Source organism: Pteronotus mesoamericanus, unplaced genomic scaffold (genome assembly GCF_021234165.1).
Source record: "Pteronotus mesoamericanus isolate MK-2021 breed Mesoamerican mustached bat unplaced genomic scaffold, CSHL_Meso_final scaffold_85, whole genome shotgun sequence".
NCBI lineage: Eukaryota > Metazoa > Chordata > Mammalia > Chiroptera > Mormoopidae > Pteronotus > Pteronotus mesoamericanus.
In genome coordinates, this window is record NW_026555329.1 from 22925775 (window position 1) to 23069953 (window position 144179).

Sequence of the window (144179 nt, forward strand, 5' to 3'; positions counted from 1 at the left end):
CAGGAGAAAAGCCAATAACTACATCAAATTTATATTACTTCCTTCTACGATATTAAAGTGCTGCAACAAGAAAGCAAAGGTGTCTTATAAAACATTACTAGATATAAAAGACTGTAGCAGAATTAGATAGTACATAAAATTGAGTAATTTTGACCCATTTTATTTGGAATTACCACGGAGTTAAAGCAATGATACAGCCAGCCCACCTTTTACTGATAATAGTAGCCCAAGTTTATAAAACAAAACAAAACAACTCTGCTTTGTTTGTGCTAGTCATAATATCTGGTAATTTTACTTGGAATTGTTGGATGGTTAGAACCAGAAAGTTGTGTTCATTGAGTTATTTTATCCCATCACATTCTGTGGGTCTTAAATATATCCAGTCTCACTTCATGTCTTTTTCAACAGGGCCATGATTGGGGTCCAGGTGAATTACTACCATCTTTTTCATGGTATGTTTGGTGACAAGCATGACTGGTAACTTAGTACTGTGTCAGTTCAGCTAGAACTATTGTCCTCAAAATTTCTTGTCTTTGGTAGTTTCAATTTAAAGTTGGCCATTAGAGAAATTTGCATGAGATTTGGAAAGGAGAATCAGCAGCCATTATAGCAGAATGTTGGTGCAGGGTCCCAAGGCCTTGCTCAGCACATGCTTGTGTATGTTACATGCAAGAATGCAGGTGTGAGTGTGTGTGTACTGACGTTCTGGCTCCCCTGTTCACTCCGTTCACATGGAGCAGCACCCAGGCCCATAGCTTCTCTAGCTCCACGAGACGCTATCTTCTCCTTCAGCTCTCCAGTTCCTGGGCCAGTTGCTATGTGCAGCAAGGTGGTCAAAAAACCCAGCTTTTTCTGAGGTGGTCTGCATCCTTGGGGTTTCACATGAGGAGCAACAAACAAAGGTTCCGTTTTGTCTTTGTGGAAGAAAAATGTGTCCAGCTTTTCTTCCTGACTCTCTGGCCTGCTGACGTACAATGACCTCAGGTTCACTACCACCTGCAGAGGCAACAGCTTTCCTGAGACTTCCTCAGAGACTTCTCTGTGATCCTTTATTATTGGCCTTTCTCTAATTCTCTATTCACATTTAGACCTTTTTTTCCTCAGCTTCTCTCACAATTGTGTAAGTTCTAATACCTCTAATAAATTCCTTATTCCATACAATTCATAATTGCTCTTTTCCTGATGGAACCCTATTTCGGGGTCCCCAACCTTAGGGCCACAGTACCGGCAGAGCCTGTTAGGAACCGGGCTGCACAGCAGGAGGTGAGCTTGAATGTAATGCACTTGATCATCCAGAAACCCCACTCCCTCCCCATCCGTGGAAAAATTGTCTTCCACCAAATTGGTCTCTGGTGCCAAAAAGGTTGGGGACCGCTGCTCTATCGGATATAATGACTATGTGTAGAAAGGATTACAAGCATTATCCTTGGTTATGCCTCAATGGGAGAGTTAAAAAAACTCAAGGTAAAAGATATTCCTTGGACATTGAAAAGAAGACGTGTGTTTAGCCTAACAGGGGGCTGGGAAGAGTATAGCCTACACCAGGGAAAGCCCTAGAATCTTAAATATAGCAAGGAAATTAAAAGGGACTGCAGGAGTCTACCTTGTATATACTTATATTCTCATGAATCAAAATTAAAAAGAGAACTAACTCTCAATATGTGTACTTTTCTTTATACAGGTGTGGGCAAAAGTACGCTTACAGTTGTGAGTACGCAAAACAGTTTATTTTCTTGTATTATTATTTATTAATTATTGTATTATTTTCAATACAGACAATTGTAAATCTACTTTTGTCCACTCATGTATATATTTTACATTCTTTAATAACAATTTAATCTGTACTCTTTTTTTTGCTTTCACATACTTGTAATCACAAAAGGAAAAAGAAAAAGATAAGACAGAAGGTAAGATGTTAGGAAGTGCTTACCTAGTTTGTGAATGAAATATTTTGAGGATTTATTTTATTTTTAGATCACTCTTTTTCCAATTGCAAAATAAAGCAGGCTCAAAATATTACAAACAAAAGAAAAAAGACACCCTAAATTCCATCATCCAAAGAAGTAATTTTGTTTGTTTTTGTGTATATTATCTTACCTTTTGAAATAAACACTCAGACTATCAGTTTGAATATGTATGTATATGCTAATTTCAAACACTTTTTAGATACTCAATAAACATACCTTTCAGGAACTTCTGTTTCCAGCACTTTGCTAGCAGCATCCTTAAAAAGTAGTGAAAAGTCCTGACATTTCTTTATAATATTTTATAATATAGAATTTTGGCTGATTGGGTGTCACCCCACTTAGTTCAGTAACCTCTGTACTACTACAAAAACTCAACTCTCATAGTGGCAAAACCCAATTCTAATAAATTCCTCATGAACAAAGAAACAACTTCTTAGGCCTCGGTTTTCTTAACTTACAAAATAGGGGCTATAAAGCAGTTCTGATTATGAGTTGCTGATCCTCCGACATGTGACAAGGATAAATTCTAAGGTGAAAGATATAGAACAAGTAGCTGAAGGCATTGGAGAATGACCAAAAGTAAGCAGAGTCTGGAGAGGAGTAGACATTTGTAAGAAGGGAAGCACTCAGATTCCTATTTTCAGATTCCAGCCTCAGCCGGCCGCTACAGGTTGCCTAAAATTCTGGTGCAAAACACCAGGTTTTTTGGCATGAAGAATGGGAGAACAGTTTGGAATAAGTACACTTGCTGGAAAACAAGCGGAAAATCCAAAGAAGGAGGGATCCAGAGTAGGGAATTGTCAAATTCTTTCTATAATCTCTTGCTGACTCTTGAACCATACCTAAACAGGGCAAACTTTAAGCAGCCAAGCCAAGACTAAAAGCACTGACCTAATATTTGATCTGCTGCCCATAAAACAGGCCAATCAAATCAATAGTATGCAAAACCATAACAATCAGACAAAGAAAGAAAAAGCTAACATTCTTTGGGAGACTATTCTAGGATTCAGGGTATTTGCAAAATAACATTTACAATGTCAAGGATACAACCTAAAATTACTTAGTACACCAAGAAACATAAAAATGTGACTCATTTTTTAAAGAAAAGACAGTAAACAGAAATCAGCCTGGATATGCTCTAGATGTTGGAATTAGCAAACAAAGATTTAAAACAATTACTGTCAACATATTTGTAACTGAGCAAAGTAGGGCCTGTGCGCGTGCCTCCTTGATGCAGGACCCAGTAATAGTGTTGGAAGAAACAGATTTTTTATTTACAGGGGTGAAACCTCAGAGGGGCTGAGAGCACTTCAGCTCAGAGCCCTGTTCCCCCATGAGACCCAGCACTTCCCTTGCTCCCCACCAGACTATAAGCCAAAACCCAGCCCGATAGTCGCGCATCTCCGTATCTCCTGTTCTTAAGCTGGCTGCGCAGGCCGATCTCTACCTTCTCGCAGCAGCCCTCCCCTTCAGGACCTAGGGTATGTTGTCGTCAGCCTCCATGTTAATAGTCTAGGAAACCATGTACCATGTTGCACTGGATCATGCTGAAGTCCGGAAAAGGCACATGTCCCAAGAGAGTGACCTTTCTATATGTCCTGAGTCCCAAGAGTCCAGAGAGAGTCTGGATCTGGGTAGCAGCCCATCAGCCTCTTGCATGGCAGTGTCTTTGGTGGCTTTGGAATTAGCTAGAGCAGGCACGATTAGAGCATCAGCCTGCCCCCTTCCTTACTATACTAGGCTGCCTGGCGGAATCCTGACTACCAACTGCGATGCCGCTGCATCATTACAGGCACCATGGCTGACTCCTCCACTACAGACTACAGAGCTGCTACTTCACTGCTGGCCACAAGGCTGAATTCCCTTCGGGCTCACATCTCCTTCCTCATGGCTACTCCTCTTCCTTCCCTTTCTTCACTCCGTCCACACGGCTCTCCCCCATGGTGGACCAGCTCTACCACGAATTGCTTAGCTGCTACATCATGACTCTGCCTCTTCAGGGCTGCCCACCATTATTTTAAATATTGACCCGGAGCGTCCTGTGTGACCTCATCTCAGCTCCTCTCACAATGTGCTACATTTTCCAGTTTCCTGGACCTTCTACATTCTTTCAGCTCCCATCTTTAGTCATGGCAAAAACAACTCAAGGAGGCAGGGGAGCCATCTTCCTGCCTATGTAAGGAGTTAGGATACACCCTTAAAGGCAATAGGCCTTTTTCCCTGAGGCACTAGCACAGCTATTAACTAGCTATCAGTTACCATAGATATGCACAATATCTTAAGCTTATCACCCTCTCTCCCTTCCCCAATACCCCCTTCCCCCAGCCTTGCAGCAGATGTATTCAGCTGCAGGATACATCTCTGTTCTGGGCACCCCTCACTCTACATCCTGTTTCATATTCAAGGATATGAAAGAAAGTATGTATACCATAAATGAAATAGAGAAAATCTAACAGAGAAAAAGAAGCTATAAAAATAAAAAAATGAAAATTCCAGACAAAACCACATCAACTCAGAATTGTACATCCAGTACAAATGATCTTCCAAGAGTGAAGGGAAAATAAAATACATTTGCAGATAAAGAAAAATAAAAGAATATGTTGACAGTGGACATGCACCAGAAGAAATGACTAAAGTTCTTCAGGCTAAAGAATGTTTTAGTGTGTACTGTGCATTTGTATCATGGATTTATAATGTATGTAGACATAATGCATTTGATAACTATAGCAAAAAGGATGGAATGGTTATTAAATTCAGTTATGCCTTGCAAGATTTCTTCATTTTACATCATTTGGTCTTATATTAACCCTAAGTAGCCTATGAAAAATTAAGGATATCTATTGTGATCCTTAAAGAAACCACTAAAAAAATGCAAACACGCATAATGGGGATCCTAGAATATATGATATGTATACACTTTCTATGTTTTAGCTAAACTAAAGATAAACTACACCTAAGATAAACTTTTATTTCTTATTTTTTTCTTTCAAAAGTGACAACAAAATATTTCATACTAATGGTCCTTTTCCACAATGATCTTTTTTCAGCTTCTCTCCTGAACCTATTCTTTTTCTCCTATCTCAGAGACGCTATTTTGTTCATCATTGCCTCCTGTGTTCCTGAAAAAATAAAATAAATAAATAAAAAAATAAATAATACCTTCTTTCTCTTTAATTAGTCAGCAGTCAAGAAGTGCTTGTTTTCTCTGCAGGGCACTTATTTGTTTCATCTCCATTTCCTGCTGTCTTTCTTCCTAAGGTTATTGAATCTCTCTTTGATAAATACATTGTTATTAAGGTTTACTGGAGGCAACTGCAATGGTAGATGTTTTAAATTAATGTCTTTCATTATAATGAGTCAGAAAGCCAATGAATTGAACTTTTTTTCTTTTTGTAGATATTCAGCATTAGTCAGTGAGCATGTTCCTGCTGTGTGTGGAGTGCTTTTCTAAGTTCTACGGGGTGTGACAATGGCAGCGTTTCCTGGAGAAGCACACTGTGTAAAGGAGAAGCGGGATAAACACAAGTATGACAGGCCTGTGACTATGTGATTGGAAGGCAGGAAGCAGGGGACAGATGAATAGGCCTGTGGTCTGACTAATCCAGAGGATCTTCACAGGGAACACTAGAGTCCTGAAAGACTTGGGTATGCCTTGTGGAAAGCTGATAAAATTTCCTGAATGGAGAGAATGTCACGAATGTGAACTAGAAATCAGCTAAAAATATTTGTGGAGTGCTCGTTGTGTTATATGCCAGTCACTAGAAAAACATGAAATAAATATAGTGTTTTTATAACTCTTAGGGAAGATCACATGTTCTCATGGAAAAAAAGACAACACATGTAGTAGTAGATGACAAACAGAAAGAGATGCCCAGTAATGTAGTGAAAATGAACACCTATTTGCAGAAGTGAGGCTAAATTACTAAGTGAAAGAGACTCTGAAACGGGATGAGGACCCAAAGTGACAGAGAGAAAGGGAGAATGCCCTATAGTACAACTGAGGGATGAAGTCTGTGGACAATGGGAACATGAGGGGAACAGGATGATCATGATAAGATAGTGAAGAATATATTGTTTCTGGTGAGATGATTTAAATAACATTCCATTGCGTATGTGTATCAATCATATTTTCTTTTTAAATTACATTTGTTGGGGTGACATTTGTTGATAACATTATATTGGGCTGGCCAAAAAAGTCCACATGGTTTTTTCCATACAATAAAAGACACATTTTTCATTTTCACCAATAACTTTATTGATTTGGATATTTTGAGTATGTCGGCTGTCTCCCGCATGGTATAACATTGATTATTCTCAATTAATGTCTTGATTTGATTGCTGTCAACTTCAACTGGTCTACCTGACCATGGAGCATTGGCCAGCGAGAAATCTCCAGCATGAAACTTTGCAAACCACTTGTGACATGTTTGCTCAGTCACAGAACCTTCTCCATACACTGCACAAATCTTTTTTTGTGTTTCAGATGCATTTTTCCCTTTCTTGAAATAATAAAACATCATATGCCAAAAATGTTCAATATTCAAATCTTCAATATTAAAATGGCTACACAAAAATTCACTAATTTTGGTAAATTTTTATTTAAGTGCACACTGATATGACACCTGTCACAAAACAACCTAACAAAATAGTTTCAAATAAAGTTGAAGACAACTAAGTGCGACTAGACCCATCTTATGGAAACAAATGAACAAACAAACTTTTTGGCCAATGCAATGTAAGTTTCAGGTATACAGCTCTATAACACATCTGTTGTATATCGCATTCTATGCTCACCATCCAGAGCCTAGGCTCCTGTCACTTCCCCTCTGATAACCACCATACTATTGTGTGTGTCTAGGTTTGTTTGTTTGTTCTGTTAGGTCATGTGTTGCTTTCTGTTTTATATGCCACATATGAGTGAAATGATACAGTTCTTATCATTTTTCATCAGACTTATGTCACTTAACTTGACATCCTCAAGCCATCCTGTTGTTGCAGATGGAGATTTTTCATTGTTTTTTAAGGCTGAGTACATTCTGTTGAGTATGTGTCCCACATTTTTATCCATTCATCCATCGAAGGACACTTAGCTTGTTTCCGTGTCTTGGCTATCGTGAACAATGCTACAGTGAACATAGGGGTACATGTATCTTTACAAATAAGTGTTTTCAATTTTTTTTAATCACCCAGGAGAGAGATTGCTGGGTCAGATGATATAACTCCATGGTTAATTTTCTGAGGAAACTCCATGCTGTTTTCTCGAGTGGCTGCACCAATTTACATTTTTGCCAGCAGTATACAAGGATTCCCTTCACTCCACATCCTAACCCACGCTTGTTATTTCCTTTCTTATTGATGATAGCCATTCTGACAGGTGTGAGGTGGCATCTCATTGTGGTAAAAAGAAAATATGGTGGTTCAACTCAAAAGCACACAATATATTTTAAAATAGAGATGGTAAATTCATGTAGAAGTTTAGATTTAACAGTTGGTCGAGTTAACTAATCCACCTAATTTATCATATCCAAAACAAACCCTATCCTAACTAAGCTAACATGTTTCCCAAGCCATTATTTTCATTGAAATCATATTAAAGAAATCAACAACAAAACAAAAACACAACCAACCAAATGGTGGGATATAAAACAGAAAGCAACAAATGACCTAACAGAACAAACAAACAAACATAGACACACAATAGTATGGTGGTTATCAGACGGGAAGTGTCAGGAGCCTAGGCCTTGGATGGTGAGCATGCAATGTGATATACAACTGATGTGTTATAGAACTGTATACCTGAAACTTACATTGCATTGGCCAAAAAGTTTGTATATATTTACAAGGATACCTTCCCAAAATAATACCCAAAATATGTAAAGAACTCATACAACTCAACAGCACATTTTCAAAGTTTTTCTCTGGTTAGAAAAGGGCGTGTTGGCTGGGTAGCTTGGGTATGTATAGACCTCTGCCAAAATGGATCATCTCAAGGAGAAAAAGGAACAAAAAGGTGAAAAAGAAGAGAGAAGAAGACACTGAGCCTCTGTAATTTGAACAAACCTGGTGACAGGCAAGAGAGGCGGGAACGGGGGCGATGCAGTGGCACGAGCGCCCCGCGGGTCTCTGGGCTGGTGGAGTAGACAAGGTGAGGGCGGGGCCTCGAGAGCGCGCCGGCCCGCTCTGCCCCCTCACTGCGTCCCTAGAAAAGGAGCGCGGTTCTGCCCGTGGGGCTCTGTCGGGATTCTCCGGAGGCCGCAGAAGAACCGCAGCGCGGCTTTTGGAGACCCAGAGCCTCCCAGCCAGGAGCGTGGCGCGGCCCAGACAGTTCAGCTGCCCAGAACTCAGGGCGCCGGGTGAGCGCTGCTTCCCGCTTTTCCCCTGCTCGAGCGGTGGGTTCGGCTGGACAAGGGATGAGAGCTTAGAGGATCGGGGGTCGTCCCAAGCCCGCGCTGAGACCTCTTGTCCCTCCCTGGCAGGAGCACCCCGCGTTCCCCACGTGAGTGCAGCCCACGCCGGACATCGCGCCTGGACGCGCGCTTTTGCGGCGGACGAGAGGTGCTTATTGCCGCGCGGGCTCCCTCTTCTGCGTCCAGGTGACCACACCCGGGAGGAGGGCACTGGTCGGGGAGCGTCACCTGAAAGTTACCGGGGGGAAAAAAAATACTTTCCCGTCCCAACCAGTACGTCCCTTTTAGATCTTCATAAAGTGGTTAATTTGGGTAATCTGCACAATTTTCGACGACGTGAAACGACCTTCATAACCTAAATTTAAATTCGCTTCCTTTGATTTGTCTCTTCATCCTAATTTTATGGGGAAGGGAGGAGGTGGCAGGTGGCAGACGGCAGTATATGGGGAAGGAGGTGAGTCTTGTCTTCTAGATCTGTTTTCACCTGGCTGTCAAACTTGTGTCAGGGACACAATGCCAGGTGCTCTGTGGCAGCCCTTTACTTCTACCTACATGCTTTTAGGCTGATTTACTGATCAACTGGCAAGGAAACTTTTGCAAGGAGCCATTAGAGAAAGCCAAGAGTTTGCTGAATATCATTGGCCTGCAACATGTCATATTAGTTTATATCACCTTTATTGTCTTCTTTCTTGTTAATCTCCATCCAGCTCCTGAACAACCTGAGAGAAGCAAGGGGTCCGCCGGACATCTATACATAACAAATATTTTCAATGAATAAAAATGAAAAATTTTTAGTATCAGTAACTTGGAAACTTAAAATGGTGCTTGAGTGTCCAGCACGACTTGGGTAAACTTTTTCGGATGGTTACAGGTATAATGGGGTGCATTTTGATTCACTTAGTTGAATGTGTGCTGGTAGGAGTCTTGGCTAGGAAGGGGGCAGAACTGAGAACTTCCTGAGCCATGTCACTGAGAATTTTCTAATCTGTAAAAGAAGAAGGTTGGAACACATGCTTTTTAAGGTTTCTTCCAGCTCCTAAGGTGCGTGATGAAATACAGGGTCTGACAGAAGCCTGCCTGAGTGTGGCTGGTAGGGTAATAATACAGGTGTAATAATTTATAGTTTTAATTTGAACATTTCACCTAACATGTCATATGGTGTGCTTGAGTGGGATATTGTTATGTTACTGAATTAAATGCTTATGATTTTGTAATAAAAGAGTTTGTGATAAAAAGGGGCATTATTTGTGCTGGACCCTGTTTATCTATAGCATCTTCATAAATTTGTGTTGGATTTCAGTGACTCCTGAAGACTGTTTATCAGAATGTTGTTAAAAAAATTTGTAATGTCCTTTCAAAGGATGGTCTGAGAGTTGGCAACTGAGAGGAAAATAAACAAATACCTAGCAGACAAATTTGGCTGGATCAAAAATGAATACATATTATTTATAATTTTTCAGATTTAAAGAGATCATTGAGTAATTGAATAGTCTTCTTTTTAAGTTAAAAATACATCCCTCTATTTTTTTTTCCTGCATAGAATATGGATTTTACCACAAGAAGACGGTTTTGCCTACCACTGTGGTGCATGGTGCTGATCAATCTGATTAACGCAGATTTTGAATTTCAAAAGGGAGTGCTTGCCAGCATCAGCCCAGGGATCACAGAAGACATTGATCACCAGTGCTGGAACGCTTGCTCTTTGATGTTGATAGATCTCAAGAAACTCAAGATAGAGCACAATGTGGATGCTTTCTGGAATTTCATGTTGTTCTTGCAAAAATCCCAGCGGCGTAGACATTATAATGTCTTCTTAAGCATAACTCGGGATTTCTGGAACATGTATGTAGACTGCTTGCTTTCAAGATCTCATGGAATGGGTAGAAGACAGGCGATGTCTCCCAAGTATGATTTTCCACAAAAGATAACAGGAGGTAATTTAAATGTATACTTAAGAGAACAGCAGTTTCGTTTTCTTAAAAATTAAATATTTAATCATTTTGATTTTTCAAGTTTATCCAACAAGCTAGCAAACTTGTGATATTTTTTCCTAATATAATTGGCTTTAACTTCCATTTTGACTGACTTTATATTATGTAGAAACCATGGGAGCTCTGATGTACAAACACTTGATTCCATATGATCTTGGACTGTAATACATTTTGATATATCCATAAAATTACCTTATTTTTCCCAATGAAGTTCATAATAAAGCCATTTAACACTGTATTCATATTACATTTGTTGAAGAAATTGTTAAACATTGGACATGTATTTGGCCTTTTGAAATTAATTTTTTCAATAGGGTTGTTTAAAAGGAGGGACTCTTAAGAGTCATATTAGAATAAATATTAATAATTTGTCCTCTGTAAACTTACAGGACTGGATTTTACAAAAACATGACTTTTACATCTAAGAGACAACACAGAAAGTATTTCAAGCAAGATGACACTAACCCGAAAGTTTGTCAGTATTTATAAGATCAACTATTTCCTGTAGTATTTATCAAAATTGTTATTTCCAGTTCTTCAAATTGATGAAGATTGTATTTTTGTTGATGTGTAATTGCTTTGTACCTATTGAATGATCATTTCCATCTTTTCAGATAGCTTGTTAATAATTTTTTAGAAGACATCTTTGAAAAGCAGCTTTAAAAAAAACTCCACTTAAAATGAAATGTAACGTAGTTTTTAAAGCAACAGTAATGGAGTAGAATTGTAACCAATTTTATAAGGTATCTTATACATCATATTGACTTTAAAATTGTGCCAAGACTAAAGCCAGTATTGTCCTAAAAAGTGATATTTAATTTGATAGAGTGTACTGTGTGGCTTCTGATATGTACATTTCATCACCAAGCCATCTTCTACATTAAAGTATTTTTCTATGTCTTAAGGACTAAATTTTTTTATTTTCTCATTTTTATTGTCTTCATTTTTAAAAAGAACCACAAACAGAAAGGCAGTAAGAAATTTTATTTTGGTAAAGTGCAGTTTGATAGAATTTTTGTCTTTAGGTTTTAGCTCAGTTGGTTTTTATATTTCCTACTTATGTCTCACATCTTATTCCACAAAGGATATGAAGCTTTAAAGAAATATACCAAACAATAGGGTAACATGAAGTAAAGGAGGAAATTGGGATGATGGGAAATGAAGACAGGAAACTAATACTATGTGGTTTTAGCTTAGATTAATGCTTTAAAATGTCATAAAAACCTTTACCTTTGATAAAGGGTAGCTGTAAATTTGGTCTGAGTTCTCTACTTCTCTAAGTGAAGAAGGATGCATGAGCAGTTTCAAGATTCACAGTGCTGCTAAGAAAAAACAATACTGAACAAGTACACAGCTGTCTGATGGTTTGACTTGACCCAAGAATAAACTTTGAATTAAGTGAGGGGGACTGACATTCTTTGAGTCATGGACCACTTTGAAGATCTCATAAAGCTATAGACCCATTACTAGGCATTGTGGATACACACACTCATCATTTTGTGTATAATTTTAGCAGGGGAGGGGTGTTTGCCCATGAACCCCAGGTTAAGAATGACTAATATTAAAGAATTAATGGACTGCAAAAAGCTTTTGGCTATCTTTTACAAATATTATTTCATACAACTAAGTTTTATATAATAAATGCAGAGAATATGAGGTTACAAGTTTAATGAATTCCTAAACCAAAAATATTTTATCTTGCTAATGAAAGGTGGATCCCTAAGCTTAGAAAATCAACTGGTTGGAGGGTAGGGCTTATGTTCTCTTATAAAATGCCCAGACAGATGCCACAGAAGATGCCTAATTCATTTTCTGGAGGCAGAGGCACAGGTCATGATTTTCCTTAGAAAACAGTTGTTTACAACCCATGGACACATGATTGAAGCTCAAAACCTCAGTGCCATAAAGTCTAAAAGCTAGCCCTGGCCGGGTAGCTTAGTTGGTTAGAGCATCATCCTGATGCACCAAGGTTGCAGGTTCGATCTCTAGTCAGGGCACATACAGAAAGCACCAACGAAGCCATGAATAAGTGGAAAAACAAATTGATGTCTCCCTCTCTCTCTGTACTTCTTTCGTTTCTCTCTCTAAAATCAATAAATAAAAAATTGAAAAATAAAAGAAACTTTAGCCTAAAAAATTGTCCAACCAGTTGTCATCAATCATAGTTGTCATAAAAATTTCGTTGCATTAAAGATGAACTTTTTAGTGTTAATCAATATAACTGTTAGCCTTCTAAAATAGGTTAATTACAAATAGTTTCCTTTCTATTAATTGAATTTACATGCTACATTGGATTATTAAAAATATTAAAAAGGACATTTGCCAAAAAGGGCATTCTGGTTTTAGAGCAGTTCAACTTAAGCTTTTTACATATCATGTTTTATTAAAATTCCCCCCAATTTTTGCCCCAAATCATGTCATTTGTATATAGAAAAATTTATTTTTTCAGCATTCATTTAACAAAAATTAATTGAGCTTGGAGATATACTGCTGAACAATTGACTCACAGAGCTATCATTGCGATAGGACAAAGGCACAGTAGGAAATATAACTCATTCAAAAGCAGTTTTACAATATCAAAATATAAGTTTAAAAAAAGAGAAATGATGGTCAAAATGGAGTTGAGTGGGGAAAAAGTGTGTTCTTTTGCCCTATTCAAAATCATTTGGTGAGATCAGTCAGATCATTCAGAACCAAACCAAACGAAAAACGCCACCAACTCAGGCCGTGATGTTATGGTAAGCACGCAATCACTTTCACAGTTCGGGGTGTGTACTGAGCTCCTATAGCCTAACTTACAGCCAGTCATCTCCCAGAGAGCTCAAGGCGGAGGAGAAGAGACAGGCAGCCCAACAGCTAATATTGCTCCCCAAATATTTCTCTATAGGGTGATAAAGTGGACAATAATTGAACGTCTATACCTAAAGCTCCTTTGTTCTTCCTGTAGAATTTTTGTTTTACTTTGAACTTGTTATTTGGGGATAGTTTCAGTTTTTCGGAAAAGTTACAAGGATAGCACCGTTCTTCTATACCCCTCACCCATTTTTTTCCCATTACCATCTTACATTAGTATGGTACATTTGTCATAACTAATGAACCGATACTATTACATTATGCACTAAATTTCATATTTTATTTGGATTTCACTAGCTCTTAGAAGAAGGATGTGAAATCCTTTTAGGGTCCCATCCAGGACACTACAACTGCATTCAGCTGCCATGTCTCCTTAGGCTCTGAGAAGATATACACAGGATTTCGCAGAAGTGATGTTACTTGAGTGTGGTTGGAGGATAACAATATGGGTGTAATAATTTATAGTTTTAATTTGAACGTTTCACCTGAAATGTCGTATGGTGTGCTTGACTGTGATATTATGTTACAGAATTACATGGTTGTGATTTTGTAATAAAAGCGTTTGTAATAAAAAAAGGGGCATTATTTGTGCCAGATCCTGTATTTGATGATTTTGACATTTGCCTGATGCTTTTCTCATGATTAGATTAGGGTTATAGGTTTTGGGGTGTTTTTTTTTCTGATGAAAACTATAGAGGTAAAGAACTTTTCTCAATGTTTTATATCAAAGGTACATGCTATCAACATCACTTACCAGTGATGATGTTATCTTGGCTAATGCAATGTTTGACAGGTTTCTTTGCTGTAAAGTTATTTTACTGTCTTTTTCATATTGTACTCTTTGGAAGTAAGTCACTAAGCATAACCCACACTTAAGGGGATGGAGTTCTGTTCTACCTCCTTGAGGTGGGAATATTTGTCTCCCCTCCCTCCCTCCCTTCCTTCTCTTTCATCATTTATATGTAGATATGGGCTTATGGATATTTATTTATATTTTGGGTTATAATCTGATGTTACTTATTTATTTTGTTGCTCAAATTATTCCAGCTTCAGCCATTGGGAGCTCTATTCGATGCTCTAGACACATCTTGTGTATTTCTGCCCCATCTCTAGAACCAGCCATTTCTCCAAGGTCCCTGGGTTTTTTATATCGGAGAACATTGTTAGAAAGGAGATCTGGCAGGGTGTTGGGTTTATCTATCAAATTTTGACCTGCTAGTACCACCAGGCCAGTTTCTGGATGTCAGTGGCTGCTTTTTATCTTTCACAGAAAACATCTTTGACATTTTCCTTGGCTGTAATTATGCTAAATACAAGCAATCATGAAACATGATTGCTAATGAAACTCAGGCTCTGTGGACAGAAAGTGTGTAAGAATGAGAGGAACTAGTTTCATTATACTACCTTCCATAAGTCTGGCTAGACCTGGAAATTACTGGTCACAGTGTAGAGGTTGACAAATTGTAGCACTTCAGAAGGGGCTGGTCAGATTCATAGTCTTGAAAACTGCATATTTTACCTAAAAAGACTTAGGGCGAACACCTTAGATTTTTCCTGATATGAACTGCACCTTGTGTTTGCAGAAGGCAGACTGAGAACCAGAAGAATGGAAATTACTCATCTAGTTATTCGCTGGTTTTCATCCAATATAGGCAAGCCCTGGCTATTAGAGTTCAACCATGGAATGCTAAAAATCTCATCACAGACGGGGGTTGAAGCCACTTGCATTGATGCTCACTTAACTCCATCGTTTTTATTCTTTTGACTTTCTTTCCATCTAGTTTGTTAGCAAGATTCCGCTTGATATCTTGCCCCGACTGACTCATGGAAGGAACTACACTGTCCAGCTCTCAGTCAGGCTGGATAGGCCAGGCAGTACCTCGCCTGGGGGTTGGGAGTGGGGTGGGAGCACAGGATGTGGGGGGAGATGGGGAGACTTACAGAGTTAGTGCCATTGTCAGACAGACTGATTCACTCACTCTCTGCAGGTAGCTGCAATTGTAATAGGCACGCCTGGGTACAGTCTGTCTACCAAGTGCAAGCGTCCAGATTACACATTGCTACCACCCACCCACCTACATTTATTCAGCTGTTAAAATGGCTGCTGGGTAATAACCTGCCCGGTTTTACCTTTCTTCTTTCTGATAGGTTAAGATCTACATGGCAGCGGAAAGGTTCACAGACATCACTGAGTATTTTTTTTTTATCCTCATCCGAGAACATTTTTTCTTTGTTTTTAGAAAGAGAAAAAGGGGGGGGGGGAGGAGAAAAGTAAGGAAGAGAGAGAGAGAGAGACACTGATTGGTTGCCTCTTGTAGGCAGCCCAGGTATGTGCCCTGACTGGTAAGTGAACCTGAGACCCTTCAGTGTATGGGGTGATGCTCCAACCAACTGAGCCACACTGGCCAAGGGCACCACAGAGTATTTTGATGTAGTCAATCCTAATTAATCTGGTGGTATCAAGTCATATTATAGTAATGTAATAGTATTTATGCCTCATCATTTTAGAGGAATCTACCACTGTTATGAAATAAACCCATTTGAACTACTTTAACATGTCTGAGTTTAGCATGACTTGTATAGTATTTTGCTAGCTGAATCTTCTCTTTGAGCTCAGGACTCTGCTGCATTTGCAGAGTTCAAGGGAAAGGCTGTCAGGGGCTGAGGCCAACATCACATTGATTCAGTAACTAATTTACTGAGGTACTGGTTACAATTAATGAAAGAGATAAGGTTTCTGCCTTGTTCTTAGGGAGCTTAGTCTGGGGAAGGAGTTTATAGTCTACGAAATGGGGCAAACGTTCATTGTTCTTAGCCATGGACACTACATATTGATTTCATGTATATCTGAAGTGTATTTGGTGTTTTTTTTGTATGGGTATCTCATCACTGCATGTGTCTACCCACATCCATTCCTGTGTCTCAGTAACTCCCCTTTACATGGAGCCTTTGTGCTTAGGGCTTCCCGTGAAGAGGAACAAATGATGTCTTCTGTCTTGTTGTGGGTGGTGGTAACAGAGAAAGGGACTTGGGAGGGGAGAAACCTCACAGATAAGCTGATGCATATATAGTCTATTCCCGTGGACCACAAGAATGGGTAGCTGAACCAGAGGTGAACTGGCAACTCATTCTGATTAAAACAATAACAGCTGCAATTTCTCCCCTCATTGCAGGTTACTATCCTCACAGATGAGGATAAAGGAAAATTCCTGGAGGAATAGGAGTTGCGTGGGGGAAGAGGAGATGAAGGAAGAAGGAAGTAGAAGACAGGTCTAGCCCTCGCTGGTTAGCTCAGTTGGTTAAATCATAGTCCCTGTTACTCCAAGGTTGTGGGTTTGATGCCAAGTCAGGGCACATACAGGAATCAACCAGAGAATGCATGAATGGGTGGAATAACAAATTGATGTTGATCTCTCTCTCCCACTTCCTCTCTCTCTAAAACCAATAAATAAAAAAATGTAAAAAAAATTAGCCCTGGCTGGTGTGGCTCAGTGGGTTGAACACAGGACTGTGAACCTAAAGATCTCTGGGTCAATTCTCAGTCAGAGCACATGCCTGGGTTGTGAGCCAGGTCCCCAGATAGCCCAGCTGAGTGCAAGAGGCAACTGATCAATGTTTTTCTCCCCTCTGTCTCCCTCCCCTCTCATCTCTCTAAAAAGAAGTATATAAAACTTGAAAATTAAGACAAAAATTAGCATTAAAAAAAAAAAGAAGATGGGCCTAGTGGGGTGTTAGAGTCCTCTCTTGCCTGATAATGAAAGTGGATTCTATGACTGTCTTCCCGACTCTGTGTTCAGCAGCACCACACTGATAGCTTGGGATTGGTCAGAGTGGAGTACAAATTGGCAAACACTACAAATGAGGGCTTTTTTCCCTCTGAAATGCCAGTTGTACATTTACCAGCACACTGCTGAGTGCGCCCTATGGGCCTATAGAATCTAGATAAATTCTAGCATGTCTTCCTGTCTAAGAAAACAGGTTCTTTTTTCTCCCAGCCCTGGACATGAATTCAACTTTGGGTTTTCCTGGGCAGAGGAAGGGTTTGATGGGGAAAGAGACAGGCTACAGAAACCTCATAGTGGTGCACAGGAACGTAGATACTATTCTGCAACCAGCATCAATGCGTCTACCGCCTATTCTTTGGCAAGATACCTCCGCCATGAACAGAGGAAAAACACTTCCCCCACTCTCCCTTTTCCTTTCCCACTAAAGTAGCATAGAATTTGCTTTGTATATTTATATATTAAAACCATCTGTTTTTTAATTTCGATTTTGTTTACCTTATGACTAACATTTGCTTTTTATAAGAGATAATATTTTACTCTGACCAACATATTTGTTGCTAATGTTTGTGCTGCCTAGTATTTACATATACTCATGATAACAGTATCCTGAGTCCCTACACCGCTCCATCTATATGTTTTGGGTTGGTTGGCCTGCTTCTGGCTCCGGGAGCGGGTAGTAGTCAAATCTGGCCAAAGTCATGGTGAAGGGCTCAGGAATGCACATGCAGCCAGTCAGGGGTCCCAAAGTGCAGAGGCAATTGAAGGACTATTGAGAGACAGGTACGCACTCTTCTCCATTGGGTATCAACTTGGGAGAATGTAATCCAGGAGCTGCTAGGGAAGGAGAAGATCCAGGGTTTCAGTCCCTAGATCCAGCAACATCTGTAGTCTTCATTGCCCCTAGATTAGATAGCTACAGAGCCTGCAAAAGTTTTTTTGTACTTTTTCTTTTTGGCTTAAATCAGTTAGAATAATTCAGATGCAACCAAGAGTCTTCACTGATAGAATATGGTTCACAATTTCAGTTGAGACAATTAGTAATCTTTCCAAAAAAAAAATGATAACACTTCTGATGTTATATGTTAATATTTTCAATAAAAATAAATCTTATGTCCTTGCTTTTATTTTTAATAGTATTTTACTAAAATGTTTATTCTAAAATATTTGCTTTACATTTTATATAAAGATATATTTAACTAAAAAATTATAAGCAGAATTTATTTCAAAAATTCTCTAGAGAGCATTTTATGTAGGAACACTCTTCTTTGGCTCATCCACAATTTTTACTTTCACTCTTTGTAAGGCTCCTCCTTGAATAGGAAGTTTTTTAACAGCAATATCTGTATCGGCCAGAGGTCCTCCCACTAATCGGACAGGAGTGCTTTCCACCGCTACTACCCCACCGGAGGGCACCTGAAAAAGCAAAAGGCAAATACCTAGGAGTCAATTTACAAAATTTTCAACAGGAGAAAAACTCATTCATCCTTGAGCTTAGTACTTTGGACGAGACACAAAACATACATACAAGTAACTTAGAAGGCAGCCCGACACTGGAAAGGTAAGGGCTTTGGAGACAGGCAAGTGCGTTTGAATTCTTTTTCTACTGCTTATGAGCTTTGCAGTCAGGGCTGACTTATGTCTAGAAGAGGACCCCAGGACCACTGGAATGAGGCGCAGACCTACTGGACGAGGAGGCTCTGCGCATGTCCTGTCAAAGGCAGGCAGAGAGAGAATCTGACCGGTGTTTGCCCTGGGCGAGGGCCCTAAAGCAGCCCTGGGCGAGGGTGGAGGTACTTTGAAGACATATCTGCCTGAACCGTGGGAAATTTGAACAGCAAAAATAAAAAATGTGAGAACAAACCCCATGGAAATAACACTCTGGGGACTAAATTCAGTATCTGCTAAGAAAAATAATGGAGTAAAAGAAATCTTACCGTTGTGTTAAGGCCTTTGATGTCTGTCTGGTGAACTATTGCATTTGGTGGTTGCTCACTGTATCTAGAGGATTTTATAGCTTTTTCCTGAAGTCTTTTTGCTTTCTGAAGATTTTAAATTAGGAAGAAAACAACATTGCTATTAAAGCATTAACTATGATACTTAACAATGAAGTATACAAATTATATTTAATTGTGTCTGACTTATTTTTTTATTAGCACTGGAATCTGCATTTACTTATTTAAGCTAAGAAGTTAATTGTTGGCAGAAGACACCAGTCACCTGAAAACATCACTGAGATTTCCTGAAGTACTGGTCATATACCAAGGAATAAAGCAGGCCCTACAGAAATCAGGTTCAATTTTTCACGCATAATTGAATAAGCTACTGAATTTACATAACTGTGATTCATGTTTTCAAAGTATTCTGCATAAGTACTAAATGTTTCAAGCATTTAGAATAATATAAACGATATAACTTGTTGCAGTTATAGTCAAGCTTAATATTTGAGGCACTAGGACAGGTGAAATTCAAGGTAACCAATTATTTCCTTGGAAGGGGCTGATTTTCATGAACTATTCCTTAAAAGTACAGGTAGTTATGAGCATATTTTATAAGTAAAGTAGGGAAGAACCTTCAGTGAGAAGAGGGAGACATGGTACTTTGAATAAGTGTGTTCTTAGCTTTGGTTTTGCTATCTTAACATGGTTCTACTATTTTCGAGGACTAACATAATATTTAACAATGGCATATGTAGGGGAAGAATTATAACATTATACAAAAGTCTTTTCAAAGTGTTAATGGAAAAGTTGGATAAAACTTATGAGATCTGGGAAATCCGTGGTGCTTCTAACATTACGTCATGTGAACAATTAGCATTATACACGTTTTAGCTTCCAGTTTCAAGCTGAAGCAGCTTCCAAACTGGTGTTTATCCCAAATTCCATTTAAACTTTAATATATTGTTTCTTTTGGTGGTCATTGAGGGACAACGTCCTTGGGGGAGAGAATAATACGGACAATGATTTTTTTCTGTTCTTCACACCGCTTCCTACAGAACAGATCAATGAATAAGAAGGCTCAGAATGGAAAGTAGAAGCTCACTCCTGGCTACCGATCACCTCCTTTATGCAAGCCAAGAAACACCACTCTTGCTTCCCACTGCCACATCAAGTAAAACTCAGAGGGGCATCTTCTGTAACTGTAAAAGTTCGTAGTTTTTGTTATCATCCTAAATTGCATATGAGGATCTAACAGTGTTGGTATTTTACAGAAAGATCAACAGAAAAAGGAGAATAAATATTTATTCCTGAAAATGTCTGCCAGAGTTAGCTATTTGTTGTGGATATCATATTTAAAAAATCCTACCTTTAAAGTTTTAGCATTTGATGTTCTAGCCAAGAAATTTTCCCATGATTTATTAGCCAGTTCTCTTTGCTTGTGTGTGGCTTGTATCTGAAATGAGAAAGATAATTAGAGTTCCAGTTTCTACGGAAGAATACCAAAGGGCTTGAAAGCCCTTATTTTGAAGGAAGACCTAGTTTTTGCCAAAGTAAATTTTAAGGCTGTTTAGCAAAAGGATTAGAATAATCACAAAGTTCAACAACTTAAAAAACCAAAAGTATGAAAATGAAAAAAAATCCTCCCTTCATTGTATCTAAGGTTTGAATTGTTTCCCATGACATGTAATACAAAGTGTTGTTGTAAAAATATAACATATAAAAATAACATCATTCTCAGCAAGACTGATTGTTTTACATGATTATCAGTTGTGAAGATGGATGATAATCCAAAACAAAATATATAAATGACCCAAAAACAAATTCACAGGAGAAAATAGATTGCTACTCCTACTCACATAGTGTTAACAAGATTATACAGGTGAAACTACTTCTCATTTCTGACTGCAGCTAGACAAACAATTTTGCTGAGTGATGAGTTTGTTGTGGTGATGCGGTCTAGGGAGGTAACTACCAGCAAACTGCAAATACTATACTTCTCAACAGGCTGTCTCCTAAATATATAATCAGAGGTCACATGTCCTTGGTTGGTATAAAATATGCTATTAAGTTTAAGTCACACACAAAAAGTTTAAATCACGAACCTAAGAATATTTAATTCAATAACTGCTAAAAAGTAAGTGGGGTGAGAGCCATGATAACAAATCAATAATAACCAACATATCAACAATAGCTAGTCTAGGAAGTAGACATTACGCCATTCAACAGAACTAATGAGGCAGCAGAACTTCCAATAGGGCTACCTCACTTAAAAGCAAATAAATGGTTTAAATGGCAGCATCCACACAATAAAAATTCTTAACAAAACTTTCAAGCAAGGAGGTGTCTAAAACAGAACAAAATTCACAGGTGCATGCGGAGTTCCACTAGGCTAAAGACGTAAATTTTAATAGTCCATGTGAAGGGAGAAGGTACTAGAACACTTTGGAAATCACTTTGAAGGGTTTTAAATATTTAATTGCAGTTGTAAAGGATCACAACGCAAGTGGGGAATTACGTCATCTTTGTGGACAAGTTAATTGAAACAGCCACAAGTTGTTTGCTCCAAAGCTTCTGGTGTGCCAGTTTCCCACCTGTGTAAAGCTTTAGACAAATGGCTTATATTTCCCTCACAGGTATTTCTGGATTAGTTAAAGCTGCCAGTTTATCTCTGGACTTGGAGAAAGCTCACATAGCTTAGGCACTGATGTGAGGATGCAGCCTATTGCTGTGCCTGTGGTTGGCATACCAGTAATTAAGGGCTTATCACAGGGTGAGGGATGAGGACCACCTTTCTCAGTGAAGTTACAAATAATCACGGAGATACACTGTTTGTCAGATTTTGCTAAATGTATACATTAAAATAGGCAAAGGTTTTTAGAATTCTATTTGACACTTCAAAAAAAAAGGGAAGAGTCTCAGGTGTCTTTACTTTTTGAAATGTAAGCCTGTAGAAATCAATGTCAAAAAACAGCACTGAATATAGTAATTGAGTATCCTAAGCTCTTAACTTCATCGTGTCTTTAAAAACTGTGCAAAGACAGTAAAATAACATCAGAGAAAACTACAAAATAATTTTAAGGGCTGAAATATTCACAAGTAAGGCAAATATATCCTATGGAGAACTTCCAACTACTTTAAACAATGCAATTATTATCTTGTGACTCAGTGGTATCTGCGGCTTACTTTTGCGTATGCTTTTTGTTCATTTTGAACATCTTGGCGTGCTTGGCTTTCAATCATCTCGCTTTGCAGAGAAGCAACCATCTTTCCAATATTTTCTGAAGCTGTTGTAATAGCTTCCAAAACCTCTTTATCTGTAGTGACTGGTATTAACATTTCTAATTTTATTTCTTCACATATTTCATTCCATATTTCTCCAATCTGTTATAACAAAGTTTAAGTTTAACAAAGTTAAATTAACTGAAAATAAAAGATACAACTTTAGGTAATACTTTAGTTTGATTTTTGTTCCAAAGTTAACACTTAGCAAACCAGCTTCTCCTAACTTCCTTCTTAGGAATAAGTTAAGTGCATTGGGAATGACATGGAATACTAATTACATATGAATTTACAGAAGTAATTTATCAAACATCTTTCAGGGATAAGGTGTTCATGGATGAGACTCCACTACCTCAGTCTAGTTCACTGTCATCATCTCTGCCCCCGGTTTACAGTCACTACTGCAACTGCAGAAGCTGCTGCTTTAGCCTCATTCTCCTGCACTGCTGACATTTTTCCTTCCTAAAGCTTTATATTGAAGGATGAGTCAAGCTGAATGTATAGGACAATGAGCACAGGAATTCCTGGAACTCTAGAACCTAGCCACCCAGAGAAATAGGGCCCTTCACCTTCCTGCCAAAGCAGTAATTGGATCTCAAGCCCTTAACTCCATGGTTCTAGCAAACTGATAGCTCCAACAGCATATTCTGGGCTGTCTGGAAATTAATATGCTTGAGTGCATTTAAATTTAAAGGAAAATTTATGTATCCAGGGTAGGGATAAAATTTAGTCTTATTTTCACTTGAAAATAGAAGTTAATTCATTTACAACATTTGAATACACAGTATACTAATACTAGTAGAAGAAAATATTTACTTGAAAAGACATCCCTGAAACTTCAAAAGCATTTATTTACCAAAATACAATCAGCAAGGTAAGCAACCTAATATCCTTTAATTGATATTTGATCATCATATAAAGTAGTGATACAATAATACTTAAAAGGTATTAATAATTTATTTTAATAACAGTAATTCATTTAATTCTAGCTTCTAATGTTCTATAAAGAGAAGAAATTATATTTTAAACACCCTGTTAAGCTCCTTAACAGCTCTATCTCAGTAACACCCATCTTCTTTCATAAACTAATAGTTGAATGAAATCTTATCCCATAGAAAATACACAATCAATGACTTTTTGTACACTTTTTTGAATAGTATCAGATACAAAATGGAAAAGAAAAACTGCACAGTGCACATAGGTGAATGCTCACAACTACGAACAGATCTTTTTTTCCCCAATTGATTTTTTCTGTCATGCTATATTTTAATAGCAAGGTTAAGAAGGTACTCACTTTAAAATCAAGATATCTATGTATAATACAAAGGGTGACAAAATCTTCAGTAGATAGGCCAGGTAAATTTTCAAAATCTAAACGAAAATTTATAAAGAGAGACTTACTTTAACAGAGCAAGTGATTAAAAAATACATATCATAAAAATGCAAATAGTTACTTTTGAACTCCTTTTGTTTTATGAAAAAGTTACTCTGTGAGCTTCTGACTTCCCCCTATAACAAACCTCCGCCAAGTCATCATTATCGAGTCATTAAAGGGGACACTTTCTGTGCTGTGGTCAGACTGTGATACTGTCCTGTGAGAACCTGAAGGGTGAGGACTTCTTCCTTAATAAAAATCAAGGACTTAAAAAAAAAAAACCCTCAGGTGATTCAGAATTCTAGTGTTTACTCCCAGTTGTCTGACTAACTGCCTTTAATCCACGCTGCTTACTGGAATGGCCTGAGGAGATTTAAAAACACCACAGTTTGGGTCCCACACACCCCAATTTAATTGATTAGGGGTGTAGCCTGGACATTGGGATAACAATGGAACATGCACTTGTCTGTATAAAGGGCTTTTGTTCATCATCTTTGAAAAATGGGCTCCAAAGCAAAATCAACTTACATACATAGCAAAACAGAGAGGCTCCTGTGAATCTGACAAGTAGCTTCTTACCTAGTTTGCCCAACACAGCATAAATTTTTGCTCTAATGTTCTCTGCAATATCCATAACTGCAATAGTTGGGCAGTTGGCAGGCAGTGGCATGATTTTTTGCTCTTCTTGAAAACTAGTAAATAGAGGTCTCTTTGTATCTAATCATCAGATGTCGTAAAAACATAGACGGGGAAGATAAAAACCATAGTAAATTAATACATAATTTTGAGATTTTAGACCAGACATCATAAAACACATAAAAACATTATACAACACAGTAAAAACAGTGCCTTATACATGGTTACTCTTTTGAAAGCGTAAGTAACCTGTGATTTCTTCCCCATTCTGTGGCAAAACAGCGTTCATTTTTATTTATGTAAGATATGAAAATTTAACAAAATTACTTTTTAAAGAGTGAAACTCTCATGTAACTTTGCTAATTTTGAAATCTAGATTTTGAACAATGTCAGTTTGATAGTGATATGATCTTTGCTTTTGGTTTCTACATATTATATGCTGTAGTCTAATTATTTTATGATATGATAGATAAAACTTCAAAAATAATAAAGTCAGATTGAATATAACTGTCACCAGAAGTTAAAAGAGAAGTATTTTCATTTAGAAATAAATAATACTGCCCTGGCCGGGTGGCTACGTTGGTTGAAGTGCCAACCCCTACACCAAACGGTTGCAAGTTTGATTCCTTACAAGGGCATGTATTTAGGATGCAGGTTCTATCCCTGGTCAGGGTGTGTATGGGAGGCAACTGATCCGTGTTTCTCTTTCATCCTTCCTCTCTTTCTAAAATCAATAAACATGTCCTCAGGTGAGGATAAAAAATAAATAAATCATACTAACAGTTTAGATGAAACCATAAGAAGAAAATTAAGAGGTTTAGAAAATGTAATATAGCACTGTAGAATAGCTTAATGAACTATAAATCCTGATACTGTAAACTTCATTAATTTACACTCTAGTAATTAAAATTTGTGAAGCATTTATTTTTATTTAAAAAAGTTTCTTCATATTAAAAAGTAAATTATAGCAATATGAATCAACAAAAATGTACAAAATTCTATAAAAATTGTTTTCAAGCACTCTATTTACATCCCAAATTTTATTGGTAAATGAAATCTTACCGAATCTATTTGTAAAAGCAGGTAACCCAAAGAAACTGTTTAGGAAGTACTGTTAGTTTTTTCAAGTTAAAGAATATAATCAAATACTATTTCTGGAAATTTCTATAAAAATATGAATCTGCTACTAATATTCTTGTTTTATGATCGCAAGATATGCTAACCCCTGCAAAAGAACTTTAAACAGAGGGGTGAAAGTCCTTTCCCAATATCTTATTTTTCTAAGCTAAGTTTATGGAGGTAACATTACATAAGTTATTAATAACATTATTTAAGTTTCAAGTGTACAGTTCTGTAAAACACCATCTGTATATCGCATTGTGGGCTCAGCATAAAGTCGAGCCTCCCTCCGGCACCGACATATTTGACCCCTTTGCCCCCTTCACCCTCCCCCTGCTCCCTTCCCCTCTGGAACCACCGTACTGTTATTTGTGTCTGTTACTTCACTAATCTTCTGAAGATTTCTTTTTCAAAACATGCATCTAATCACTTGAACTAACAATTATAAATACACTCACCAATAATCATCCCATGTTTATCACGTTTTACTCCTAGTTCTTTTTCTTCTTTTCTCCACAATTTAATTAAAAGGCTAGCTGCTGTTTGGTCCTTCTTCCCCCGCCACGCATTGACATGAGCCACAGTTTTGGGATTATCACAAAACTCAACCATTATTCCAAGTATTAGATTACAGAATTTTTTTTGGTTCAACTTTTGCAAGAAACAGAAAAAGAAAAAAGTTGCAATATGTATTAAGGCTATTACCTTAAAAAAGGAGAAACATTTGTATTAATCAGTAAGTTTCTTCTACATTCTTCTACAGTAAGTTTACAGTATGACAGTCCAACTGAGCCACACTAGCCAGTGTTAATTTTTTTTAATGTAAGTTTTTTTAGTTATCTTTTTTTCCTAGTTGAGTTTTTAAAAAATATTTTTTCAGTTACAGTTTACATTCAACTAATTTTTTTTTCAGAGACAAAAGAACTCACATAACTGTAGTAACTTTGCTAAATCAAAATAGGTTTGATATTCTGTTAATAAAATCAAGAATGGCGGCAATCAACAGTGACATAGCTAGAACTCTATGTTCTAGTGACAATATCTCCTAAAGTTTTATTAAAGCAAAATTATACTCCCAGCCCCCACATTATCCTGATTATGCACGACTCACTTATCACTAAGGCCAGTAGGGGGTTACTTTGAGGATAAATCAGGATCTCTGCCAGTCTTCACAGCCGCTAACTGGCAACCACCTGTTCTGGAAGGCCCGCTATGCTCTCTCCTGCTTTTTCTGTAAAACGGTCCGTGACACAGTGGCTTCTTCACATTACCTGTAAACTATACCCAGTTCTTAAAGCATGCTGATCTTTACTCCTTTGGCTAATGTGGCCCTTAACTTTTAATACTAAGAAGCTAAAACTTATTAATAAAAAATACTGGTTTTTTATATAGTCTAGCACTTCACAAACTATTTTTTTAAAGGTTGGTGGGGGGAAAAACCAAACAAACCATAAAACAAATTCTCTGCTGTCATGTGTCTGGGAACACTGTCCTAAACAAACTGATTTCTTCACTGGAGGAATTTTCAGAGCCTTTAATTTGTCAATGTGTATTATAAATTTCCAATAGGGATTTTGACTAAAACAAACATTTGAATACTTTGGGGGCACATTTAATTACAGAATAATGTTTTGTGGTATTCAGTTTAGAAAGATTAATAATTTATTTTTGTTTCACAACTGTTATAATCATACTTACTGCCAATAAATCCAAAAGAAGAAAAATGCCTTCTTTTTCAAGAAAGTAATCCTCTGAGGCATAACAAGCCAAAACGCAGCACCTTAAATAAAAAAGGAAGCTATTCATTTAATAAGGACTTCTTGTTAACCTTAACTGTCTGTTTATTTCTATCAAAATTTTTTTCTGAGTACTTTTCCTCATTCCCTGAACGCAAGTAATTTTTTTGCTTTGAAGAGACTTTGTCAGTGTAGTTTAACTTCAACTATTTTAAAACCAGTGTCAATTCTTTTTCATAACTGCCTGTTTCTGTTCTGTAGATACAATATGCACCTTTGCTTTCATGGTATTAACTATTCCTAACAGTCTCCTCTGGTTACTCTGGTAGCTATTTCTTCAAAATTTATCCATTCGTTGTCTCTTTCACAGTGTTGGTATGCCTCATTTGATGATTCTTAATTTCATTTTATCTTTGCAGTTGAGATTATTTGCTAAAGTGCCTGATGCTTAGGCCCGTGCAGGTTGCAGGGAGTGCGGGACTGGGGCTGCGGCAGGGGCTGCTGTCGGTGTGTTGCTGGGTGAGGGATGGATGCAGGCTGAGCAAGCCGCTGCTGTTGCTGCTGCTGCTCAAGAGTAACAGAGGATGACTGAGCTCTGTTATTTCTCCTAGCGTGGTACACTGGTTGGAGTCAATTTTGTGTCCCTTTCCTATTTAATGTGGCTATTACTTAATTATTTTATGGTTCAGTATTCATTTAATTATTTAACATGGCTCCTTCTTTTAAAAAAAGAGACCCTTGTTTCTACTGCCTGTTTTTTGATGGTGGTGGTGGTGGTGATGGTGATTGGGGGCTTGGTGCATAAAGGCCATCCGCTTGGCCCCTCCCACTCAGGTGGTTCCAGGTTTTACCACCTCATTTTCTTCCCACTTTTGAGTTAGTACATGCGGATGCTTATCGCGGGCTGTTTTTTATCGTTTTAATTCATACCAATCACAATGAAAGAAAAAATAGAACATTCTCATTTGTTTGGAAATTAAACAATATACTTCTATATGTCCCAAAGGTCAAAAAAGTAAATCACAATGAAAATTAGAAAATAATTTGAACTTAATGTCGACAAAATAGAACATACTAAAACCACAGTTGGAACTAAAACCATATGTAAATTCTCGAATTTACAGCCTTAGATGGATATATTAGAGCAGAAGAAAGGTTGAAAATCTATGACCCTGGCATTCATCTCAAGAATTAGAAAAGGTAAAACTGAATAAAAGAAAAAGAACATGGACATTAATGAAATATAAAACAATATAAAAAAGAATCAACAGAGCACACAAATTCATTCCTTGAAAAGGCTAATAATTATTGATTAACTCCTGGTGAAAACCATCAGGGAAAAATAATGGAGAGAAGGAAGAAACGACTAATACCAGGAATGAAAAGAAAAGGCATCACGTTGTACCCTACAGATATTCAAGACACCAAGAGGATATTACAAACAACCACATGACAATAAATTTGAAAATTTAGACAAAATAAACAAATGCCTAGAACCTATATAAGGAACAAAAAAACCTTTTTATAAGCATAAAAAACCTTTATTTCTATCAAATTAAAAAATATGAATAATCTTCAAGCAAGATAATCAACAATGAGATAACACCTCACACCTGTTAGGATGGTTATCATCAAGAAAACAAAAGATACCAAATGCTGGCAAGGTTGTGGAGAAAAGGGAACCCTAGTGCACTGTTGGTGGGAACGCAGACTGGTGCAGCCACTGTGGAAAACAGTTTGGAATTTCCTCAAAAAGCTAAAAATGGAACTGCCCTTTGACTCAGCAATTCCACTGCTGGGATAATATCCTAAGAATCCTCAAACACCAATTCAAAAGAACCTATGCACCCCAATGTTCATAGTAGCACAATTTACAATAGCCAAGTGTTGGAAGCAACCTAAGTATGCCCATCAATAAATGAGTGGATCAAAAAACGATGGTACATTTACACAGTGGAATACTACGCAGCAGAAAGAAATAGAGTTACTGCCCTTCATGACAGCATGGATGGAACTGGAGAGCATTATGCGAAGTGAAATAAGCCAGGGGGTGAAAGACAAATACCATACGATCTCACCTATAAGCGGAACCTAATGAACAGAACAAACAAGCAAGAAAAATATAACCAGCAACATTGAAAGTAAAAACAAACCGACAGTAACGAGAGGAGGGCAGGGAGAGGGGTAATGGGGAAAAGAGGGGAAGGGTCAAGTCAAGGAACATGTATAAAGGACCCATGGACAAAGCCAAAGTGCAGAAGGATTGAGGGTGGGAGGTGGGGGTGGGTGGGGCAGCGGAAAGTGGTGACAGGAAAACGGAGACAAATGTATTTGAACAATAAAAAATTTAAAAAAATTAAACATTAAAATAAAAAAAATAAACAGGACCTTTCTACAAAATACATTCTGGGGACAAATGACTTAATTGTTTTTATTACTTGTTTTATTATGTCAATATAAATTACATTCTAGAACTTATTTCCGTTTAGGTTCCTGAGAAGAGGAAACAGAACAGATGCCTGCTATCACCAATTAAACACTGAACTTGTTTATTACTTATTTGTTATTTCTACCTTATCTGTTATCCAAAGGAATTTGAGATTATGTTATAATAAAAGATACAGATAAATAAAACCGTAACCTATTAATTTTTATCTTAGTATAATTGTGATGTATGAAATAAAGGAAGAAAACATCAAGACATTTTCTGCAATAACATCTGAATCCCAAGGTATTGATAGTAAGGGTGGTAATTATTAATACTCATCTCTGAATGTTTTACTATGCTTAACACAATGCATTGATCAATGAAAATTTGCCACTGTATCTTAAGAACAGGTGCTCTTGTTATCACTGCATCTCTCTTCTCTATAGTAAAAAAGAAACTAGATAGCTGATTAGCCCCATTGTCTATGTGTATCTGGATGGAAGCTGAGTAGGCCTGCTCTCTCTCTATAAATAGTGAGTTTGCAATGGGTAAAACTACTTACTCGATCTTAAGAAAAGTAGTATTCATCGGAGTTTTTTTCCCCTTCAACTTTATTTAGGTATAATTGGCATACAAAAATCGGCATATAATTAATAAACCCAATTTAGTGAGTCTGGACATAGGTATACACTTGTGTTACTGTCACCGCAGTCCAGGTGAATAAAAATATCACCTCTAAAAGTTTTCTCATGTCCCTTTGTGGGTTTCTTATGTTTGTTTTTGTGAGAAGAACACAACATGAGATCCACCCACTTTACAAATTTTTAAGTACACAATCCTTTATTAACTATAGGCACTATGTTGTACAGTAGATTTATTAGCACTATGTTTTACAGCATATCTCTGGAATTTACAAATCCTGTAAAACTAACTTTATACCAATTGAACAACTCCTCATACCTCCCCACCCTGTCATTCTACTGTCTACTTCTGGAATTTTGACTATTTTAGAGAAATCATGTATAAGAGATTTTCTTCTGTGAATGACTTATTTCACTCGGCATAATGTATTCCAGTTCCATCCAAATTATTGCAAATGGTAGAATTTCCTTCTTTTTAAAGGCTGAATAATATTCTACTATACGTTCATACCACAGTTTGTTCATCCATTCATTGTTGCTGGATATTTGGGTTGTTTCCCTGTCTAGGCTATTGTGAATAATGCTGCTATGAACTTAGTGCAGCTGTCTCTTCAAGATCCTGATTTCAATTTTTGGGGATAAATACCCGGAAGTGAGATTGCTGATCATATGGTAGTACTATTTTTAATTTTTTGAGGAACTTCCATACTATTTCCCATAATGGCTGCACCATTTATATTCCCACCAACAGTGTACTAGAGTTCCCTTTGTCCATATCCTTGCCAACACTTTTATCTTTTGTTTTCTTGATGATAACCATCCTAACAGGTGTGAGGTGTTATCTCATTGTGGTTTTGGTTTGCATTTCTCTGATGATTAGTGGTTTCATATGAATCTATTTCTGTAAAAATATCTTTAGGATTCTTATATAGTTACATTGAATCTATGGATCACTTTGGGTAGCATGGAAATTTAAACAATACTAATTCTTCCAATTCATGAACATAGGAAGTCTTTCCATTTATTTGTGTCTGTTTTAATTTCTTTCATCAGTATTCTATAGTTTTCAGTGTAAAAGTCTTTCACTTTCTTGGTTATGTTTATTTCTAAGTTATTTTATGCTTTTTGATGCTGTTGTAAATGTGATTATTTTCTTAATTTCATTTTCAGATAGTTCATTATTGGTGTGTAGAAATGCAACTGATTTTTGTATGTTGACTTCATATCCCACTTTACTGAATTTATTTATTGGTTCTGATGATTTTTTCGTGGAGTCTGTAGGGTTTCCTACACATAACATCATGTCCTCTGCAAACCAGTAATTTTACCTCTCCCTTTCTGATTTGGATACCTTTTATTCTAGAGTTTATAGTACATAGTGAATAGAAGTGGTGAGAGTAGGCATTCTCACCTTGTTACAGATCTTACAGGAAAAGCTTGTAGCTTTTCACCACTGAGTGTGATGTTAGTTATGGGCTTTTCACATATGGCTTTGATTTGTTGAGATAAGTTCCTTCTCTACCTAATTTAGTTTTTAATCACGAAAGCATGTTGAATTTTGTCAAATGTATTTTCTACATCTAATGAGAAGAGTATGAAATTTTTCTTTCATTCTGTTAATGTGGTGTATCGCACTGGTCGATTTGCATATGCTGAAACATTCTTGCGCCCCAGGGATATATCCCACTCGGTCATGGTGTGTGATCATGTTAATGCGATATTGAATTTGCTTTGCTGATATATTTTAGAGGATTTTTGCATTCATATTCATCAGGGATATTGGTCTACATTTTTTCTTACAGTGTCTTTGTCTAATACAATGGTAATACGGTTCTTCTAAAATGAACTTGGAAGTGCTCCCTCTTCTAATTTTTTTTGGAGGTGTTTAAGAAGGATTGGTATTAATTATTAAAATATTTAGTAAAGTATTTTACCTGTAAAGTTACCTGGTCCTAGGCTTTTTTTGTTGAGAAATTTTGACTGCTGATTCAATCTTCTTATTGTTATTTGTCTGTCCAGGCTTCCTAGTTCTTGACTTAACCTTGGTAGGTTTTATGTTTCTAGAAATTTATCCATTTCTTCTATGTTGTCTAATTTGTATTTAGTCATAATAATACTTTATAAACTTTTTTGTGGCATTTGTTATGATGTCTTCTCTTTCATTTATGATTTTGAGTCTTCTACCTTTTTCCCCTCGTCTAGCCAAAGGTTTGTAGATTTTGTTATCTTTCCAAAAAGCCAACTTAGTTTTGTTGATTTTTTTCTTCTATCTATTTCATTTACCTGCTATAGTCTTTATTATGTTCTTTCTTCTGCTAATTAAAGCTTAGTGTATACTTTGCTTTCTAGTTCTGTGCTGTGTAAAATCAAGTTGTTAAAATCTTTCTTCTTTTTCAATGTAGGCATTTATCACTGTAAACTTTCCTCTTAGTACTGTTTTTGCTGTATTATGTAAGTTTTGGTATGTTGTATTTTCAGTTTAGTTTATCTTGAGAAATTTTCTAATTTCCCTTTGTTTCTTTTGTTTTTGTCTTTGACCCAATGATTATTCAAGAGTTTGATGTTTAATTTTGATTCATTTGTGAATTTTCCTGATTTCCTTTTGTTACTGATTTCTAGTTTTATTCCGCCGTAGTTAGAAGAGATAATGGGAAAGATTTCTGTCTTCTAAAATTTGTTAAGATTTGTTTTGTGACCTGGTATGTGGCCTACCCTAGAGAACACTGCATGTGCACTTGTTAACAAAACAAAAAAAAAACCCAAACAACTCTGTGTCTCCCTCAACACTACATTCTCAATAACTCGCTTTTGGCCACCGAATATGTGGGTTGTTTCCCACACCAACCAAATCTCCAATTCTTTGCAGACACCAGCTGGATGTCCCATAATTCAAGACAATTCTGACACTTTCTACATGTAATTAACATCAGAGGTCCCAGATGAAGGACTCAGTCCCATAAGACTGTACTGCCTCCCTGCCCCCACCTTGGACTCCAGGCCAGACCGTCACCTGTGCTGACCAACCAGATATATATATCAGATGTTCCACCTCTCCCTGAAATAGAACATTTGTTAAAGGGGCTCACAAAACTAAGGAAAACAGTACTTACCAGGTTACTGTTTTGTCATAAAAGCATATAACCTGGAAACAGCCAGGTGGAAGAGATGCATAGTTCAAGGAATAGGGGAATCTCCATACTGCCCAGAGAAACCACGTGTTCAACACGCTGAAAGCTCTCTCAGTCTTGTAGTTTAGGACCTTTATGGATGCTTCATTAAGTAGGCATAATTGATTAAGTCATTGGTCACAGGTTACTACACTCAGTCTCCAGTCTCTCTCTCTACATGGATGTTGAGGGTGGGTTTGAAATTTCCAACTCTCCAATCAATTATATGGTTGGTTCTTCTGTCAACCAGTCCCCCATTCTGTGGCTATCCAGCGGTTTTCCAAAACACATCTTATTAACGTGAACTCAGATATAGTTGAAAAGGACTTGTTATGAATAACAAAATATTTATTACTCTCAAGCTATTATAGGGACTGAGAATAAAAGACCAAATGTAATAACAATAGATGCTCCCATTGCTCTCATTGGGAAATTACAAGTGTTTCAGGAACTCGGTATTAGAAATGGATTAAAATATATACCTTATTATAAATCACAACTTGATTTATCACAATATCACAACTTGAAAGGAACATGTATTCTGCTGCTATTTTGTGGAATGTTCTGTACATATCTTTTAGGTTCATTTGGTCTGTAGTCTCATCAGTGTTTTTACATTGTGCTGCAGTATGACTTTCATGAATACCATCCAAATAGAACTAAAGAAATATATTAAGGTGTTAATGATATATAAAACTCAGTAATTTTCTCCAAACAAAATTTTATAAATTAATGTTAAGAAAAGCAATATTTTTTACCCTTAGAAATGCTACAAAGTTTGGGAAACAATATTGGTTAGGAAATACCTAATCAACTGGTTTTCAACTCATTGAAGAAAAGATAAATGAGGAATTCAACAGTCTTCAAATATAAGATAATACTATATGAGTAATAATAGATGCTGATGTTTCCCCAGACCAGGCCAAAATGGAATGCGTTCAAATCACAAAAAAAAAATTTAAGTTTAGATACAAGAATTTTATATTTGAGTGACAGACAATATTACCTTCCAAAGGACATTGGTAAGTGTCATTTCTGGACTATTGAAAAAAAAAAAAGGCATTGAGAGAAGAAAATTGGCATACATAGTTATTGAGGTAATTTTATTGAATTGTGATACCATCTAACTTGGGTACAGTAATACTTACCAAATGCTGTCCAATGTACTAAAAAGAAGCACATTATAGCCTAATCCACTCTGAAACTTCTTGGGATCTGTTTTCATTACATGAAGAATTATATCCACTCCTTCAGTTCCAAAAATTTCCTAAGAGATTTATTTAAAATTATTTCTTGAAATAAATAAATAATCCCTTCCTTTCCCATTTTATCCTGTCCTCTAAGACTTTTTTCTGTTAGATAAATACTACATTGTTAGAAAAACAGTATTTTTAATACAGATTTTTGTTTCTGAATCTGTACTTACTTGTTATCAGGAATTTAAGACAAACTATTGTAAAGCTAATCATTTTAAGAGAGGGCATCAATCAACAGCCCAGGCTTAATGTTCCTTTATATGTTCTTTTCACTTTCTCTCTTTTAGAAAAATAAGCCATAAGACTTGTCTCATGATTTTCTTCCAGAGTATAATGAATGTAGTCAATCATCATGTTGGATGAATACTAGAAAGCAACAAGTGATATAAGAGGCAAAAATTCTATCATAGAGGATTTTCTAATGCTCCCAAAAGAGTAATTAACATATTAATGGTAGTTAAAACTTTAATAATTTATATGATGTTATTACCAGTTAATATTTTCTTTTACCAATTACCTTCCTCATTGTCTTATTGTTCAATTCTAGTTTGCAATAGGACTGAATACTTTCCCAGAAGAGTACAGGCACTGAGTGGTAGGATATAAGAAGTTGCATCAAAGCTTGGAGCTAAGGATGCATTTGCTGTTCCTGTTGCCTCTCTCTAAAATCTTGTTTAATTGAAACCTTCATAACTTTTTATATCTATCTTTCCAATTCTGTCTCTTGCTCTTTAAGTTATCCATCCCTGAGACTCAGAGTTTACTATGGAGTTAAAAAAAATCAAAGGGAATTAGTTCTTTTTCTAACATAGTTTTAGGTTTGAACCTGATTCAAACACAAAACAGCAGTTATAATGATACAACTCATTTAGGAAAACTGTTTGCTAGTTTCTTAAAAACGTACAACTATTCTATGATTCATCTATTGTACTATTAGTTATTTACCCAAAAGACATGAAAAAGACTAGTACAATAATGTTCACTGATGCTTTATACATAATAGACCCAAATAAAAACAAACCTAAATGTTTACAAATTGGGGAATGGAGAAACAAATTTTGGTATATTCATACAATGAAATACTATTCAGCAATAAAAAGGAATGAAATACAGATACATGCAATGATATGGATATATTTCAGAAATATGATGGCTGGATGACAGGTGCCAGATATAAAAGAATAAATACTATTATTCCATTAATATAAAGTTAAAGAATAGGCAAAACTAATTGATGGGGATAGAAATCAGAATTGCAGTTTCCTTGTGGCAAGTGGGAAGATGGTTGCTGAGGAGGCATGAATGAACTTTTTTATAGGGAGATAACAATATTCTGTATTTTAATGAGGGCATTGGTTGAATGAGTGTATACATTTGTCAAGACCTATTGAACTATATACTTAACATCTATACACTTTACTGTATAAAATTATAACATATAAAAAATATTAAATTAAATCTTCAGAAGATTAAAGAACACCAACATCTATGGACACTTACTAAGATAAAGTTTATAGTGTTGGGTGATTAGGAGATCTAAACAAACCTTTAATTCATGGGCATACTTACCTTCCTAAGAATATTATTTTCACAAAGACCAGATAAGGTAAGTAATATATCAGATTGAATTTCCAAAATAATGGCCTCTTCTTTGTCATTCAACTTGCTTATTGTATTTTTAAAGATTCCTGTTATGAAAAAAATTAAAGAATATAAAGTTACTGGATACTATATTTTTATTTTGATCAATTACTGTTTTGAAACTGAAATCCTTTCTTATAAAATTTCAGCTAGAGAAACGATTTTAAAAGGGGCTATTTTCATTGCATATTTGCCTAGAAGATGTACACAAAAGATGATAAATGGATTCCTTGAGCGCTCAATAAATCAGTATGCAGAATTTCTAGTCCAAAATTAATGGAATGTCACCAAAGTGTCCTCACAAACTGATGCTTTGCTCAGGAAACAAAACCCTTTTAAAATATGCAGTTTCATGAGGCAGAAATGAGTGCTTTTGCAAATAGAGGACCCAAATGCCTGATCATAGCTTGCCTCATCTTTTTCTCATGGTTAACAGGGTCAGTTTTAAGCAAAGGTGGAAAACCTCCGTAAGTATCTTTTCTATTCTTGTTACTTCTTCCTACATCCTCTCCTTATATTTATGCAAAGGTGTCTTCAACAACTTTAGACAGCAGTATTCCCATGTTCTTTAAAATCTCGCCTCTGGCCGTGGCCAGGTTGCATGAGGTTGCAGGTTTGATTCCTCGTCAGAGCACGTACCTAGCTTGCAGGCTTGTCCCAGGGTCAAGGTGCACAAGAGGAGCAGCCGACTGATGTTTCTCTCATGGCGTTTCTTTCCCTACCACTCTCTAAAATCAATAAACATGTCTTTGGCCGAGGATAGAAAAAAGAAAATCTCCCCTTTGCTTCTAATTGGAATTTTAAAAGACTTGAAAACAGCCACTTACACTGATGGGATGACATTCACAATAAAATTCTTTCTCAAAAATAAATTTTCCTTTAAGCTCTACATGAGAGTAGAAGAGTCATTTTTCTTCTGTTAAAGGGGTTGCTGACGGATGGTGTGGAGAGCTATGCTCCAAGGTAGGAGGACCATGAAATCACAGCCTATCTCCATAGCTGGCCTGGAAGGGGCGGTGTTCTGTGAGGATGAATTATGGGGGAAGCAGGGGAGCGGCCTGCAGAAAGGCTAGTAGGGGATGTGGAAGGCCCAGTGCAGGAGCAGGCCATGGACAGAGGGGCTGGTGTGCCTTTATCAGGAGTATTTTCTAGAAATCCAGGCTGGCTGCCCATAGGTCTGCTTCTCCTTCCTGGGTTATCTCTTTCTCCTTCCTACCCTGGTGCAGGCATGTCACTTTCCCTCTTGTCTGTACCTGTACACATGGCATGTTCATACTGAATTATTTTCTTCATCTTTCAGTATCTTTTAATTCCCTGTCATTATCCTCTGTTGTTCTATTCTACATCATCAGGATTTCTTCTAGATTTCTTCTAGATTCCTCTTCCTAAAACAGCATTATATATATAACTTCCCTGATCAAAACCACTAGTGGCTCCCCACGCCTAGAGATGGTGGAGTTCAAACTCAGTATATTATCTGCCATTCAAAACTTTTTCTAGCTTGGCCCTGACTAGACAGACAAACTTATCTTTATAGAACTTTGAAGCCATCTAAGCTTGTTCTGAACACATCATCATGCATATGTTAGTACCATGTCTCTCCGCTCATGCTATCCCTTTGCTTGAAAGACCATCTCTCTCTCTCTCTCTCTCTCTCTCTCCCTCCCTCTCTCTCTCTCTTTCTCTCTCTTAACTAGCCTTATACCCCAACTCAATAAAGGTTCCTGTTAAGATTGTCCTGACCTTGAAAGTGGTGAAGAAATTAAGAAGTGTAAACTGGTACTTACAAAATAGTCACAGGAATGTGAAGTACAGCATAGGGAATATAGTCATAATATAATAACTATGTAATGGGCCAGGTGGGTAATAAAAATATCAAGGGGAAACACTTTGTAAAGTATATGATTGTCAAACCACTATGATGTACACCTGAAGCCAATGCAAAATAATACTGAAATTAAACAATTTTTATAAAAAGATAAGTATACAAATTAAGATTAAGTAATATGAAATTTTTATAGTAATTTGAAAGAAAACAATTGATAATTTCTGTGTATCAAAGGACACAATCAACAGACTGAAAAGGCAACTAATGGATTGGGAGAAAATATTTGGAAATCATTTATATGATACAGGGTTTATACCCAGAATATATAAGGAACTAAAATTCAACAACAAAAAACCGAGTAACCAATTTAAAAACTGGCAAAGAATTTAACTAGACATTTCTCCAAAGAAGATATATAAATGGCAAGAATCTCATTAAAAGATACTCAACATCACTAATCATTAGGGAAATGCAAATCAAAACCACAAGATACCACCTCATACCCATTAGGATGGCTATTATAAAACAAAATAAAACAAGTATTGGAAAGGATGTAGAAAAACTGGAAAACATGGTGGGGGGTAGGCAGAGACAAATGTATTTGAAAAAATAAATTAAAATAAAATTTAAAAAAAACACCAAAACTGGAAAACATATGCATTGTTGGTGGGAATGTATAATAGTAGAGCCACTATAGAAAAAAGTATGGCAATTCTTTCAGGAAATTAAAAATAGAATTTCCATATGATGCAGTAATTCTACTTCTGGGTATAAATCAAAATAATTGAAATCAGGGTTTCAGAGAAATATTTTTACACCTGTGTTCATAGCAGCATTCACAATGGCCAAAATGTGGAAATAACCCAAGTCTCCTTTGATGGATGACTGGATAAACTAAATGCAGTGTATACATACAATAGAATATTATCCATCCTTTAAAAGGGAGTATTTTCTGAGTGTCCCAGTGAGGTGAGTTGAGAAAAACTCAATTGGCTTTGCTGGATTTGAGGGGGATAGAGGAAGGGGGCCATGAGCCAAGGAATTCAGGCAGCCTCTAACAGCTGGAAGAGGCAAGGAAACAGATCCTACCCTAGAGCCTCTGGAAAGAAACCAGCCCTGCCAAAAGCTTGATTTTAGCTTGGTAAGATGGAAATTAGACTGCTGCACTACAGAACTTTAAGATAATAAATTTGCATTGCTTTAAACCAACATTTTTTAATTAAAGATTAAAGGGAGGAAATTCTAACACATGTTACAACATGGATGAGCCTTCACTTCATTATGCTAAGTGAAACACACTAGTCAGAAAAAGACAAATACTATATTATCCAATAATGTGAGGAACTTAGAGTAATCAAATTCATAGACACAGAAAGTAGCATGGTATATGCCAGGGACTGGGGGGATAAGGGAGTAGGAAGTTATTACTTAATAACTGAAACAGTTTCAGTTTTATAAGATCAAAAGAGTTCTGGAGATTGGTTGCAAAACAACATGACTGTACTTAGCACTAGGGAACTGTACACCTAAAAACAATGAAGATGGTAAATTTAACATTATACATATTTTACAATTTAAAACTTAAAAAAAATTTAATAAAAAATGAAATTGTAAAGATAAAAAAATGAGAAATAATTCCTTATAAAACGTGTTTTTATACTCTGTCCCTATGAAGGAAATCAAATTCCCATGCAATGAAATAAATCACAAGCAAAATTTTGTTTGTATTGACATGTAATATCAGTGCCAATAGCTTTCATCAGATGATCAGAAATCAAAAGAGGATTAAAAATAATTGTCATGAAAAAAGACTGGGGAGGAGTATAAGCCCCAGCATGTGAAGAGGTCAAGCTTTTTTTTCCCCTTTCCTTTCTTTTTGCCACTTACTATCATGATTTAGGGAGAATAAAAATGGCTATTTTGCTGGTAAGATTGTGGCTAATAATTTTTTATCAAATAGGGGAGTTGTAAAGATTTAATGGGATTAGGTATATGCCTGGCATTCGGCAGACACTCAGTAAATGCGCCTTTTCTGCACTCTAATTATACCCTTTGCGTTCTATTCAAAACCATTCACAATTTGGGCCTGACTGAAATTCACAGAAGTTTTGTCTATCCATTAAATAATAACTCCCCAACTCCCCTTTCCCCCAGTCCCTGATGTATAGCTTCTGGCAAGTTCCTTAACTTTCTTATCTATAAAATAGGTACCTGCACCAAGAATTATCATGAGGATTAAATGAGATTGTGTATTTAAAGTCTTTGAAACAGTATCCTGTCTATAATAAGCACTCAATAAATGTTAACTAGATTAAAAAAAGTTGCCCGGCCTTGAAAACTACTCAAACCCTTTAGTTTTATGGTATTTATTCTATGACTCAATGGTCTTATTAATGGTGCCTGGTAACTAACACATGCTATTTTTCTATGATATATGTTTTTTCTTTTGTTCTCATTAAGGGCAAGGTCCTCCGAGTCCTGCTGTGTACATTCGTAATCCCAGTGCCTACACAAAAGGCATATAAACATCTACATTAACAATGCAGTTATTATTTGTTGAGCACTTTGCTACTACAGAGCCCTCTGTTAGATTCAGCAAGAGAAGTTCCCTGGCTCCAACAACCCTCACATGATAAAGATCAGCTTTTTTTCATGTTAAAATTTAAGAGGAAAAGGCCCTAAGAAAAGAAGCTTTGTTATTTGCTTTCCCATTTTCCCTACCCATTGCCACCCAGATAAGACTTTTTCCTGAACATATGGAAAATTGTATTTCCTGTACTCCCCGCAGTTGGGCTGGGGTTTTATGCTAATTTCTGTACAATGGGGTGTACACAAAAGTGAGAAAGTCTATTTTGATCATCCTAAGCAAACACGTCCACGAATTGAATGTTTTTCCCTAGCCTCCTTTTCAACATCCTTATTTTGCTTAGTAGTATTATTATTGGAGAGCACCATTCTACTAATGATGGAAGAGTAGGCACTTTAATTTAACAGAAGAGTTTTTGTGTAGGCATTTGTAATTAACTGACATCCAGCAAATTATATCACTTACTCACAAGGCAATCAGTGAACATGAATATGACTAAAATAGCTCTTACTTTTAAAGTGAGGAAAGGTTAGGGTTGGCAGACTATTTTTTTTTTAAATTTAACAAAAGGTAAAAAGCTTTTTAAAAAGGGGTTCTGAATATTACACTGAGATCTCATGTATATTTTTTGGGGATAAGGCAACTTAGCATAGTCAATCCTAAGTTAGAAATCAAAGATATCCTGATATTCGTATCAGAAAAGAATCTCCTGTGTATATTTCTATATATATCAGTGTCTCAGTATTCTGGTTTGTCAGATGTACTTTAAAATGTAATGCTGTCCTCTTTTAAATCGACTCCAAAAGGCTTGGCCAGAAAGTGATAATCTTATTACTATAAGAATGAAACAACAATAACCCATTTAAAAAAAGACAAGGATAATCCTAAAATGAAATGGTATATGAACTGAGAAAACAAATGCTTAAAGGATGAATGATCACGATGTTTTAGTAAAGAAACTGATTTATAACAACGATATGAAACAAAAATCAAGAAAATACTCAGGAGTTCCTCAGTTATAAAAACAAAATGAATTTATAGAAAAACATTTTAAATAAAATCTCTAATTTGTAAATATTCTACTTTCACCAGTACCCAACATGCTCTATCTTACCTATCAGTTGCTGAATTGTTCCCTTTTCACAAAGATCCTTGTTTACAGTCTCATCCTCAAGATAGACCATAGCTCTCAGGAGTCGTAAAGTGTACCGCATGTGGGCAAACTTGTTGCCACGGCCGCCTGTACCATGAAAACTGTTACCGTGACTAAAGAAGGAATCTGTGCAGAAATAATAATAATTTACATCAAGAAATTTAAAACATAGAACATTTCAAATAACCTAAACAATATATCAGACATATAAGTGCTTTAAAAATTTTTTCAAATGTATCACATTGTATGTATCTTTTGTACCTTCCATTACTCAACATTATGTTTTAAAAAATTATTCAAATTTAGTCAAAAATAGATCTAGAGCATTCATTTTAATTGCTTTCTGTATTCATTTTTTATATAAATCAGTTTTCCCATTCGCCAGTACAAACTGCTACAATGAACATTCTGGTGTATGTCCTCTTATTCTCACTGAGAAGGGTTTTGTCATGTGACACAAGAATCATACAGGGTATACCCACACCAAATTTTACTAAATTTGCCAAATTGTTTCCCAAAGTTGTTATATGAATATAATGTATAAGACTAATAGATTCTTCCCAATCTATTAAATGTGAAATGGTAGCTCATTGTAATATTAATTTGCATTTCTCTGATTGCCAATGGGCTTGAATGTCTTTTAGCATTTTTTGTAAATTTGTCTGTTACTTGGCATCTCTATTCTTTATCTTCTTCTCTACTGAGTTATTTTCTTCTTGATATGTAGGCGTTCCTTATGAACCTAGATTCTAAGCCTTTATCAGTTACAGGGGCAGTAAATGTCTTTTTTTAATTTGTAGATTGTTATGTTATTCTGATTTTGTCATAAAGATGTGTTGAAATTTTGCAGTAGTTAACTTCATCTGTCTTCTCCTGTATAGTTTAAGCTGTTCTGGTTTTTCAGAGTCTTCTCCTACTCTGTTATCATAAAGATATTTTCCCATGCTTTTTTCTAAAAGTTTTACAGTTTAACTTTTCATATTTAGGGTTTTAACTCATTTTGTAATTGATTTCTTTTAACAACGTGAAAGGATCTAATTTTTATTTTTTCATGTGCAGGGCCAGCTGCCTCAGCACCATCCTTCTCTCTCTGATTAGCAACATCATCCCTGATAAAAGCAACGTCCCATATATGCCGTTCCATTGGTCTATTCTTGGCATAGTATAACACAATTTTAATTAATAAATAGCAAGGCAAGTCCTCCTTTCTTCTTTATAATACGCATTCTTTAAAAGGTTCTTTTAGAAGTAGCTTTATGTTTAAAGCTTTTTTAAAAGTTCAAAACACTCTTCTGAGTATTGTATATTGGTTAAAAGTGTGGGTTCTGGAGCTAGACTGTCTGCATTAAATCTTGGTTCTGCTACTTACTGCCTAGACAGGAACAAGTTATTTCACTTCTCTTACTGATTTATACCCATCTGATAAACAGGAATAATAAGAGTACCTTTAAGTCCTAGATTTTTTTCTGAAGACTAAATGAATTAATACTCATAAGGTGCTTAAGGCCCACATATAGTATGTACTCAATAACTGTTAGCTATCAGTCTTCCTGTTCTTAGGTAGCATTTCCTCTTTGCCTTATATCCTTGTAAACATAAATAATGTTATAATAATATAATCTTATATAATAATAAATATAAAGAATAGACAGAAGAATTATTTTCTTTAACAAGACTAAATTTAGTCACATAGCATATTAGAAATTAGAGAATTAAAAAAAGCTATGATTTTTTTACTCCCTCCCAGATGAGTGGTATTACTGATCTAATGAATATGTACCATACAAAGTTATTTCTAGACCAAAATTACTACCAGAAAAGAATGTAGTGTCTTCCTTATAAATTATTTTTGAAAAAAATATATGTCTTATTTTCTTTCCAAGAATTATGAGAATTGGAATAAACTATACAACAAATTGGGGCTCTGCTAATTTGGTAGGCCACATGTACAACCATTAACTTCTGGTGAGAGATCTGAATTTTAAGCTACATGAAGGTTTAAAGCTTTTTTAAAAGTTCAAAACACTCTTCTGAGTATTGTGTATTAGTTAAAAGAGTGGGTTCCGGAGCTAGACTGTCTGCATTAAATCTTGGCTCTGCCACTTACTGTGTAGACAGGAACAAGACAGGAATAAATAAGATCTTATTTATTTTGAACATAAATGTATCTTTATTAGCTAAAACAGTATCTAGTACCTAGTAGGCATCAATTAATATTTGTTGAATGAATAATTAAAATATTGCAGGGCTTAGTATTATATAATTGTTGGATAGGCCTGATAATATAAAACTTTAAGTCAGATTATACATATAATTTCTTTCATTGAGAGGTGTGCATCAACTTTAGTTATGACATTTTATAATGCCTGATTTTAAATGGAATCTCAGATTGTTTTTTTTCTTAAGTACATGTTTTAACACAAAACATGTACTTTAATACAAATATATTTTTATTTCTCTTTGCTTTAATTTTATAACTTTATCTATGCATAAGTTGAGAGTTCATTTGAAATATGTAGATTACAATTTTGACAGGAATCTCCAAAGGCCACTCACCTTCACTCTCACACCATTCTAGAAATGCCAGTATTTGAGCATTTCCCTGGCACGACATATACTCTTCTATTAATAATGGAGCCACTGATGACAAAGTGGCAATTGCATGCAGCTGTAATTCTTCATACTGTGCTGCAGACCATTCACTTATTTTGTGCTTCTCAGGCTTTTTAACATAGCTAAACAAAGCCAAAACCACTTTGCCATCAATTAGTAGCTATGAGAAAGAGGTAAAAAATACTTTGTTAAAAACATAAATAAAATAATTTTATTTCAACTAAGAAAATTAAGTATTTTGACTTTGATGTTTTATTGATAATCATTTCAAAGTATTTCCTTTCTAAAGATCTCAACCTATGTTAAGTACCCAGAAAGTAAAAAATAAAAAACCCTGCAAAAAGCAAACTCAATAATAATAGTAGTTGGTTACAATCCCTTTTCTGGGATATGTACTCTCTAACTGACAATAATATTATAAAGTATTATTTTTTTTGTCTATGCTGATTATATATGGTTTAGTTCTTCCTTATGATAGAACCACAGAGGCAGAAAATTTGGGACAAATAAACTGCTGGCATTTTTCTCATCCCTCCCTGGTTTTATAAGGGAAACATTTCACACACTCAATTGTAAATTATAAAAATCAATTTTGTTTGAAGTAATAACTACGGTTAATATTTAAGCACACAAAACATAACTATAAAACTATTCTGTCCAATGAATACCAGTCAGATCATAAGCCATCTTTAATTAATGCCTAGAATTTTAGAGTCATATAGAATCTATGATTTCAATAAAAATAAAACAAAAATGCATAGCTGTTTATGAAAATAAAGTTAATATTATAGCTGATTCTCACTGATGCATATTTGTGGTATACAAGATAACAGCATACCATATGCTACATTCTACTTAATTTTCTTTTCTTTTGGCATTACTTTATAAAAACTTTCACAATAACATCTATGACTTTTCCTAAATTTTTTCTACTAGTCCACATGGAAGGAACACAATATTTAAAACCGAGGAAACAGGAATAAGAATAACTGATAGTTCTAGCATTATTATAAGTATTAAGCGGATAATGTTTTTGAAACATTATGTGAACTGCAAATAACAGTACATATATTCATTATTACTACTATTAATGGGTCACCCGTATATGACATAAAAAAATTGGTTGATTCCATTGTTCACACAGCATTTTAAGAAGCTCACCATAGTCTTTGTATCATTTGACTTATAAATCGTAGTGTAAACTTTATTGTCTTTATCATTTTAATTGTTATATAATATTCCACTATAATAAACCATATTTTATTGAATATTTTCTATCTGGCATTTCAGAGAATACATTTAGGTTGTACAAAGTGCATATATATTTGATATAACTAATAGTTATAATGGTAAAGACATATTTTCTTTTTCTAAGCATTTTTTAGTATATACATTCCTCAAAGTCACATTACTAAGAAAATTCTGAGCTCTTATAATCCTCATAATAATTCCATGTGGTAGGTGTTGTACCATGTTGAAGTACAAATACGTGGAATTTAGAGAAACTAAACAACCTACTCAAGAACGCATAGCTAGAAAGTTACAGCACTGGATTCCAACTGATTAAAGCCTGAACCCTGGTAAACCACCTTTATATTATCATTAATAATTTTGATAGAATGAATTACCAGTTCTTTTTCATGCTAAACCTCTGGAGTTTGAAAGCGTTTTAGGACTAAAATGAAATTTCACTTAACACAGGAAATAACTAAACTAATAGAATTGTAAGTAGTACAGTTTTTGGGTCACTTTACAGTTTATGAAGGCTTCATCTTAATCTCATGAATCAATCTTACAACAGCCTTGTGAACAGGGCAGATGTATCATAACCCTCCTTCCAGAGAAGCGGGGACTGAGCCTCAGAACGTTTAGATGATTTGCCAAGACTACATAGATCATAGGTGATAAGACAAGCAAAGTTCAGCTCAGTGTTCTTCAAATTATATCATGCCATTGTGTATAAAGTATTAAGATAAATTTATGGATAATAAAAAATGCATAAAGACGTTGGGTTGGTGTGGAGAAAAGGCAGCTCAAAAGGGTCTAAGACTGGCTGCACAGCGGTCAGCGTTCCCCCCGCAGAATCAACCCTATTACTACTGGTGGAGACAGACTAGTGGGCCAAATGGGCCTGTAAGGATCTTCTTTCATCTTACGTTCTCTTACTGAGACCTAAGTACATAAATAAATCTGTAAAGTTCTCTAGCTTTTCTTTGGTTTACGTGATTTAAATTTAGATATGTTCACTGTTTATTTATAGATAAGCAAAGAAAATTTTAAAAAGGTGAAATTCCAGCCAATAAGAGTTTGTTACTCATTATGGTAAACATGGATTGATGAAAGATTTGCAGCCATGACTTTTAAAACGTTATACTACAAAGTGAGATAATTTTAGTTTTTGTTTTGATTACTCTACCTGTAGAGTAGGTAAATCTTTACTTAAGATCACAATTATATTGAACAGTAATTTCTTCAACTCAAAATCTTCATAGGAATTAGAAAGCTTAAGACCTTTTACCAAAGGATTTTGACTTTTAACTGTGAGGGGGAAAAGAAAAAAAGAGTAAAATAAAAGCCAATATGATATATAAGACTCATCGAGACAATTTTAAGTTGAAAATTTTATGATTTTTACCTTCATTAAAGGTTGCAAATAGTATCAAGTCTTTGGTAAAGCCACATTCCTAATATAAATTCATAAAACAAACAGAGGGATGAATTAATTAGGGGAAATTAAGTTTCGGATACCCATATTTACCTAATATTTAAGTATCTTTATCTGATTCACCTTGTCATTCATTTGAAATCATAAAGCACTAATAATAGGAAGGGATGAAAGCAAGAAAATAAAAGTTTATAGTCAGATAAACTTCTGATTTATTTAATATTAAACTTACTTCTATAGGTTCTAAGAAATATTTTTCTTAGAAATATGTTATTCAAGGCTTTTTTGTAAGATGCTATCTCAAATTTTATTAAGAGCCCAAAATATGTTAACACTACAAGTTACTATTTAGATCATTATTTATACCTTCAAGTGACACGAGGAAAGTAGTTATTTTCAACAGCATTTCTTCTTAAACAGCCCTGTTCCCTACCCCATCCCCAACCCCAACCCCAACCCCAACCCCAACCCCAGCCACTCTCATTATGTCAAAAGTTTAGTCAAGAGATAACAAAACAGTTCCTACTTAACGTGAAAAACCCTGAAGAATGAACAAAATCGCAAAAACTTCACGTGAGGGAACTCATTCCTGACAGAGATGTCCCCATTGGACTTTGTATGTTCGATAGAGCTTATGGGGCAAACCCTGGACCTTCGAGGTTACAGCTTTACATACTCACTACTTAGAATACAGATGGTTTCTTTAAAATGTGAAGATGTTATTCCTTTGACTCACATTCAGGGAATTCACCTGAATGTTTACAAGGATGGTAATGAGAACTTACTGACTGACCAGGGAAACATGCATGTCCACACACACATTGTAGCCTTGACTAGGAAGCTATGTAAGATTGTTTCCCCATTTGCACAGTATGAATCCTGTAACTGTTCTCTTATGTTGGGATAACTTGATGCCCATTAGCATGGGGTTGAGGCCTTTGCTGCCAAATTTCCTATAAGTACAACTGAGAATGTATGTGGCTGATATGTGAATATTGCTGGCAACGATCTCTAGAATGTCAATCATCCAGTAACTTTTACTTTATAAAATATGGGGGAGCTCAGCTTCTGACAGAACTGAGTGGCTCCTATAAGAAATCCTCCTGCAAGTAACAATTATAAATTGTGAACAAAAATATAAAAACAATGATCTGTTACCAAAACCAAGCAGAAAATGGAGGGGAGTCAGGACTTTGAGGAAGGAAGAGGCACTGAATGAGTTTTCTCTTGAAAAAAATGGCTTTGAGAAGGAGCCCAGGCCACAGTCTGCCCCATCTGCGGGTGCTATGTCTGAGGGTAAGCTTGCATCTTAGTAGTTTGAAGAACCAGAGGACAGAAGCAATCTCAGGGAAACCACTGCTACTGGGAAGTGAAGGGAGAAATCCCATAAAGGAGAGAGCCAGAGGAAGGGAACCCCAAATTCTGTGGATAAAATTCCTGCATCTCTGGCTGACGCCTGAGCCACGCGAGAGCATGGCCTACTCCAGCATCCCACGAGACTGAAAGAAGTGAACTGAGATTTGAGCTGCCATCTACCATTGGGATGAGTGTAGTCAAGCTAAATGCTTATTAATTAAAAAAAAAAAAAAGCTTTTCGGAGGAATACACCAGATGCTCATAATGAAAGGAAAGACAGCAACTCTTAAGCAAGAAAGAGAAACTATAAAAAGGAACCAAAAGAAATTCTAAAACTGAAAAATATAACATCTGAAATAAAAATGTATTGGATAGGATTAGCAGCAGAATGGAGGTCATAGAAAAAAACCCTTCAGTGAATTTAAATATATAGAACAATGCAAACTATCCAATCTGAAGAACAGAGAGAAAAATGATTGAAAAAAATGTGAACTGAGACTCACAAACCTGTGGGACAATATTCAGAAGTGAAACATATCTGTTATCAGAGTTCTACAAGGAGAGATTGGGGTTGAAAATACTTGAAGAATAATGGCCAAAAATTCTTCAAATTTAGTGAATTACCTAAATTTACATTTTCAGGAAGTTCTAGGAACCTCAAGGACAAATTTCAGAATATAGATTTCAAGAACTAAGGGGAATTAAATATATTTTCAGATAAAAGAATATGTTGTCAGCAGCCAGCAGGTCTGCATCATAAGAAATAGTACAGAAAATTCTTCAGGTGAAAGGGAAATGATATGAGATAAAAACTCATATCATCAGGATGGAAAGAAACACCTTGTAAGTGGTAAATATGTGAATTATAAAACACGAGGACCTCAAGCTTCCAAAGGCAATGGGAAGAAGAATTGGCAGAGTGTGACTATACTGGTGGCCATCTTGACATTACAGCATAACATGGCATTACAACAAAGTTCATAAATATTATGACATAGTTAAGTGCTCCCTTCCCCTACTCCCACAACTTAAATTAGTATAATTTTTTCCTACTTACAATCATTGGTGCTTCAGGATTTTGAGCTATAATTGTAGTGATCACTAATACATCGTTTCTAAGCTGACGATCATAATGACTAAAGCCTCTCATAAACAGATGTTTGAATACTTCCTTTAAAGTCCTGGAAGGTAAAATCATACTTTTAGAACTATACTCTATGGAAACACTAATGTGCCTATCAATAAAATCTCCCTTTTTATATTATTCATTTAAAAGTATTTCTAATCTTTTCTATATTTTTAAATCTGCCTCCAATTCACTGTAGTGAGAATCCATCAATCCAATTTAGGCACTGGTGGTCAAAGTGCTCTAAAATAGAGATTCAGTCACAGTTCTTAGTTTTATGCTAAGAACAGTTTTCTCTGTTCTTAAACTCCTACCTTTTTACCAAAGTTTGCCAGGCCTCTCTCACAGTACGGTCCCTAGTAACATCGTTAGCTGCTTCTCTCACCATTCCACCCTGTACTTTCTGCTCTCACCATATTGAATTCTTTCAGTTTTTTGATTTTGCTAAATTCTATTTTCACTTCTGTTCCCCTGTCTAGGACATGCTCTCTCCATGCAAAACCCTTCCGTGTTGCCAATTTGTATTTATCATTCAGGTACCAGATTAGTGTTCATTAGGAGACACTGACTAACTCTCGAGTCTCAGTCAGGTTCCCTGTACAATGTGCATTTGTGGCTTTGCTTCCTAGGACCAACTTGCCTTTCTTGTGACAACAGTACCCTTATTTTTATTTAGGCTTCATCCTTTTGTCACTTTTGGTCTTATCAACTGCCTTCAGTAATTCACTGTGGAATGGGCATATGGCCAGCTCTGAATGCTCAGGGCCAACTGGGACTCAGTTCAAAGAATTTTCTTTGTGATTTCAGAAGAGCAATTCTTTTCTTCTTCTTGATCTGAGGTTATGATGTTGTGAACCTAGACTTCTTAGGTCTCACCACATGCAGCTTGTGAATAAACCGAACACAATGAAGACAGCACAGAGAGAAGAAGAGGGCCTGAGTCCCCATATTTGCTGAGCCTTGAGCACAGCTGCACATGAAACTGGTTTGATCCTTGACTTTGTAGTTAACATTCACCCATAAATTTCCTATAATTGCTTAAATCAGTTGTGTTGGGTGTTCAGTCACTTGCAAACAAAAATATTCTGATTTACCCTTTTCTGGAAAATATGTAGCACCTTAAGATAATTTCTTTTGTAACACTTAGTATACTCGCAGTTAATTGCCTAGTTACTATTTGTCCATCTCTCCTAATGTAACACAAATTCCATGAAAGTAGAGACCATGTTTGCGCTGTTTTCAATTGCCCTTCTATGGCCTAGCACAGAACTTGACACAGAACAGTCAATAATTACTTGATGAATAAATGAATAAGTAACTTAAAAGCTTACTTCATGTTATTGCTAATGCTTACTGTAGTAACTAGAATACAATAAGTATTCAAAAATGCATTTATCCAATAAACAAATGAAATATTTCTTTTAAATTTCTAATTTTACTTTATACATATTCCAAGTCATAATTTAATTTTGTTAACAAGCGACTCTAAATGCCTTCCACATAGAAAAAAATGACTTGTTATTGTGCAGATAATTTATACCACAGCACGAACAAGATGTCCTAAATTAAAAGATAGCCATTACGTGCATTAAAATCCTAATGGAACACAAATTCAAATAAAAATCTTAGTTACGTCCTAAGGTCAAAAATGTTACTTATGTCACAAGATTAGAAAACATTCTTAGCTAAATGCAAATACTTACAGCAAACATTCCAAGTTACTAAGCTGTTGTATGATTTCTTCTTTGGGCGATTTTTCCAGTAAGTTCCAAAGTATTTCTGATGAACGAAATAGGAGCTGTCCGGAGGGATCTGGGTCATTGAGGTGAATACAGATGCCACTGGCTGCTTGGGCTTTCATCATTAAAGTACAATTGACTTCTGATAATAAATTTAAAAATTATTTTTGTTGCAGTTAAGGCATTATTAGATAGAAACAAAATAGGTTTAGAATAAAGTATTGAAATTTAATAATATGCAAACCAGAAGTTGAGAGATGCTGCAGAACTTTAAGTACCCAAAGTTTCTCAACAAGTTGATTTTCAAGCAAGGCCAATGACTGAACCATCATTTTTGCCAGTCCTCCGACTTCTGCCATTTGAATTTTATATGTTGAGCTAGCTTGCTGGTAACCTAACAACAATTAGTTAATAAATATGTACAGTTATTTCACACAGTAGTGATTTACAATAAGACAAAGGAATGAGTAACTGATCATTAAACAACAGCAACAACAACAAAACTTCTAAAAAGTATATGGCATTTTAAAAAGGTTTAGCACAGGGACAGGCAAATTTTTTCTAGAAAGGGCCAGGTATTAAGTATTTTAGGCCTTGTAGGTCATAAGGTTTCTCTCACAAATACTCAACTCTGCTCCCATAGCATGAAAACAGGCATAAACAATATAAAAATAAATGGGCACGGCTGTGTTCCAATAAAACTATTTACAGGGGGCCAATTTTGGCCTGTGGTCCATAGTTTCCTGCTCCCTGGTGCAATATTTAATATAGGACCACAAATTTGGGGGCCCATCTTAAATTCTAAAAGAGAAAACTGTTTCTTATTTGTCAGTAGATAGGCCTGTCCATAAAGAAAAATGTCATGATTACAAACACTGAATGTTTTCAATATTCAAGTCAATGCTTTCAAGGGATGGCAATTATGTGATATTGGCAATGAAATAAGAGATAAAAATATAATGCTGTTGTGGTAAGTGCTAGTAAATATAATGGTATTTTAGGGAAGTTTGATTCTTGGTGACATGTCCCATAAGAACTTCCTTCTGCTGAGGGAAAGGGGGAGACGGAGAAAGGTATGGGGAAGTAAATGGTGATGGAAGGGGACTTGACTTGGGGTAACGAACACACAATACAGTGTAGAGACGATGTATTGTAGAATTGTGCACCTGAAATCTGTATAATTTGTTAACCAGTGTTACCCCAATAAATTAAAAAAAAGGAACTACAAATTGGTAGTTACGAAATAGCCATGGGGGTGTAAGTACATCATAGGGAATATAGTCAATGATATTGCAATACCTATGTATGAGCAGATGCCAGATGAGTACTAGACTTATTGGGGGGATCACTTTGTAAATTACATAAATGTCTAACTATTATGTTATAAACCTGAAAGTAATTTAATACTGAATGTCAACTGTAATTGAAAAAATAAAATAAAAAAATTAAAAAAATTTTTTCTTCTGCGTTAGCTTTTATGAGAAATACTACCCCTCCTTTAGACATAGTTGCACAGGTGCCTGTCCAACTACACATAACAAGATTGAATGAGTATCACAGGATGTTTGCTCACTTGACATGGAGCTATTTTCTCTCTTAGTGACATCACTCTTCTGCCTCCCTGACTGCCAGACTTTTGAAACCAACTAGATTTTTCACCAAGGTTCTGTCAGCTTGTCTTATCTTTCTGAATTTGAGGTCTGACCCTGGACAAGGCCCTGTCCCTTCCTGTGATAGGTTTGGAATTTAAGAAAAAAATTAGGCATTTAAGAAGTACAAAGAGGAAAACAAAAATTGTCTGTAATACCACCATCCAGAGATAACAATATTAACATTTTGGTATATTTCCTGCTCACATTAATGCATGCATATTACTTTAACAGTATACTACATATATGCAGAATTCTATATTCTACTGCAACTACTAAACATTTTATTGTAACCTTTTTCCCGTTCTGCAACATATTGTTCCCAAACATGATTTTTATTTGCATAATAGTCTATGATAGGTACAGACCAAAATGTATAGTTTATATTTACTATATCTGTTGAGTTTACAATTCTATAAAAAAATATAATAAGATTAAGGCTCATGGGCTTAATTCCTATCTCCAGGGCTGTATCTCTTACAGTTGCTCTATTGAGGACTTTTCAGCTGTGGTCCCAGATATCCAGCCATGACCATCATTTACGATCAGCTGTGTGACTGCGAGAGCATCGCTTGAGGCTCCTGATTTTCAGAGCCTGCCCAAATTAAGGTCAGGCTCACTTCTCAGTGCCTTTACTCCGCTGTCGTCTCTCATATATCATTTCTCTCCCTTTCATTCTTAAAGAAGGGTATCTGTATCTTACCAAGGTTAACCCTAAGCTTTTGTTCTTAATTCCATCCTTTCATGCTTTCTCTGGGCATTTCACCCGCCCATTTCCCACTTACTAGCTTTGTGTCCCTCTGCCTACAAACTTCAATTTAAAACAAATTAAAAACAATAGCATAAACTAAATATTTTTCTTTGGTCTTGCTACTAGTTAAGCTGTTCTCCATCTTGTTTCTTTTCCTTCACCGTTTGATCTTAAAATACAGGGTCCGGCAGAAGTAATACCTGCTTGAGTGTGGTTGGTAGGGTGCCATAATTTAGTTTTAATTTGAATATGTCACCTAAAATGTAATATGGTGTGCTGGAGTGTGATATTGTTATGTTACAGAATTACATGTCTATGATTCTGTAATAAAAAAGGGGCGTTATTTGTGCCACACCCGGTATGGGTCTGCGTTCACTGCTTCTACTCCCTCACTCTCATTGCCTCCACTTCACAGTGCTCTCATTCTTTAACCCTACATGTGCCCTCACCACTTTATGACAATAATGTGACAAAAATTAACCACAACTTCCCAGATATCACATTAACCTGGCTTTTTCATTCCTCAATTATAGAAGCCTCTGCAGTATTTGCCACTGAGACCCCTTCTTCCGTCATGAAACACTTCATTCGTTGGCACAGGAGACGTGGCCGTCTTTAGCGCTTTCTTCCTCCTCTTTAAACCTCCTCTCATGGCCAACTTCTTTGGGTCATATTTTTTCCAAATCTCAGGATGGGCACTCCATGATGTTATTCTTGCTCCTGTGCTCTTTCCTAGAGAACTCAACTGTACCGATGGCTTCTATTTTCATCTCTATCTAGATGAATTTCAAACCTGTATCTCTGCTCTCTGTCTACTATATATGTCTACTACCTAGCAAATACCCCATTTGTCTAGCTTATCAATAGTTCAAATTTGGCATTTAATAATTTCTTCTTCATTTCTTACTTCAGATGACTTCCCATTTTTCCCCAGTCATGTAAGTAATCTTTCTTTTCTACCACAGTTTTATTTCCACGTATCTTAAAAAACACATAACTTAAAGAATATAATTTATATATTCTTTCCCTTCCTAGGTTGATTATAAATTACAGAAACTATGAAGGTAGGAAGTATGCTCTACAGTGCAAGTGCCCTTTGCCTTAATATCACCCACATCAGTGTAATTCACTTTGTCATCATATATTAAGATCCCTTAGCTGTAACATTCAGAATTGTTTTCCCAAACATGATGGAGAATGTTATTATTAACATTTTAACATCTAATTGGGTGGGACTGATACTATAAATAATTATGTTTGAAAATAATAAGTAATATTACCAACACTATTACATTAACTAATAGTAATAAGTACAATTAAACTAATTTGGGTATGACTTCAAAAATTATATCTTAAATATTTAGCACCAGAATAAAAATATCATGCAAATCAAACATTAAAAAAAATATATAATTATTTGTTTAGAATGACCAAAGAGCTCAAGATGACAAAAAAAATCTTTGTTTTTGATGTGTTGCATTTATGATCCCACTCTCCTTCCAAGTTCAAAGAGAAATGGGACAGAATATTCTGTTTTATAAAAACATAAGTTCTCATTGAAAGGACATTGAAAACTTTACCTGTAATATGCTTCTTTGGTGGTTCTGCATGATAAAAGTCAACAATACACTTACAAATTTGTATCCTCAATTCCGAACTTGGTACTTTCATTAAGTCACCTGACAGAAAGATAAAAGAATACTATTTAATAACACTGTCATACATTTATTTTCAAATTTAAGCATAAAGTGTTAGTAACATGATCATTAAAAATATCCTCATCAGAAAATCAATGCAGCATTATTTACAATAGCCAAAATTTGGAAGCAGCCCAAGTGCCCATCAGTAGATGAGTGGAAAAAAAACATGGTGATACCTTTACACAATGGAATATCACTCTGCTGTAAAGAAGAAGGAAATCTTACCTTTTATGACAGCATGGATGGACCTGGAGAGTCTTATGCTAAGTGAAATAAGCCAGTCAGAGAAAGTCAAGTATCATATGATTTCACTTATATGTAGAATCTAATAAACAAGATAAACTATCAAACAAAATAGAAACAGACTCACAGATACAGAGAACAGACTGACATCTGTCAAAGGGGACGGGGGTGCTGTGAACCAGGCAGAAAGGTGAAGGGATTAAGCAAGGGAAAAAACTCGGACACAGACAACAGTATGGTGATTATCAGAGGGAAAGGAAGGGTGGGGAAAGCAGAAGATTGTAAAAGGAAGATAAATGCTGACGGAAGGAGATTTGACTTGGGGTGGTGAACACACAATATGATATACAGATGATGTATCATAGAACTGTACACCTGAAACCTATGTAATTTTATTAAGCAATAGCATCCCAATAAAACCAATAAAAATTAAAAAAATAAAAAATAAAAGAAATTTCAAAAAGGTAGTATAAAATTTACACACACATACAAGTGCACACAAAATATCCTGGATCTAACCTTATAAAATTTGGCCCCTCAATCAACTCAGCCTCTCCTTCCCAGGAAGAAAAGAATGGTGACTAACAACGTACTTGTATATGGAAAATATATTCCATGCAAATGGACATGAAAAGAAAGCTGGACCGGCAATACTTATATCAGACAAAAAAGACTTCAAAACAAAGGCCATAACTAGCGACAAAGAAAGTCACTACATAATACTGAAGGAAGTAGTCCAAGAAGAGTGTATAACTCTTGTAAACATATATGCACCCGATAAAGGACCACCTAAATATATAAAGAAGGTCTTAGAGGACCTTAAGAAAGAAATGCACAACAATACAGCCATTGTAGGGGATTTTAATACCCCACTGTCAACAATGGAAAGATTTTCCAAACAAAAAATCAACAAGAATATTGCGGCATTGAATGACACTCTAGATCAATGGACTTATTTGATATATACAGAACATTTCACTCGAAGCAAAATATACATTCTTCTGGAATGTACATGGATCATTTTCAAAGGAAGACCGCATGGTAGGACACAAAACAAGCCTTAACAGATTCAAGAAAACTGAGATGATATTAAGCATCTTTGTGGATCACAACAGCTTGAAACTAGAAACCACCACAAGGAAAAAACTCAAAAACTTTCACATAAATGGATGCTGAATAACATGTTATAAAGTAATGAATGGGTTAACAATGAGATCAAGGAAGAAAACAAAAACTATCTGGAAACAAATTAAAATGAACACACACCAACCCAAAACCTATGGGACACAGTGAAGACAGTCCTGAGAGGGAAGTTCATAGCAATATGCCTACCAAAACAAAATAGAAAAATCTCTAATAAACAAACTAAACCTATGTCTAAAAGAACTAGAGGAACAACAACAAATAAACCCAGAGTGAGCAGAAGGAAATAAATAATCAAGGTCAGAGCAGAGTAAAATGATATAGAGGCTAAAAAAAACACTTGAAAGGATCAATGAATCCAGGAGCTGGTTCTTTGAAAAGATAAACAAAATTGACACATCATTCACCAGAGTCATCAAGATAAAAAGAGAGAGGACCTAGATAAAATCAGAAATGAAAGAGAGGTAACAACTGATACCACTGAAATGCAAAGGATTGTAAAAAGTTACTTTGAACAACTATATGCTAGGAAATTGGACTATGTGGGTGAAGTGGATAAATTTCTAGAAACATATTATCTTCCAAAACTGAATCAGGAAGAACCAGAAAAGCTGAATAGACTGATAACAACTAGCAAAATTGAAGAAGTAATAAAAAAACTCCCAGCACACAAAAGCCCTGGACCAGATGGATTCCACAGGTGAATTTTACCAATCATTCAAAGAAGAACTAACACCTATTCTTCTCAAACTATTCCAAAAATTCAAGAAGACGGAAGACTTCCAAACTCTTTACAAGGCCAGAATCAACCTAATCCCAAAACCAGGTAAAAGCACAACAAGGAAAAATTATAGGTCAGTATCTCTCATGAACTTAGATGCTAAAATCCTCAACAAAATAATAGCAAACTGGATCCAGCAATACATTAGAAAGACCATATACCATGATCAAGTGAGATTTACTCCAGGGATGTAAGAGTGGTACAATATTCACAAATCAATAAATGTGATATATCACAAAAACATAATGAAAAAATCACATGATCACATCAATAGATGTTGAAAAAGCATTTTATACATTTCAGCACCCATTTATGATAAAATACCTCAGCAACGTGGGAAGAGAGGGAGCATACCTTAACACAGTAAAGGCCATATATGAAAAACCTACAGGCAGCATCATACTCAACAGGCAAAAACTAAAAGTGTTTCTTTTAAGGTCAGGAACAAGACAAGGTTGTCTGCTTTCACCACTAGTATTCAACATAGTACTGGAATCCTAGTTACTGTAATCAAACAAGAAGAACTAAAAGGCATCCAAATTGGAAAGAAGGAAGTAAAACTGTCATTGTCTGCAGATGACATGATAGTGTACATAGAAAACCCTATAGGCTCCTCCAAAAAAACTACTTGGCCTAATAAGAGAATTTTGCAAAGCAGTGGAACACAAAGTCAATATTTGGAAATCAATGGCATTTTTGTACACCAAAATGAACTATCAGAAAGAGAAACTAAGAAAAAAAATCCCATTTACTATAGCAGCAGCAGCAACAACAAAAGTACCTAGGAACAATTTAACCAAGGAGGTAAAAGACCTGTACTCAGAACATTACAGTATACTGAGGAAAGAAATTAAAGAAGACACAAATAAATGGAAGCATATACCACATTCATGGGCTAGAAGAATTAACATCATTAAAATGTCTATACTACCCAAAGTAATCTACAGATTCAATGCAATTCCTATTAAAATACCAATGGCATATTATACAGATCTAGAACAAATATTTCAAAAACTTACATGGAACCAAAAAAACCCACACCAAGTAGCCTCAGCAGTCCTGAGAAAGAAGAACCAAGTTGGAGGGAATCACAATACCTGCTATCAAACTATACTATAAGGCCACTGTAATAAAACAGTATGGTATTGGCATAAGAGTAGACACATAGCTCAATGGAACAGAATAGACAGCCCAGAAATAAAATCATGTCTCTATGGCCAATTAAATTTGACAAAGGGGGCACAAACATACAATGGAGTAAAGGCAGTTTCCTCAATAAGTGGTGTTTGGAGAACTGCGCTGGTACATGCCAAAAAAAAGAAAAGAAAGAAATAAAGAAAGAAGAAAGGAAGGAAGGAAGGAAGGAAAGAGAGAAAGAGAGAAAGAGAGAAAGAGAGAAAGAGAGAAAGAGAGAAAGAAAGAAAGAAAGAAAGAAAGAAAGAAAGAAAGAAAGAAAGAAAGAAAGAAAGAAAGAAACTAGATCACCAATTTGTACCATACATTAGAATAAACTCAAAATGGATAAAAGACTTAAATATAAGTCAGGATACCATAAAAATCCTAGTGAAAAACACAGTCAGTAAAATTTCAGATATCTCATGCAGCAATATTTTTACAAATAAATCTCCTAGGGCAAGGGAAATAAAGGAAAAAACCCCCACAACAAATGGAACTACATCAAATTAAAAACCATCTGCATGGCTGGGGGTAAGGGGGTATAAGGGAAGTAAATGGTAATGGAAAAAAATACAATAAAGATTATATAAAAAAGAATAAATTAAATCAGGAAAAAGAAAGAAACTATCACCAAAATGAAAAGGGTACTGCCTGTATGGGAAAACATATTTGTCAATGATACATTGGACAAGTGTTTAATTTCCAGAATATATAAAGAAATTATACTACTTAACACCAGGAAGACAAACAAGTCAATTGAAAAATGGGCAAAGGACCTAAACAGACACTTCTCCAAGGAGGACATACAGATGGGCTATAGACAAATGAAAAGACACTCAACATCACTAGCCATCAGAAAGATGCAAATTAAAACCACAGTGAGGTATCATCTCACACCTGCCAAAAAATGGCTATCATTAATAAATCAACAAACAGGGGCTGGTGAGGATGTGGAGAAAAGAGAACCCTAGTGCACTGTTGGTGGGAATGCAGACTGGTGCAGCCACTATGGAAAGCAGTGTGGCATTTCCTCAAAAAACTAAAAATGGAACTGCCTTCTGACCCAGTGATTCCACTGCTGGGAATATGCCCTAAGGATCCCTAATCACCGATTCAAAAGAACTTATGAACCCCTATGTTCATAGCAGCACCATTTACAATAGCCAAGTGTGGGAAACAGCCTAAGTGTCCATCAGTAGGTGAGTGGATCAAAAAATTGTGGTACATTCACACAATGGAATACTACGCAGCAGAAAAAAGAAGGAATTCCTGCTTTTTGTGACAGCATGGACGGAACTGGAGACTGTTACACTAAGTGAAATGAGTCAGTTGGCCAAAGACAAATATCATATGATCTCACTTATAAGAGGAATCTGTGCAGAAAATAAACTAATTGGTAAAATAGAACCAGAAGCATGTAATCATGGAATAGACTGACAGCTGTAAGAGGGGAGAGGGAGAGACAGACCGATTGAAAGAAGGTGAAGGGATCAGTTGAACATACATGAAGGACCCATGGACGGGGGCAATGGCGTGGGGTGCTCTGGGTGGAGCGGGGGAAGGGATAAAAAATGGGACATTGGTAATAGCATAAACAGTAAGTCATCAAAAATAAAAAAAAAGAAAAGAGGAAAAGACAGCTTCAAGATTATTTTCTGAATTTTATTTTTTGGGACCCTTCCTTTGAAATTGAAAAATAATGTATTTAAAAAATGTAGACAAAAGGAAGCACTAAACTTTTCCAACTAAATTAACCAAATGTTCAAGTTTATGGGAAATTCTAAGGTTTCTCATCTGCTTCTCTACCCTTTTAGTGCCTGTAAATTTAGACAATTTCTCAGTTTCTTGTTTTATAATCTCATGGCAGAGTACAAACTTCTTCACATGTTTCTGGAATCAGAGATATCTATCATTTTATAGGAAAAAATAATATAATTTACTAGTATATAATATAAATTGGAAGTTATTAGTAAAAATAAATAGCCTTTGTTCAACAGCTTATAGTACCTGTAGTTATTTTAGTTTAAACTCATGTTTCTAGCAATGAAAAAATTAGGGACAGCACGGCAGTACTTGCAGTCAGCAATCAGTGAGGAGAGCTCATTTTAAACCAAAAATTTACTGTCCTCAAGTGAGACAGTAATGTGTTCTATAGGCAGGTGGTTATTCAGCAAAGAGTGGATCTACATAGTAAGAAATGGGCCATGTGTTTGTTATACAGATGTCTGCCAACAGTGTTGGAAGCAACAGTTTAAAATAATAAGAGGAACAGAGGCATTTAAAAATGTTATCAACCAAACTTATACTTTTGATCTGTTATACCATGTCTTCTTTCTGTTAGCTTCCCATTGTAAATTTCTACTGATGACAGAGATTCACACAATTTAAGTTTCCCATTAGCTTTCAGCCTACTTGCTCCTTAAGGTCATTTTATCTAATTCCCCATGTTTATTCTAATTTCCCTGATACCTTCACCTACTCTAGGCCAAATATTTTTTCCTGTTATCTACAGTTAAAGTCTATGAAATGTATTTAGATATAAAAAGGCTGATATCTTTGTTAAAAATTAAAAATGCTTTTGGTCCTGGTTGGTGTGGCTCAGCAGGTTGGAGCATCTTCCTGTAACTGAAAGGGTGCAGGTTCAATTCCCAGTCAGGGAAGATGCCTAGGTTGTGGGTTCCATCCCTGGTTGGGCACAGGGGAGGCAACCAATTGATGCTTTTCTCTCATATTGACGTTTCTCTCTCTCCTTTCCTGTTTATTAAAACAATGGGAAAAAAATTTCCTTGGGTGAGGATAAAAAAATTTAAAATGATTTTTACTTATTCTGGTTGAGTCTCTAACATCTTTCAGTATGGAATATAATACTGGGAACATAACAATTCGGCAAATAGTTATTTTTTATTTGTTGTACCAATTCTGTATCTTAGTTCTCTTATATAAACAAAGACCAAAATTATTAAGTAAAATATAACGTAGGATTTGTTTTGGGAACATGCTGTCATGTATTTAAGGGCTGATACAAAGAGCTAGTGTTTGATCTAATTTCCTGGAAAATTGTTTTCTCTCTCTAGAAAATCAAGCAATAATAACCAAAATACAAAAACATGCTGTTTTATGATATTTTTTCATACTTTGAATACAAAACACAGGCACCTTCATCTTTATGTTATATTATGCTCAAGTTCTTAATGTTCCACCATTTTATGATTTTATTTAAAATTTTAGGTTATTTATTGAACAATTTGGCTTTCAATGACTCTAGCAATTATTAGAGTTCAAAGTTGAAAATATTTTGTGATTACTGAGAGAGACTCATACCTCTAATTTACAAAAAAAGGTAACAAATATTTTATGAACTAAATAACATGATAAAAAATAACTGTACAGAAGTATCTGCCAGTCCTTATATTAAGGAACATAGAATCTTGTTGGTATCATAAAATACCGGAGGGGATACAATACAAAAATTATCATCAAGCACACTATGATTAATTCCCAATCAGAAAACATGACACTAGATCTTAGTAAAACTTAGTGAAAGAGACATTTTTTTCTTGTTAATCAGGCCTGTTATATGTTACAATACCCCACTGTTAAGAAAATCTTAACTTACCCAGAAGCGCAATTGAATTAGCAGTATCTTCAGCATATGTTGTTTCATCGGATACTTTCTTTTTCAAAAATGGCAAACTGCAATAAGAATAAAGAATGTATGAGTTGTATTTCATAAAGTCCTTAATCAAAGCATCATTTGCAAAGTATGGAAAAATTTATTTTCTAAATAAAACGAGAATCATGTTCTATTCTTTAGCCCTGGGGAATTGACAGCTATCAAAAACATTTTTGAGTTTCTAAGTAGCTGACCAAAAATATAAAATAAAATAGGCTTATAAAAATGAAGAGAGATGGCTATAAGGCAAGGGTTAAGAAAGCCATCTTGCAACACTGTATAAATAAAGAGCTTAAAAATCCTCTTTCTTTCTGAAGGCAAAATAATAAGGGATTATAGGTATACTTCTATCAAAATTAGGAAGACATTGGATAATCTGATAAAATCACAGATCTAGGCTTATCTATAACTCAAAAGCTGTTCAAGGGATTCTTCTGAAATTTTTGATACTCTAGTTAATAGATCAATGGTCTATTTGTTCTTAAAGGGAAGTGACTTTTTCCTTATTATCTGGATTAGGAACTAGTAACTGTCCACAAAATACAGATATACTTTTTGAGACACTAAGAAATTAAAGTTAACAAATACTTATTATACTAGAATCACATTTCACAGTTAGTACAACCAAAGTTATTTTAAAATAAATTTACAAATCATAAAAGATAAGGTAGTTGAACCTAGGCCATTAGACTAAATGTCAAAGGAAAGATAAAAGTTGTTAAATACAATATATACAGTAAACTATTTTGGCATTTCATGAGTTTAAAATTTGAAGCTTCTATATTAGTTATTTAAGATATAGCCTATATATAGGGCTTTTAATTAATGTTTTTCAAGAAAAATTAACCAAGTGATTGAAAAATAGCATTTAGAACTAACACATGTAGAGAGTTTATATTTATTAATTTTTATATATATTCCATTTGGAAAAAGTCCAGCCATTGTTAATGTAATGAAAATGGTTTGCATGACATTGATGTAAACTGACAGCCAAGGAGAGTGGACTGGAATGCATATGCTTGAACAATGATGACTTCACTGTACTAGTCAGTGTGGGTGGTAGACACAGTTGAGTGAGCATGTGCACTGTATGGTCATAGCATTCAAAATGACTGAGTGAGTAGAGCAACAAATCTGCATTAAATTTTGCATTAAGCTTGAACATTCCTATGCACAAACTATTCAGATGATTTAGAAGGCCACAGCAAAGGGCTGCTGGTGATTGGCAGCTTCATCAAGAAAACACGCTTGCTCATGCATCGTGTGTTTCATGCAGAGCTTTTGGTGAAACATCAAATCACCCAGCTGACTCAGCCTCACTACTGCCCAGATTTGATGCCCTGTGACTTCTCTCCTTTCCCAACTAAGATCACCTTTGAAAGGGAAAAGATTTTGGATCATCAATGAGATTCAGGAAAATATGACTGGGCAGCTTATGTTGACTGGGAGAAGTGTGTGAGGTCACAAGGTGCCTACTTTGAAGTGGACTGACGCATAATTGTCCTATGTATGATGTTTCTTGTATCTTATATCTTCTTCAATAAAGGTCTCTATTTTTTTATATTACATGGCTGTATACCTTCTGCACAGACTATAAGCCATTTGGAACTAAAAGATATTTCAAGAGCAAGCTATGAAAATTAAATGCCACAGAGGTTTGTTCCAAGTGTTTGTTAGAATTCTTCACTTGAAACAAATAACTTATTACTCATTATCTAGCTCACTGTTAAAACTCTAAAAACTACTTTTACTTGTCCTCAAACTTTTTCCTTTGCCACCAAAGGGAAAAATCTAAAAGATAAGGCATTAGAAGAGTTTTTCCCCAAAATTGTTATGAAGAAAAATTAGCATTATGCTTCTGATGCAGTGAAAAAAGCATACTACTGATAGGCCAAAACAAGAAGGATTTGCTTATTTTTTATTTTCAATGTTTTTATCTCCTAAAAATGTCTTCAAGAGGGAATCAAGTGAAGGTGAGGTGTGGAGAAATCCAGGAAAAAAGCAGAAATGAGGGAAGTAAAAAAAAAAATGAAATAATATGAATAATTATGAAATATGAGGGAAAGAGTGTAAATCAGAAGACTTGGTGAAATGCTTAGTCACAGCTTTCAGAGAGAACCAGTTCTTGATGGAGCTCTGGAGGAGCACTGATGTTGAAAGTTATACTTAGGAACCTGGTGTTCTTGCATAGCCTCACAATTTAAAAATGTTATATAATCTCACATCAGTATAATAATTCCCAATTTGTACATTAAAGTTTCTTGAAAGCACCAGAGCAATAATTTATGTCTTTATTTTTCATGGTCTCTATTAAAAAATAAGCCATGGTAAAGGCATTTCATAAGCTATTTTTGACTGTTTTGTTCAGATATCAAAAAAATTAAATGTAATTACAAAATTTTAAATATTATTGCTGCTAAATTTGAAAGTGTTAGTTAAAAACCTACTAGATATATGGTTTTACTAATATTATTTGCACATTAAAAGGAACACTATCTAAAAAGCTAAGTTGGTAGAAAGGTTTAGAAGGTTGAATTGTCAGGAAGGTTTATTTCTACTTTAAGAAATTTCCCCTACTATATTATAGTGAAAACTAAAAACAGGTATTTCACTGTGTATCTTGATTACCCACTATGTGGCAGTAAGGAAGCAGAGGTATTTCCAGTTCTCTCAAATGGCTGGAGAAACAATAGTGCAGAGGATAGGGCATATATTAATTTTATAATTCTGACCTCAAATTGACATTAAAAAACATATTTCAAAAATAATTGTTGACATTTTGTTCTTCATTCAAATTTGGCAAATCAAATAAACGTGAATCAGGACAGGACCTAATATATCTTTGGGAGTCAAATTTTCTAAAGAGATAAAAACACGACTGAAACTATTAAGTATTGTCCATAAATTTTCTCAAAAATTTTCTAAAAATATTACAATTTCTTGGTTGCATCTCATATTTACCATTACCATGACAGCAACTTATTATGAAAAAGCATTTTAATATACTTCGAGTTTAGTCTCCTGTGACTAGTGATCTCAGATTACAGTAAAACTGACTACCTTTGAAATACCGACTGCTGGATTCAAGTGGTCAAGTAAACTTTTCTGAGTTCTGCATCAGTTCATCACACCATATGCATAATATCTTTGTAATACAAAATAAAAACACAATAAAATACTGCATGCTAATATAAAATAAAGTTAAAGAAAAACAACTTACCCACATAATTTTATAATATCACATGCAGGTTCTATAAAACAGGGCTGGTTTTCAATTTTTCCTGCACACAGATTCAGAATTTTAAATATCTGGGCTAAATCCCTTAGGGGCTTCAATATTTTTAGTTAAGAAATAAAATTAATAATATCTTTATTAACAAATTCTTTATAGCACTTATGCCAAGAAAGTCTATAGAATTCTTATTTTGTTAAATGTGGTTGATGTAATTTTAATAATACTAATTTTGAAGACTAACAGGGAAAAGTTAGAGCCATATTTTTTAAGGAATATTATTTAATTTTTGTCTCAGTAACCTCTTACTCAAAATATTTTTTTCTCCTTTCACAACATCTTTAGAATTTGATTATCAACTAGCACACCATGGATTCAGTTGGTCAATAACTTACTACTGGTAATGAGTAATACCACACTGAAAAAACTTAACTTAATAGCTCAATTTTATCGTTTATCTCCACCTACTCCCACAAAACATTAACTGCTCTGGAATAAGCAACCCAAACCTACCTTACTTTTTCTGGGTCATTTTATTATTATTACTCAGATGCATTTTATTGTTTTTAAGGTTTAAATTGGCTGAGATTTTATTTTGTTTAAAACTAATATGGAAGCAAAATGTACTGTCTATAGACATTCAGGTAAAAGCACCTTTTATTTTACCTATTTAAAAAACTCAATTGGTACATAAGCAAACTTTGTAGATTTTGCTTTACAGCTAAGTCGTTCCTTGTACTTCTTGGTTGAATCCTATCACTGATACTCTTTCTAGGAGCTTCTTAGGAAAAGATGGGAGAACTGGGTATTTTAGAAATGTAATCCTCTATTAAATTTCTAAGGAAGTGGCTAAGAAATCTTTGCTTTAAGTTTTATGACCTCTAACGTCAGCCTACTAAAAACATTCAGAAACAGAGTCATTTGCCACATATTCTCCAACCTGAAGAGAAAAAAAAAATGATTAAGATAGGAAATCACTTGCTAGTAGACTTTCTTGGCCACGAGTAAATAGTGCTTGATATCCACAAGCCCTCAGGTAATTGGTTGACTCAACAAATTCATATAAAACAAGGCTAAAATAAGGCAAGAAAAGAGTTAAAATTATTAAGGCACATTTCCGTGCCTATGGAACTCTGCCAGTTCTGAAATTGTATGTTACCAGTCTGTGGCAAGGTGACTACAGAAAGTGTGAGTTTCCTGTGGCAATTTTATTGCATTTTACAGTAACATATATATGCAAAGATGAAAACAGCAACAGCCACCCAACGACAAACTGGTTCTTAAGCAGCATGGGTTTGAGACACATGAGTTTCTCCATATTCTGATCATCGTGGTATGTTTTGTAGGGATAATATATTTATATAATGTTTTGCAGATTATCAGGCACTTGGATGTACAAAATCTCTTCTAGTCTTCCTAGTGCTTTCATGAAGTGCTGTTATCCCTATTTGATAAGGGTGGAGAAGTTGAGAAGCTTATTGACAATACAAATACTCAAATAAATTGGTAGAAACAAGACTGACTTGGCTGTCCTAACTATATCCACTGTCTCTTTGAGTTTAGAGAACTGACATTATCTGTAAAGAGTTAACTGTATTGAACTGCTTTCTTCAATTTTGTATTTTTTGATAAAAATAATATAATTTTGTATAAAACACAAAATGTTAAATATTTGCTGTGTAGACAGAATAATGGCCTTTCCCAGAGGTGTCCACAACCTAATCCCTAGGGCTTGTGAATGTTACCTTACATGGCAAAGGGACTTTTCAGTAATTACTGGTAAGTTAAAAATCTTAAAATGGGAAAGTTATCCTAGATTATCCAGGTAGGAACAATGAAAACACAGGGTCCTTATAAGAAAAAGAGAGAGGAGGGGACTATCAGAGAAGAAAATGTGATGACAGAAACAGAGGTGGGAGTGATGAGCTTTCGAAGAAGGGGCCAGGAGCCAAGGGAGGCAGGCCGCCTGTAGAAGCTGTCAGAGGCAAGGAAGTGAACCGTCCTTTAGAGCCTTCCAAAGGGACCAGCCCCTCTAACACCTTAACAGTGAGGCTGATTTTGGATCCTGACCTTCAGAACCATAAGGCAAAAATTATGTTGTTTTAAGACACTCTGTGCTAACTTGTTACAGCAGCAATAGGAAACAAATACTTTGTCTAATAAGAATTCTCCCATTTCCGGTGTAAAGGATACAAATCCATTCTGATAATACTGCACCAGTTTCTTGACAAATTTAAGTTGTTTTTCTTCTAGATCATCCTAAAACAAATGATCTGTTTTAGTTCTTTTGTGCTATTAAAACTGTCAACATTTAAAAAGTTTTCACTAATATAAAAAGAAAGTAGAGGTTAAAATTATCAAATTATAAAATGTTTCCTAAAACAGAGAAGGTAAAAATAAACTACCATTCAAATTAGGTTAGGAAATTGAAAATTAAAACTAGATTAATATAAGAGTGGTAATTATTTCCAGAAATAATATTAACAATATCGGGAGCACGTTGAGCATTTTTCTAGGCCATGCACCATTTAGGCACCATACATACACATCACTCCTCAAAACACCCCTAATAGAAAAGTACTAGTATTATCCCTCTTTTCCAGAATAAGAACCTCAAGCTGAAAACACTGAGTAATTTGTTCAAAATCAAGACAGATAATAAGTGGTGGTGTTAGGAGTCAAATCTGGCAACCTGACCTCACAAATTGTATTTTTAACTTATAAAACATGTCCGGTCATTGAAACCAAACAGCTTCAGCCAATTAAAACAAAACAAAACTCTATACAGTGACATCTTTTCATGACCATATCACTTCTGTCCTTTTAAATTTCTTAAATTGTTTGTAAGAGGCTATGGCATTTTCTATACCTTTTCCCCCCTATCTTTACTAACAACTAATAGGAGATTTATGTAGCTGAGTTTTCTTTTTATAAAAATGTACATATATATACAATTAAAAATAAGTTTCACAACAAACACAGCCAGCAAAAGATAAATTCTCAGAGAGTCATTATTTTTATTGTGTTTTCTTCTTCTTTCTATGTAAAAATGCAGAGACAAAAAGAATGTTAAAACAATGACTAAAATTTTGTGCCTACTAACCACAGGACATTGTTTGGTTTCGATCGGCTCTATCATTGTCAACCCATTCCCCACTTACTAAAAGCATGCAACTGTCATCCTGTAGTAACTTTATAGCGTGTGCTGGCTTTTAGGCTTTCAGTTGACTCTTGGGTAATGGCAGAGGAGTATGGTGTGCAAGTATATATACATATGCATTTATTATCCTTCTTCCCAATGCTCAAACTCTTAATTTTGAATCTTTATCAAAAATACTTTTACTTTCATAATATTCTATATGAGAATTCTATCAAAATAAATTACCTATGAGTAAGTATGAATATGTACATATATCCTGATTTCATGTCAAAAAAACTTTAGTACATCATGATATACTTTTTGCTCCCTTGCTCCCCATATTGTACTTGGTAACAAGCAAATACAGAGTATTTGCTAGATGAGTCTTTCTCTACTCTTATGATTCCTTCTGTTCACATCCACCATGGATCTGTCCATCCATAAAACCAAATCTATTCTCCTCGTCCATCCTCCCTCCTAGGTTAAATATATTCATACTAAATTTAAACAGTCCTTGAACATAAGACAGATGCTATTTAAAATGTTTTCAAGAGGAGAGAAATGAGATTTATTTGGGGGAGAATACATATTACCTTTCAGGGAAATCACAGTTTATAAGTGATATAGCAGAGAAATTTTCTCTCAAAGCTTACTTTATCAGTCTCTTCAAGCAGTTTGGTGACATGACTTAGGTCCGTAGGCTTTAAAGCACCCTAAAAAACATACATACAACTCTTAGTATTCTATGTCATGAAAAATCAAGAAATTATATCATGCTATTTTCATATATTATTTATCCCTTGGCAACTTAAAAATATCTTTTGACAAGAAGATAGTGAGGTAAGAATGAAAAACAGATGAGACCTTATAGAAGTAAATAAATTGGGGAGTTAAAAAAAAAAAACCTCTTGAATTATAGTATTATTTTATAATGTTAATATCTTTAAATTTCACTAGTCCCAAAAGGCCCAAAAGAACATCTGGAATAATGGCACTTCCATGCTTTGGAAAATAAAATTGTCTTCTTCATACATATTATACATCACATGAACACACATTACACTGAGTTTACTTATACAGATATACACACTTCTAAACTACAGGTAGGAGATTGCCTTCCTGAACTAAGTATCCCTTTTCTCAGTTGGTACCAGCATTCTTAGTCATCCATATTGCAAAACAGAATCCTCCAAGTTCTATGGATTTTTTTTTTAAGAGGGAGAGAAACACGGCTTTCTCACACACCACCCCCCACCCCCACCAGGGACTTGGCCCGCAACCCAGACATGTGTGGGAATTGAACCAGTGACCCTTTGGTTTGCAGGATAATGCCCAATTCACTGAGCATTATCCTATACCAGTCAGGGCCACAGTCTATAGATTTTACATCTTAAATACTTCTTGAGTCCATTTCATCTTACTGATTTATTCAATTTTCATCTCTCTCTCAATTGCTTTCCTGATGTTCTCCCTGCCTTTGTAGTTTTCAGTGTCCTTCTCAGCCTTGTGTTAAGATTACTAAAACTCAATTCTGACCAAAACCAGTCTGAATCATTCAATGACTCTCCATGAATGCCCCTCACCCCTCTTCTATTTTCATTAATGTTGTTACAGTCCTATTCTCCTCCTTGGTTAACCCTCACAGGTCTGTCTTTCAAGACGCAGCTCAAGTGTCACCCAAGGAATGAAAAAGGATAGAACAAATGTCCCTACTCTGTGCTCCCATAGCCCCTAACTGTTTATCCATTCCAATTCCCATCAGTGTTGATCTAAGATGGTTTACATATTTATCCTCCACTGCACCCTGCCCCAAAGTTCACTTGTGGGTAAAGACTTGTGTTCTGGCATCCTTAGCACCAAACACTGGGCCTAGCATATAAAGTTAATTGTAGGTGAGAAGGAAGCAGGAGGTGTTATTATCCAAAGTTTAAGTGTCTACTGATGGCTGCCAGATGGGAGGGGCGTGGAGGGGAATGGGTGAAGAAGTACAAATAGGTCGTTACAGAGGAGCCATGGGGATGTAAAGTACAGTATAGGAAATGGGGGAGCTAAAGAACTTATACACATGACCCATGGGCATGAACAATGGTGTGGGGATTGCCTGAGGGAGAGGGGGGTGCTGGGTGAATGGGGGGAAAAGAGGAAAAATTGGGACAACTGTAATAGAATAATCAATAAAATACTATCTTTTAAAAAACAAAGTTGAAGTATTTATGATAATACGAAAGACCCAGAATTCTAAATAGTTTTGGCTATATTTAACTTGGGGATTAATGCTTTGTTAAATAACATTTTCTTTTTAATTCAAATGCTATATCAAAACTGCTTACTCCTCTTATATGAATTAAGCTTTCCCAGTCTACTTTATTCTTCCTCTTGTTGGTTCTCCTTTCATATTTACTTCTACTTTAAAATAACTGTTTGAAAAGATGATGTAATGATGATATAAAAAATGTTCAAAAGGGAAAAAATCCTACTTACTCCTATCACCTACATATATACATGTATTTATTTTTATATATTATTTTCTGGTTTTATTATTTTTATATATTATTTTTGGTTTTTATTTACATGTATAAATACTTTACATAATTTCTATTTCACCATTGTATTTTCTGGCTTTTAAATCTATAATACATACATTTTTAAGTTTCTACAGGTCATTTTTCCTTTTTAAGTCTAGAACTTCCTTTCCTTTCACAATTACAAACTCATATTTTCTGACCTTCAAAAGTGTCTTTCAAAAACAATTTTCAGTTAAGCACTCTCACTTTAAGTCTGCAGAGTAAGTATTGGAATGAATTTATTTACTCAAAATGATTTTTACTTTAAAAATTAACAATCAAAAAGGATTTACTAAATACTTTTCTATACCTTATATTATGGTTACAATAAAAATCATTACATTTTACTATTAAATTGTTTACATTATTAAATTTATTGTTACCAATAACTTTGCAAATGGAGTTTTGCTTTTGGAGATTTGGGTATTTAACAGCACCATCTGTCACTACCTCAGTTGTCCTTTCTCTTTTCCTTCTGTGTTCCTAGTGGGTTTTTGTTTTCTAATTTTCTGCAATATTGGTTTTAAGGGTTGGAAGGGATATTAAAATGAAAAGTCAATACAGGATTTTCTTTTAAATACCTGTATGTATTATTAGATTCCCCCCGCCACCCTCCCTCCGCAATGAGCAGGTATAACTCTCACAAGAAACAGACAGTAGTAAAGATTAAAGCATAGATTCTTCTTAGATTTATCTTGTATTACCACTTTATGTTACTCTGTACTTTACTTGTTATGTGCTTGGCATATATTATATTTTGAAGGTTTCTTCATCTTCCTTTCCCTCCCTCACTTATCCTTTGCCTCCTTCTGCAAATATTTATAAGCAGCTTCTATGTTTTAGAAACTGAGCTAGGTGTAGGGAACAAGTGCTCTGACCTCAAACAGGTGTCACTCTGGCATGAGATGCAGGTGATGTAGAAAACACACTATAAAACGCTCCCCAAATGCTGAGCGGTGTGCTCTGGGAGCACACAGAGGGGGCACAGAATGGCATGGGCAGGACGGGAGGGAATCTGGTGTAGCTTCGGAAAACGTAATCTGCAGGCAGAGGGGAGAGTAAATAGCATTTGTGAGCCGAACTGAAGGTCTGAGCAATGGAGGCAGAGGGAGTAGTGCCTGTGAAGGCCTGGGGGCAGGAGAAAACGTGGCATTTAGAGGGTCCGTTAGTCATCGAGTACGTTGTAGAGGAGAGTGTAGGAGATAGTGGCTCCAGATGCTGCTGATGAGGTACGCACAGGTCAAATCACGCATAATGATAACAACAACGGTGATGAGGGTTAAAACTTATTGGACGATGCCTGCTGCCAGGTACAGTTATAAGCATTTTCCATGTATTTACTAATTAAATTCTATGAGGTAGGTACTGTTATTAACACCATTTTACAGACTTTGTATGCTATACAAAGGATCTTCAGAAGCTATTGAATGGTTTGAGGGACTGGATATATAAACAGACAATGGCCAGACCATATGGCAATAGAACTATGGCCCATGGCCTCTGCAGCAACCAACCTGGGGAGCCAAGCCAGAGTTTCTGCAGCAGTTGGCTCAGGAAAGTCAGGATTTGGTTAATGACTGCCAGATTCCCTGTTTTTTGTCCCCTCATTTGCCAATCAGGCCCCAGAAAAGGCCAAATATGTTTCCCTGTTCAATCATATAGAATGCCCTGCTCCTGGTTAGCCCATCTCTGGCTTCCCCATGGCAACTACCTCCAACCAGAGGATACCAGAAGCCTTCCCCCTTTTTCACTATAAAAATTCCCTGCCTGCCTTGGAGTCTGCCAAATGCAAGTAAACCTGGCTGACACTCTTTCTAATGACAAGCTTTGAATAAATAGCCTATTTGTTCTCATGGGGGGGCCGTCATTTATTTTCACAGGTTTTAAGGGGAGGAATGTAACAATAAACAGATAATTTTGTCTCTTGAGTAGAGATTGAACAGAAAAGCTCTAGACTGGCAGTAGAAGAGCAGTCTCCAACTTTAGGCCTTGACTAAGGTAGTGGCAACTGGGAAAGACAGAAAACAGTGAATAAAATGAAAAACACCAAGAAAGTTCAAACAGTGGGAACTAATGAGTGACTAGACTTGGTGCGAGAGAAAAAAAAAAAAAGTTGAGGGTGACTCCTGGGCTTGAAGAATTATACAAGGGGTGGGCAAAAGAGATCACACAAGCGGAGTGTAGAAGCAAAAGAGAATATACACATGTAAATATCAAAGTAATTGCTGTTATTATCATAAGATGTTTATATAGAATTTGTAAAAACAGTAACAAAGCCTTTTAAGATCAAACATTTAATACACTACTTTGAAGCAAATTAGACCTCCACATACTTCAAGTTATAATAGGATGAACTTACTTGCCCGCTTTACCAAAGGATATTTCAAAGGGGAGAAATCTTGCTCATTTGATACTTAAGTTATAGAGAAAGGAACTAACATTTACTGTGGTCTTTTTATGTGCCTGGCACTTTACATCTTAATTAATCCTCAAACCAACCATATAAAGGTAGCATTATCATATCTATTGATGAAACTGGGGCCCTGAGACCTACTGTTCAGGTCCCATAGCTAGAAAACGGGCTAGCAGGGCAGTCTGATGCAAGTATGCTGGCTCTTTGCACTTGAGTTCTCTGCCTGATGCCTCAGCGGACCACAGAGGTTATTTCTAGCAATTACTCCAAAGCAGGGCTAGACCACTTTAAAGACACCGTTGAGGGCAATGTTGTAGACAGTGGTGGAGTATGACGTCAACTAGCAGATTGCGGAGGTTCTTAGAAGTCTCTGAAGGAGAGTAAATTTGGGCGAGGAATCTCAGTCATGATACAACTGCACTAATCATAGTCATATTATTTTTCCTCCAAATATTTATTGATGGCTTATACTGTGTCAGACATTGTTCTAGGTACTAAAGATATGGAACTGAATAAAACAAAATGTTTTCATAAAGAATTTCTTTTTAAAAATCTTCACCTGAGGATATGTTCATCGACTGTGCAGGGGGGAGGGTTGGGGAGATAGAGAGAGAGAAGGAAAGAAAATGAATGAATCATTGATGTGAGAGAGAAACATCGATCATTTGTCTTGCTACACATCCTGACTGGGAGACCAGGGATCGAATCTGTAACCTTTTGGTGCATGGGACAATGCTCCAAACAACCAAACACCATCTGGGGAGGCATATTCAATGTTATATAGTGCACTACAAGATGATAACACTCTGGATAAAACAGAGAAGTGCTAGGATGCTCATGCAGTGGTCACCAAAAGACTCACAGAGAGGATACTACTCAATATTTCAGCAAAGTCTTTTCTAAAATTTATTTTTATTAACATTTTTTTTCTTTTATTGATTCTAGAGAGAAGGGAAGGCAGGGAAAAAGAGAGAGAGAAAGAGAGAGAGAGAGAGAAACATTGCCCTATTGGGTACTGAACTAGCAACCCAGGCCCGTTCCCTGACTGGTAATTGAACCTGTGATCTATTGGTTTGCAGAAAGACGCCCAACCAACTGAGCCAGCCAAGTCTTGAAGAGGGTAAGGGAACAAGCCATGAATATCAAGGGGAAAATGTACAAGGAAAAACCCTTAGGCAGATGTACACCTAGCATGGTTGAGAAGGCCAGTGTGGCTGTAACACAGAAGGCTTTGTAAGCTACTCATAAGGACTTAAGTTTCTGCTCTGAGCTCAGAATCAAGGGAGGAAGGATACATAAGTATTAAGATATATTTGCTCTACTTAAGAAACCCAGATTCTAGTGGGAGAGTCAAAACTCAGACAGATGAAACAGTGACCAACATAAAACAAGTGTTAATTAGGTGAGAAATTGAGTGACTGAGACCTAGGAACATGTCCATTTGTGAGAAGATCTGTGAGGGTGAAAATAAATGGGAAGTGCTTCCTCTCGGTGGTGGTGGGGGGAGTACTTTATGTTACAGAAGTAGGATCTGAAGGTAGGGTAAGATTTAAATTCAGAAAGGAGGGAAGGGAACTCATTCAATAAATATTAAATATCACCTGCTGTGTACCAGACATTGTGCCAGATGTTGCTTGTGAATATTGGAGGAAATGGGGGACACTACAGAGAAAGACAACAGACGAGGTTTCTGTCCTCATGAAGGGGGCATAAGCAGAGCATATGTTACAGATAAAGCACAGGTTATGCTTTAAAACCCCTAAAAACGGGACAGAGAAGTGGAGCTGAGACACTTGGGAAACGGCAAAGATCTTGAATATCATTTTCTTCAGTGGTCCTGAGGCTAAACATCACTTGAGAGAGTCCCAGGTGCCACACTGGGGATTATTTTGAGTATGACTGGGATAGGGCCCAGGTGTGTACATTACGGTGGTTTTTAAAAGTTCCTGAGATGACTCTGATGGCCACTGTCATTTGGGGAATGCTCACCTAGTACAGGCTCGTTTTATAGTGACAGGGAGAAAATCCTGCGATGTCCTAAATTAATGACAGCACGCAGAAGGAGGGGGGAAGAGATGAGAGAAGTTAACTAGTTAACAACTGCAGTGCAAAACCAAAAAAAGATTGCTTCTATTCCTGAGTCTATGTTGAAATTTTGAATTAACTTCTATTTCCATGATTATCTAAATAGAATAGCCAGGGACCACGGACCGCCAGGAGACTCTGCTTCTTGCTTACATGTGAACTTTCCGGACTATAGCCTACAACCAATCCAAAGGAACAAACACCTCTCTGTCATGGACTATGAACCTATCCCAGAACCAACCCCACTTCACCTTCTCCCACCCCCTTTAAATTAAGCCAGTGTAAATTATATTATTATTATTATTTTAAAGATTTTATTTATTTGCTTTTAGATAGTAGAAGGGAGGGAGGAAGAGAGGAAATCATCAATGTGTGGTTGCCTCTTGCGTGCCTTCTGCTGGGGACCTGGCCCACAACGCAGGTATGTGACCTGACTGGGAATTGAACTGGTGACCCTTTGGCTCGCAGGCCGGCACTCAATCCACTGAGCCATACCAGCCAGGGCAGAATTAATTTACATCTTTCTTCCCTCACATTTGATGTGTGAAAAACCCAACAACTCCAGGAAGGCTGATGTGTTGTCTTCTCCATCTAGCCCTACTGCTCATTTAGATTTGGTGCCCCACGACCTGGTGCTTTTCTGGCTAGCATGTGGCTCAGAAAACTCTTTCTTTTGGAAACACATTTGGCCCTGAAAGTTTGGTTTAACAATAGAAAAGGGAACAGGCCTAGAGAGGTTAAGGGGTTTGGTCAATGTAATTGTATCAGATGAGGCAGGCAGAAGAAGTTAATGTGGAATCCTGAAGGAAAGAGGAGTGGGACTCAGAGGGAGGAAGAAGGATGATAAAGTGATGTTTACGGACAATAGATTGAGAAAAGGAAAAGGAGCAAACCAAAGAGCTGACTGGAAGGATGAGACATTAATCCAGGCCTGACTGAGGCACTGTGGTGACAAGGAAGGAGAACAAATAATTCCGTTTCGCTTTCAAATCCTCACCCGAAGATATACAAGGAAGGAGAACAAATAGTCCATTTTTTCCCCAAATCCTCACTCAAGGATGTTTATTGATTTTAGAGAGAGGGAGGGCAGGAGGGTGAGAGAAAGAGAGGGAGGCGGGTGTGGGGGGAGCAAGGGTCGGGGAGATCAATGTGGAAGAGAAACATGTATCTGTAGGTTCCGTGACCAGGGATCAAACCCATAACCTAGGTATGTGACCTTTCGGTATATGGGATCACGCTCCAACCAAGGAAGTCATCCAGCCAGGGCACAAGTAGTTCTTTCAAAGTCCCATTTGGTGCTCTTTGTTTGTTTGTTTTTTTTACCATATCATCTTGTTGGGGGAATCAAACATTGGAAAATTTTAGTTTAAGGTAATAGTTACTAAGCCTAGTAGTTAATGCATGTGAAAAGCTATTGTTTCAGGAACTGCAGGTACGGCCCACCCTGAACCCAGGGACTACAGCGATTGACCTTTGTGCCCCACAAGAGACCATAAGCAATCAAGATGGTAGCCATCTGAGCCATTGTGTTCCAGGGAGAGACAGACGACCGTCTCGGGCACAGGTAACTGCCCAGGTAATGCTGCAGTTTTTTTAAAATCTAATTTTCTCTGAATTCCAAACCCCTCACCACACTTGGTTCTCTGTTATAAAAAGGCTGGCCTGAACGGAAATGTAAGACAGTCTGTTAGGGTACAAACCCACCACCTTCTCAGATCACCGCCCATCTGAATAAAGCGCCCACAAAGATGCAGTCCCTGTCTCTGCTTATTGGATCTGGTAGGTGACAGGCAGCCCAAATGCCGGCTTTTCCGGTTTCAATCTGACATGCTGGGGAGGGTTGGGATTTTGTTTTATTGTTGTTATTGTTTATTTTGTTGTGCAATCTGAACATATATGTAACTATCTCCGACAGCGTTCCAGGAGTTAGCTGTGAAACTCTGCAGCACTGTTCATATCACGTGCTGCAGCTATAATACGCTAAGCATTGCTACTCAAAGTGGGAAATGGGGTCCTCTAATCAGTTACAGCTCCATCACCTCCAACCCTGTTATAAAAGCAGAATCTGAAGTTCTACTCCAGACCTACAGACTCAAAATCTGCATTTTAATAAATCCCCAGATGCTCCAAATGTACATTAAAATTTGAGAAGCTGCTCTAAAGCATTTTTGATTCTTTAGAATGACAGAAACAACATTAAAATAAATAGGAAATAGATAAAGGCTAAACAATTTGTGATTTCAAGCCAGTGGTGGAGCTGGCTTAATGAACTGAGGTCGAATCCACACCCTCCCTTTTAGCACAGGCAGAGGGGGAGGTTGCAAAGGCGAAATGGTTTGGAAGGACTGAAAACATTTAGATCTCCAAGAGTCTTTTCTTTCCTCTACTGGCTTGAGGCAGAGGTCTAAAAGGTTGTCATTTTAATAATAGCAAAGAGCACTAGAGGCCACTCTGAGTAAAGCAATTGAGTAATTCTCAGTTAACTTTTCAGGCCTTAGGGTCCTCATTTGTAAAAGCAACCACAGACAAAACCTGAGAAAGCTGAGTGATCATTTCTCCCAGCTCTAAGAAGTTTTTATTCTATCTCATTTCTTTTGGTAGATAGTTTTTTCTTTAGTATGTTATAAAATGTTAAAACCCTGAAGTAGTTAGTTATTGTTTTAAACGAACAAACAAACAAACAAGAGAAACTTTCACAGCTGAAGCCTTTTCTAAAAGAAAGATTTATTGAGCCACATGCTAGCCAAAAAAGGACCAGGTCCTGGGGAATGAAGTAAAAAAGGCACCAGCAGCAGCACTAGGTAGAAAAGAAAACATGACCACAGCTGCTGGTCGACAACAGAGACCCTCATCCCCTGAGGGCAGGAGCCTGCCCGACTGACCTCCGAGCCTCACCTGGAAGGGGAGCTCCTGAAACCTGACCTGAGTGACCGAGCTTGCCTCTGCACCTGTGCAAAGGCTCACAGGAAGGAAGCCCAGGTTATCCTTGAGAGAAAATACTCTCAAACATTCCATGGGAGACTACAGGGAATGCCATCTCACCCTATGGGGGCTTTAACCTGGCAGCTGTAAAAAAAAAAAAAAAAAAGAAAGAAAGAAAGAAAGAAAGAAAGAAAGAAAGAAAGAAAGAAAGAAAGAAAGAAAGAAAGAAAGAAAGAAAGAAAGAAAGAAAGAAAGAAAGAAAAGAAAACATGCCCACCATCCTGGAATTGATGGGAACTTTTGAACATCTTTGGGGAAGAAAGGTGTAAGTAGTTTTGAAAGAATTTACATTGGCTACAGATAAAGGGGGCAGGGAAAAGGTAAATTGGGGTCAGGTTCATGACAGGTGCACAGTCTATCAGCATGAAATTTGACACCAGTAACAACAGTCTTGAAAGCGCATGCATATGCAGGATATGGCGGGTCTAGCTAACAGGTGCCTGGAGGTTGGTTCACAGCTCCCACATGCATTCGGGATGTGAGCAGTCTTGTTAGTTGGCCCACAGCTGCTAACTGGTTAACCAGTCCTGCCTTTTTCTCTCATGTGACGTGAGGTCACACCCAGCCTCATTTAATTTAATGTTGGGCATCTCAGAATTTTTCTCTGGCCACTATGGACCATGTAGAAACTTTAATTAATATAAATTGATTTCTTTTTGGAAGAGAATCCTAGGCCCTGGAAGGAGAGGTAGTAATGAAAGAAAAGGAAGTAAAAGGAAAAAGGGAAGGAAGAAAATACACACACATATATACACAGGTATACTTGTTTTGCTTTACTTTATATGTTGTGGACTATTTTGGCAATGGCCTATTAAAAAATTTTCTTCTTTTTCCTTTTACTTTTTAACCCATGCTTGCCTGCCTCATATCTCTTTCTCCTCACCGCCCCCCCCAACCCCCTCTTTACACCAAGTAAAGGAAGAATGAATGAGAACCATAAGATACAAAATTCGCCTGTTTCCCAGTTTTGGCACAGGCATGGGAGAACAGTGGAAGCGTTGAGCCCCTTGCAGCCTTGGGAACGGGGCTGCTCCTCAGAGTTCTTCTTCCCCCAGCCCCGGCTGGGACACTTCCACAAAACTGTGGGTGAATTCCCCTTGTTCCTCCTCAGGCAAAAATGCTGTTGCTCCACAGGTTACTTTGTAAATGTCTGACCGTAACTGAACCCCAACCAGGGCGGGGGGCTCTACCATGCACCGCCTACCAGGCAAATCTCCAAAGGCAGAGTTTGGTGGAAAAGAAAGGAATCTTATTTAATGGCAAGTTTCTGCCTAAAATATCTGGGTAACAGAAGTAAAAGGAAAGAAAAATTCAGAGTATGACATCAAAAATAGCTATTTAAATGTTTGTCATTACAACTTCTACGTAGGTTCAAGGACGGAAAATAATACAACAACTAAAATCTGTTCATAGTGCTGACTAGTATCACCAAGGTCTTTGGAAATTATGGCAAGTTTCTGTCTCAAAGCCCATTCCTTCTAAGACACCCAAAGAAAAATCACCCCATCACCCTCTGCCCACTCAGTTCAAGGTTGTGCAAGGAACCTCTTTTCCCACCCAAAAGCATCATAAAAGCAGGTGGCTTAGCTGGTCTCCAGTTGCTGTCCAGCTTCAGGCATCTTTTGGAGTCTGTGTCCCCAGGCTTCCATTCACTGGCCTGCACTGGCGCGTGCGCACACACACACACACACACACACACACACACCCCACCCCCGATCGGGGAGGGGAAAGAACCAACAGCCATTTTGCTTTTTTGTGCGCTTGGTTTCAAAACTCCTCTCCTGAAAAGTCATGGGGAGATGCCAGCATTCCAACCAATGAGGGCCAGTGTCTGCTATATTTGCCCCTCTCTGGCCGCCATGGTTAGCAAGGGGGCCAAGTCTCCAGTCACCCATGCACAACTCAAAACGCTCCCCCATTTCTGGGGGGTGTCCCCAGTTATATGACCATCCTCAGAGAGCTCAACCCTATTCCCGCAGTAGAACAGGTCCCCAGTCAACTGGTCACTCCTAAGGAATTATCCAAAGCTCCAGGATGTTGACTCAAGAGACAGGGTTCCTTACGCAGCCCGAGACTTCTGAAGCCTCAGCAGTAATTCCCACAGTGGCCTCATGTCGTTAGTGTGAACAGCCAGGCTTGATCACGGCCCTCCGGGGAGGAGCAGTGGAACCCTAGAAGGAAACAAAGGACTCGGAATTTCTAAGCATCCCAGTCACAAAGGCGATCCAAGCAGGCCTTCAGAAGTGACATTTCTCAACAGACCAGCTTGAAAGAATTAATTTTGTATAACAAAAGTAAATTCGAAGCATAATACAAATACAAAAAAAATAAATCAATTACAAGTACCATATGATTTCACTTATATGTGGAATCTGAAGAGCAAAATTCACAAACAAAGTAGAAACAGATTCAGAGAGAGAGAAAACAGAGCGACGGCTGTCAGAGGGGAGGGGAGTTGTGGGGTTGGGTGAAAAGGTGAGGGATTAAGCAAAAAAACAAGAACAAAAACCAAAAAAAAAACCCAAACTCTCATAGACAGAGACAACAATACGGTGATTACCAGAGGGAAAGGGAAGTGGGGTAGGTAGAAGAGCACAAATAGGGGATAAATGGTGATGGAAGGAGAAGCCTTGGGATGGTGAACCCACAATCCAATATACAGTGATGTATTACAGACCTGTGCACCTGAAACCTATGTAATTGTATTAACCAATGTCACTCCAATAAATTCAATTAAAAATTAATGGAATAAAAATAGAAAAACAAAAATCAATTCTATTCTCTGTTAATCCTCTCTGACCTACCCCATAATCAGTTTCGAATTTCATAGAAAAATGATGCTTCATTTCTAACTTTAACAGCAGTTTCCTCTCCTCCGGGTGCAATAAGCATCACATTTGAACATGGGAGACTTTACACTCCTCTATTAAGAACATCGCTATAGAAAAGGTATCTACGTACAAAAGGACAGTGCAAACAGTTGGTCAAATTCAGGTTTTCACTAAGAATGTTTTCCTCCCCCAGAACCTTCATAGTCATACTTTCATAAGAAAAGTGGCAAATCTATAGATGCAATGCAATTCCTATCAAGAGACCAATGTCCTATTTCACAGAACTAGAACAAACATTTCAAAAATTTATATGGAACTACAAAAGGCCCTACAGAGCAACAGTGATCCTGAGAAAGGAGAACAAAGTTGGAGGAATCATACTACCTAATACGAAATTATACTATAAGGCCATAGTAATCAAAACAGAATGGTACTGGCATAAAGTCAGACATATAAATCAATGGAACAGAATAGGGAGCCCAGAAATAAACCTAAACCGTTAGAGCCAATTAATAGTTGACAGAGGAAGCAAGCATATACAATGGGCTAAAGACAATTTATTCAATAAATGGTGTTGGGTAAATTGGACAGATACAAGCAAAAAAAGGAAACTATATCACCTTTTACACCACACATGAGAATAAATTCAAAATGGATCAAATACTTAAATGATAGACCTGAAACCATAAAAATCGTAGAAGAAAGCATAGGCAGCAAAATCTTGGACATTGCTAGTAGCAATTTTTTATCAGATATATCTCCCCAGGCAAGGGAAACAAAAACAAATAAAAATAAAACAAATGGGACTACATCAAACTAAAGAGTTTTTGCACAGCAAAGGAAATCATCAACAAAATAAAACGACTCTGCCAAAAAACCCTGCCATCCCACTTCTGGGGATATATCCAAAGGAACCCAGAACACTTACTTGAAAGAACATAAGCACCCCTATGTTCATTGCACTATTATTTGCAAGCGCCAAGATTTGGAAGCAGCCCAAGTATCTATCAGTAGAAAGTGGCTAAAACAACTATGGGACATTTACAAAGCAGAATACTACTCAGCCATAAAAAATAAATAAAATTTTACCCTTTGAGACAGCACGATTGGACCTGGAGATTATGCTAAATGAAATAAGCCAGTCTGAGTAAGACAAATACCATATAATTTCACTCATATGTGGACTCTAATGAACAAACTTGACAAACAAGCAAAACAGAGACTCAGAGAGCAAGAGGACAGCTAAGGGGGGCGGGGGCGGGGCAGGTTAGGAGGTGGCGGGATTGGGCAAAAACGAAAAAGGACTCATGGACAGGGCCAACAGGAGGATGATATACAGGGCGGAGGCGGGTATAAGGGGGTTGGTTAAATGCTAATGAAAAAAGAAGAGCAGCAAAGAAAGCCTCACCTACTCAGTTTGGTGGGACGCGCCGGGGAGTCCCCAGGCAGGATGGTTTGACGACATCTACACCCGCTCGCAAGCGGTGCAGCTCTCGAAGGGATCAGCTTCGCTCTTAGAACCTCCGCCCGAAGGGCTCCCCTTGTTTCCACTTAGGCTCCCATATCCGCTCTTGCTGCCCCCTGTCTCCTCCCCGCCTCTAGATCTCAATCTACCCCATCCATCGCTCCCAAAGCACCAACATGCGCCCATACCTGAGCGTCCTCGTCCTCGGTCACCAGACCGACCACCGGGATCCGTCGAGGGCTGCTGGACTTGCCCCTGCCACCTGGTCCCTGGGGCTCGGCGGTCGCTGGAGCCTCCGCAGTAGACATGGCTGAGGGAGCGGAGCGAGGGACTGGGGGGTCTTCTAATCTAAAATGTGACTGCAGCTGCGGGATCCAAAAAGGCCCAGCTCCCGAAAAGGGAAAGCCACCTGAGAGCCGCTAGAGGCAAGAAAGGCCCAGGGGGTCCAGCCGTGGCCTGGGACACCGCGAGGCCACGCTCTCCGCGCCACCGCAGCGCACCCGCAGACCCTGGCTCCCGCCAGCCGGCTGGTTGTTACCACAAGCCAAGCGTTGCTAGGGACGGGGCCCGGCGGCGAGGCGCCGGCTCCTACGGAAGCCCGGGGAGCCAAATTACTCTCGAAAACCTACTGGGCGTCTACACGGTAGGACTGGCGAGGAGTGTTAGGTGGGCGCCGTGTGTCTCAGTTTTGGTCGTTTGCACTGGGCCTTCATGAAAGGGGCGAGAGCAGGTGGACGGTGAGGTCAGGACGGGGTTGTGTAAGTGATGGGTGATGGCCAGGGAGTTTAGAAAGTGGAGTTTATCTCACCCCAGAGAAGTTACCAGTGTCATCTACATTTCCCAGCCTGGTACCTCCTCTATACTTGAGTGGCCCTAGGAGGCAGCTGATAAACGAATAAGGCATTTTACACGTTAGAGGATTTTCGAGTCAAATCATTGAATCTGGAACAAGTTAACCCCCGGAAGCCTCACTTTTCTGATCTGTTAAATAGGATAGTTGTGAGCGCATTGAATGGTAGATGATAGTTTTGTCAAGTGGTGCTTGGCACATAATAAGCACCAAGTAAATGGTCAAGATTATCTTTACTGTGTTATCTCTTCACTGTTTCCTCAGTAATAGCCCAAGGGTGGAAACTTAATGGAAAGCTTCTCATGAAATCATCAGTTTAACTTAATCACTCCAAACACTTTGCCTGTGAAAGCTGATTTAAGAATCCTTTACATCTTTTAATTTTTTTAACCTCCAGAAAATCTTCATGATTTAAATGTGAGTTTTCATATATTCTGTAAAATTTATGGAGTAACAATTACACAGAAACTCTACTAAAAATAAATTTCATTTCACTTCTCGGGGTTTCTCTCCTCGTTTATAGAATAAGCAAGTTGATCAGTGATTTCTAAGGTTTCTTAACCACTTCAAACACTGAATGACATTTTTGGCCCCCCAAATAAAAAAACACAGAAACACTAGATTGGCCCTGGCAGTACTTAATGTAAATCATAGCCAAAATAACCCAAGCTTCTTTGAAAGAGTACGGAGCATTTCCAGTCGCTATTTTCTCACTTCAATGCATTCTTCTACTTTTCTCATCTCCCATCCTCTGAAACCGCTCTGAGGTCAAACAAAGCCTGTAGACACTTTCCTGTCCGCCTCTTGCTGTACTTGTCTGTAGTGTTTGTTGACCACTCTCCCCTGCTTTAAACTCCCTTGCCTGGGCTTTAGCATTTTTTTTTTTCTTTACAGTTACCTATTGGTACTTCTAGAGCACCTCACGGGGCTTACACCTAGAATTGGGTTCAGTAGGTCTAAGCTTGCAATCACCCACGGAGAATGCAATGGGCTTGTCAGGTGTACTAACATGACCTGAATTGATGTTGCACATTCCGAGTAGACCACATCAAAAGCAGATAAACCACTTAGATAAACACATGGAATCCTGTGAGAATGGCACGTAAAACCATGATGGTGGTGAACTGACAATTGGATGATTTACTTATCCTGTGTGTGCTCATCCTAGCATCTCAGGATGAGGAAAGATGAATAGGAGGGATTGCAAAGGAAAATTTTCCACTTAAAGCACAGCTTGCCTAGGAGATGTCAACTACTATTGTGTTTCAGCACAACAGGCTGAAAGCTGATGTGACTCCGTAAACCTCCATGGCCCTGGAAAGTCAGACTCTTCTCATTGCACTTAACTGAACATTTTCCTGACAAATGAACAATAGGATTTTTTAAAAAAGTTTTACCCAATTGTGTACAGACCTATATATTCATTTTGTCCCATATTCAGATTACCAGTATCCAAAGCTTAATCAGCATAACTCCCACAAATGCCCCCTTTCTAGCACTTAAAAACCCTTGACTTTTTCCTATTTAAATTAGGTAGTAGTTTTAAGTTTAATCTTTATTCACTGATCCCTCTTAATATAATTTTTGAAGGCTGTAAGTTAAGAGTACAGGACCCATTTTTTGTAACACTAAAACAAATGTAAGGGTAAAATGACCATTAAAATAGTAAATTATTTCAGCAAAAAGTTAAATTAACAGTAGAGAGACATCAGAAAGTCACAGAGAATAAAAATGTTTTAGTCAGACAAGATTCTGCAGATTTAACATCTGTTAAGTCACAAACTACAATTTCTTTAAAAAAAAGCTAGAAATTTTAATATGTTGACCTACAAATTTTTAATTTTTGAAGTAACAAAGTTGTTTTTGACATAAATAACTGTAATATTAAGAAATATTGTCCTAATTTTTCTAATACTTCTTTGCCTAATTAGTAATGTTTAGTAAAATTAAAATTATTCATTAGCATGAATTAGGAACATTTCTAACAAGGATTTTATATTACATATGAATTCGGTAGTTTCTAAATTAATGCCAGATATTCTAAATGTTCAAGCAAGTATTATTTCTTTCTGAGTCAGTGTAGTTTATTTCAAACAGAATTTTTATAGCATATATGAAATGTAATTAGGGTATAGTGTTAGTAGGTTAGCTTCGGGGAATTATGTAACAGAAGAAATACATATAAAGCCGGAATTCAATCTAATTTAGTTTTAAAAATTTGTTCAGGTTGATTGTGACAGAAACAAAGCTTAAAAAAGAAACCAAATTATTACCTTGTTTCGACAGAATCATTAATGCAAATTTGGGAGTAATAAGTACATGCAAGAGAAAACAAAAGTAAAAGAAGAGCTACCCATGAAGTCAACCACTCGAATAAGAAGAGTACTGATAATCCAAATTGTGAATGATATTTTAAATAGGAAGCTGGAGGAACTCATGTTTAGTGGAGAAACTAAATAAATGGTAGCAATGATACGAATTTATAAAGAGTGACTTTTACCTGATCAAAGCTTCAGTTCCATGATATAGAATTATTTCTGTGAAATGAAAATGTTCTCAAGTTTTTAGAACTAAAAACTTTTTATCCTAATATTAGGTTTTATCCTAATGTTATTAGGATAAAAGTTTTTATATAAAACTTTTAATATAAGTTTTATCCTAATAATATTAATTATTCAAGTTCTATACCTTGACTTACTCTGATTCCACGAACTCTGTATTAGTTTTCTAGGGCTGCCAGAACAAACACCACAAACTGGGTGGTTTACAGAAGATAGTTTATTTCCTTACAGCCTGGAGGCTAGAGGTCCAAGATCAAGGTGTCCAAGATTGGCTTCCTTCTGAAGTCTCTCTCCTTAGCTTGCAGATGGCCCCCTTTCGCCTTTGTCATGACAGGGTCTTCCCTCTGTCTTACTCTCTTTTTATAAGGGTGCCAGTCATATTGGATTACGGCCCACTTACATGACCTCATTTTACTTTCATTCTCTCTTTCAAGGTCTCATCTCCAAGTATAGTCATTCTAAGATACTGGGGGTTAAGACTTCACCATATGGACTTTAGGGGGTACAGTTTAGCACATAACTAATTCCAATATCCTTTGGCTTATCATTTGAATTTTTAGAAAGAACAGATTCAACAGCAGAATATACTATTTAAGGCAATACTGGTATTCTTCTCTATAGGATATTGATAATTCTTACAGTAGTGAGAAATTATTCTTCTGATTTAATAATTTATCACTGTACATTAACTTGATCATGTAAATCTATCCCTGGGAGATGTACTGGGTTGGCCAAAAAGTCCATTTGGCTTTTTTCTGAAAAATAAAAGACACATTTTTCATTTTCACCCATAACTTTATTTATTTGGATATTTTGAGTGTGTCGGCTATCTCCCGTGAGGAATAGCATTGATTGTTCTCAATTAATGCCTCGATTTGATCGTTATCAACTTCAACTGGTCTACCTGACTGGAGTATTGTCCAGTGAGAAATCTCCAGCATGACACTTCGTGAACCACTTTTGACACATTTGATCAGTCACACAGCACATTCTTCATACACTGTACAAATTTTCTTGCATTTTAGTTGCATTTTTACCTTTCTTGAAATAATAAAGCATAATATGCAAAAAATGTTGCTTATTTTCTTCCATCTTCAATATTAAAATGGCTACAAAGAAATTCATCAATTTTGATTTTTTTAAATGTACACTAATATGACACCTGTCACAATATAATTTAACAAAAATTGTTTTGAATGAAGTTAAAAACAACTCAATGTTACTAGAGCATTTTACAGAAAAATCCAAACAGACTTTTTGGCCAACCCAATATTCCCTTCCAGGTCTCCCAAACAATCTGAATTTTGAGCCTGCTTTGCCAAATCCTCATTTATCTCGTTTCATTTTCCATTTGAAGAATCCACTACTGTGCTAGCCTAGGTTCCCTAGAGCCTACCATAAATAACAACAATCAACTGCTGCCACTTTATTGAGGGGCACTATTTCTGTGATGCAGAAGTTAGGAAAAGGTGGGAGTGAGGCAGGCAGTGGAAAAGGGAGTGCAAATATAGGTGATACTGAGCTGGCCATAGCTTTGGAATAAGTGCTGTTAATTTCTCAGTGTTTTAGTGTATTTTCATGGAGGCCTACAGATTATTGCACTTTGGAACAAGCCACCTAGGGGAAAGGAAGGGAGAAGAATTTATCCACCAGCTCCTTCTTGTGCTGCATCTCTGGTGAAGTTCACCCCTCAAGTAGGGCTGCCAAATTCAATAAACAAACAAACAAATAAATATTCCCATGCAATATTAGTAACAGAATTACACTAAAAAGTTATTCATTGATTTTCTGCAATTCAAATGTAACTAAGCGTCCTGTATTTCACCTGGCAATTCTACTTTCAGGACATTAACACCCACACATTCCCAGGCAGCTTCGAGGGAAGCTGAGCCTCCACAGACACTGCAGAGGTGCCAAGGTTGGTTTCTCCTTCTCAATACAGTAGTGTGGCTGTGGTGGTGATAATGAAAGTGACACAGTAGCAGTGACTCCACTCTGGCACCACAGGGCAGCTCCAGGCCACCGGCCAGGGGGCCAGGCGAGAGTTAGGGACGGTGATGGGAAGCGGTGTGGGCAGGAGCACTGCAGGCCTGGCTGCATGGATGTGGGGTGATAAATAACATAATGAATAAGGATGAATCAATACTCATTATACTGTCCTGTTAGTATCTGTAGGACCATCCTGCATTAGTCAATGGAAATACACTAGTAAATAAGGCAGACAGAGTTCCTGCTCTCAGGGAGCTTAGAGAATATGGCTTGAATATTGTGTTGAGTCATGGTTAAAGAGAAAACATAATGAATGCTAGTGAAAAGGTATAATTTTAAGCATACCAACTCACTAGATAGATGTTTTTCTAAATGACTACTTTGGCGAAAACTTGTTACAAAACCCCAAGACTCCAAAGCTATTACATGTATTTCTTTTTTGATGCTTCTAAAAAGATACAGAAAAGTATTTCATGGCCTCCATTAAATATTGGAACTATTATTCAGTAAAAAAGAAAAATTTGTTTGTATACAACACTTCAAAGAAGAAGTTAAAACACATTAAATAGTGCTTTTTATTTATAAGGCAGATCTATGAGAATGATATAAAAACATGGCATGTAATTTGACAGCGATAATTTGGAGATTACAGAGTCTTAGCAAATATCTATCACACAGTTACAAAGAAGACCTGTCTAAGCATATACAAAATATCTAATCAAGGATCAAGGCAAGAAGATGAGTATAATTAATTTACAATGGAAAATCAATTCTAATGTGAACTGCACATTATCCTTTAAAAACTTTTAAAGGTAAGAATTATTGCATTCTAGTTCATTCAAACAGTGTAAAACGGTATCATGACAAAAAACAGAAGCCAGAATGGATTGATTGTGACTTCATATAAAGAAACTCAAATTTACAATGGCTTAAGTATAGGAAAAGACATTCCAAGTAGTGAAGTAGTCAAGATCTTTTTAGTCTCTAACATCCTTTCCGTAGTGTGCGGCCTTGGTCCTCTTGGATATGCCAAAGCGCCCACAATTCTGACAGCAAGATGGGAGAATAAGATAAAGAACACATGGTTTCCTTTGAAGAGACTTCCATTCCGGGAAGTCATTCATCCATTCCCCCTACGTCTGGCCGTTGAACACTAAGTCACACGGGAATACCTGACTGCAAGGGCAGCTGAGGAATTTGATGGAAAGCCGCTTTTAAAGAAATAGCGTAACTAGACGTTGGGAGAAAACTTCCAGTTCCTGTTCAGATTGAATATCTGAAAAACTATGGAAAACCTTTAAGGAAAATCTTAAGAGAATATTTCCTAGAAGTCGGCATTTTGGAAATCATACAAAAGTACCTGCTTTGGTGATTTAACTTAGTCTGTCTAGTCCCTGGGAGTACCCACTTAGCCTGCCCTAATTTTGAATGATGGCACGATGGAAATCCAATGATTTGGAAAACTAACAGTCTCAGTATGTATTTGTTTTAGGCTGAACTTAAACATTTTTCTTGGTTATCATATGGACAGAATATTAGCACTTTATAATTTTTCACATAAAAAAATTGAAGAACCTTTCCATTCCTGTAAAATTTACTGTTCAATGGTAAAAACAGATTGTGTTTCCACTAAAATCACTACAGTTTCATTTACAGCAATTACATATACTGAATATATACCAGAATTTGTTTTACTGGCTTACTGCCTTACAATCAATCGAAGGAGGAGCATCTCCTTTTCTTGATGACATATCACAAATATTAATCTTAACACTGGACAATGTGAGCTATACCATGTGTAGCACTACTGTAAGTCATGAATTTACAAAATAATTTCAACATAACATTTTAAGCTCTTTAAATACTTATTTCAAAACAGATTTTATAAGCTGACACAGGTTCAGTATTTATAGTATTCCTAAAGAAATACTTACAAATTACATTTATGGTACTTCATTTAAAATATCACATAAGAAACGTTAAGTTTCACAAATAAATCTCTTTTAGGGGGAACTCTCTGTACAGAATTTATTATGAAATAGTTTAATGGCTAAAGGCAATTAAGAAGAATTAGGGTTTTATCATATTACATAGGAGATAAATACAAAAATTGGACATGATGTATTCTTGAAGCCCTTTTATACAAATTGTTTTAATAATTTGGCTGTATGAATATACCTTATGTTACTATTATCAAATTAATTTCAAAAGCAAAATTCCTTAATCAAGTCAGGATTACGCCAATTTATAAGAAAATAATCAAGTAGTTTAACACTGGAGCTCATTAGCCAATCCCGTATGTAGCACAAAATAATCATCTCTGATAAATACCTATAAATATAATTTATTCATAGTTTAAAATATTTTAAAATTTAAATAAAAATCTCTACATGTAGACAATCTCAGCTAAATTTCCATGTATGTTTGAAAAATATATGCCAGCATGAATATATTCATATTAAAACATGACTTTAAAAATTATTAATAGAGGAAACGTAAGACATCTGCACAAAAAAGCTAAGTAGCATGATTGATTCAGTCTAGGGATATTTTCTTCTTAGGAAAAAATTACTAGGTTTTTTTTTTTTTTTGCATAGGATTAAGACTGGATATATTTTCTACATTCTTATCATTTTCTCAGGGGCACTTCTCAAAATACAGATTAGAAAACAAATCTCTGTTACTTCAAAGTATCCACCACTTTTTCACATCTAGCAAGAAAAGAATTCAGTCCTACTTCTGAGGCCAGAGTAATGATTTAAAAAAAATAATTATGAAAAACAGTGATGAAGAAAAACAATCACATGGGAAATAGTAAGATAAAGATATTAAAAGTCAATTAAATAAAGTAATAAAGTCAATATTTTTGCACTTTAGAAAGGCTTTTAAATATTTAGAATTATAATGAATATATTACATTTATTCTAAAGCTTCAAAATCGATTTCATCTTTGTAAAGGAGAAAAGGAAATAGCATTTGAAACAAGTTATATTTTATATACATTTTCATAAACTTTGTTTTTTTCATATTTTTAAAGAATGCATTTATCTCTAATAGCTATTTATATTTTTGGCTACTTAACATGTATGTGCAACAATATACTTCAATAGTTATCTACCTTTTAAAAATACTTCATTGCGTTTTCACATTAAATGGTGAACATAGTCTTAAGACAGTAAAACTTAAGGAACAAGAAAGTATTGAAAATAGGCTGTTAATTTCACTAGTCCACTATAATAGTTTACAGGTGTTTACCTTTAAAAGTTATCATCCAACTGAATTCCCACTAAGAACTACCAAGTAAGTGATTGTCAAGAGGGGAAGACTATCATTAAAGAAAATGGGGAACTCAGCTGAAAAGTAAAAGCTATTTAAAATTCATCAGGAACATTAGAGTCATGAGTGATTTACCAACTGAAATAATGCGTGGTAGGGAAAGAGCCACTGGTGGAAAAGGCAGCCTCCGCTGAGTACAAGTCTTTTTATTTTTAGCAGCTGGATTCAGTAGTACTTCAGAGGGTATAAGTTTAGAAATGTTATAATTTCAGAGGAATGCATATAATATTACCTTGTCTGCAATTTTTATTTTAATAGGAAAGAGCACATGGGACAAAAATGTAGGGCATTCTAACCAAAATTTGAATAAAATGCGATTTTAATGTGGGACGTCAGCACTGAAAACATTTATGAATAATTTGTATGGTTGTATGTCTCTAGAGTAGATTTATAATTAACTTACCCTATATCCTTCATGCTTGCAAACTGATCCCAAATGAATGGTTGAGCACGCAGGAGGACTTCTCAAGAAGAGAAAAGGAGATAAGCAACCTCCAAGGACTTTTTAAGCTTCTGTAGGACCATTTATTAAAACTGCCATGGTCCTACCTCTGCCGGTGTCCCTCACTGCACTGAGAGGCATATGGGCTGCCATGGGTCTCCAGGGTCATGTCCCAGGCAAGATTCTCCCCCAAGGTAAGTCATTGTGGATCATCCCACAGTTTCATAACCACAACTCACTCTCAAGGATCCCAATGCCTTTATACAAAAGAGAAAGGATATAGATTGGCATCATCATGAATATAGTGCATGCGGATGGAGCAGGGGCCAGGCAGCCTGGTGGTTAAAATCACATCCTCTGGCAAATTACTGCCTGGACTTGAATGCTAGCTCTGCCACTAATTCCATGACCTTGGGCAAAATACGTAACTTCCTAGCCTTCAGTTTCTCCTATGTAAAATGAGGATAACTAGCTCTGTCATGGGATTATTTTAAGTATTAAATGGGATAATACAAGTAAAGTGCCCAGGGCAGTTCATGGCATGTTATAACCCCTCAATGAACTTCTGTAGAATCCTACACCATAGAGAGTGGTGACTGGCTAAGCTGCAACAACATACGCCAGTTGACAACTACATGCGTGTAAACCTAATACTCTCCTTCTAACTAGGAACAATGATAAGATTTCCAGGATTGGTACTGTATTAGAAAAATCAGTTTTATAGCCCAAGTATTACAGTCTTCTCCCTGACAACACATTAATATTCTAATGGGACTGCTTTGTAACAAGATAAAGAAGAAAATCTTTCATGAGGTACGCATTATCAGTATATCTTTCATGTCTCCAATGTATTTTAAATATAATTTCAGGTTCAATTTGTATTTTTAGTTTGTATTCACATAATCACATTCATTCACAAAATTAGTGACATTTTTCAAATCCTATCTTATGAGAGAAGTATAGGAATATTACTATGTACCCTTATCTAAATGCTAAGGTAATGTGTCCTTTCTTTAAAAAATATATGATTATGTATTTCTATTTCTTACACTGGATAATCATTAAAACCTTACTTGGGCTTCAGAAAAAACTTACCTATTGAATTATATTAAAACTTAAAATTCTGCTGGTTTGCAAAGTGTTTTTAACATTATATGGTATCTATATTATTAACTATAAATATTTTTGCCTGACTGTGGAATTCAGTTTGTTAAAATAACAATGTCAGAGTTGTGCAAAACAAAAAAAAAATACCTAAATTTCAACAATAACTACAGAAACTTGTATTTTCACAAATGACATCTGTGAAAATTAATCTGGAGAAAATTCTACCACTATTTGGCTGAGATCACACGAAACAAGTTTCAGCCCAGAGCAATTTGACAGTGTGCTGGCAACTGAACACAGAGAAAGTCATAAAAGTAATGGCATGAGTAAGAATGCTTTATGGCCTCCGCGAGCACCATTTACCATCACATTACCGTGACCCTCTCTGGTGAGAGGTGAGGAACTGCTCCTCCAATACCTTCTTCTAGAAATTGGCTCTTTTCCCAGCCTTTTTTAATTCTTCTTAGCTTTTGGCTTATACATGGAAGAAGTAAAATGCTCTTACCCAGGATTACAATTGAGGGCAAAACAAGAGCAAGAACAAAGTTCGGTGGTGTATAAAACCTGTAGTACTCTTCTTCAAAAGCTCGTTTCCATCCATAAATTAAAACGTGGAAAGTGCTTATGAGCAGAGCAACATAACCTAGTGTAGACTTCAAGCAGAGGAAAAAGAAAAAAGCAAAGAATAAGAAATAAATTATTCAAATTCATAAACAAACCTATCCCACTCTACCATGTTTATATTTTGATAAAACTATTTTATCTTAAATTGTTGGGCTACTTTTTGTTCTCTACTAAATTAAACAATTAAACATTTTCATATATATTTATATGCTTGCTTTATTTTACACAAATAAAACCATACTGTATATAATTTAATATTCTGATTATTTCATTTATTATATGAAGCACTTTTTCCTCATGTCATTAAGTATAAAAACATGACTCTAATGATGTATTATATTCCATTGAATGGATGTGCTATCTATAATGTATATGACCATTCCTTTCATTGATCATTTACTCCGTTTCCAGCTTTCCTCAATTATAAATAATGTCACTTTAAACCCTTTTCTATATTTTGGTTTATTTCCTTAGAATTGATTTCTTATGGTAGGATTGCTGATTAAAACATCTGGCTTTACCTTAAGGGTGTTGATAAAAACTGCTGAACTTCTTTCATGAAGTTCATGAAATGTGGATTTCTGCCAGTTGTGTATATTAGAAAAAATGAGTGTATTTACAAATGTATGCATACATATATATAATAAAATTAAATGCTGAAGAGCATTCTCATGGGGGCATGCACACATGCATATGTACAGTCTAGCTGAAAGTAAATATGAAAAATCTTACATATTAATATGTAATATAAACAGCATTGCAAACATGTGGCTTAAGTGACCTTATTAAATGACCTTATTAACAGCACTTCAGTTAAAAAGTTAACAGGTTAAAATCTAAAAGGTCAGCATTCCTGGTTCCCTAAATTATTATGTTCCATTGCTTACTTTGAGAAATAGTGTGTTACATAAATGTAATACTACATCCACAGAATGACATAACACCTAACTTCAATGGGAAAAGATCAAAACTCTAGCAGAAAATTGTTGTTTGCCAATTACTCATCTAAATGTATAATGATGATTTGCACCCATCTAGCACCTTTCAACAGAGGGTCTTCTGTTTCTTTTTGCTGCGATTAAACTGGCAGCTGGGAGAGATTTTTAGATAATTTAAACATAAAAAAATAAAAATAAAAACAAAAATTCTCAAGCAAATAGGCAAAACTCCCCAAATTTGGTGTATCACCAAATAATACTCATTGGCATCATGGTGCTGTAAACCACTTGGATATGGCCAATACTGATTTTGTGATAATATAGGTAGGGTCTAGGTGTGAGTTACATATTTTTAAATATGCAAATTTATTAAATAACAATAAATGGAGGTGAATATTCAACTTATCAAAGATCAATGGGGTTTTGAAGCCCCTTTGGAGACACTCCTATACATATGTAGATAGCTTATAAAATAAATACATACTAACAAGGTCAAAAGGCTGGCTGCTTGTCATAGTTTATTAACGTAGTTACCTGGTGTGCCACTGGTTGTGTTTGTGTGTGCACACACACATTTCTTTTAAAATATTCGACTGAACTTCACTTTAATTCAAATTAATGAGATTTTTCTGGTCAAATCAAGATGACTCAAAACATAAAATAATTCCTCGTTCATTTGGCTAATAATAAATTGGCTTTTGGCACTAAACTCATCCTAAGCTCACTATTTTTTCTTATTAAAATTACCTTTATCTGTAGCATAGCAGGCAATGCTATCAAAGCCTTCCAGTCAATTCCTACACTGGTCTTTCACTTACTAATCAGAATGGCCCTAAGCCAGCGTCCAGCAACGTGTCCCCCAAGCTTACATGCATAAACACAGTTTCCACAGGCACTCTTTTTATAAGGAGCATACCTAAAACTCAACCACACTTCACACAAATTCTATGCAGCCCGTTCCTTCACCCCACGTACAAAACCACAAACAAAACCCCACGTACCTGAATGAAACTGAATTCCCTCCAGTTTAAAGCATTGCTCACTGAAGGGATGGAGGTGACTGCCAGGAGGGAGAGTAAGCCCAGGCTCATTATGCCGAAGGAGATATACATTTCAATTCTCCAAACTTCTTCCTCATTCCACGAGTTTTCAATATTTGCATGTACCTAACAAGAGAGCAAATGTGACTTTCCTTTATTTGGTAGAAAGTTAACTGATTCAGCACAGAGTTCACTCTTAGCATAAGAACACGTCACATATGGACATATTGAAGTTGTATTAGTTCAACTTAACAAACTGGTACAGAGAACCTGTTACTGGATGGTATTATTCCAGGCGTGGGAGAAAGAGAACGGAGTGTTACATAGAAAAGAGGACTAAGAGTCTCTCCGTCTTTGCATACTTGTGAGAAGAGTGGGTAAACCTGTCATCACATTTATTTTTTGTTGTTGTTTGGTCGTTATTTTTTAATCCTCACCCGAGGATATGTTCATTGATTTTAGAGAGAGGGGAAGGGAGAGAGAGAGAAGAGAAAGAAACATCAATCACCTGCCTCCCATATGCTCCCTGACTGGGGATTGAACGCTCAACCTAGGTATGTGCCCTGACCGAGAATCGAACCCGTAACCTTCTCATGTACCAGATGCTACAACTAATTTAGCAACCCCGCCAGGACATATCATTACATTTGCAGTGCATCATGGTTATAGGGACTCTGGTGTCCTAAGACCATAAAATGCTGAGGGGTTGGTTTCAGGGTGACCCAGAAGAAATATTGGCAGTTAGATTTAGTTCTGAGGTACTTTCATAAGTTGGTTTATACTTGATTAAATATTTTGGGTATATTCTGGACTTAGTTCAACTTAGAATCCAGGAAGGGAATTTCTAAACTACTTCTGTATGTTATTTTTCACATCAAGAATATTTATATGTTTATTTATCTTCCTTCTTAACTTCTTTTCCACAGGAAGCTGAGATTTTCCTGAGGATAAAACTCAACTGTATGCAAATATCTGTCTACTTGCATTGCCTTATTATTTAATATACTTTTCCAACTGTCCAATTGCCTCATTTCTATACAATACTTTTCCAAGTGTATTTCCTTTATATTGATAATGCATATATAATTAAGTCAGACTTCGTTAACTCTGAATGTATGGTATTCTGCTTAGGGCTACTTTTAGAATAGTCCATTTACATGCAAACAATATCAGAGTATAAATCAAAGATTAGACTCCTTAGGCTAAAGCTTTAAGAATCTATTCATGGAAAATAGATTTTAATTTAACACCAGCTTACCGTTGTCCAGTTCCAGTGAACCAAACGTACTTGAAATTAAAACCAAGAAAAGCTAGAGCTTAGCCATTTGGCCCTGAGAGTTCCTCTGAAGAAAAAAAGCTCTTCCTATCTCCTTGGATTTCTGTACAGCAATACAGAACAACAGCATACCTTGGTAGACCCAAAGGTTACAACCTGGATCTACCTGCCCTCCCAGTTCATTCCTTCATTCCATAAATAAGCTTTCAGAGTGTCTACTATGTACCAGGCAGAATTTTAGGCATTAGGCATGGATCAGTGAAAAAAATGGACAAAGATCCCTCTTCTCATGAACTTACTGAGTAGAGAGTGAAGACAGGAAACATAAAATGGAGTAATTTTAGCCAAGCTGCTAAAACTATTAATATGATGAAGATTGTGGCCTGAGGAAAGACTCCATTCTTGTTCTAAGTAGCCTGGGAACTTAAACTTTCTCGAACTTTCCAGTGCTGCATTAATGCCTGGATACACACCTGGACCTCCAGGTAACCCTCTAATTAGCCACTGAAGGGCTCACTTACCCAGGCCACCTGATTACCCCCTGAAGGACTTTTGTATGCATCCACCTGATATCCATTTTCCAGACCCCCAGGGCCTGACCCCGACCTCGGGTGCCCCTCTTCTAGACCACCTGCTATCTGTCAGGCTGGCTGCTGACCTCGGACTGGTAACTGTTCTGAACCAATCCTAGGGCTAAGAATGCAGGATTGGTAATTCTCAAGAATACACTTTTTACTATAAGAACTCTTAACTTTTCTTCTTTGGGTTTTTGCCTAGCTGCATTCCCAGTTTGAAAACTCCAAGACCCTTGAATAAATCTCTCTCATTTATTTCTCGCAAAGCCTCCAGACTTTTGAGTTTGTTCAGCATTACATTCTGATGAAGGAAGGCAGACAACAAAATATCACAAACAAGGAAAACATAAAGGTGTTAAAAGGTGGTAAATAGCTCTTGACAAGAGAAAGTAGAGCAGAGTAAGAGGCATGGGAGTTTCTGGGGGCTTGAGTTGGGACTAGAATTTAAAGTGCAGGCCTCATTAAGGAGGTAAGATCTGAGCAAATGTCTTGAAGCAGGGAGAAAGCTGGCAGAGCAGATATCAAAGCCTCAGTATTCAGTTAAGAGAAGTAGTATTTTGGGGGAAAGAATGGCTTAAAAAACATTAATGTATTAATTTTTTTCAAATTATTTTAGGTTAAAGTTGTTGAAACAACACATTATGTGCTAAATTCTACATATTTGAACCATAATGTCATGGTTCCTTATTTTAAAAAAAAGCTTCTACACACTTCTTTTGGTGCAGTGTCCTCGGCTTTCATTTAGAAATTCTACATCAGAGAACTTTATCTTAAATTTGCTGAATGGGAATTACCGAGGAAATCATAGTCTACACCATCCTTAAGTTCATTCCACAGAGCTCTCCTTGAGATTTTCTTGAGCTAAGAACTAGAAAATCTTCATCTAAGTAACTACTATCTTTTTCACTTTTGATTAAAAAAACTTTATAAGTGTAAAAGTGTAAAAGGTCTGTCCAGAAGGTATTTGGCCATGGGCTATGAAAAAGAGACATTTATTGAAGAAGATAGAAAATACAAGAAATACTGTACATAGGACAATGATGCCTCAGTCCCCTTCAAAGCAGGCACCTTGGGACCTCACACACTTCTCCCAGTCATCATCAGTTGCCCTGTCATATTTTCCTGAATCTCATCAATAGTCTAAAATGTCTTCCCGCTCAAATGTGATTTTAGCTTTGGGAAAAACCAGAAGTAGCAGGGCTGAGTCACCTGGGTGATTTGATGTTTCACCAAAAAACTCTGCACGAGACATAATGCATGACCGGGCATGTTGTGATGAAGCTGCCAATCACCAGTTGCCCATAGCTGTGGCCTTCTGAATCATTTGAGTAGTTTCCACAGAGGAGTGTTCAAGCATAACACAAAATTTTATGCAGATTCATTGCTCTGCTCACCAGTCATTTTGAATGCTAGGGTGACACAGTACATACTCACTCAACATCTACTGCCTCCACTGACTAGTGCAGTGAAGTCATCACTGTTCAGGCACGCACATTCCAGCCCACTCTCCTTGGCTGCCAGGCTACATCAATGTTTTACAAGCCATTCTTGTTATATTAACAATGGCTGTACTTTTTCTGGACAGATCTGATATGTCTCCTGATCTTGACTTCCTTTTCTGTTTTCCCTGATTCTAATTTTATTGTATTCATTTACTAAGAATTGCTTTAACATTTCATGGAACATAGTCAATTTACAAAACACTAAAATAATGAACTGTTCAGTACTGAAAGCAGTCACTGCAATAATTTTATTAAAAAAGGAAGGAAAAAATCCAATCTTTTATTTCTCTGCTTTTACTCTGCAAAGAAAGGGATGATTGCAGCTTTTACCCTACATGATTTTGCATTAGCCACATAATTCTTTTGCAGAAACATTGTTTAAAAAACAAGACTTTACCTGCCCTAAATATACCAAGGTATGCAAAGTTGTTCCCTATTTTTAATTGTACACTTTAAATTATATTAAGCATCAGATGAATAACAAACACATTCCATACCTGTTGATAAGCCATGTTGAGAAATAAGTACCTTTCTGACCTTCTCATTGGTAAGCAGAGGCTGTAGGCAACATGGACTGAAGCGAAGAAAAAACTTAGTAATCCAAGCTGTTTTCTACACTGTAACCAGGTCTCCAACCAGGGTGGAAATCTCCTATACTTGGTACCATAATAAAGTTGATAAGCAGCTGCTAGGAGACCTGCTAGGTACACCAGTGACAGCAAAGTAATGGCAACTATAGGCAAGGTTTTATTCACAATCTCAATAGGAATCTTGTAGAAGTCACTCTGCTGGTTTCTAGCATATGGATGTATCACATCTCGGACAAAGGAATAAAGAAAGAAAAATGTGGCCAGGCTTATGGCTACCACCACTGGCCCTCTCCAGAGAGTAAATAGTCGCAAAGGTAAATTTTCAATTTCCCTGGCTGATGATAATGATCCCAAGTCAACGGGATTAAAATTCAAATGCCGGGCAAGTTCAATAACCTGTTGTCGAGCTTGAATATTGTTGCTGCAAATATAAACCTGCAGCAAAAACAGAATACACATCATTACTATTGTTGCTTATATTATAAAGATTATATATATTAAAAAAGAACCAATCCTGTAAACATTAAGGAATAGCTCTGCATATTCTGAACTGCATATAAAAAAAAACTAATTCTCAAAAGAAAAGGTAGTGATCTCATGCTGCACTTCATCCATGGAACATCACTTGTGATGGCCGAAAGTGATGCAAAAAAATAAGGAGATAAAGCATTTATTAATTTATTACGTATTAATAGATTAAAATAGTGTCTTTAAAAACAACAAAGTCTGAGCTACCTGAGATGACATGAAAATAAAATGCAAAAAAAAAAAAAAGCAAAAAAATGTAGAACCTCAGATCAGGCAGTCCTCAGGGGAAGGAAGGCAGGAGGAAAGAAAGGTTTCTAGACCATGTGGTTCAGTGGCACTGGCCACTTAAGGTCTCCCCTCAGTGGGGGCGGGGTGGACTTTGAGCTGCTGGCCGAGCCCTTCCTGCCTCCAGCTCGCTCTCTCCCACAGGGAACAGGGTGGGGCTGGCTCTCCAAGCTTTCCTGGATAATATTTAGTTGTTGGACTGTAGTGATTCTGCCTAGTGGAGTGATTACAAGCACCACCCTTTACAGATACTCAGCAAGAGAAAAGGTGGGCATGGACTGTAGACTGAATTTGCAATGAAATCCTCTAAATTATATCATGATGCTGTATTATTTATAAAATTTATCTTTTGGCTTAGAAACCAATTGGCCAAGTATCTCTAAAACACCATCTCAAGTATATTATTTCATTGGTCAGAATATGAGATTCTTTCATCTTTGAATGATGATTCTATCCCTGGAGAGGGAAAAAATGGTATTATGAGGCTTTTAATCATTTAAATGATTAAATTATCATTTAAAAAGTAAATCAACCACCGTTTTCTAGCACTGAGGTGTTAGCTCTGTATGAACACTAATGATGTGGTGAGTGGGGGTGAGGGTGAGCTTCCAAACGACCAAAACCTCTCAGATATACCTACCGATGAGAATTCAACAAATATTTTTTGAGCACCAAATTCACTGCTGGAGTAGGTCATCTCACTTAGGGCTTGAAAAATACTGCTATTAAGTTTCTGAGTAATGTTTGGGGAAAACAAATTCCTAAATAGATCCATCCCTGAAGATGCTTATATAAGGATTCTAGAACAGCCCACACTGAAATGGATTTGCATCTAAATCTATGTACATTATGCTCACAGTGTAAAGCTCTTTGGATTATTAATTTTACCTAGTATAGGCACATAGGTGGCAAAGTCTATGCTATTAAAAAATGTTTGTGAACTTCTAAAATGGAGCGAGGAACAATACCGATATAACAAAGAAATAAGAAAAAGCATTCTAAATCAATTTGTGACAATGGTGAAGTAAACTTTTTTCTTTTTACAATATTTACTGAAAAAATAAATTATGAAATTTTATAATAAACCTAAAAATATAAATCAAACATTCATAACAAGGACATGAGGACTATGAAATACAAATGAAATTATTTCTGTAGCTCACTTTGGATTAAATCATTGTTCCACAATTTTTTGTTGTTAAAGAATAAAGATTATCACAAATATGGGCAAAGGATTACATTCAAGTTCATCCCTAGTTTAGTCTGTACCCATTGCTACACTTTGTTGGGTACGCAAAAGGAAAAAACTGTTCAGAAATAGCTTCTAGGAAAGTTGGGAAATACATATTCTTTCACTAGAATAAAACGAAAGACTTGAAATTTGTTATCGAGACTGATACGCAGCATACGCTGATACAATACTTAAATTTATTTTAACTTGTATTAATACACTTTTTTTATCCTCACTTGAGGACTTTTTTCATTGCTCTTAGAGAGAAAGGAAGGGAGAGAGAAACACATCGATGTGAGGTTGCCTCTGTCAGCACCCAGTTGGGGAACCCACGCCGCACCGGAACCAGCCGCGTCCGGGCCGCAGTCGCACATACCCACGCTGGGACCAGGTGTCTGTCCAAAACCTAGCTATGTGCCCTGGCCAGAAACTGCACCTGCGACATTGTAGTTGTGGGGATGATGCTCCAACCAACTGAACCACACCAGCTAGGGCTTAAATTTATTTTCTAAGGTCCTTAATCAACTGTCTTTAGGGACAAAATAATTAAGGTATTTTATCATCATGCTTAATTATAATGTATTACCACACCTTGAAAAGGATTTTTATTTATTTCATTCTCACCTGAGGATGTGTTTATTGATTTTAGAGCAAGAGGAAGGTTGAGAGAGAGAGAAGGCGGGGAGAGAAAGTGAGAGAGAGAGAGGAACATAGATCAGCTGCCTCCTATATACACCTAGACCAGCGATCAAACTGCAAGCGAGGCCTGTGCACTGACTGGGGACTGGATCGGCAACCTTTGGGTGCATGGGAGGACGCTCCACCTAACCAAGCCACCCGACTGCGCTTGAAAGATTTTTAATGTACACTATTTTATATGTTTATTTATAAAAGCTTTCATTCCACAAATGCATTGATGGAGTACCCCATCTGCTTTAATTTTCAAGTTGAACTAGATAGAACCCGAGATTAAAAGAAAACCTAAGAAATCCAATCTGTCTCTATCTTCCCCACATGGATTAAAATCTACACTTAAAAAAATATGTACTATTTTAATAAGTTCTATGAACAATCCATGTAAAATAAAACGGTATGTACGTCAAAAGCTATTTATATTACACATTAAATAGTATTCTATACAGAGATGGAACACCATTACCAAATAGCTGCAAGAAAAGAAGAGGGAAGCACAAAGAAGAGGGAGGAAAGAAGGTTGGAAGGGAAGGAGGGAAAGCAAAAGGATGTGTTTGCTGTTTTTCTATTTTGAGGAAGGAGAGACTCAATGCAATGTGTCTCATTATTTATCAATCAGCCAACCTTGTCTTTTCTTGAGCTAGCTGGTTGTGACAGAAAAAGTCCAAGTTATTTTCTGTTTTCCACATGACTTTGAGAATAGAAATGTGCTCCTACAAGGTCAGCACATGAACTTTCAGGGGCTCATACATAGCTTTCAAAATGATAATCAGTGGAGGGTGTCAGAATTTGGTTTTTAAATATATGATATCTGTTTAACTACATAACTATAAAATACCAGATAAGAATAAAATTTAAAAATACCTACCTGCCTGCTGGCATCCTTAGGCCCTAACTGAAGTGCCCAAGCTGAGATAACATTAAATCCTTTGACAATCAGCGAATCTGGGAATAAGGAAGCCAAATATTCAGCATTGGATTCTGGGTATTGGTTTATCCTCATGTTATTGCTCACATCAATCAGGATTTTACCCACAAGAAGATGTCTCAGGTCCCACAGAGAGGTGTAATGTTCTCGATGTATAGCAATAAATATTATATTCGTTTTTGTTAGTGCATCTTCATGATGAGTGACATCTACCACATGAGGAAAAAATTCAGAAGCAAATTTAGGATTTCTACTTCCTATGACCACATGATAGCCACATCTAATAAGTCGGATGGTCAAGGATTTGGCAAAATCCCCACTTCCAATTACACCTACAGTGACCTTCCTTGCATCTTTGATACCATTTATGCCATTAGGCAAAAAAGTTTCACTGAGGCTCTTAGGGCTTCCCATCATAGAGATCGATTCCATGATACAGACTCTTCCAAGATCACAGGGATATCCTAGGGGACAGAAAATAAAATGTTCATCAATTACCTCTTACCAAACATTAATACACTTCTAGACATCATAATATATCCCTTATTTCTAGAGGTAAAATATTTCGACAAGCTGTATCACCTAGAACACAGCAAGACACAATCTGTAAGCTAAGAGAGGATCTCAAAACAGAAAAATGAACTGCCACAAAGTTGATATGTTCAAGTGGAGCTTATCAAGTTTTAATGTGCACATTGTTAAAACATCGATTCTGATTCAGTAGTTCTGAGGCCCAAGATTCTGCATTTCTAATAAGGGGAGCTGATACCGCTGGTCTGCAGACCCCTCTGAGCAGCAAGGCACTAGAGCACAAAAGGAAGAGACGGAGGTCTTCATTTAGAGCTTTTTAAAAGCACAGTTCTAACAAGCTTGATTATCCCATTTCTCAGCAGATCAGAGGCAGCAAATCAGAAAAGCTGCTAGAGGTAGAACGGGCTATGATAGGACGTGATAACACAAGGGACAACAGAGACAGAAAAACAAAGAGCCCTGGCCAGGTAGCTCAGTTGGTTAGAGCATCGTCCTGATGGTAAAGGTTGCAGGTTTGATCCCTGGTCAGAGCACAGAGAATCAACCAGTGAATGCGTAAGTGAGTTGGAACAACAAATCAATGATTCTCTCTCTCAAATCAATACATAAAAATAATTTTTAAAAAACTACTTAAATTCAAACTGTCTAGAGTCATTAGGGGTGAAGTCTATAAACTATCCTATATACCTTAGTGGCTAGTGAGTGAGTTTATTAAATGAGAGTAAGATAAATCTGCTACTAAAAAATGAAACTTGGTACTTAAAATCTTAAGAAGAATGGTCATCAAAATATAACAAAGGATAAATGAAATATCCTTGGTTTCTATCATGCACCCTCTATGCTATAACATCACTGAGAGAGAGAGCTTCTCCATGAAAAGGACGTTAGTAATGTGTTTATAGTCTTAAATTTTGCAATACTTATAAAATCTTTTTCTTCTCCTTTTACTCATTGGTGGAATAGAATATGATGCAGTTACTCTTTCCGGAAAAAAATTTGTCAAATTCTTTTGTAAATGACTAATGTCTGAAATGTTCATAATAACTTGCTCAAGAATACCAATAAGATTGCTATGAATCAGTTTCGCTAATTGGACTGAATGAAAATAGTCTTCCTTTCTCTCCCCATTGCACAATTTCTTTTCTGCTGAAAGTAGATGTGGGTCACTTCAGAGGATTTAATGGATTTTACAGGGATAGTAGAATATTTCAATAATGTGGTTTTGGGGCTTTTACTAAATGAAATTTGAAATTACTAGAGCCAGGAATAGTTAACTTTTTACCCTAGAAATGGATCACATCCCTTGACTCCAAAAAAAAACCCCGGTAAATTATTCTGTAGAAAGACAATATAATACTACCTCATACGCCTTATAGCGCATCTTTGTCAGCTTTGTTTGTGCTTTATACATTAACTGACTGAATCCCCATAACCACCCTAGGAGACTGCTGCTAAGACTGTCAAGCCCATTTTGAAGATGAAGAAACCGAGACATGCAGAAGATAATTAATTTCTCTAAGGTCATAAGAGAGAAAGTGAGGGAGCCAGGATTAGAATCCAGGCAGTTCAGCTAAGGCATGTGTCATCAGGGCGTATGTAAGGAACTTAAGAAAGGGCTTTTCCTATGGGCATGGGGGGAAACGGGGAGAGTTGTTCTCATACCGGTATATTCTTCTTTGGCCGTATCATTACTCCTCAGCATTACCCAGTCTAACTCAGATCCCGGGAAAGGAAAAAGCTCACTGTTTTTAATCTATTCTATATGCTTCACACTTCTCAAGATGGAAGGGATGGTAATTATCTGCTTCCCCGTGGAGTGATTCCAGGCACCCAGAAGGCCAGGAGGGGCCCAGGTGCACCAGGGCAGTACAAAAACACCAACGTCCTCTTGGAGAAATTATGGGCTATATCTTGTTTATTCAGGAGCAGTTTAAAGAACCAGAAGTAATTTAATGAACGATCATTTCATTCAACAATTCAAGGTGAACTGACCAACTTACCCCTAGTTGTATACGTTATCTAAGGGTACAAGGGTTATTAGACTCACACACAGGAACCCAAATGTCCTATACTCCAGTCCTGACTTCTGAGTAGAGATTGTAGCATCTCCCAAAATATAAGATTGAAAAATCTTTAAATCTTAGAAATCATGATGATCAAGGCCTTTTTAAACTAAAAACAAAACACAAGCAAAACAATTTATCAGTTATCTGCTTATTTTATGAAGCAAATTAATCCCTTCAGTAAATCAGAATGTGAACAGGTGAAAATACATTTGGACCTAATAATGTCACCTATGGGCCTCTCATTATACTATGTATTTTTATACGTATTTCTAGGTGACTATCCTAACAGGTTTGGGGCTTATTTGTATTATGTTTCTAATGGCAAGTTCTAACTGAACCTTTAAATGGTGTGACTGTGACTACAAATAAAAATTGGCCTGATAAATGAGACTCTTTTTATTATAGTTTTAAGGATATTAAAGTATCCGAGAGAGAGAGAAAGAAAGAAAAATGCCTGTAAAGGATCTGAGAGACGGGTTATTTGTGTATTGTTGAAGGCATAAAATGCTAAAATATGCTTGTGTGCTATTTAATAGTTCACAATGTTTTTATATATAATGTTATCTTATTAAAGTCTAGAAGGGTAGTGGAGTATGTATTATGCCCATTTAGAAGATGAGGAAACAGTCTGAGAGAATTTGAGTGATTTTCTTAAGACAATGCAGTTTGTAGTGACCCAACTGGGATTCAAATCGGAGTCTTCCCACCTCTGCTCATTCTAAAACTGCAATGCACACATCTTATGGGGAATCTTTAAAATGTCTAGATCTTCAGATGTCACCTGCAACTATATACTTTGAAATCAATACTAACTTTAAATAGTTACAATATGAGTCTCAGCTTAGGATAATTTTACGTAAAAGCAGAGCTAGACACTTAGGAATTCTAGTTACAAAATGAATAGAATGTTGAAATAATTCCCAGTTTTGGATCAAAACCAACCGAAGAACTGAATTTATTAATACTACAAGAACAAAACATGAATGGTTGCTGGGTAACTTTTGAAGAACCCCAGCTGGCAACCCATTTGTCTTCTGGGGACTCTGCAGACCACCCTGCTTTCAGCGGGAGGGAGGAAGAAAGGAGAAAGAAAAGTGTCTGTATCCTAGGGAACTCGGCTGTACACAGACCTAAGTGCAACTCATCTCCACAAGCTACGCTAACTATCTGGTGCTGAGACGCTGGAGCAAAATCTCATCAATCAATTTCTAATTTGTTAAACTACCATTTGGATCACTTGGTTAACAGCTGAGTTTAATTAGCACTTTTGATATCCATAAAAATGGGGTTACAAAAAAAAGAATAATGTCAATATCTGAAGGAGGTTTACCTAGTATTTACAAAAAAGAATACTAAAAACCTTACAGTGTACATTTCCATTGACAAGAAATGATGCGACTGTAATGTAAAGACAGATCTACCCTTCTGTGACACAGCGTGAATTTATTGAGGCCACTGTGTGCTTTGTATGTGAGAGATAAAGGACAAAATAAGTATGGTGCTTACACTCAAGAAATTTACATTCTAGTTAGGAAGAGACAAGCAGAATAAAAAGCAGAAAAAACCTCACATCATCATATAATTGAGAGCTAGATTGTACGATTAGAGCGTAGTTACTCTGAAAATCAGGGAACAGAAAAACCACATGGTGTTCCCTTAACTCAAGCCATCCATATATGTATAAAACTGTACTTACAAAATAATCTCTAAATTACACAGGACTGGCCCTGGCTGGGTAGCTAAATTGGTTGGAGACCTGTCCTGGTTCGCCAAGATGGCGGGTTCAACTTTGGTCAGGGCACAAGAAGCAACCAATGACTGAATGAATGAGTTAAGTGGAACAACAAATCTCTCTGTCCCCCCCCCCTCAAATCAATAAATAAAAATAATAAAAATAAAAACAAATTACACAGGACTACTTCAAGCCATGTTGATGACAGTGCACTGCAAGTTCATTCACGCTATAAGGACTGAAAGTTAAATTTGGCTTTCTGTGACCTTACCTTAAAAGTGCTAAGACATCGGCTTCCAAATAGAAAGTCACCAAATATAAAGTACATGGAACAACTAAATATTAAAAAAAAACAACCCCAAAACCCTAAATAATCTGACTTAAAAATGGGCAGAAGATCTTAATAGACATTTTTTCATTATCTGCGAAGACACACAGCCAGCCAACAGGCACATGAAAAGTTGCTCAACATCGCAATGAGATACCACTTCACACCCATCAGAACGACTATTAGCAAAACAAGACAAAAAATATCAGGTGTTGGCAAGGATGTGGAGAAAAAGGAAACCTTGTGCACTGTTAGTGGGAAGGTAAACTGGTGCAGCTACTGTGGAAAATACTGAAACTAAGATAATATTGTTAAGTCAATTATACTTCAATACATTTTTAAGTAGATGGGCATACTAGGAAGTTTTCCACAAAACTATTCAACTTAAAGAATTGTCCTTTACTCTGAGAGTAAGTCTTTACTACTTTTTTGTGGACAAAGTGTCCTTTTTTCATAAAAGTATTGTGGGAACAGTTGCTTGAGTTGGCAGTCCTATAAAGACTCCCTCTCTCCTTCATATTTTACTGGTCTGCAAAGTCTGCAAGTCTGAGGGCCACTGACTTAAACATTCAGAAGCTCCCTATATGAAAGTGCCCTTTAAACCTGATGGAGAGAAAACCTTTCTGGAGAGGAGAGGAAAGTTCCCTACAGGTGTAGATGTCTGCCTAACACTCAGGTGAATACATTCTGGAGGTGAAATATCAAATCTCCCCATCTCTGTTTCTATAACTTAAGTGGTAATTTTATTTTCATAACCTCTCAATTGCCAAAGATAACCTAAATTCTCTTGGTATTGAAATAAATAAAATCCAACTGTTTATTTAGATCTATGACAGTATAAAATTGCTTTGAGGGAAGAGGTGGTTTTTCTTCTTTTAGGATTTTATTTTTTGGAAATAGTTCTTAAGTCCTTTAGAAACCCTTAGAAGCAAAACTGCAATTCTACTTGACGAATTAGAATGGGGTTTCCAAAGCAGCCATGGTCCAACTGGGCTTCCCCCACTAGTAGCATCGGCATCCCTGCGGAACTGCTTGGATGTAAATTCTGGCCTCCATACCCCCACCTCCCAAATCAGAAACCCTGGGGTTGGAGCCCAGCAATCTGTGTTTTAAGAAACCCTCAGGGGATTCTAATGCTTGTCAAAGTTTGAGAATAACTTCCCTAATGTTGTGCAGTTCAACTACTATTTGCTGTTTGTTTGAATGTTAAAATCCACTTAAATTAGATTATTAAACCCTTTCCTTCAGCTGAAACTCTGGGGTAATTGGTATATGCATCCTTATTTGAAAAGCATTTTCCAAAAATTATGAAATAGTAATTTTACTAAAACTACATATATTTATTCTTTGAAATTCTGTTCAGAAACTATTGCAATTAGAAATGATTAATATTTCACACTTGGAGCTGAGTGGCTTTTGGTGTTCATGTTTTACAGAACAAACCAAAGAATTTTTAGAAAAAAATGTAATAGTCTTCCAGGTTCTTCAAATAACCAGAAATTTAATGAGACAAATTTAAAATTTAAAATATTTCCTAGGCTCAGTATGTATTCTGCATATACCTTTATATATGGGTATGATTTTATGATATTTCTAGGTCCTAAATCACCAAAACAAAACCTCATATGTTTATTACAGTGCAATTTCTAGTGCAGAAAAGCAGTCTAATTCATATTAGGAAGAATTTCAACAAAAAAGCTTTCCAGTTAAATTTAGGTGAATTTAGAAATTTAATTTAAAAATGTATTTCCAAGGGCTTCAGTTAATAAAATTTTAGGATCCTTTTCAACAAATTAAAGCAACACCCTCCCCCCATACTTCCCCACCCATTTCTCTTCCATGAATTGGACAGAGGGCAATGATGCCCACATCCCTCCATCCCCTCACACAGTGCAGCCTCCTTGGTCGAGCGAAGCCATGTACGCTGTGCACACCCAGGCTTGCATAACACTGCAAGTGAAAACGACCGCGGGGTATGTCTAAAACAAAGCTGGCAGTAGTGGGTCATAGTATGACTGAAATAATTTCCCCATCCGATAGTCTTGCTGCAGGTGGCACTTTGAAATAAGGATATATATGTTTATTGGCTGGTCAATAAAATTTTTTCTGTATTGTAGTAAATCACTTGTAAATTAAAAAAAAAAACACAACTTCTATGAAAGGGGTGACATTCTAGCCTCTATACAAATCCATTTCTCTAATTTCAATGCCATACCAGAAAACAGGTTACAAATGGTACCAATGCCCACCGAGTGCTAAGAACTTTAGGGCTCTCTGGTGACTGACATCAATTTGGAAATCAGTCCACAACCCAAGATCATAATGATAACCATCCCTCGTCCATCCGTCCATCCATCCATCCGTCCCAAACCATTCACTCGCTCAGTGTCATATTCAGCCCTATACTCTAGGCATTGGGCTAGGTGCTGACATTTCAATTACACAGAACAGGCACCAGCTTCCTAGCTATCTAAATAATTAATACAATGAAATCATGAACGTTGAAACATACACAGCAACTTAAAAAAAGCTTTGCTGAGGTGTAATTTACATATCATAAAATTTACCCACTTTAAGTGTATAAATTAACAATTTTCAGTAAATTTACAGTTACACAACCATCACCACAATCGAATTTTAGAACATTTCATCAACAGTAAATGTTATTACTCAAATTTTTAACAAAATTGGCCAAGAGTAAGTGCCTCTTTTTTTAAAACCCTGCTTCCTTCAATGTGTTGAGAGTCCCACTGTCTTTCATATACAAGGCAGAGTGTGACCTGAGCTTTGCTGACTCTGCTTGGTGCTGTGGGAGGAGTGGAGGGTCCCACTGTTTGGGTCAGTGGACATGCAGAATTGCAGTCTTAGAGCTGCCTCTTCCATCAAGGAGGAACTAGGCAGTGGTTCTCAACTTCAGCTGCACAATGGATTCACCTGAGGAGCTTTATAACAGTGATACCTAGACACCTCCGTCCCTCTGCCTAAAATTTTATTTAGTTGGTCTGGGATTCAGCCTGAGCATCAGGATTTTTTTTTTTTTTTTAAGATCACCAAGTGTTTTAATATGCAGTCAAGATTGAAAACATCTCTACTAAGATTCAGGATTCAACCTAATACTAATTTTGGTATTTGGAGATAATGGATGTAGCTATATGACCCTCAGTTATGCTCATTGTTGTTTGTGTCAATGAATGGTCATCACTGATGCCATTTCAATGTCAACAAGAATCCCCTGTTTGGGGTGTGGTGAAGAAGGAATCTTTATCCAGTACCGAACAGCTCACTTGTGATACAGCATGGCTGTGAAGGACCCTCCCCAGCTAGACAGCTCTGCTCTGCTCTGCTCCTGGCACTGGTCTGCTCAGATCTGCTTCAGCCAGGAAACAGTCTTTGGTGGAAAGGGAAAGTGACTCTCAGAGCCAGAAGACAGAAGTCCCTGCCCTTGGTCCCTGATTAGCATGTTCTCATGCAAATAAGGACTCCAAATCCTCAGTTTGATTGGCCCAAAATGTACTGTCCTGATTGGTCAGAATGGAGTCTCTCAGGGAAGAAGCTCGTGGGGAATACAGTTGTGCAACTTTAATTGGACGGGAAAGCCTCAGTCCTATAGGTTGAAATAGGATTCCAGGAACTCTTTCATAAGGGCTGGCTTAGATGTCAGGAACCCGGTGTAGGTTCTCCCTGAAGTGCAGTTTGCAGGAGAGGCCCCTGTGTAGAAATGGCTGCTAGGCTCTGGGTTTTTTTAAATTAAGTTTTTATTTTATTTTATTATATTATTTATTTATTTATTTTTAGAGAGAGGGGATAGGAGGCAGAATGAATGGGAGAGAAACATTAATGTGTGAGGGAAACATTGATTGGTTGTTTCTCGTGTGCTCCCAACTGGGAACCTGGCCCGCAACCCAGGCATGTGTCCTGACCGGGAATGGAACTGGTGACCTTTTGGTCTGCAGGCCAGCACTCAGTCCACTGAGCCACACCAGCCAGGGGCTGTTTTGTTTTTAAATTTGAGCCCAGTTTCCCACTGGGAGCCCTTTTCAGTAGTTATTTTCTTTCTCAGGGTCAACATTTGTAATAATGAAAAATAACACTTGCAGAAGAATAACAGTTGACATTGAATGTGGGAAGCTAAAGAATTTGCATGCAGTCCTTTCCCTTTCTCCACTCAGGCAGTACGGTATCAGTAAGTCCACTCACTATTTTGTAATCTCCACTCTTCATTTTCTGGGGAAGGACTGAGACATTCCTTAAGCTGTGTCACCCCACTACATAGCATACTTTGTTCCTGTTGTAGCAAAACATTCAAAATTCAGAACGTTCCAGTGAGGTATCCCTCTATTCTGTCGGACAAGGGGCTCCTCTCCTCAGTTCTCTGGATGTCGTAGTTTCTGCTGACCCCAGCAGGTGAGAGTTTCCCAGTGAACTGACTGGCTCTGGAATAGCACCTATCGAATTTTAATGTGAATGTGATCACCTGGAAATCTTGTTAAAATGCACATTCTTATTCTCTAGGTCTGGAATGAGGGCTTGAGATTTTGCATTTCTCCCAAATCCAGGTGATACATGTGGTCCTGGTCCATGGACCACACTTTGACTAGTCCCGCTACTTTCTCATTTGATGTTATTCACAGGGAGCAGAGACTAAATAATTGAGAAGACTACTATGGCAAGTATGGAAGTTTTGTTTATGTGGTGTCGAGAGGCAAGAACAGGCTTAGGCTTCTGAAATCTACTTGTTTTCTGAGTATGTTTCCTTTGTAAAATGGAAAATGAAGAGGCTGCACTTGACTCCTGCGGTCCTTTCCAACACTAAAGTTTTTTGTTTCTGAGTTTTAAAGTTACAAAATAATGGTAGTATCACTATCGTATATTTAACACTACGACACTTCAAATTTAAGAGCTCAGTATAAAAGTATGACTTAAATAGCACATGGGCTTCTTGAAATATCAAGGTCACAGTCGTGCTGAGTCAACACTTGGCTCGCTGTATGCATCTACTACTTGAAGAATATTATCAAGGTAAGAGAATTTGATTATGTTCAGCTACGTGGTCTCCTAGATTTTCAGTTTAGAAAGGTTTCTTGACATTCCTCTGGCCAAATAGCAGCCACAGTGCTCTATTTATTTTGAAAAGTAGAGCCTAATTTGTTTCATGTATAAACATCCAGGGCCTTAATTACTGGATGACAGTAACTCTCAAAGAGCTGTCCTCAGAGATCTTTTTTACAAAAATTTTTCAATTACAGTTTACAGTCAATGTTATTTTGTACTAGTTTTGGGTACAAAGTGATCCCCCTTATTTTTCAGATACCCACCTGGCACCATGCATAGTTATTACAATATTATCGGCTACATTGCTTATGCTATACTTTACATCCTCGTGACTATTGTGTCCTCAGAGATCTTGATGACACTCACAACTTGCTGATATATATACGCTAACAAGAAAATGTAATCCTCCAGGGCCATGAGATGGGGTCGGTGAATTTTTTAACTTTTCAAGGCCACATCTGAATCTTTCTTCTTTTTTTCTTCTGCAAACACCCAGTTCTTTTAAGACTCATGGCACCTAATAACACCCTCTCCGCATACTCACTGATGTCATCTACTAACTTCTAGCTTATTCTTTATCACTGGTGACTTAGGCCAATACATACATAGCCTTCCTCTATGCCAACAGTTGTCATCCTTCTCCAGTATTTCATCATTCAAGTGGATGAAGCATTCAGCCTCATAACCTTTTGTTTACTTATTCATCAAAGGCAGTGAATCTTTGCCTCTACCACATCTCAGTGACTTACTTTCTGATATCTCCAAACTCTATCTCCTAGCCTTCCAATAGTCTTAGTCAAATATTCACACTGATAAATCTAGACAGCAGAAAAAATCTGATTCATTGACCCAATATTTTCTCCCTCTCCAATGACATCTTCCTGGATTTTCTTTATCCATTTGAGATTCTATTCTGTATATTTATCTCCACTTGCTTAAAAAGATCCACTCTTGTTATCGACTAAATGTTTGTGTCTCCCTCACCACCAACTCAGATGTTGAAATCCTAACTCCCAATGTAAAGGTATTAGGAGTTGTGGGCTTTGGGAGGTGATTAGATTTTGAGATTTAGAGAACCTGATGAATGGGATCACTGCCTTACAAAAATGCCTTAGAGAGCTCTCTTTCCCCTTCTGTCATGTGAGGACCTGGCAAGAAGATGGCACTATGCACCAGGAAGTGGGTCCCCACTAGACAATTATCTGCCAGTACCTTCATCTTGGACTTCCCAGCCTCCAGAACTGTGAGAAGTAAATTGTTGTTTAAGCCACCCAGTCTCTGGTATCCTGTTATAGCTGCCTAAATAGACTAGGATGATTCTGCCACTCTCCATCAAATCCACTTGGCAATAACCTAGTCCTGGAAGAACCCAGCTATCCATTTTCTGTATCCACGTTGGTAAAGGTTGATGAAGAAAAAAATCAGACAACAGAGCTTATTAGTTTCACCTTAAGTACATGATCATCAGCTTCACCTATCAAAGGCCAGTTTGCTCACTCTGGGAGACCATCCTCTTTCTCCTTCCAAGGGGCTGTGGTTATGATCTCCTTAGAGACAGCTCACACTCAAAAGGGTCAAAATGGAACTTGTTTTCCATCCAGACTTGCTCTCATTCTTTCAGATTTCAGTAAATGGTACCATTATCCACAAGTTGCTCCAGTCAAAAATATGGGAGTCATTCCTGAGTCCTTGCTTTCCCTCATTCTTGACATAAAATCCACCCCAACTCCTATTCTCCAAACATTTCTTAAATCCCTCTCCAATGACAGCAGTTAAATCCAAGTCTTTACCATCTCTCCTCTGAATTCTGGAAACAATTTCTAATAGGCTTCTCTACTTAGTCCTTTGCCTCTTTCCATATCATTCTCCACAGAGGAGCCAGGATCATCTTAAAACAAATATAAGATGATGTCTCTCCCTTCTTCAAAATTCAATGGTTTTCTGTGGCACTTAGAACTACAGCTACATTCATAACCATGACCTAAAAGGCCCGAATGAGCTCAACAGCCCCTGCACGGCTCTCAACCCCATCCTGTGTGACTGTTATTCTCGGTGGCCCAGACATAGCATCCTTTTCTGGAAGTAAAAAGACGGAACCTGTTCCCATACAGCTCTTAAGTTTCCCTTCTAATTATCTTATGTAATTGTTTTTCTACTATTATTTCCCCCATTAGCCAAAACCTCCCTGAGGGCACAACCAGGTTTATCTTGCCCATCACTGTCTCCACAATGCCTGGCACACAGTAAATAAGAGTCCAATAAACATTCTTTGTTGTGGAATGCATCAAAAAAAATGTCAAGACCAAAAGAGACGTAATAGATTTCTAGGCAAAATCCCTGTTTTTACTCATCAAGACATGTAGGCCCAAAGGGGGAAAGTAATACATCCATGTCATGGTTACTGGTTGAGCACAGAATAAATGCATTTCCTGGTGTCCTAAGGCCTAGACTCTCAAACTTTTGCTGTGCCTTCTTTCCCACCTCTGTAATTCATTTATGATCCTTTCTTTAAACATTTGTTTGCCTTCATCTGTGCTACTTTTTCAGTATGAAAATGTAACTATGCTCATTTACTACAAGTATATTTTCCATGTCATCAGTGCAATAAAAACTGACCTGGACACAGATGTTCTTTTCTTTTTTTGCACAATTAGCTCAATTTATCATTGCTGATATTGTCTCTTCCCTCACCTCCCAAAAGATTGACTAGCTAAGACAAAGGAACAGCAAACTACTCCTAAATACTCAGAGAAAAATATCTAGGATGGATATCTTTATTCTCTAAATAGCCTTTAATTTTTGAAACAACAGAGGGAGAGATGCAGAGTAAAGAGAAAAATGTATCTTAGAGAAAGAAAAAAATGGAGATTAACACAATGAAGAAATAATAAAGGTGGGAAAAGTGCGGGCGGGGAGGAGTAGGATGGAAGAAGTGTTTGGACAGAACTAAAAAGGTTCCTAGTAGTGGGGCTGCTAACTGGGCTGTAGTCTAATCAAAGTCATGGGGGTGGGGGTAGCGGCAGGAGTTCGAATTCCATTTCTCCCAATTTCACTCACAGTGATGAGTAATAATTAACCATGGCCCATAATAAGTTCTTCCATTAAAAAACGAACCGCCTGAGGAGTAAAAACTGACACCAATTCTTCTCCAAAGGATGGGAAAGATAATGGAAATCTCTTGATAAAAATTCTCTTTATTTCTCTGCCCTATTTTAAGAGAAATATTTTTAGGGCATAACTTTCAACAAGTTTCGGCTGAGGCTGAACACAGGGCTCAAACATAATTTAGGACACGTAAAGACGAAGCCGGTTACTTCCTCACATATAATGGCCTAAACACACTGTGGTCACATAATTGGGTAATAAACAAAATGACTACTAGAAATACTTTCCTGTTCGCAAAGCAGTGATGTGTGATTTTCAATGAAATGCACTGCATCAATCCAAAAAGTGGAGACAGACAATCTGGGAGGCTAAGGTATAACCTGCCCGTCCTTTCCCTACGGGGCACATCCTACCTGGGATGATGTAGCTCCTGGCCTCCTTTCTCCTGGGCCCAACCTCCGGACTATCTGGGAGCTAGGGGAAGACCGAGAGGAGTTGGGGGCGGAATCGGTGGAATAGACACCCTTCCGTACCCTCCCCACTCCCCACTTCAAGGTGCCAGGACGTCAGGAACCCCACCAGCTCAGGACTGACGCCCGCAGAGGGCGCGCGGAATCCGGGGAGTACGGACGCAGCGCGTGGCGCCGACTGCATCTTGACCCTCAACTCCGCGGCCGCCACCTCGTCTCGCGCCCTTCCCCGGCCGGCTCACCTCCGAGCTCTCCGCGCCGGGCAGAGGCCAGCCAGCAAGATCTCCCGCAGCGGCGCCGACTCCCCGGGGGCCGGCCCGGGTTCCAGGGCCTAGGGACTGCGCCTCGGACTGGCCGCTGCAGAGTGGCTGGCGCGGCGTTCGCGCTCCGCTGCTTCCCCGCCTCTGGAGGCTGGATCGCGTAGAACCGGCGAGCGGCGGGCGGGGAGTCGGCGGAGGGGGGACGCGGTGGGGAGCGCGCGGAGGCCGGCCTCGCGGTGACGCGCCACTAGGGGCTGCGCTCAGTGTGGGTGCGGAGCGCGATCTGGCCCGGGCAGCGCGCATCAGAGGGCCTGGCGGGCAAGGAGGGAGAGAGGTGGAGCGCAGGGAAAAGTCGCGGAGTTCAGAGGGGTCGGGGACAGCTGGGAGGACGAAGAACGCCGAGTGGGGCTGGCAGTACAGACGAAGTCCCGGCCGCGCGGCTCCAGTTTTGAACTCCCACCCCGCCCCCAACGGGAGCGACTGAGCATCTACCCCTGGCCTTCGCGCCTCCACAGGACTCCCCTAGGATTCCTTTGAAACAGCTGTAGAAAAATAAAGTACACATTTCTGCTCCACTGCTTTTGTGCTTTGTGGTCGCCTCTCCACTCTAGACTTTGTTTTTTATTACGCCCCGACTCCCAAATTTCCTCTACCCTTGGCTCCTGTCAAGTCTCTAAGAAACTGCTCTTTCTTTCCTGGACCCGATCTTTCTCTCGCCTCTAATCGCCTTTTGGCTGGACAGCGTTTTGGGAATAAAATGTTCAAAAATACTCTTCGCCAACCACATTTTAAAACTCCCCCACAGCCAGCAGTCTTGACTTTGACCCTCACTCTAGCTGTGGCCACTGGAACTTTGGTCTTGGTGAAAAGAGGGTTAAGCCTGGAGTTAGGGGACCTGCTTTCGCGATAAAGCCTCTTAAACTGCAGGGGCCAAACTGGCCTTGAGTGTTCAGGAAATGTCTCCCTGAAGATTATCAAAGTAGTCAGGTATCCTTTATCTGTTGTGTAGAAGGTGTTGTAACTGTGGGGAATTGTAATCCGCCTCACCATTCTTTTGACAATTTTTGTAAATGCTGACTCTGGCTAATATGTAGCTTGTAGATAGATGAACAGCATGTTAGTATAAGAATTCTAGGAAGTAACTTCAAAAGATACAGACTGTGTTATTCAAGCATTCCAGCTCCAGGAGATTTTCTGACCTTCAAATGAAAACCAGGAGGATACATACCAGACCATGGCTTGACCAGTTTCAAGGTCCTTATCAGAAAAGACTGCACTGGTCTGCGATAGAGAACTTTTCACTACTCTCCCCTTGATCTGCTTTCCCTCGCCTGCCTTATAAAAACCTCTGCCTGCACTGAGAAATTAAGATGGTTTTAAGGATGCAAGTCTTCCATCTCTCTGGTCGCTGGCACCTGGATAAACCCCTTTCCTTTTTCCAGCAGCAGCTGTCTCACAAGTTTAGCTTTCTTTAGGGCAGGCAGCCAAAGCTGGGTTCACTTACAGTGTCAGTAGAAGACACAAGAGATCTTCATTCCCAGATATAAGACAATTTGCAAAAAAATTCTCAAATTTTGGGATTTTTTCATCCATTAGTAAATTTCCATTTCAGCAAATTAAGTTTAAAAATTATCTCTCCCTGTGGTTTATTAACCAGGGTCACAGCCAAGAAGGGGGTCTTGGATCAATCAGTGGACGCTGCACTTTCCCCTTTGAGGTCCATAAACAGATTAACCTTTGCAAATGCTGCTTTGGAAATACATCCCTTGTTTGACTTGACATGTGCCCTCTCCCCCACTGTCAAATGTTATTAAGGTATAAGGTTTAGGCATAAACTAAGCTTTCAGTTATGTGTCAGGGTGTGGGGCATTGACAACTAGTGGAATTCTTTCCATTTTGGTAATTGGAAAACATTAATTAAATTTTATGTCAATTTTTATTATTTCACTTCCACACTACTCTCAAGTAATGAAATTAGTGTTTTTTCCTAGCACTTCTGTAGGACTGGAGGACATTCATGAATCTTAGCAGTTAATGAAAGTGTGTGACTTTAAAAAAAATAGCATTACATTGCTTTCACAAAAGATTATTACAAAATATATCATTATTAACTATCCTAGAACCATAAGTTATAGTATAAAACATGTAGGTAAATTGCATATTTTAAATATTTTTAAAAGCTGTCTTAACATGGACTCTGTCTATCTGAAAATAAAAATAAAATCAGGTAATGTGTGGAATCACTTATCCTAAAAGAGAATCAATGAGTCAATGATTTGCAGTTTCCAGAAGGCATATCTGCTTTTCATTCTTAAACTATTAAAATAAGAAAATATTCTTGGTGGAAAATTTCATGTAGTGAAATGTGTTCCAAAAACAATTGCTGGTATTGGTGCAAAACATGATGCCTTTTAGCTTATCCCATGGTAACTATAATTTTTATGACTGCTTTTCAGTTGGAGTTTTAGAGTGTAAAAATGATTGTGCAAGATTTTTCCAGATCATGACATGTCCTCTGAGAAATCTCTTCAGTTCCCTTGAAGTAGTAACTGATTCCACTGAAGTGCCGCACTAATTTATTAAATGAACCTCTCTCTAGTGGCCTGAAGATGTTAACACAATTTCTTCCTTGATATTATTCTACAAGTGAGTAACTTGAGAGTGGCAGTTTCCGAACTATGTAACTTTACTCATTAGTCCCCTTCAGCTGCTCCTCCAGTAGCTCATTCTAGTAATTCATTCACTAGAAAATATTGATTGAGCTCCTGCTGTATGCCCTGGCTGGAGCACTAGGAACAATGGTGAAGAACCCAGATGCACAAGGGTGGACACCAAAACACTGGAATTTATTTATAAAAAATTGTGTACTTATTCTTACATGTTTAAATTTCAGTCACTTTCAAAGTACACCCGTTTGATGCAATATACCTATTGAGACAATTTTTCCACTGCTAAAAACAGTTTTTGAACTTGTTGATTTTAATGCCTTTAAGTGCTTCTGTTGTTTTTTGTTTCACTTCTTCCACATCAGCAAAATGTTTCTTTTTGAGGACTTTTTCATTCATGGAAGCAAAAAAAGTCACTGCAGAGAGACTGGGTGAATAAGGAGGGTGGGGCATGGGGTTCATTCTGTTTTTTGTCAAAAACTGCTGAACACTCAGCTCAGTGTGAACAAGTGTGCTCATAAATTACCCATCATGAAATTAACCAAGCCATTGAAAAAGTCTTGAAAAAAAATTAACTGAAGCCAAATGCAGCTTCGCGCACCAATACCAGCTGGTACATTGATACAAATGGATTCCTAGAACACTCGCCTAGTAGGGGAAGCTGGTACTTTCAGAGGCCTGCCCTTCAGAGGACAATTATTATTTTCTTTTTTTGAGTCACCCCTGGTACTTACTTAGCTGTCCTGAGAGAATTTGTAGTTTGGTTGAGAAGATAAATTAATAAATACAAATAAGATGTCCACAAATTTAGGCACACAAGTAAAGTAAGTGGAAATCACTGTGAAAATAGACTTTGAGATAAATAACAATAGAGATTATTTTAGATATTTTTAAAGACATCCACAATGCACATTAATAGATTAAAGGCTCATAGAATTTCTACAGTAAAGATATTTACTTAACCTATTCCTAATAAATTCCCAGATTTGTTTTGAACACTGAAGCTTTGTGAGCAATGCTTATTAATAAAATAGAACCATTTTTATAAAACACTTTTTCTGAAACCAAAGAATTGAATAAACATAAAATTCTGTTAACATTACCTTACATTTATTTGTCAATCTACATTCATATATTGTAACAGATATATAAATATACATATAATATGTATGAAATAGATTTTGTTTGAAGACATATGGAAACATGGATAAATATATTCACCTATTTTAATATATTTATAAGAATAAATATATTTTTATAGATTTTTTGTCTGGACAAAATGTCAGAAGTATTTTTAAGTCTATTAAAGTATATCAATGTACATCTGTACAAAAATAAATGTTTTGCAGTTAACATTGTTTCATGAACATATTTCTACATATCACCATGATTCAGATGCATGTAATTCTTAATTGCTATATATATCGTCCATAATATTGGTGTAGAATAGTTCTCTTAAGCCTAAACTTTAGGAAAACACATTTTCTGATTTTTTTACTATTATAACCAACACTGATTTAACTAATTTGAACAAATTATTCTTTGGGGTAATAAATGGAAGGAACCGTCATGATATTAGTTAGCTATTAAACATTTAAAATGTGTATTTTTTTAAAAAACTGACAATTTAATAAATTTCAGTATAAACAGATTTGATTATGGATGATCATCTTATACCTCAGTACAATCATGTGATTTCAGAGTCCATGTTTTTTTGCATTATCATTGCATTGGTGCCTAGCAGTATCACCCTCTCAAACCTTAATGAGAGAACTCTTACAAAAGAACAATAAGAGACAATCCAGTTATAGAATGGTCAAGGGATTTGAACACACATTTCTCCAAAAAAGATATGCAAATGACCAATCATTATTTCATGGTTTCATATTATTTTATCATCTTTTTGATGCCTATTTTAAGATGTGAGCTCTGGAAATAATCGAATCATCTCCAACATTATGGATCCTGTTGTTAGTATTCAACGAATTAAACCAGCATTAAGAAAGAAAACCCAGATTTCTAGCCAAGGTGGAGGCATAGGTAGATACACTTTGCATCCTCACAGAACCAAAAGAAGGACAACAAATTTAAAAACAAAAAATAACCAGAACTGCCAGAAAATCAAACTGTATGGAAGTCCAACAACCAAGGAGCTAAAGTAAAAACATTCATCCAGACTGGTAGGAGGAGCAGAGATGGGCAGTTGGGAGGGAATGCCTGCCAAGGCGGTGTCTGGAGGGCCAGGCGGGTGAAGCAGTGGCTGGCAGGGTGGTCCCATATTTGTGTGCGGATAAACCTGGAGGAACAACTGGGAAGTGAGACAGAACCATGCAACCCAGGGTTCCAGTGCAGGAAAAAAAGGCCTCAAAACCTCTGGAGGTAAAAACCTGTAGGGGATGCAGCAGAGGGAGAAACTCCCAGCCTCGCAGGAGAGTTCATTGGAGAGACCCACAAGGCCCCAGAATGTACACAAACTCACCCACCCAGGAATCAGAGGCAGAAGAGCCCAATTTGCTTGTGAGTAGTGGGAGAAGTGACTGGAAGCCTGTGAAGAGCTGAGCAAGCAGCATTGTGTCTTCTCGGGCCCCTCCGCAACATACAGCATCATAACGCAGAGACCTGGGTTGCCCTGCCCTGATGAATACCTAAGGCTCCACCCCTTCCATCATAACAGGTGCACTGAGACAAAGAAACATGGCCCAAATGAAAGAACAGATCAAAGCTCCAAAAATAGGACTAAGCGATGAACAGATAGCCAACCTATCAGATGCACAGCTCAAAACACTGCTAATCTGGATGCTAACTGAATTGGTTGATAAAAGATTTATAATTGTGACTAAATAAAATTTAGAGTTCTATATGTTTTTAAAAAACAAACTGAAGGAAAATGATTGCTATAAATTTAACAAAAATTAATGTCTTAAATATTTAAAATAGGTCACACAAATTGAGAAGACAAGCAAAAGTTTAAGCTCCAATAAACAGGCAAAAGAATTTAATGAACATTTCTTTTAATAAAGAGGAAATAAAAGGTTTAATGAACACAGACTGAGAAAGATACAATCTATAGGCTTCCTATAATCTGTCGTCTTTTCCTGTTTATTAATTTTTAGCAATCAAGTATTTCCCTCTTTAAGCAAACTACCAAAGGTTTTACCTCTTAACAATTTGTAGTGACAATCTTTGTCAATGCAAAAAGTAAAATGCAGGCCATTGGTTTACAAATGCTAGGGACAAGGTTTTTCCTGTTCTTATTTTTATTATGCAATTGTATGGTTAAGTAATTCTCAGACTTTCCAATATTCGATGTATTTTCTTGGCCTTAATTCCTAGATAGTTTTTACAGCAGCAAATTTACCCATTTTATAAGAATCATTAATGTTTTGAGGCCATGTTTTCCAGGATTATGTCATTTAGTTAAGAGGATGCATATTCTATTTTAAAACTACAACTAATAACTTTCATCTTTGTGTTTTTTCAAACTATTAATTTATTTTACAAATAGTTATTGAGAGTATTTTGTGCACCACTCTGTAAGGGGCTGGAGACACAAGCAGCAAAACAGATCCTGCCCTCATGAAATATTTAACTTGGGGCTGCCAATCATATATGTGATAAGGTACTGTCCAAAGTCACCTGGCTGAGGAATTAAATGGGGTCAGGAACCTTCTGGAGTGAGTACAATTCATCCTACACTCTGGTCCCACTTACACCTCTTTTCGCACAAAGGTGGTTGCTAATCAAAGGCTGTGGAGAAGTAGGATGGGGGAGGTGTGCGCGCAAACACACACATGCTTTAATCTTTTTCTACTTTGCACCAAACTGCTCAGGCTGAGGTGCTAATTCTACTGCGAGAAGACAGACAATAAATAAACTACATAAATAAAAATACGCAGTATGTCTGATGAGAATAGGTGCCATAGGAAAAAAAAAGTGAGAAAGGGAAATAAGGAGTGGGGTGAGTAAAGGTCTCCAAGGTGACATTTTAAAAGTGAAAGAGGTGAGTAAGTGAGCCATGCAGACAGCCAGGGAAAAGTGTTCCGGGAGGGAGTAATCCAGAGGAAAGGCCCCAAAGCCTGACAGGAGCCACGTGCGGAGCACAGACAGTTTAACTGGAATAGATAGAGTGAGACCAGCAGTGAAGATAAGGTCAGTGATCATGAATAGAGGGTGGGATGTGGGATATGGATGGGCCTAGTTGTTTAGGTCTTTATAGGTTAATGTAAGGAATTTAGTTTTTATGAAGAGTGATTTGAGGAACCTTGGAAGACTTTGAATAGACATGATAGAATCATATTTACATTCTAACAGACTAGCTGTGGCTACAGTGTTGAATATAGACTGAAGGGAGACAAAGGTAAAAGCTGGGAAGCCAGTTAGGGACTATTTTAACAATCCAGGTAGGAGGCCATAGTGTTATTGACAGGGGTGGTGTTGATAAGGGTAGAATGGAGTTGGGAGAATTGTAAGATTCTTGATACATTCTAAAAGTAGAGCCAGCAGAACTTGACAGTAGATTGGATGTGGGGCTGAAGAAAGAATGGAATCAAGGATAACGACCAAGGTTTTAGTTCTGACCAACAGGAGTATTGATGTTGCCATTCAGTGAGAAGGAGGAGATTTTTGTCTAGATCAGATCAGGAAGGAGGAAAGATCAGGAGTTCAGTTTGGGGAATGTTTCATTAGAGATGTCAAATGGGGAGTTGGGGTTCATATGTGAGTCTGGGGTTCAGGCAGGAAGTCTGGCCTAGAGATGTCAGTTTGGTAATTTTTGGCATGTAACACATTTCAACCATGAAATAACCAATGGAGCAAGAGCAGTTATTAAAAACTTCCAAGGATTGAACTTCGGAACATTCCAATGTTTGGTGGTGAGAGAGATAAAGAATAAAAACAAAGATTAAAATGCCACTAATGAAGTACAAGAAAGAGTGGGATGGTTATGTCCTGGAAGCCAAGAGAAAAGATTACTTCAAGGAAATGAGAATATACACTCTTTCAATGCTTTTGTGTAATTAAGCAGGATGGAAAATGAGAACAAGGCTTAAAAGGTCACCGATAGCTTAGCTCATGGGAATTGGTGTAGAGAATGGGAGAACAGAAACTGTAGACAACAAGGACAGACAATTCTTAATAGCTTTGCTGTAAAATGAGGAAGAGAAATGGAGTGGTAGCGAAGGGGGAAGTCGAGTCCAGAAACAAGAATATTGTAAGGTGGGAAAAAAATGGTATACCTATGCTTATGGAAAAGAACACATGAGGAGGAAAAAGCTGATGATGCAGGACAGAGTGGAGAATTTCTAGAACAAAAAAAGGATGGGATATTGTTAGGAGAATTTCAAGAACAAAAAAAGGATGGGATATTGCTAGGAGAATGAACATCCTTAATAGAAGAAAAAGCACTGTAGATGGGTCCAGATGCAGCCACGTGGTGTGATGGCGTGGGTAAGCTTGTGGAAGTTCTCCTTTGACTGCTGCTTTCTTTCCTCAGTGAAAGAGGAAGCAAAATTGCCTGCTGGGATTAAGAATGAGGAAGAAGGGAAATTTGGGAAAAGAGGAAAAGGCACGAAAAATAGGACAAACAGAAAGTACATAATAAGAAGGTGGAAACATATCTAAATGTACCAGTCAGCACCACAACTATGCATGAAATATACTTTCCAGTCGAAAAGACAAAAATTTCAGGCTGAATGGAAACAAACATTTATATTATTTACAAGAGTTAGATGTAAAATGCAAGGACATAGAAAAACTAAAAATCAAGGATTCAAAAGTGATACAAGCAAATGTCAAGTAAAAGAAACATATTTCTACCAGAAAAAAGACTTTAAAGATCATTATTATATAATGGTAAATATTCAGTTCACCAAGAAGGTAAAATAATTCTAAATCTGCATTCCTCTAATAACATAGCCTTGAAACATACTGACAGAACTACAAGTAGATTTTTTTAAATCTGCCACCATAATGAGAGATTTTAGCATATTTTTTGAGACATTGACTCTTTACTTAAAATCTTTTCATAAAGTAAGAACAAACAAACAAAATCAGGCCCAGGAAGCTATAGTAATCCAAACATTCAAGGAACAGACAAGGCTAATATAACACAAACTGTTCTAGAAACAGAGTAAGAAAGGATGACTCCCAATTCATTTGATGAGGTTAGTATAGCCTTGAAACCCAAATTAGTAAACAATAGTACAATTTTGCTTTTTAATATCAATGCAAAAATTAAAAATGAATAAACTAAATACACTGTAAACCAAATTTTTAAAAAGATGATACATTATGGTTAAGTTTATTACACAAATTTTAGATGATTTAACATTAGAAATATATTAATGTAATTCACCATAGTAATTGTTCAAAGGAGAAAATTATGTGATCATATTAACAGATGCAGAAAAAGCATTCTGCAGATCTTTATTCATGAAAAAAAAAACACCTCTCAGTAAACAAAATAAAAGAGGATTTCTTACCCTGCTATCAGGTCTGTCCCCAAACCCTACAAAACTTATCAGTGTAATGTTGAAAACATGTCCTTAAATCAGAAACCGGACAAAGACGTCCGCCATCCCCAGCACTGTTCAACGTTGTACCTGTAATCCTAGCTTGTGTAGTAAGGAAAGAAGAAACAAAATGTGTAATGATTAAAAAGGAGGAAACAATATTGTTGTTATTTATAGATGAATGACTTTATGTAGAAAACCGGAGTCCGCACAAAAAAGTATGAGATTTAATAAGAGAGTTTAGCAAGATTGTTATATAAAAACATGGCTATACAACAGTCATTTGCATATCTATACAGCAGCAATACGCAGTTAAATAAAGCAATTAGGAAAGATCCCATAGCAACTCAAAGCACTGAGTAACTACTTAATAGATCTAACAGAAGATATGCAAGCTGTTTTTGGAGAAAAGTAAAAATCATATGGAAAAATTTTTAAAGAATATCCAAATGAACATAAATATCTTCCATAATCTTGCATAGAAGGACTCAGTATTGTGAAAACTCAATTCTCCCCAAATACATGTGTAAGTTCAGTGTGATTCCAAAGGCTGTCCCATCAGCATTTTTCATGCAACTAGGCACATAATTCTAACATTGATATGGAAGAGCCAGAGGTCACAAATAGTCATGAATTTCCAGAGTAGAAGAATATAAGATGATTTGCCCCTCCAGATAATAAGGCTGTGAAAACTGTGAAACACAGGGTTAGAGACACAGACCAAGGAAATAGAATAAAGATCCTCAAAAGAGACCCAGGCATAGAGCCAAAACGATTTATGACAGAGCAGGCCTTTATCTCAGTGGGAAGAGTTATTGTTTGAGATAATTTATGAAAAATCACTTTTGTGAAAAAATTGTATTTTATCCTGCAAAAATAAATTATGGGAAAATAAAAGACCATGAAAAGGAAAGCATAAAAACATAGGAAAGTACCTTATAAAAAGAGAACATAGGAAAAGAGTTTATGACCTTTAAGTAAAGATAGATTTATTAAGTAAGACAAAAACGCGAGGACGTGAACCAAAAGAAGAAAAGGTTTATCCATTTGACACTAAAATTAGAACTCCTCATAATTAAAAGAAACCATAGAGGGACTGAAAAATACTAGTCACCTTGTAAACAGATATTTGCTTCTTGTGTAAGCAAATGATTAGTATCCAAAAATAGAAGCTATACAATTAAAAAGGGTGGGAGGTTAGCCATAACGAGGAAGAGCACTTAGGAGCCTCTGACGCTAATATTTTATTTCCTAAGTTGGATGTCTGCTATATTTCTTCCTAAGTTGGATTCTGCTGTATTGGATGTTCATTTCTTTATTATTATATTAATTGTAATACATATACATGTTTCTTGTACATTATATATAAAACATATTCTATAATGTAATAAAAGCTTTATTAATTCTTTTGTCAGCTATCTGTGATTTTTATTAAAAATGATTGGTTTTCATTGCCTATCTCTTTTTAAAAATTATTTTAGTGATTTGATTATTTCTCATTTTGATATTAAAACACTTTTTTCAGGTGCTCTAAACCTTTCAAAAATTCCCATTGTCTATAGAATAAAACACAGGGTATTAAAACTCTTCTCTAGTGTATTTCCAAATTACCTAGCTTTTTAAACCTACCATGGCCCCATGTAAGCTCTCTTTTTGCATCCTATTAGCCTACTACCTGCTACTACTACTATCATTGACAAACCTCTCTCCTGGTGGGACTCTGTTAAATGACTCACCTCTACTAAGTGCTCCACTGGTTAGGTCCCTCTTTTTTATGAAAGTTTTCTTGAGTTCTCTCAGCCCACACAAAACTCTCTATTCTCTAATTATGTGTGGCACTTATTATCCTTAATTACTGATGTAGAGCACGCATATTATTTTATAATTCCAATCTTTTAAAGTATCCTTTAGATGACTTTGTATATCTGCAGTACCTACCACAGTGTTTATCCAGGCAATGCTTTTATGTAGAACAGTGTCTTACTAGATGCTCAGTGAAGATGTAATGATGGGTAGGTTCATTAAGGGTGCATGCCAAGTCTGCCTGAGAGAGCTCTTGTCCTTTCATGATGAGGTCGTGCACGTTTCCTTTTGGCGAGCCATCTTTGCAAGAAGAATACTATGGGCATACATTTCTACCAGGAATCCAAAATAGAGACTTCAAGCCAAAACTCAAGTAATTCTGGCCAAAGACAAAAACAGCCAAATTCTTTTAGAAATGGATTCTTAGAAGCAATTTGCATTGACTGTGCTTTGGTCCAATGTCTCATTTAAAAGTGATAAAGCAGTGTGCTGTAAATCTAACCATTGTAGATAGCCAGCTTGGAGTAGTAGTACACACATTTTTAGAACCAGGGTACCTTTCTAATTACTGAACAGCCCTTCTTCTGGTGTGGACTTTGGTTGAAGCAAGCCTGTTGAAAAAATTAAAAAAAAATATGACTCCCATTGTTTAGTGGCTGAAAGAGTCAGTGGACACTTGGCAATTTCCCTTAATGTGTACACTGATCAGAAAGTAGAATTCTTAAACTGGATTAAAGACATTTATATCTCTAAATTACTCAGAGGTGTACAATAAAAATAAAATGAACAAATGTTTATTGATTGTAAGCTAAGTCTTAATTGGGATGAAAAGAAATATTAGCCATAATCTTTGCTTTTAAAAAGTTTGCAATCTGGATAAGTAAATACAGGTATATAATATGTGTAATTTATTAAAATATGAATTCTTGATAGACTAAAGTAATGCGTCATATTTGTCAAAGAATGATACAGCAAAAATATAATCATGAAAGAGGAGTTCTTTTGGGCTGGGATGACTAGACCTGAATAATGGGTGGAGTTTGAATAATGGAAGAAGAGAAAAAAAGATATTCTTGGAGAGTAAAGAATGTAAACAGTGTGAACCAGGCCATGGAGTCAAAGCCATTTTGGGAGGAGAGTGAGTAAATTGGTTTTTCAGAGAGGTGGAAAATTGTAAATTAATAGAACAGGAGTTTGGCATCAGATTGTGGAAAAGTGTGAAAGCCAGGTTAAGGACTGAGTACTAATTTTGTAAACAATGAAGGAATGCTTGTGCAAGATTGTTTTAAAATCCTCATTTGAGGATATATTCATTGATTTTTAAGAGAGTGAGAAAGAGAGAAACATCAATGTGAACATGAAATATCAATCTGTTTCCTCCTATTAGAGCCCTGACTGGGAATCGCACACACCACCATTTTGTGTCCAGCCACGTAGCTGGCCAGGGCAATTTGGGCAAGATTTTGATTAAAAAAAGAGTCTTGATCCAAGTTGAGTTTTAGGAAGATTTATTTGCTAACCATATGCCATTTGAAAAGAAAGGCAAAGAGACAGGATAATATAAGGATATTTAGAAGACTAATAAGGTAACTGAAGTGCAAGGTAGAACAGAGGACATATGAAATCTTTCTGTTCACCATTCTGTCCCTTCTGATTCAGTGGTTCAGGTGCACATGGCATGATATCCCCTCAAGAGCTGCAGCTAGGCACATGTCCCTGATCTGCTCAGCTGAAGAAGTCCATTCCTTTGGTCATAATTATTGGTGCATGGTTGGGCATATTGTCTAAACTGAGCCAATTCATGTTATCTCCTAGAACGTTTCCTGCTAGACCTATCAGGAAAGGTACCCTCTTCTTCAGAGATCCTAACACTGTCAGTGGTCCTCTTTCCTGTCATATTGTGTAATAGGCCGCCTCCAAGATGGTCCTCAATGTTCACTCCTGATATTAATGCCCTTGTAAAGTATTCTTTCATGTTGCATTAGGGTTGGTTTATGTGATGACTATAGAGAAAAAGTGATGGTGTATTATAAGCAATGATATCCAACTAGGAAAGGATAGAAGTTAAAGATTACAAGGTGGAACCAATAAAGTTTGGTAATTGATTGGATTTTTCAGATATAAGGGAAGACAATTTTTGAGTTGGACAAAATGGTTATGTCATTAACAGACAATGTTGGGAAGGAGGATTTATTGTTTTGTTATAAATGATAGAAAGAAAAAATAAGGAATTTATTTTAAGGTTGAGACTCTGGATAAGCAGTATTAGCAACAGTGGCTGGTATTTACAAAAATGAAATAGACTGCTTCAAAAAACATGAGCTTTCTGTCTTTGTGTTGGAGACTAGATTTATTGTAATAATACAGCATTTAAAAGCACTTGCAAGTAAGTGATCTGATTTCTATTAATTGTTACACACACACACACTCAAAAGAAGGAATACTGAAAAATAAATGGAGGCAAGAGCCATAATCCTTCCTACCATAGAGTTCTTAACAGGTTTCCCCTTGTTTCTCACTTATTGCCTTAGGTGAATTATAATCTCCATTGGAGCAATTGCAGGTAGTAGGCTGGAACCAAGATTAGGGGACTTGTGGTCACATCCCTCTCTCAACTTTGCAAATTACTTTAGGTCTAATTTTACTTCATTCTATGCTGTATAAACATGACCATCTCACAAAATACTCAGGAAATCAGAGAAAAACTAACAGGAACTCTAAAAAACCCATATGCCTTCTTTCCATAGAAATTATTTTATGCTCTGTAATATCTTTCTTCTATTGTGCCTTACCCTTAAATTCCCTTTTCCCTTAATTTTCTTTTCTCCTATTAGAAGTTACATCTATTTATTGTTTCTGAAAATTTTTATCTTTTTATTTAACACAATCTCAAGCAAAAAAAAAAACAAAACAAAACAATACAAACCTCCCACCCCCAAAAACCAAACCGATTTTCTTTGGAGAAAATAAAACAGAAATGCAGAACAAGAAAATTAGACTACATAATAGCTAAGATTCCTTTCAGCTCATAAACTTAGTAAATTTAGCTAAAAAATAGTAAATCCTAAGTATTTTTGTATTCAGTTCAACGTCACTAAATTCCTTTAGTAATAGTTACAAATATTTTAATATACAATTATACAAGTTATTTTTTAATGCTTTTTAAAATTAAATTGTACAATTCTGTGACTATTTAATAAGCATTTATGGACTTAAAAAAAGTTAACATGCTTCTCTATTACATATCATTCGTAAGAAGCCAAATCTTGATATTCAATAACGTTTGTGCAATACAGCAAATAAGGAAGTGGGGAAATGCAAAAAAACAGATCCATCAGATTCTTGCCTGTCTTCGGCCTACCTTTATCCAACATCTTAAATATGTTGAGTACTTTTTTCTTTAAAGTCTGGAAAAATCTTATCTGCTTGCACAATTTGGTGGGTGACTATCCTAGAGATTTACTATTTACCTTCCCTAAATCAAGTTGAAAATTTTAGTGATAAAATAGAGCCTTTCCTTAAGAATATTTATTTTGGTAAGTATGGAGAGGTGAACAAAAACAATGGTTAATTTTAGTAATTTTGTAAAACCAGACAGGAGAGGTTTTCATTACTGGAAGCATCTTTAAAATATTAAGGTTTCCTTGACGTCTGAGAACATCAAAAAGACCAAGATGATGCAATATTCACTCATCAATTGTTTGATGAAAAGGGGAATTCCCACTAAGCCAAGTCTAATGACACTGTATGTGGCTAAAGCGGCTTTTTTGACTCTTTAATACTTTTTGCATGAATACGTGCAAACCAAAAGAATATCATGAATCTGTTGGCTTCATAATTTTCTTTTCATCATGCTATGTTTTCCTCTGTCCCTTCTCCAACTTCCTTCCTTTTGTTGACAGTTCATTTTACGATAAGCTATTGTAATAGAGAAGATATTATCTTTCAGGACAAAGGAATAATGCCAAAATGGGGGGCAGAACTTGGCAGTGTTCTGGATTTTCTTAAATACAACATTCATTCTTCTTCCTTATCCCTTTAGAAGTGAGAAATAAATCTCACCAGCTTTTATGGAACAAATTTATCTCAGCCCTCAGTGGACAAAGTGTTCTTTTTTCTATAGTCACTACAGGGAGAAGATTTTTCCTAAGCATTCATTGTACAAGATTGTTGTAAAAATATTTAGCTTTTTCTTTTAATATGATTTATACAGTATACTAGTGTAATTTAATAAAGAAATTCCAGTTTTCATGTTGCAAATCAGGTTGCCCTAGAAAAATATATATTGGTTGCCAAGGAGAAAAGAGAATTTTATCCTCAGATTGTTTAATTACACAGGCTTAATGTATTTCTCATTCTTTGTTGTTGTTGTTGTTGTTATTGTTGCTGTTGTTGTTGTTCCAGAAATTTTTCTGGAAAGTGATTCTCTCCTCTGCTGGTGATATTTCACAAATGTGATGAAAACCTAAAATAATTTTGGTTTTCACCAACCTCTCATGAATTGGTCATGGTTTCTGTCTTATTCTCTGGAAAGAACAAAATGTTTTTCAAAAACCAAGTATGAAGTAGGAAATGTGTTTTGGGATTGACTAACAGAGAAAAGAAAAGATGAGTAAAAACTGACCTATTTTTCAAAGGACTGTTATGAAGAAGGAATGTGGTTTAGGATTGACTATAGAGATAATAAGAAAAGAGGGTAAAAAAGTAGTCTATATTAAAACAGTTGACTAGAAAGAAAATTTAGAGAGACTAGATTTGCCTTGAATAGAATAAAGACAACATTTTATTCTATAGCCTATGTAATATAAATTTAAGAAGCTCTAGTAGGTGTTAAAAACTTAAGCATTAATAAGCTATTTTGTACTTGAATTTCATGTTTTTAAAATAATGTTTAATAAATTGACATTAGTTTTTCTTTTTGGTAGATTAAAAAACAATTTTTTAAAAAGAAGAAATGGCAACTCTTAATTTGAAAGCATAAATCAATCACTGTCTTGACTAGCCCATGAGATTTTAATGATAACTCTAAAGCTCTTTTTGAAGAGAAATTATTGTTAGAGTTATTGCATAAAATTTATTCACAAGGCCCTGGGATCCAAGAACTGAAATGAGTCAGGAAGTCATGGTGATGACTAATAGAAGTGTCAGACATATTGTCTTCTATCTCAATAGAAGAAAGAATTTTGCCACGAAATATTTATTAGTAGCCATTGAACAATGCGTGGATATGGGTTTTCAAGGGACTGCTTTCCCGGCACTAATATACCCCAGCCCTCTGGTAACCTGAAGTAACGTCAGATTTACTGCCCACAACCGGTGAGCTTGTTTTGCCAGGACTGAGCATTTCTGCAAAGGACAAGATTTGCTCTGTTCTGAGTCTCTAGACTCTTCATCAGCCCTCACAAAGGCACAAATCCATGTCGTATCCTTCATCATAAAGGAGACCAAATACAAAAATAGAGAAGACTGACTTTGACATAGAACAAAGTCATGAGCTTTGAGTGCTAGATGTTCTGCCACCTACAAGTGTGTGACTCAGAAACAGTCTCCTGTCCTTAGCCTCTGTGTCACATGGTGGGCGATTTATGGTAAGAGCATATGCTACATAATTAGAATTGACAGGATTAGAATACATAGGATTATGTATATAAAGACATGAGAATGTGATTTTATAAACTCTGCCTCTTGTGAGAAATAAACGTTTAGAATGATTATATAAGAAAAGCTGGATGAAGATGCATGAACATTTTGGCATCAGTTCACTCATAGCGGAGGCCAGAATTATAATTGCCTTGTTTCTGTCTGTATGTGAGGCTTTATGAGGAGAGTGATAATTTTAATATTCTTAGCTTCTTAATAATGATATCCCTTCTAGCAATACCATCAAATGCCTAGCTTTTATCTAGAGTCAAATTTTAAGAATGTGCATAACCACTCATACCCTCCTCAATTACTTGCAATCTAGGTACTTTTTTTCTAAAGAGTTTTTTCGCTATGGAAGTGTTTGGAATTTATTCACCAAGATGGTATACGTGTGAATTTCTGCCTTCCCCACTCCCTAATTTATCTTAGGGAGCGCTTTGACCTGAAGTCTAATGTCTTTTATTAGCTCCAGGAAATTTTTTTATTATTTATTATCTCATTTTATTGCTTCCATTCCATTTTTCTGAAATTTACGTGAGAGATACTCGAAATAATGTCCTTTATTTTTTCTTTAACATTTTTCATTTTATGATTTTTTTTTTGGACTGCTTTCTGGGGGACTTCCTCACTTTAGTCTTTTGGTTCTGTAAATTAATCTTCAACTCTGTCTAGTCTGGAATTCAGTTCTTCCATTAATATTTAATTTTTTTTAATCTGGAGTGTAAAGACTTGACAATTATAACACCTTAGTTCATAGCACAATGCTGTCATTTGTCCATATGAGTCCTGTTACACTCATTTATTTTTTAAAACTTTATCCCTGATTTGCATTTTAATTCTCCCCATCACTGTTTAAATTTAAGATGTTTGATATACATTCTTAAATCTGCATTTATTCTTGCATATTTAAAGATATTTTGTTCTTTTTAATGCATGTCTTTTCCCTAGTTTAATAAATATACAATATTGTGCTATGCAGCATAGATTTTTAAAATTTTGGCAAAAATAGGGTTTTTTCAATGTTTTTTCATTATTTCTGAAGAAAAAGCATTTTTATTCAGTTATTACTATATACAAATCAAACTCTGTTGATGTGGATACATTAATCTCGAGGAGGCTGGGTTGGCACATAAATATTGAGGAAACTAGCATTAAGTCTCAAGTTGTTTTATAGTAAACCTCTACAAATTTATTTATTTGTTTATTTATTTATTTATAGTTAATCCTTTTATTTTTCATTTTAAAAAAATCATGTTTATTCTATTACAGTTGTCTCACTTTTTCCCCCTTTGCCCCCCTCCCCCCATCCCACCCCGACACCCTGACACCCAGGGTCAATTCCCACACTGTTGTTCGTGTCCATGGGTCATTCATACATGGTCTTTGTTTAGTTTCTTCCCTTACTTTCCACCATTGTCCTCCTTCCCCATCCCTTCTGGTCACTTTCAGTCTGCTCCATGTTTCCATGCCTGTGGTGTATTTTGTTCATTCGTTTATTTTGGTGAATAGATTCCACTTATAGGTGAGATCATATGGTATTAGTATTTCACTGACTGGCTTATTTCACTTAGCATAATATTGTCTAGTTCCATCCATGTTGTCACAAAAGGTAAGAGTTCCTTCTTTCTTTTTTTTTAAATGCAGATTGATTTTATTTATTTATTTGCAATGTCAAGATCCATTATAAAATATTAAAAAATTTAAATCCATTGTAAAGTCTCAGCAATCAAAACAACATGGCACCAGCACAGAAATATTCAAGTAGATCAACAAAATGAAATGAGCATTGTAGAAACAAATGTATGTATCTATCTAACAATGTAACATGTGATTAAATTGATATTTCAAATCAATGGGGGAAAATAGGGCTTATTCGACAAATAAGGTGCATGGACCACTATTACTTGACATAAAACAAGTATAGAGCCCTGTTTCACACACTATACAAAAAATATTCAGGGGAGTTAAAAATCAATAAGCAAAATAAAAGGAGTTTTAGGAGAAAATACAGAATAATATTTTTCTTACCCTGAAGTAACATATTCAAACCCAGAAGCTATAAAGTAAAATAGTGACAGTATGACTTTATTAAACTTTGAAGACTATACAGTAATATACATATAAAAAAAGTTAAAGGACAAGTAATAGAACAAGAAAGTATTTGCAACACATCTAAAAAGGGGTCAATAGCTTTTTTTAGGGAAAAAATTCTACAAACATTTAGTCAAAAAATGGATAAAGAATATGAAAAAGTCACTTAAAGCTTTTTAAAACTAATAGAAATAGGCAAGAAATGTACAAAAACAGGTTTCGTTTCAACAAATAATAAAGGAACAATTAAAATAACACATCATTGTCACAGTCAGATTAATAAGTATTAAAAATACTGGCAATATCAAGTATTGGTGACTGTGAAAGGAACTGGGTATTCATAGACTCTTTTTCTTCATCTTCTTAAAGCAGACCCTTTAGCATATTTTGCAGTGCTGGTTTGGTGGAGGTGTATTCTTTTAGCCTTCTTTTGCCTGGGAAAGTTCGTATTTTGCCTTCCATTTGAACTGAGAGCCTTGCTGGATAGAGCAGTCTTGGTTGCAGGCCTTTGCTTTTCATGACTTGGGATATTTCTTGCCATTCCCTTCTGGCTTGTAGTGTTTCTGTTGAGAAGTCAGCTTCTAGCTGTACCAGGGCTCCCTTACGTGTTGCTGCCTCTTTCTCCCTTGCTGCCTTTAGGATTCTCTGTTTGTCTTTGATATTTGTCATTTTAATGATGATGTGTCTTGGAGTGGGCCTCATTGGGTTCCCCTTGAATGGGACCCTCTGTGCTTCCTAGACTTGTGTGACTTTTTCTCTCCTCAAATGAGTGAAGTTTCCCATCATTGCTTTTTCAGACAGGTTCTCTCTCTCTTCCTCCTCTTCTCCTTCTGGTATCCCTATTATATAGGTATTATTATGTTTCAGGTTGTCCTGCATTTCCCTAAGTGCCTCTTCATTCCCTTTGAGGCTTTTTTCATTTTCTTGCTCTTTCTGGGAGCTTTTTCCTCCCTCGTCCTCCAGCTGGCTGATTCGATCCTCGGCTTCATCTAGCCCGCTTTTGATTCCTTCTACTGTGTTCTTCGATTCAGAAATTGCATTCTTCATTTCCTCTTGTCTCTTATAGAGAGTTCCTATGTCTTTCTTCATGCTGATATAGTTTGCAGGAAGTTCTTCATAGTTTCCCTGTCGTTGTCTGTAATTCTCTCTGAGCTCACTGAGTTAACTGAACTTCCTTAGGACCATTGTTTTGAACTCTCTATCTGTTTACTTGCCTCTATTTCATTTAGTGCTCTTTCTGGGGATTCCTCTTTCCCTTCGACTGGGGTGGGTGTTTCTTTGTCTTCCCATTATTTCTGAGACTCCTCTTTTTTGCTTCTGCTTTTTAAATTGATCTGTCTTGATTTTCTGTCTTTGTGGTGTGAACTTCTATGGTAGGAAACTGATGTGTTGTTTTTTTTTTCTTTCTTTCTGGATCTGCCTCTGATGATGTCAGATGTTGGCTCTGTCTGACCTTAGGCAGTCTGTTTCAGACTTCCAGGAATCTACTGTCTGTGGCTGTCTCCTTCAGCTGTTAATCTAGTCATTCTGCACTCAGCAGAGACGCCACGGGACGAGGCCGAGTCCTTCCTGGGGGCTGGGCTACTGTGTCCTCTCACTCGGTTGCCACTCAGGGGAGTGCTCTTCCTGAGTCAGATGGCTGCTGCCTTATGGGGGAGGAGTCAGCACCAGGAGCCCACCAGCAACTCTCTCAGTTCTCTTCCCAAAGTCTCCTTCCCCAGCCTCTCCTCAGGCTTCTCTAGCCCACTCTGCCCCCAAATTTATGTCTTGGCCCTCTGGATGGCTTTTTGTGTCTCCAGCTGCCTGTTTCTGGCAGAGAGCAACCCTGCCACTTTTAGCAGCTGGCTGTTACCTGTGTACTTTTTGGACTCTGGTGCTGTAGGCTGGAGATTCCTGCTTATGGTTTAGACCCCGCTCTTCTCAGGGGGATCCAACTGGCCGTTTCAATATCTTTCTAGTTCTGCCGCTTATGGGAGCCCTGCCCGCCTTCTCGAGTCTCTACCGCCCTCCTTACCAGTTAGGTTGTGCTAAAGCTGATTCTTCTGTCTGTCCAAAGGTCTAAGGCTCCTCTCTTGCTATTGTTCAGTTGTTTGTTCCAGGTGATTTCTCCACAATGTAGTTGTCATTCCAGATTGGCCCTGTGAGGAGGTCAGTGTGACTTCCATTCACTCCTCTACCTCTTGATTTCTCTCCAAAACTGCTATAAATTTAAATAAAATTATTATTTCATGCAACACTGGTACTCTTAGGGTTATTTGTTAGTCTGAACTTTGGATCCTGGGCTTTGTTCTCATACTGGAAATGAATAGAGCTAAGTTAATGTTTTCTTTGTTTAGGGAAAATGTTGCGTATATGGGCCAAAGAGAAATTAAATTAAAGTTTTAATTTTAGAGAAATTCAGGTAAATTTCACTCCAGTTCAAAAAAGTTTTTTTTGCTTATTGTCGTTTCATTACAAAGAAATGACAAACACACCAATTTTATTATGTTTATCTTGCGTTTGTTTGCGTGTACATATATGTATATAATATATATATATTTAATATTTTTTTCTTTTTCCCCTTACACAATGCATCTGTAATACTTGGGCTCTAAATTAGAGTTACCATGTTCCTCTTCTTGGGTTTGATAATTTGTTAGGATGGCTCATAAACCTCAAGGAAACACTTTGTTATGTTTATTGGTTTATTATAAAGAGCATAGTAAAAGATGTGAATGAGTGACCAGATTCAAAGGTATACAAGGCAATGTCCAGGAGAGTTCCAAAGCACAGGGCCTTCTTTCCTTGTAGAATTGGGTGTGCTACCCCCGGGCATGTGGTGTGTTCACCAACCCAGAAGCTCTCTGAACACCATATTATTGGGGTTTTTATGAAGGCTTTACCACATAGGCATGATCAATCATTCATTCCATTTCTAGCTCCTCTCCATTCTGTGGAGAATTGAGGCAGGACGTCTTTGACTCCTAGGCTTCTAATCTTGGCTTTGGCTTTCTGGTGACCAGCCTTTATCTGGGAATCTACCATGAGTCACCTCGTTAGAACTAAAAACATTCCCATCACCAAGGAAATTCCAAAGGAATTAGGAGATCAGTGCCAGACCTTCCTATCAGGAAATTCCAAGGACCTTAGGAGCTCTGTGTCAGGAACTGGAGTCAAAGACTAAATATAAGAACAAAAGATTCTTTTAGTACCACTATTTTTATTTTAATTTTATTATTTTTTTCCACCACCATTTATCCCTCTTAAACCCTCTTCCACCTCTACCCACCTTTCTCCCCGCTACAATCACCACCCTTTTGTTAGTGTCCATGCGTTTTTTCTCTTTTGCTCAATTCCTCCTGTCTTCCAGAGCAGTCAGCCTTCTCTCTGAGTCTGCCTCTATTTTGCTAATTAGTTCAGTTTGTCCATTAGATTCCACATGAGTGAAATTATATGAGCTTTGTGCCAAGAACAGGAAGTAGAAACCAATGTATCTTATTATTTTTATAAGGTGGTATCTCACTTTTTAAATTTAAAAAAATTTATTTTTAAATTTTTATTTTTATTTTTTAAAATATATAATCTTTATTATATTTTTTCATTACCAATCGGTCTCCTTATATCTCCTGCACCACAGCAATCCCCACCCTATTGTCCATGTCCATGAATCCTTTTTCTTTTTTGCTCAGTCTCTTCATGCTCTAACTTCACCCCCTCCAATATCTGTCATCTGTTCTCTATCTCTGAGTCTGTCTCTGTTTTGCTTGTTAGTTCAGTTTGTTTGTTAGATTCCACACAAGTGAAATCATATGGTATTTGTTTTTCTCTGACTGGCTTATTTCATTTAGCATAATATTCTCCAAGTCCATCCATGGTGTTACAAAGGGTAAAATTTTATTTTTTAAGGCCGAGTAGAATTCCATTGTGTAAATGTCCCGTAGTTGTTTCAGTCACTCATCTATTGATAGACACTTTGGCTGCTTCCATATCTTGGTGATTGCATATAACACTGCAATGAACATAGGGATGTTCAAATATTTACTGAAGCTAAAATATCAACATTCAGTTTATCCAAGGGTCATCAGGCCCTACAATATATTAAGTCATGGTAACGAAACTGATTTATAACATAAGGCAATTAAATAACTTACAATAAAAAACACAGCTGTTAAGCACATGGTTCTTAGCAATAACAGGTCAACACATTTTATTGCTTCAGGGTAGAAGCTTTCTCAGTGAAACAAGTTACAAAATTACAAGGTGTTTTTTTTGTCATCTCCACCAACAGAAATGTTTCTCTTCCCATATCTTTTATCTTTTTCATTGCCACTTTTTAATATAGTCCAGACTTTATTAAAAAGTGGGATGCTTTTAAAAATGTTAATTTTGGGCCCTTGCTAAGACTAAATTCAAACTTCTCAGAGTGAGATACGTAAATCTCTATTTTTTTTTAACAGCTTCACCACTCCAAATAATTTTGAGTCACTTTGAGAATCTTTGGTATGGCCTATACTCACTTCTGCTTCTTCATCTCATATTTCTTATTTAATTCATCTGGCTTCTACTACCCCACTCTGTTCTTCTCTTGTTGAAATACTCTATGACATCTTAATTTTCAGCTCCCATGGCATTATTCTTAATAACTATTTTAAAAGAGTGAACGTTTTCACCCCTTTTTCTTTCTTGGGCCTTTCTACTTCTGGCTTCCAAGGTAACATTCACTCCAGTTCTCTTCCTACTCATTTGACTTTGTTTGCTTGCTTTGCTGAATCTTCTTCCACTGCCTTGGCCCATACACTTGTGTTTTCCCATAATCCAGTCCTTATTTTTTTCTTTGTTATTTCTAAACTATCTTTGGAGATAATGTCATTCATTCCCATTTCTTTTTCCGTTGGCTACATTTTTATAATTCCCAAGTCTTTATTTCCAACCCCGCGTCTTTTCTTAACTGTTGTTTTTAACTTCCAGTGCTCACCTAGCTACTTTCAAGGATTAAGTGAATTTGAGATAGGAATAATAAAAAAGGCTCTAAGTGGAGCTGCTGACATAAAGTCTGGGCAAGGTTGGGAAAGTCCTCTGACAGAACTGCCTAAGATTACATAGACCCAGTATTTAAGACATGTAATAAGAACCAGGCGACATCAGCCCAGGAAACATAAAGCTAATAATGTTTGAGTAGATGGATCCAACCCAGAGAACTTAAAACCTCAGGATAGTGTCAGTGTCAAGCAAGTGTCATGAACAAGGGGTAATAAAGCTGATGGCAGGCCTGAACAGAAGCAGGAACTGAGGTACGAGCTTGGTCAGGAGCAAGACTGGGAGCTATGCATGTATTGATCCAGGTGACTGTAAAACTCAGGAGCACAGCGCTAAAGCAGTCAGCAAGAGGATAACCTGTCCATTGGCAGGGAAGCTTAAAGGGATAAAAAGCTCCATTACTTTATCTCTAAAAGCTTTAAAAAATCACCTAGAGATCTTAGATTTACGTTGTGTTTAACCTAAGGTGATCAGAATATTCCAGGATTAGCTTTTTTGAGAGCAATTTCTCTTCCTCCATTCCCTCCTTTTTAAGTGTCTAATCATAAAAACATTTCAAATAGGAAACATTTCAATACATATGTAATCTCCATAGGGATTAAATAAATATTAATATCTTACAATAATTGTGTCAGATTTGTCTTTTTAAATTTTTTATGCAAATTAAAAAATTTTTTTTACTGTTGTTCAGTTACAGTTGTCCACATTACTCTCCTTTGCCTTATCCACCCCTCACCTACCACGTTCAATCCTCCCCCCTGTTGTCTTTGCCCATGGGTCCTTTATACATGTTCCTTGACTTGACCCTTCTCTTTTCCTCATTATCCCCTCACTCATCCCCTCTGGTCACTATCAGTTTGTTCTTTATTTCCATGTCTTTGGTTCTATTTTGCTTGCTTGTTTGTTTTGTTGATTAGGTTCCACTTATAGGTGAGATCATATGGTATTTATCTTCCACCACCTGGCTTATTTCACTTAGCATAATGCTCTCCAGTTCCATACATGCTGTCATGAAGGGTAGTAGCTCTTTCTTTCTTTCTGCTGCGTAGTATCCCATTGTGTAAATGTACCACAGTTTTTTGATCCACTCACCTACTGATGGACACTTAGGCTATTTCCAGCACTTGGCTATTGTAAATAATGCTGCTATGCACATTGGGGTGCACAGGTTCTTTTGAATTGGTGTTTTGGGATTCGTAGGTTATAATCCCAGCAGTGGAATTGCTGGGTCAAAAGGCAGTTCCATTTTTAGTTTTTTGAGGCAATTCCATACTGTTTTCCACAGTGGCTGCACCAGTCTGCATTCCCACCACCAGTGTACTAGGGTTCCCTTTTCCCCACAACCTCATCAGCACTTGTTGTTTGTTGATTTGTTTATGATGGCCATTCTGACTGGTGTGAAGTGGTATCTGATTGTGGTTTTAATTTACATCTCTCTGGTGGTGAGTGATGCTGAACATCCTTTCATATGTCTCAGGGCCCTCTGTATGTCCTCTTTGGAGAAGTATCTGTTCAGGTCCTTTGCCCATTTTCTAATTGGATTGTTTGTCTTCCTGGTGTGGAGTTGCATGAGTTCTATATATATTTTGGAGATCAAACTTCTGTCTGAGGTATTATTGGCAAATATATTTTCCTATACAGTTGGTTCCCTTTTCATTTTGCTGATATTTTCTTTAGCAGTGCAGAAGCTTTTAACTTGATGTAGTCCCATTTGTTTATTCTTTCCTTTGTATCCCTTGCTCTAGGGGAATTCCCCTATAATTTATCATGAAAATATTGCTGTGTAGGTATCTGAAATTTTCCTGCCTATGTTCTCCTCTAGGACTTTAATGGTGTTGTGGTTTATATTTAAATCTTTTATCCATCTTGAGTTTATCTTTGCGTATGGTGTAAGTTGGTGGTCTAGTTTCACTTTTTTTTTGCATAGCTTGTCCATATCTCCCAAAACCATTTGTTGAAGAGGCTATTTTTACTCGATTTCATGTTCCTGTCCCTTCTGTCAAATATTAAATAACAATAGAGACATGGGTTTATTTCTGGAATCTCTATTCTGTTCCATTGGTCTATGGGTCTGTTCTTATGCCAGCACCAGACTCTTTTGATTACAGTGGCATTGTAATATAGTTTGATGTTAGGTATTGTGATCCCTCCACTTTGTTCTTCTTTCTCAAAATTGCTGAGACTATTCAGTGTTGTTTATGGTTCCATATACATTTTTGGAATGTTTATTCTATATCTTTGAAATATGTCATTGGTGTTTTAATAGGGGTTGCATTGTATCTATAAATTGCTTTGGGTAGCATGGACATTTTGATGATGCTTTCTTCCAATCCATGAACATGGTATATACTTCATTTATTTGTGTCATCTTTAATTTCTTTCTTGAGTGTTGTGTAGTTTTCTGAGTATGGGTGTTTTCCCTCCTTGGTTAAGTTTATTTCTAATTTTTCTTGTTGTTATTGCAAATGAGATTTTTTCCCTAATTTCTGTTACTGATATTTTGTTGTTGGTGTATAAAAATGCCTTCAATTTCTGAATGTTTACTTGGTATCCTGCTGTTTTGCCAAATTCACTTATTAGGTCGAATAGTTCTTTGGTGGAGTCTATAGGATTTCCCATATACGCTATCATGTCATCTGCAAACAATGACAGTTTTACTTCCTCCTTTCCAATTTGGATGCTCTTTATTTCTTTTTCTTGTCTATCACTGTGGCTAGGACCTCCAATATTATATTAAATAGAAGTGGTGAAAGCAGAAACCTTTGTCTTGTTCCAGATCTTAGTGGGAAATCTTTTAGTTTTTGCTCATTGAGTATGATGTTGGCTATAGGTTTCTTGTATATGGCCTTCATTATGTTGAGGTGTGCTCCCTCTACTCCCACTTTGCTGAGTATTTTTTTAATCATAAATAGGTGCTGTGTCTTATCAAATCCTTTTTCCACAACTAAGATATGATCATGTGACTTTTGTATTTCCTTTTTTTTTAATGTGATGGATTATATTTATTGATTTGCCAATATTATACCATCCTTGTATCCTTGGGATGAATCTTTCTTGATCACGGTGTATGATCTTTTTATTATATTGCTGGATGCAGTATGCTAATATTTTGTTGAGGATTTTAGCATCTATGTTCATCAGCAATATTGGCCTGTAATTTTCTTTCTTTGTTGTGTCTTTACCTGGTTTTGGGGTTAGGATGATGCTGGCCTCATAAATAAAGTTTGAGAGTCTTCTCTCCTCTTGGATTTTTTGGAGTAGTCTGAGAAGGGTAGGGGTTAGCTCTTCTTTAAATATTTT

The 144179-nt window shown here is 36.8% G+C and overlaps 3 protein-coding genes across 6 annotated transcripts; 1 reads left to right on the forward strand and 2 right to left on the reverse strand.

Moving 5' to 3' along the window:
- Positions 1 to 9917: 9917 nt before the first annotated feature.
- On the forward strand, positions 9918 to 10777 carry FAM237B (family with sequence similarity 237 member B). The gene is made up of 2 exons (XM_054564180.1): positions 9918 to 10308; positions 10755 to 10777. Exons 1-2 carry the CDS (start codon positions 9918 to 9920, stop codon positions 10775 to 10777), a joined length of 414 nt encoding a protein of 137 aa, XP_054420155.1.
- Positions 10778 to 18248: 7471 nt separating this feature from the next.
- On the reverse strand, positions 18249 to 83420 carry CFAP69 (cilia and flagella associated protein 69). 3 transcript variants are annotated; one of them, XM_054563830.1, is made up of 23 exons: positions 83301 to 83420; positions 69426 to 69485; positions 67827 to 67892; positions 65622 to 65731; positions 62345 to 62421; positions 55320 to 55364; positions 51530 to 51679; positions 51250 to 51427; positions 49478 to 49601; positions 47035 to 47083; positions 46816 to 46937; positions 44343 to 44559; positions 41748 to 41912; positions 36147 to 36265; positions 34470 to 34588; positions 27048 to 27129; positions 25808 to 26000; positions 24174 to 24311; positions 23514 to 23590; positions 22124 to 22321; positions 20307 to 20393; positions 18938 to 19042; positions 18249 to 18416 (listed from the first exon to the last, which is right to left on the reverse strand). In XM_054563830.1, exons 1-23 carry the CDS (start codon positions 83418 to 83420, stop codon positions 18249 to 18251), a joined length of 2769 nt encoding a protein of 922 aa, XP_054419805.1. The 3 variants fall into 3 exon arrangements, with proteins under 3 accessions (XP_054419805.1, XP_054419804.1, XP_054419806.1); XM_054563829.1 differs by having other exon boundaries at positions 55266 to 55364; XM_054563831.1 differs by lacking the exon at positions 22124 to 22321 and having other exon boundaries at positions 55266 to 55364.
- Positions 83421 to 89134: 5714 nt separating this feature from the next.
- Positions 89135 to 117291, reverse strand: STEAP2 (STEAP2 metalloreductase). 2 transcript variants are annotated; one of them, XM_054564560.1, is made up of 6 exons: positions 117134 to 117291; positions 116835 to 116895; positions 103548 to 104071; positions 99850 to 100377; positions 95961 to 96125; positions 93763 to 94050 (listed from the first exon to the last, which is right to left on the reverse strand). In XM_054564560.1, exons 3-6 carry the CDS (start codon positions 104037 to 104039, stop codon positions 93763 to 93765), a joined length of 1473 nt encoding a protein of 490 aa, XP_054420535.1. In that variant the 5' UTR covers positions 104040 to 104071; positions 116835 to 116895; positions 117134 to 117291. The 2 variants fall into 2 exon arrangements, with proteins under 2 accessions (XP_054420534.1, XP_054420535.1); XM_054564559.1 differs by lacking the exons at positions 93763 to 94050; positions 116835 to 116895; positions 117134 to 117291 and adding an exon at positions 89135 to 89807 and having other exon boundaries at positions 103548 to 104132.
- Positions 117292 to 144179: the final 26888 nt, after the last annotated feature.

Bases quoted from the DNA above. Each gene is read 5' to 3' on its own strand.
- FAM237B (XM_054564180.1), top strand. From the start codon at position 9,918: ATGGATTTTACCACAAGAAGACGGTTTTGCCTACCACTGTGGTGCATG. The intron at 10,309-10,754 runs GTAATTTAAATG...GTAAACTTACAG, and splicing joins TCCACAAAAGATAACAGGAG to GACTGGATTTTACAAAAACA.
- STEAP2 (XM_054564560.1), bottom strand. From the start codon at position 104,039: ATGGAATCGATCTCTATGATGGGAAGCCCTAAGAGCCTCAGTGAAACT. The intron at 100,378-103,547 runs GTAGGTATTTTT...TTTTTGCTGCAG, and splicing joins CTAAGGATGCCAGCAGGCAG to GTTTATATTTGCAGCAACAA. The intron at 96,126-99,849 runs GTATGGAATGTG...CTCTCTTGTTAG, and splicing joins TCAACATGGCTTATCAACAG to GTACATGCAAATATTGAAAA.
- CFAP69 (XM_054563829.1), bottom strand. From the start codon at position 83,420: ATGTCTACTGCGGAGGCTCCAGCGACCGCCGAGCCCCAGGGACCAGGT. The intron at 69,486-83,300 runs GTATGGGCGCAT...TATGTTTTTTAG, and splicing joins CCGAGGACGAGGACGCTCAG to GGTGCTTTAAAGCCTACGGA. The intron at 23,591-24,173 runs GTAAGAAGCTAC...ATTTTCGTTTAG, and splicing joins TGCTGTGTTGGGCAAACTAG to ATTTTGAAAATTTACCTGGC.